This window comes from Odocoileus virginianus, chromosome 6 (genome assembly GCF_023699985.2).
Source record: "Odocoileus virginianus isolate 20LAN1187 ecotype Illinois chromosome 6, Ovbor_1.2, whole genome shotgun sequence".
Taxonomy (NCBI): domain Eukaryota; kingdom Metazoa; phylum Chordata; class Mammalia; order Artiodactyla; family Cervidae; genus Odocoileus; species Odocoileus virginianus.
The window spans coordinates 85922478-86066656 of record NC_069679.1 but is presented as its reverse complement, the minus strand read 5'-3'; the positions used below and the strand labels follow the sequence as shown (position 1 = coordinate 86066656).

General features: G+C 43.6%; 2 protein-coding genes, 2 long non-coding RNA genes and 1 other non-coding gene across 11 annotated transcripts; 3 read left to right on the top strand and 2 right to left on the bottom strand.

Annotated features, from left to right (window-relative positions):
• Positions 1 to 38238: 38238 nt before the first annotated feature.
• GPR65 (G protein-coupled receptor 65) lies at positions 38239 to 47029 on the bottom strand. Of its 2 annotated transcripts, none has more exons than XM_020911408.2 (2): positions 46941 to 47029; positions 38239 to 39921 (listed from the first exon to the last, which is right to left on the bottom strand). In XM_020911408.2, exon 2 carries the CDS (start codon positions 39464 to 39466, stop codon positions 38441 to 38443), a length of 1026 nt encoding a protein of 341 aa, XP_020767067.2. In that variant the 5' UTR covers positions 39467 to 39921; positions 46941 to 47029; the 3' UTR covers positions 38239 to 38440. The 2 variants fall into 2 exon arrangements, with proteins under 2 accessions (XP_020767067.2, XP_070325840.1); XM_070469739.1 differs by lacking the exon at positions 46941 to 47029 and adding an exon at positions 46583 to 46670.
• On the top strand, positions 45118 to 60389 carry LOC139035700 (uncharacterized). 2 transcript variants are annotated; one of them, XR_011488410.1, is made up of 3 exons: positions 45118 to 45561; positions 45657 to 47087; positions 59744 to 60389. It is a non-coding gene; the product is annotated as an uncharacterized lncRNA (long non-coding RNA). The 2 variants fall into 2 exon arrangements; XR_011488409.1 differs by lacking the exon at positions 59744 to 60389 and adding an exon at positions 50255 to 51473.
• TRNAR-CCU (transfer RNA arginine (anticodon CCU)) lies at positions 54964 to 55036 on the top strand. The gene has a single exon. It is a non-coding gene; the product is annotated as a tRNA-Arg (tRNA).
• LOC110149076 (uncharacterized) lies at positions 56486 to 69656 on the bottom strand. Of its 2 annotated transcripts, XR_002317341.2 has the most exons (3): positions 68457 to 69656; positions 57425 to 57540; positions 56486 to 57177 (listed from the first exon to the last, which is right to left on the bottom strand). It is a non-coding gene; the product is annotated as an uncharacterized lncRNA (long non-coding RNA). The 2 variants fall into 2 exon arrangements; XR_011488408.1 differs by having other exon boundaries at positions 56486 to 57540.
• Positions 69657 to 69674: 18 nt separating this feature from the next.
• Positions 69675 to 120849, top strand: GALC (galactosylceramidase). Of its 4 annotated transcripts, XM_020911364.2 has the most exons (18): positions 70484 to 72408; positions 80470 to 80648; positions 80821 to 80889; positions 81149 to 81212; positions 82742 to 82855; positions 87321 to 87460; positions 89473 to 89511; positions 91247 to 91377; positions 96879 to 97034; positions 97962 to 98086; positions 99492 to 99619; positions 105801 to 105890; positions 106610 to 106696; positions 108761 to 108911; positions 110148 to 110328; positions 115465 to 115628; positions 116996 to 117072; positions 119008 to 120849. In XM_020911364.2, the coding sequence occupies exons 2-18, from the start codon at positions 80634 to 80636 to the stop codon at positions 119152 to 119154; spliced, it is 1878 nt and encodes a 625-aa protein (XP_020767023.2). In that variant the 5' UTR covers positions 70484 to 72408; positions 80470 to 80633; the 3' UTR covers positions 119155 to 120849. The 4 variants fall into 4 exon arrangements, with proteins under 4 accessions (XP_020767008.2, XP_020767017.2, XP_020767023.2 ...); XM_020911349.2 differs by lacking the exons at positions 70484 to 72408; positions 80470 to 80648 and adding an exon at positions 69675 to 69973; XM_020911358.2 differs by lacking the exons at positions 70484 to 72408; positions 80470 to 80648 and adding an exon at positions 70272 to 70476.
• Positions 120850 to 144179: the final 23330 nt, after the last annotated feature.

Here is a 144179-nt window from a genome sequence, read left to right as displayed (position 1 = left end):
CAGGGGCCTGATGAGCCCGTGATGGGAGCCGCCCGGGGAGCCCCTGGGAGGTTTTGACTGCAGGAGGAACTTGAGCCAAGGTGGAGTCATTTCTGGCTGATGCCATGGGGAGAATAGTTAATTAAAAAAAAAGGGATCAGAGCAGGATCAGGGGAGAGGAGAAGGCATATTGTCTTGAATGGAGTTCAGCAATGACAGTGTTCTCCAAAGAAGAAAAAGTGAAAATCACTCAGTCGTGTCTGCCTCTTTGTGACCCCATGGACTGTAGAGTCCATGGAAGTCTCCAGGCCAGAATACTGGAATGGGTATCCTTCCCTTTCTCCAGGGGATCTTCCAGACCCAGGGATGGAACCCAGCTCTCCCGCATTGCAGGCAGATTCTTTACCAGCTAAGCCACCAGGGAAGTCCAAGAACACTGGAGTGGGCAGCCTATCCCTTCTCCAGGGGATCTTCCTGACTCAGAAATTGAACCAGGATCTCCTACATAGCAGGCGGATTCTTTATCAACTTAGCTATCAGGGAAGCCCCCACACAAGAGAGCCTTTAGGTAAAGGGTGGGAATCCCCTGTGGCTCAGACGGTGAAGAATCTGCCCGAGATGTGGGAGACCCAGATTCAGCCCCTGGGTTGGGAAGATCCCCTGGAGAAGGGAATGGCCACCCACTCCAGCATCCTTGCCTGCAGAGTTCCATGCACAGAGGAGTCAGTATGTTACCATCCGGGGGGTTGCAAAGAGTCGCAACTAACACTAAGTAAAAGGTGGCTTCTCTCTCATTCATGAGTTCCGACGTCTGAATCTGGAGGTCGACGGCAGCTTTGTTTCCCAGGTCCTCAGCGAATCACAAACTTTTCAAGTCCTCGCTCTGGGGGCTTATCTAGGGCCCGAATGCAGGTAGGAAAGAGCAGACTGAAGGCTGCCTGTCTGTGGGTTAAAGAGTCAGCTGTTTAGCAGGAAGCAGGATGAGAAAAAGACAAAGAGAAAGCCACAAAAGGTGCCTTACAGCTGTCTCTTATAAAGGGAGCCTCCTAGAAGTTCCACAGACATTTCTGCTTATATCTTCTTGGCTACATAGACATTTCTGCTTATATCCCCTTGGCTACACCAAGCTGCAAAAAGTGTTAGAAAATCTAAATTCTGTTGAAAATTCTATACTGTAGAAGGAGGGAATCTAGACACTGGGAGGAAGTAAGCAGGCTTTTAAAATTGTTTTTAAATTTGTTTAGGTTGTGCCAGGTCTTTCGTTATGGCATGCAGGATCTTCAGTTATGGCATGCAAACTCTTAGTTGTGCCACGTGAGATCTAGCTCCCTGACCAGGAATTGAACCTGGGCCCCTTGTATTGGGAGTGCAGAGTCTTAGCCGTTGGACCACGAAGGAAGCCCCAGAAATAAACAGTCTTGACCCCAGAACACAGTCATAGTAATCCTGTGAGAGGTGATGGTGATGGAGGTGGTACGAAGCAGTCAGATTCTGGATACAGTCTGAACCCCAGAACACAATCATAGTAATCCTGTGAGAGATGACGGTGATGGAGGTGGTGTGAAGCCTTTAGATTCTGGATACAGTCTGAACCCCAGAACACAGTCATAGTAATCTGTGAGAGAAGACGGTGATGGAGGTGGTACGAAACAGTCCGATTCTGGATACAGTCTGAACCCCAGAACACAGTCATAGTAATCCGTGAGAGATGACGGTGATGGAGGTGGTACGAAGCCTTTAGATTCTGGATACAGTCTGAACCCCAGAACACAGTCATAGTAATCTGTGAGAGAAGACGGTGATGGAGATGGTACGAAGCAGTCCGATTCTGGATACAGTCTGAACCCCAGAACACAGTCACAGTAATCCGTGAGAGAAGACGGTGATGGAGGTGGTACGAAGCAGTCCGATTCTGGATACAGTCTGAACCCCAGAACACAGTCATAGTAATCCGTGAGAGATGACGGTGATGGAGGTGGTACGAAGCCTTTAGATTCTGGATACAGTCTGAACCCCAGAACACAGTCATAGTAATCTGTGAGAGAAGACAGTGATGGAGATGGTACGAAGCAGTCCGATTCTGGATACAGTCTGAACCCCAGAACACAGTCATAGTAATCCGTGAGAGAAGACGGTGATGGAGGTGGTACGAAGCAGTCCGATTCTGGATACAGTCTGAACCCCAGAACACAGTCATAGTAATCCGTGAGAGATGACGGTGATGGAGGTGGTATGAAGCCTTTAGATTCTGGATACAGTCTGAACCCCAGAACACAGTCATAGTAATCTGTGAGAGAAGACGGTGATGGAGGTGGTACGAAGCAGTCCGATTCTGGATACAGTCTGAACCCCAGAACACAGTCATAGTAATCCGTGAGAGATGACGGTGATGGAGGTGGTATGAAGCCTTTAGATTCTGGATACAGTCTGAACCCCAGAACACAGTCATAGTAATCCGTGAGAGATGACGGTGATGGAGGTGGTACGAAGCAGTCCGATTCTGGATACAGTCTGAACCCCAGAACACAATCATAGTAATCCTGTGAGAGAAGACGGTGATGGAGGTGGTACGAAGCAGTCCGATTCTGGATACAGTCTGAACCCCAGAACACAGTCATAGTAATCTGTGAGAGAAGACGGTGATGGAGGTGGTACGAAGCAGTCCGATTCTGGATACAGTCTGAACCCCAGAACACAGTCATAGTAATCCGTGAGAGATGACGGTGATGGAGGTGGTATGAAGCCTTTAGATTCTGGATACAGTCTGAACCCCAGAACACAGTCATAGTAATCTGTGAGAGAAGACGGTGATGGAGGTGGTACGAAGCAGTCCGATTCTGGATACAGTCTGAACCCCAGAACACAGTCATAGTAATCCGTGAGAGATGACGGTGATGGAGGTGGTACGAAGCCTTTAGATTCTGGATACAGTCTGAACCCCAGAACACAGTCATAGTAATCTGTGAGAGAAGACGGTGATGGAGATGGTACGAAGCAGTCCGATTCTGGATACAGTCTGAACCCCAGAACACAGTCATAGTAATCCGTGAGAGATGACGGTGATGGAGGTGGTATGAAGCCTTTAGATTCTGGATACAGTCTGAACCCCAGAACACAGTCATAGTAATCTGTGAGAGAAGACGGTGATGGAGGTGGTACGAAGCAGTCCGATTCTGGATACAGTCTGAACCCCAGAACACAGTCACAGTAATCCGTGAGAGAAGACGGTGATGGAGGTGGTACGAAGCAGTCCGATTCTGGATACAGTCTGAACCCCAGAACACAGTCATAGTAATCCGTGAGAGATGACGGTGATGGAGGTGGTACGAAGCCTTTAGATTCTGGATACAGTCTGAACCCCAGAACACAGTCATAGTAATCTGTGAGAGGTGACGGTGATGGAGGTGGTATGAAGCCTTTAGATTCTGGATACAGTCTGAACCCCAGAACACAGTCATAGTAATCCGTGAGAGATGACAGTGATGGAGGTGGTACGAAGCAGTCCAATTCTGGATACAGTCTGAACCCCAGAACACAATCATAGTAATCCGTGAGAGAAGACGGTGATGGAGGTGGTACGAAGCAGTCCGATTCTGGATACAGTCTGAACCCCAGAACACAGTCATAGTAATCCGTGAGAGATGACGGTGATGGAGGTGGTATGAAGCCTTTAGATTCTGGATACAGTCTGAACCCCAGAACACAGTCATAGTAATCTGTGAGAGAAGACGGTGATGGAGGTGGTACGAAGCAGTCCGATTCTGGATACAGTCTGAACCCCAGAACACAGTCATAGTAATCCGTGAGAGATGACGGTGATGGAGGTGGTATGAAGCAGTCCGATTCTGGATACAGTCTGAACCCCAGAACACAGTCATAGTAATCCGTGAGAGAAGACGGTGATGGAGGTGGTACGAAGCAGTCCAATTCTGGATACAGTCTGAACCCCAGAACACAGTCATAGTAATCCGTGAGAGATGACGGTGATGGAGGTGGTACGAAGCAGTCCGATTCTGGATACAGTCTGAACCCCAGAACACAGTCATAGTAATCCGTGAGAGATGACGGTGATGGAGGTGGTACGAAGCAGTCCGATTCTGGATACAGTCTGAACCCCAGAACACAGTCATAGTAATCCGTGAGAGATGATGGTGATGGAGGTGGTACGAAGCCTTTAGATTCTGGATACAGTCTGAAGTGGAGGAACGAGGCCATGCCGACGCATTGGTTGCGGAGGGTTAGGGACAGCATGGAGGCCTTGGCTTAAGCAACTCAAAAATGGAGCTGCTTACATGGAGCAGGGTTAAGGATAGCCTTGGGGGCTTCGCTTGTAGCTCAGTCAGTAAAGAACCTGCCTGCAGCGCAGGAAACCTGGGTTTGATCCCTGGGTCAGGAAGATCCCCTGGAGAAGGAAATGGCTACCCCCTCCAGTATTCTCGCCTGGAAAATCTCATGGACAGGGGAGCCTAATGGGCTGCAGTCCATGGGGTCGCAAAGAGTCGGGCACGACTGGGCGACTGACACTTACTTACTTAACCACTTCCTCAGTGGTTCAGTGGTAAAGAGACTGCCTGCAATGCAGGAGATGCAGGAGGTGTGGGTTTGATCCCTGGGTCAGGAAGATCCCCTGGAGGAAGGCAGGGAAATCCACTCCAGTATTCTTGCCTGGAAAATTCAATGGACAGAAGATCCTGGAAGGCTACAACCTGTAAGGTCACAAAGAATTGGACGGACTGAATTGATCAAGCATTCATGCAAGGATAATCAAGTTTGATTTTTGGGAGAGTTAATTCTGACACCCAAGTGGAGATGTCAGCAAGGCAGTTGGATATGCAAGCCTGGGGTTAAAGGGAGACATCTAGCTTAGAACAAGAAATCCATCTGCATAGGCATAGTGTCAAAAGCCACAAAACTTGACAAGATTGTCTAGAGAGTGAGTGTACATCAGTTCAGTTCAGTCACTCAGTCGTGTCTGACTCTGTGCAACCCCATGGACTGAAGCATGCCAGGCTTCCCTGTCCTTCATCATCTCCCAGAGATGGCTCAAACTCATGTCCATCGAATCAGGGATGCCACCCAACCATCTCATCCTCTGTCTGACTGTACGTAGCAAAGAATGAATATAAAACATGGAGCCCAAGGCGTCCCAACATCAGAGGCTGGGGAAATGGAGAAGTGACCAGTCAGGAGGGCCAAGACCCAAGAGGGCAGCTCCCTGGATATCAACAGAATCAAGGATTCAAAAGGAGTGCTAGATTGTATTAAATGCTGCAGCAGGTTGAGTAACACAGAGACTACTAGTTGACCTTTGGGTTTGGCAACATGAAGGTCATCAGTGATCATGGTATCAGCTGCTTCAGTGAAATGGTGAGGGAGAAAGCCTGTTTGGACTGCGTTCACGAGAGAATAAAATTAGAGAAAGAGTGAATATAGACAAATTTTTTCAGGGATAGATGAAAACTAGCAGAGAAATGAGATAGGAGTTCAAAGAGGGTATGGAGTCAAGCTTTTTGTTTTTTAGAATGAGATCTATTATAGCATGTTTTGTGTGTTGATTTGAGTGTAGAGGGGAAATTTGAGGAAGCAGGAGAGAGAGGAGAGAGTTGTTTGGAGTAAGATCTGTGAGTAGAGAAGAGGAAAGGATGCCCAGTGCACATATGGAGGTTTTGGCTTTAGAAAGGAGCACAGACAATTCACCCAGGAGGGAAGACAAATTACAGGAGAACAGATGAAGGTAGGCAGTAGACGCCTGGTGGGAGCTCGTGGGAATTCTCCCCTGACTGCTTCTGCCTTCTTACTGAAATAGAATTCTAACTCCTCAGCTCAGAGTGAGGAGGGGGGTAGAGGAACTAGAGACCTGTGAGGAGAGAAGAAAATATGAACTAGTTCTGTAGGAGACTGGATAAATGAATGAACTGTGGAAATGTAATGAAATTGCTGGGCACCACTATGGGCCAATTTATGTCAACGGTCATGGATTTAAAGTTTGTGACTGTGGGAGTGGGCAGACAGTTGGATGGAAGCAGAGCGGGGGGTGGTAAGAAGAAAGGGGGTGGAGAGAGAAGTGGTGGGGAAGGAGAGAAGCGATGAAGCGTGGACTCATCCAAGGGAATCACAAGAAGTATAGAGAGACCATACAATCTCACCTCTTCCTAAAGGAATGGGATGGTGATGAGGGACAGTGTTAAGGTCTTGGATTCAATAGATCACCTATAGACTTTCTTGGAAAAGTTGACCACCTGTGCAAAAATAGACATTACTACTGTTTAGCATGACCTGGTAGAGAATGCTAAGCTGCAATTAAAGTAAAATCCAAATTTCAGTGGCTTGAAAGACAAAGAGCCATTATTATAGGATTTGAGTTGCTGGCCTCTCTGCTCCACACAGCTACTGAAGAACCCTGCCAGCTTCAACATGTGACATCTCGGAGTCATCCAGAACCTTACCGCATCAGTCGGTCAGTAGGGAGAAAAGGCATAGAGGGACACGTGTCAGAGGCTTCTATGGGCCATGCTTGGGAGTGGCATGGATCACTTTAACCATACTTGATTGAAGAGAACTTAGTCATGTCTCTGCTGGGGGTGCTGAGAAGTGAAGTCCAGCTGTGTGCCCAGAAGGAAGAGGAGAAGGGATTTGGCAGACATCCAGCAATCTCTATCACAGTTAGCCCCTTTGGTCACCATCCCCCCTTACACAAAACATGTGTACTCTTTAGGGGAGAAAACCCCACATTTCATCCAACGACTGTGTCTGTTTCAAAGTCTAGGATCTCCAGGTGATGCCCAGACCATTCCTTCGGGTCCAGATCTGATTTCTCAGGGTCCAGCAGCCTCTGAGCCAAAAGACAAGTTACCTGCCTCCTCTCTGGTCAGCTAATATACCAAGTGGATGGGATGGTCGTGATAAAAACTTTCAGAGCAGTCCCTGGTCCACAGCAATGATGGAATCTTGTTTGGGGGGATATTGCTAGGAACCCCAACCCTTCGAAGAAAATGTCTTGGTAGATCCTGGGTCTGTCCTTTCAGGGGGCTTTCTTGTCCATTGTTCTTCATGGCCGGAGGACAAGAAAATTCTTGTCTGTTATTCCCATGGTTATGTATGAGGTGGATATTGGGGAGTACATTATAAGGAGCTACACATCTTTCAAATCCCACTTTCTGCTCCTGTATGAGGGTAATTTTAGACACAAGCTTGTGGTTTCTCGGCAGTATAGTTTGTCTAAAAACATGATAGACTTCTGACCTACTTGCTTACAGTCGGTTTTATGTGGAAGTAAATAAGCTCCAAATTCTTTTCTAGGTTGGTTCTACAGTCTCTCTCTTTTTTTTCTCAGCCCATCCGCTTTGCCCTCATGGAATCTATATTGACGTCTGAAATGATCATCTTAGGTGGCAAGGCAACGTGCTTGATATTATCTTTGCCACTGGGCTGGCTCTCCCTCCTTTTTTATGACCTACAAATCTTATCTTCTAGCATTTGAGGTACAGAAACTATCAGTTTTCCCAGCCCTAAGAAGCGCTGAATTCTAAGAGTCTTTTTATTTTGTTTCACTTCAGCTGGCAAACTAGACCATTTTTGCCTGAGATCATCTCTTTCTTGTAATACTTTGCTAAAAGCAATAAATAGCGGCCAACGTACACTAACATTCTTGCTTCTTCTAATTGCTTCCCCTAGAGCTACAGACTTAATAGGCTCTTGGTCTGCCTTCTGAGTGATCAGAGGTGATAATTTTATTATTTTCCCCCCATGGATTACACAAGCTCTAGTTTTCAGTCTTTGATACGCGCTTGTTTCCTTCCTTTGTTCTGAACACTAAACTAATTCCATATGTTTAGGTGTTTGCCACGGTACAGGTAATAACTTCAGGTAATTGACTAGGGAATGTGGTAACATAAGCCCCTAAAATCCAGTGGCTTAAATAAGAAGCGTGTTCTTCTCTCACTGAGGGAGCGCAGGGCGGCAGCAGCAGGGTCATAGGGTCTCAAGGACCCGAGTGTGATGGTGAGTCTGCTGTTTCCCACATGACTTCCTGATGGTTCCCTCCCCAGTCAGCTGGAAAGGAAAGCATGTGGAGGAGCGTGACTGGGGCTTAAGGAGCCTGCCTGCCCGGGAAGGGTTCACACGACTCCTGCTCACATTCCACTGGTGAGATCCTAGTCACGTAAAACAACTGTAAAGGAAACCAGGAAATGTGCTCCAGCCATGGGCCCAGGAAGAAGGAAGGAATGGATTTAGGTGGTCTCTGTCTCACACAATAATAAAGAGTGAGGGCAAATAAATGAGACTAATTCTTCCTACGTGTGTGTGCTAAGTCGCTTCAGCCGTGTCTGACTCTTTGCAGCCTTATAGACTGTAGCCCACCAGGCTCCTCTGTCCATGGGATTCTCCAGGCAAGAAAACTGGAGTGGGTTGCCGTGCCCTCCTCCAGGGGATCTTCTGAACCCAGGGATTGAACCCGAGTCTCTTGCATCTCCTGCATTGGCATGTGGGTTCTTTACCACTAGTGCCACCTGGGAAGCCCAGTTCTTCCTATAGAACATCTTAGTGTATTTGAAGTGCCATGACATCATGGGAAGAATTAGAGGAGGTATATACAAGGTTTATAGAAGGAACCAAAGGCTAAATTAAGGGATTTAACAAAAAAATTAATGGACAGAATTCATTAAATCTAGTGCCTAATAAAGAAAAAAACTATCTAATTTGGTCTGGTTTGCAGCAACAGTGATAGGTGAGAAAACTATCTTATGAAGATTATTGATTTTTCCACTTCTAGAAGCTGAGATTTCCTTCACTTTGAAAAAACCCTAAGAATAAAAATGACAACAAGGAGGCTTATTTTAAATGAGAATTCAGTGCACAATACACATCAATGATATTTCAGATTAAAACAACAATGCTTTGTTTATCACACGAATTATTTGTTGTTTAGTTGCTAAGTTGTGTCTGACTCTTTGTGACCCCCAGGGGCTGCAGCACGCCAGACTCCTCTGTCCTCCACTATCTCCTGCAGTTTGCTCAAATTCATGTCCACTGAGTCGGTGTTGCCATCCAACCATCTCATCCTCTGCCACCCCCTTCTCTACTTGCCTTCAATCTTTCCCAGCATCAGGATCTTTTCCAATGAGTCGGCTCTTCACATTAGGTGGCCAAAGTACCGGAGCTTCTGGCAAGGACAGATAATAAAACAGAGACCTTATTTTACAATAGTAAGCAAAAAAACTATTTTTAAAGGAATAATCCAAGACCTCTGATTATAGGCAGCTAATGGATTACATTAATACAAAAACTTGCACAGCATGTAGAAATTCAGAATACTATATATAGTATACAGAAAAAAATTTAAAGTGTGCTTCCAGATATCACATAATAGAAACTTTGCAGAAGTAAGAAATAAATAAGGAATGAAAAAACAACCATAGGTCCAGATGATGTTATAGGCAAAGTTCTAACAATTCTTCAAAACATAAATATTCTTATCTTATACAAACTGGTCTAGAATATAGAAAAAGAGGAAATTGTTCCATCTCATTTTATGCCATATGGTAATCTCTGCTTCATCAAATACGCTAAAGCCTTTGACTGTGTGGCTCGTGACAAATGTGGAAAGCTCTTCGAGAGACGGGAATACCAGACCATCTTACCTGTCTCCTGAGAAACCTGTGTGTGGATCAAGAGGCAACAGTTAGGCCCTGTATGGAACAGCTGATTGGCTCACGATCGAGAAAGGAGTAGGTCAGGGCTGTCTGCTGTCACCCTGTTTGTTTAATCTGTGTATTGAGCACATCATGAGAAATGCCAGGCTGGATGAGCTACAAGCTGGAATCAAGACAGACGGGAGAAACAACAACCTCACCTATGTGGATACTCTAATGGCAGGAAGTGAAGAGGAACTAAAGAGCCTCTTGATGAGGGTGAAGGAGGAGAGTGAAAGAGTTGGCCTAGGACTAAATATTAAAAAGAAACTAAGATCATGGCTTTTGGCCCCATTACTGCAGGGCAAATAGAAGGAGGGAAGGTGGAAGAAGTGACAGATTTCCTCTCCCTGGGCTCCAAAACCACTGCAGATGCTGACCGCAGCCATGCAATCAGAAGGCGATTGCTTCTTGGAAGGAAAGCAATGAGAAACCTGGACAGTGTGTTGAGAAGCAGAGGCGTTACTCTGCTGACAGAGGTCCATATAGTCAAGACTGTGGTCTTCCCAGTAGTCACATATGATTGTGAGAGCTGGACCGTAAAGAAGGCAGGACAGCAAAGAATTGATGTCTTCAAACTGTGGTGTTAGAGAAGACTCCTGAGAGTCCCTTGGACTACAGAGAGATCAAACCAGTCAATCTTAAGAGAGATCAACTCTGACTATTCACTGGAAGGACTGATGCTGGAGCTCAAGCTCCAGTATTTTGGTCATCTGATGCAAACAGATGACTCATTGGGAAAGTCCCTGATGTGGGAAAGATTGAGGTCAGAAGGAGAAAAGGGCATCAGAGGATGAGATGGCTGGATGGCATCACTGATGCAATGAACATGAACTTAGGCAAACTCTGGGAGATAGTGAGGGACGGGGAGGTCTGGCGTGCTGCAGTCCATGGGGTCACAAAGAGTTGGACACAACTGGGAGACTTAACAACAGCAACAGCAATCTCCAATACAGAGAAAGCTTTCATAATACTAATACTAATTATTAATGCTGATACTAATTTGTAATAGAAACTTATAATACATTTTTTTGACCCAAAAAAGGAAATAATAGGAAAGCATAAAGCAAATATTACACTTAATAGTGAAATCTGACAAAGAAGTTTGTTATGCCAATTTTATTCAACATTATTCTGCAAGAGCTAGTTAGCAAAGTAGTGTATGAAAGTAAGTAAAATTTAAAAGGGTACGTAAAGAAAAATCAAATTGTCACTACTCATAAGCAAAATATTAATTTCTACATAGAAAACTAAAGGAATTTAAAAGCCAAAGCTAGAACTATTAAGAGACTTCATCAACATTGCTAGATACTAAAATGGAAAAGAAAAAAGAAAAAAAAACATTGCTAGATACTAGATTATCTTATGAAAAATGAACTCAATCTTGTGCATCAACCATAACCAATGAAAGGATGAATTTTTTTTCCATTTATTTTTATTAGTTGAAGGCTAATTACTTTACAATATTGTAGTGATTTTTGCCATACATTGACATGAATCAGCCATGGATTTACATGTGTTCCCCATCCCGATCCCCCCTCCCACCTCCCTCCCCATCCCATCCCTCTGGGTCTTCCCAGTGCATCAGCCCTGAACACTTGTCTCATGCATCCAACCTGGGCTGGTGATCTGTTTCACCCTTGATAGTATGCTTGTTTCAATGCTGTTCTCTCAGATCATCCCACCCTCGCCTTTTCCCACAGAGTCCAAAAGTCTGTTCTGTACATCTGTGTCTCTTTTTCTGTTTTGCATATAGGGTTATTGTTACCATCTTTTTAAATTCCATATATATGCATTAGTATACTGTATACTTTATCTTTAGTATACTTTATCTTTCTGGCTTACTTCACTCTATAATGGGCTCCAGTTTCATCCATCTCATTAGAACTGATTCAAATGAATTCTTTTTAATGGCTGAGCAATATTCCATGGTGTATATGTACCACAGCTTCCTTATCCATTCGTCTGCTGATGGACATCTAGGTTGCTTCCATGTCCTGGCTATTATAAACAGTGCTGTGATGAACACTGGGGTGCACGTGTCTCTTTCAGATCTTGTTTCCTCGGTGTGTATGCCCAGAAGTGGGATTGCTGGGTCATATGGCAGTTCTATTTCCAGTTCACTGTTCTCCATAGTGGCTGTACCAGTTTGCATTCCCACCAGCAGTGTATGAGGGTTCTATTTTCTCCACACCCTCTCCAGCATTTATTGCTTATAGACTTTTGGATAGCAGCCATCCAGACTGGTGTGTAAAGATGAATTTTTAAAAAAGCTATTTGCAGCATCAAAGTGACCTAACAATAAATCTAACATAGATGTCTAAGATCTTTATGGAGAATATTATAAAACTTTATTGAAGGCCATAAAAAACATTTAACAAAAAGTAGAAACATATGCTAACTTCCTGGATGGGAAGTCATAAATATGTAAAATTTCCCAAAATGTATCTGTAAAATTCAATGCAATTCTAATGAACAATTCAATAGAATGTCCTCAGAGACTTGCTAAATTGGTCCAAAAAGCTCGATGCAGTGTAATGGTATAGAAAAAGGCACAAAGCCTCAAGAAAAGAGGAGAGGGTATAGATACAAACTTAGCTGCATGCCAGAATTAAGAAATATGGAAAAATGGGATTGGACAGTGCAGGAGGGATGCATTCAATCAATGGTGTCAAAAATAGGCTTCCCCTGTGAAAAAATAAAGATGTTTTAACTTTTTCATACACACCACTCATTAAAATAAATTTCAGAGAGGGTTCTGAGTATGAACCATAGACTCCCCAACCTAAGGAAGTGGCATATGTATCCACCTACATGATGATTTATAATTGGCAGTGTGAAGAAATGGGGCAAAGATGGTTCTAGGCACAAAGGATCACAGTACAAAGGAGGAGTCCGGTGTGATGGGAGTTTAAGGAATAGGAGAAGGTGGCCAGAGTTGAGGGTTGATATATTGTTAGGACCGCGTCAGACCCCAAAGCTTGTGTGCACCCTGCTAAGAGTCTTAGAATCTATTTTAAGAGCAGTAGCAGCCAAGAGGGTTTTCAGTGAGACAAGTCCTAATCAGACTTTCCTGAAGATCCCTCTAAGCTGCTGTGTGAAGGATGGGTGGGAAGATGAGGAAAGACCATGCTGGAGGCTCTATCGGTTGTCCAGGATCTTGAGTGATAGAGAGGACTGTGGTATTATGACAGAGACATTTTATTTATTTTCTTTTAATTTTTATTTTTTTTCCATTTATTTTTATTAGTTGGAGGCTAATTACTTTACATCATTGCAGTGGTTTTTGTCATACATTGAAATGAATTAGCCATGGATTTACATGTATTCCCCATCCCGGTCCCCCCTCCCACCTCCCTCTCCACCCGATCCCTCTGGGTCTTCCTAGTGCACCAGGCCCAAGCACTTGTCTCATGCACCCAACCTGGGCTGGTGATCTGACAGAGACATTTTAGAAGGATATACCTAAAATGGGAGATGATCACAGGAGCAAAAATGTATTTTGTTACATTTCTTCCCGTAATTTCACACAGAAATTCTAAAGCCCTAAAAGTTGCTAAAGCCACCAATAATATCTCATTTCTTTATGTTTAGAGCTAATGGACCAGGGAAGAAGAAAGGCCTCACACTTGGGTGGAGGTGTGGAGAGATGAAGAGAATGCTAGAATCGCTTGGAGAGCTTTGTTCAAGTTTCATCCTTCCTGGCCACGCCAACCTTCCAACTGAGACATGGGAGATTCCAATGGGCCAAAATTAGGTGACTTACTGGGAATTTAACAGGATAGCATATGAAAACTCGGGCTTCCCAGGTGGCACAGCGGTAAAGAATCCTCCTGCCGATGCAGGAGATGCAGGAGATGTGGCTTCCATCCCTGGGTTGGGAAGATTCCCTTCGAGAAGAAAATGGCTCCCCACTCCAGCATTCTTGCTGGAAAACTCCCTGGTCAGAGAAGGCTGGCAGGTTGCATTCCATGGGGTCGCTAAGAGTCCGACATGATTCAGCAACTGAGCACACACGCATGCATATGAAAATTCAATCATATTGTTGTCTTACTACTTTGAAGAGAAGTTAGACTGACCATTCTTGGCGATAGGACAAAGTTTGCTGCTTTTATACAGACTGAGCTCTTTATGACCCTCAGAAAAAATGTTTGCTCTATTGTGAGATCTCCAGTAGTCCATGAGGAAGTAAAGGGCAGGGGGAAAGAAGGTATAAACTTCAAGTCAGGGGCAGTTTCAAGGGAGCAAAGGGGGACTGAGCAGGTGTGGAAGACCCCAGTCCTGGCTGCCATGGCTGAGTGCAGGAGCATCATGGCTGGACGTTCTCGTAAAGGGCCAGAGCAGGACAGCATCATCACGTGGAGGCTCAGGGCCTAGACCCCTCAGCAATTTCCCAGCATCATGTAACCTTTGACAGTATAAGAAAAGGAGCGCTAGGGATGACGAAAGCTTTCTCAGACTAAGCATCTTGCTCTCTCTACCCCCAGGCCCACCAGTAATCGGGGCAGTGGAAGTTCTAGAGCCTCTCTCTTACGGAGCCTTGTCTAAGGACAGCCCTTTTTGCACATTGAGTTCTTGAGAGTTTTCTCCATCTGGGCTTCTCTGGTGGCTCAGTGGTAAAGAATCTGCCTGCCAATGCTGGAGACTCGGGTACAATCCCTGGGTGGGGAAGATCCCCTTGAGAAGGCAATGACAACCCACTCCCGTATTCTTGCCTGGAAAATCTCATGGTCAGAGAAGGCTGGTGGGCTGCAGTCAGTGGGGTTGCAAAGAGTTGGACAAGACCGAGTGACTAGACAGCACCAGCAATCCACATACACCTGGATTCAACCTGGAAGAGACCTGCAAGTGAATGTAAGCCTCATTTCACAGGTGAGGCAGCCAGGCACTTGGTTCAGGCCATACAGCAAGAGTCTGTCTCACTGGGACGATGATTCAGGAGTCCTGCCTCCCAGTCCATAACTACATCATCACACGCTTTCCACTTCAGGAAAGGGAACTTGGCCCAGAAGCACGATCTGTTTCTAACCTCCCCTACGAAATGTGGACTGCTGTTCGGTTTGTGATCAGCTTATGGCGTTGATATTGTGAGCTCCGTATTGTGAACGTGCAGTGGGAGAAATTCAGCAGGAGGCACTCATTCCTTTGGGCTCCCGTCTGTCCTCACATCTATTACTCCAACTCTCAACAGGGCATTTCAGTTTCAAGGAGTCCGTGAAATAACCATGCAGTGCCATTATCTCAAATGCAACCACTGGGGGATAAACATCCATGGAATGCACAGTGCCTTGGGCTAATGGCTAATGGCTTGTTTTGAAAAAGTTTATTTCTAGAAAATAGGAGAACAACTTACTTTTTGTTTTCAATTGAAAAGGAAGGCAAATTTTAAATGTTTAAGTGCCTGTCCTTTTTCAATTGGGTCTCTGGCCATTTCCTGCAAGAACATCTATTTGTCATCAGGCATTTATACACAGGCCTGTAGGAATGTTTGCCAAAAAGACTCTAGGGCGATTGGGGTCTTTGAGATACTTCGGGAGAATGTGCAGGAGAGCTGCAGTCTTGCTTCCCCTCTTGGACCCTCAGCAGGTTCATTTAGAAAACTAAAGGCTTTGGAAGTTTCTTCATGTAGCCCTTTTGCAAATTTGACCATGAAACCCATGTACATTTTATTTTCTTTCAGCATCCCTAGAACTCTGGTCCCCAGGACGCCCTTTGGGAGGTGCTGGTTCATGATAACTCTTGGGAGCATCCCACCCCGGAGGGCCTTTTTTGGGTCCCGCTGTCTCTCTGTGGAGCCTCCCAGATGTAGTGCCAGCTGTGAGCCCAGCACCAGGGCGGTCTGACATCGGCAGGTTTTTCCCCATCACCGTGGGACAGACAGCATCTTTCCATTTCTTTTTGCAACTCTTGAATGTCTGAATGACTCTCAGTGAATATTAACTATTAGTACCTTGAGACTTGGACCTTGGAAGAAGCATTCGTGATCATCCAGCTCCTGTTGCCATGCCGACCACATCCCCTGGGCTGAAAGCTGAGCCCTCACTGTGTCAGCAGGTTGCCCTGACCCCGCGCCCTGGGCGTGCAGATCTCAAGGCTCACGCAGGCAGCTTAGAACATTCTTCCTCCCCACCCCTCTCCCTCACATTCGCTTCCTCAGTCCCGCAAAGGCCATCCAGTCCCTCTCCTTGCCCCACGCCTGCAATTTCTGCAAACTGCTTTGCTTGGAACATGCCCTGGGGAGGACTCACCTGAAGCATCAACAGTTTACAAGCGTTTCTGCCATACTGATGCAAGATTCCCCCAAGAAGAATTCGCTCACACTTTCCCAGAGCACTGTCATTGAGAGCACACAGGTGTAAAAAGGGAAGAAGCCAGTGGTCGAGCTGGCTCAAGGCACCGAAGTCCTCCTTCCCTTCCCCGCTCTGCGGGTCTGCGGGTGCCGTGATCAGCCCTGACTGCACGTCCTGACCATGTGAGGAGCTTCTTTTTTTAAGGTTAATGTTTATTGGATGGTAGTTGGTTTGTAATAGAAGGAAAACTGTATCTGAAGAGCTTTTAAGACACAGGCCTCTTAAATGGGGGAGTCCATGCCAGCATCAGTTTTTAAAGCACTGAGGTAATTCAATGGTAAACATCAAGGTCGAGTTCCACTGATTCAGAACAAGGAATCAAGGAAGGTGAAAAACGCCATCAGTAACCAGATCATCAGAAAGAAGAGCAGCTGAGATATTTCACAGGAACTAATCCACCTGGCCACCCACGGCCCCTCTCCAACTGTCTACCTGATCACCCACAGCTCTTCACATACGACTTTCCTTCCAGAAGCTCTGAAAAGTGTGACATCATAGTAATTTACTCCTGCTCCTGCCACTTGCACTCCCGGCTTGTCGAGAACGGGGAAATACATCTAGAACATTTAAGGCACTTTCTTTATCGTCGTCACTGGTGTGATGTTACAGCTAAAACTTTACAACCTGGGTTGAATTTTCATCCAGCTCTGATGCACACAGTGCAGGGCAGTAGTAACTACACAAATAATGTAATAAAAAATATATTATATTATAATATAATAATATAATAAAAAATTCCATTTTTGTGGTTCTTTTATGGCTTTATTTCTAGGGTCACATCTGATGCCAGTCATTTAGCTTGAGGTCCCTTGAAAGCACAGCTTAAAGGCTTGAAAATAACCCCAGAGATCAGGACAGGAGGAAAGTGGATGTAAGCCCAGCTGGCATGAGGGTCTGTTAGTAAGCAGGTGGCTGCTCGGGGTGACTGATTGCTCCGTTCTGTGCCTCCATCCCCCGAGAAGACACACAGACTGCATCATAGACCTGTTCGTTAGTCAAGGGAGAGAGAGGAAATTAGTCAGTAATAAATTGATGAGCGGTAAACTTGGCTGGGCTTCCCTGGTGGCTCAGCGGTAAAGCATCCGCCTGCAATGCAGGAGACGTGGGTTCCAACCCTGGGTCAGGAAGATCCCCTGGAGAAGGAAATGGCAGCCCACTCCAGTGCTCCTGCCTAGAGAATCCCATGGACAGAGGAGCCTGGTGGGCTACAGTCCGTGGGGTTGAAGAGTCGGACATGACTTAGCGACTAAACCACCACCTTCAAACTTGGCTATCCATTTTGTATGGATGGCTAGTCTTGAGTCTGGAAGGTACAGGACTGGAAAACTAAGGACGAGAGTCTGAGGAAGAGGTATGCAGACTGGCCCACAGGAATGGCACACAGACCATCGGGGAACATCCACTGCAGGGGGTCTCCCACAGCCATCAGGGAAGGATGACTGTGCAGGACAAAGGGCCCAAGAACAGGTGGACGTGCGGCAGAGACGTGATGGGTCCTCTCTCATCTCGCTAGTGCTGCTCCTGAAGGCCCAACCTGCTGGCCGCGGAGACCAAGGAGATCAGCCAGACTCGGTAGCAGGCTGTTTACAGTAGACATCGTCCACTCTGGGGCACAGAAATTTGTTCTTATGGAATTGATACTTAATACGAATTTCCTATATATAGACTCTAAACATATTTAATAGTTGTATTGCAACATCTGGACTTCCGTGGTGATTCAGACGGTAAAGAATCTGCCTGCAATGCAGGTGACCCAGGTTCGATCCCTGGGTTGGGAAGATCCCCTGGAAGAGGGCATGGCAACCCACTCCAGTGTTCTTGCCTGGAGAATCCCATGGACAGAGGAGCCTGGTGGGGTCACAGAGTCAGACACAAATGAGTGACTAACACAGACACACACACATTGCAACATCTATGGCTCAACAAAGGCAAGGAAAATAAGGGCTCAGTTTTCAGATATCCAGGTCAACGTCACCCCACCAGGACACCAACCCAGACCAGGATCCTCTGGGACAGGGAATCAGGAGTAACCTTCCTGAAGCACAAATGTGATCCTGTCATTCACTTGCTTAAGATTCTTAATAGCTACGTATTGACCTCAACAGAAAAGTCCAAATTATTTATCGGTGCTAAGAGATCCCCCATGGTCTAACTTCTGCTTCTGTCCACTTCTCTTCGGCCGCTGCTTCCTCGAAGTCAGTGCCAACAATGCTAAGCTACTTTCAGTTCCTTAGTGTAGAGCCAGACTCTGCGCTGCCTCCAGCCTGAAACTCCCTCCCCCGACCTGATGAATGCCCACTTGCCTTTTGACCTTCGAGGAGACACCTAGTATTCTTGGACGCTTCCCTAGATCCTCCAAGACTGAGTCAGTAGCGGGTGTGCCCACTCACTCTTCCTTACTCTTACTGAAACACTCACTATATTACATTGTTTGTCCTTGGATCCCTATTAGATTATAAATTTCCCAATATCCCAGGAACCCAGCAAAAATTAGGCACCTGATGAGAATTCATGAAAAGAAATAAATGAATCAGGCATTTTTCTTTTCTTTCTATTCAATTGTTTACTATCCTTTATATCATTTAAGAATTTGCACATTTTTTTCTCATGCACTTCTCTGATGTACTTAAGAAGTGAAATAAAATGGAAGATGAATGATATGAAACTGATGGGAAACCTTAGCCGAGTAAAGTTTATTTCATTGGGCTTAACCTCTTATAGTCATCTTTAAGGAAAAACAGATTAACTTCCATATATAGATTCTCAATCGTTGAATATTCTCCTATATTTTTATATTTCACAAATCCCAAGTTATATTTTTACCATGACAGTGTACTGCTTAACTGAACACTCTGCCTCTTGAGCTCTTGACACTCTCGCTGGTGGCCTTGAATTTGGTGATATCATAATAGTTAGAATTCAGACTTCACAGTGCTGACAGAGAACAGCGACTCAGTACAGCCGTCCCCTTCTCAGCGGCTAACACGGGGTCCTCAGGGGAGAGTGGCAGGCCTTTCCCAGAGAAGTGTCTGCAATATATCTGCAACGGGCACATCAGTGTCTCCTGAAGGGAGAGGAATGAAATTCCCTCTGCATCTTGACCCAAGTGAGACCTGTTCCTCAGTGAGGATCAGTCAGGGTTTATTAGGAGAAAGAACCACATGGAAACACATAGCCTATACAGTAAGGAGATTAGGATCATGAGCCTTGGACTCAGACATTTGGATTCAAATTCTACTGCTTTAAACCTCTCTAAGCTTCAGTCGTTTCATAGACAATGGGGATAAGAACATCTGCTTCATATGATTGTTGGGGAGATCAAGTAAAATATCAGATGTGGAGTTCTCAACACTCTCAGTGCACTCCAAGAGTTACGACTGCTGAGCTCTCACAAAGCTGGAACAGTAAGAGACTCTGATGGAAAGAGTCTTAGGAGCCAGAATATTCAGAGGGCTGGGGCTTGAGGGAAAGGGGGAGTTAAGAGGGCCTGAGGGGAGTGTCCCCACTGTCTCTAAGGTGTGTGCTAAGTCGCTTCAGTCTTTGCGACCCATGGACCATAACCCACCAGGCTCCTCTGTCCATGGGATTCTCCAGGCAAGAATATTAGAGTGGGTTGCCATTTCCTCCTCCAGGGGATCTTCCTGATCCAGGGATTGAACTCCTGTCTCTTAGGTTTCCTGTATTAGGCAGGGTTCTTTACCATGAACGCCACCTGGGAAGCCCTGCTCTAAAGTAGTTTTTATCAAACCAGAGCTTCCGATCTGGGGTTTGAAGATCAGGAAGTCATCCTAGAATGCAACAGTGCGGAAATGAATTGTGATAAGCCTAGTTATTTGATGGAAAATATTCTCAGCAGACTGCAGGGGCCAGATAGCAGGAAGACCCATGGCTGATGCAGAACTTTTAAAGGGCTTGCATAACTCACCGGGACACATGGATGTTTTGTGCTTTTGCCTACTCATAAAGAAATAATAAGCACAGTGACTCACTGTTAGGCAGAAAACTTGATTAACCTTTTCTATTCTCCCCCCAGCAATAAGCAGAATTGCAGTAAATCATTTCCTCAATGCAATCCTGAAGTAAACTGGAGGTTAATTTCTCATTAATTCATTTCAACTTTCCCATGGTTAAAATATACTGCCACATAGAGAGTGACTCAAAAAGGCTTTAGAACTTTTCCTGATGTAAGAATTACAAAAATGCTCACCCATAAATAAAACATCGTATTTCATATGCTCATATACAAAGGTTGAAATGATCAATATGAAATTAGTCCTTTGTCATTCCTGAAACACTTTTATATCTAATATTTCATTTGTATCGAATTACAAATACCATCAGATGGGCGAGGAAAATATCTTCATGTTAAAGATGGGGAAACTTTGTCTCTGAGAGATGATCTGATTTGTTCAAGGTCACAAAGCTAGTGAACAAAGGAAGGAACAAGTCTTAAGATCCTAAACCAAGATAAAACAACAGCGGACCGCATCGTTGTTGTTGCCATGTATGTTTGCAATCCCGTGTGTTTCCGAGGATTTTTATGACAGATGTTCAGCAGGCAGTGAGGCAGTATAGGATTTCAGAGAAGGGCGTACAGTCAGACATCCCATGGCCCATGAATAGAGTGTAAATATAACTGGAAAATGGAACACTGCCTTCTTGATCTCTGTCTAGCTTCACACCCTGAGAGGCTGACCTTGTGGACCGTAAGGAGACTCTGCCTCCGGCCCTCCGGTAGGCTGTCCACAGAGGCCTTCTGCGGAACAGTGGAGGGCGAGGCGTTCCGGGAGGGTGCTTCCCCAGCTCCCTCGCGACGGTCTCAGCCTCAGCCCGGCCGCCCCTCCGGTCCACTGTGCTCCAGGTCTGAGGACCACCCGCTCCCCTCGCCCCTTCGGGCCCAGAGGGGCCAGGGAGCCCAGATGTTGCTACCCCCAGCTGCTGCCCCGGCCCCGTGGCTCCACTACACTCTGACCTTGCTTTCGTAAAGATCCCTTTGAGATGGTTGGACGGCACCACTGACAGTGGACCCAAGTCTGAGCAAACTCCGGGAGATGGTGCAGGACAGGCAGCCTGGCGAGCTGCAGCCCGCGGGGTCTCAGAGAGTCGGACACGACGGGGTGACTGAATGACAGCAGCCACACCTAAACTCTCTCGGATCCTCTGTGCCCGAGTGAGCCCTCCATCGCCTGCCAGTGTCCTTCCTGACATCACCTTCTGGAGCCAACATTGTTGGAGGTGTCTGTTCTCCGTGAAAAGAAGGCCAATCTTCCCCTCTTATAAGGTTAAAGAAACTAACCTTTCTTTCAGTTGAGACTAATACAAGGCTCCTGTCTGGTATCACAGGCGTACCTGGACCCCAGAGCCCGGAAGGATGCCATCACAGAAATTCGTCCCTCCTCCTTTGGGTAATAGTATTCTGATTTTCCCTTGGGAAGCCACTCTTTCTTCTCCTTTCAGTCTCTGAGCTTAGGGTGTGACTGTCTTACACTCCAGGAGCAGGCCTTGTCTATGAGAAAAACTCTTAACCACAAAGACTGGGGAGCAAGGGCAGGGGAACCAGAATCCAGAGTCAGGAAAGGCAGCTCTCTCTTCCCCCTGCACTTCCTAAGCTGTGGACCCTCTGCCTGGAGGTGTCGGTGGCCATCTCTGACACGATGGAAAAGCTAAAAAGAGCAGAAGGGGAAACCGAGAGATGGTGGAAAATGTCCTCCTGGCACACACTGAGTTGAGCATTTGAATTCAGCCACATCTGAAATCGCCCCTGGACTTTACTTTTCTGGACCAATAAGCTCCCTCCCCAACCCCCACCCCCGCTTTGACAGTTTGCTTTGTCACCTGCATTCAGAAGGATTTCAGCAAAGGCAAAGCTTCCTGATGTGGGAGACTTGGAACTTACTACAGTCTCTGTCATTTGGAAGTTATACAAATTATTTTACCATCGTGGCTCTTCATCTAAGATTGGAGGGTTTTGTGCTACGTGTTCTTCAAATGTCTTTCAAGACTGGAATATGGAGAAGGAGTAAAAGAGGCCAACCTTCCAACTCAGAAATAAAAGGCAAGCTTGCCTCCAAGTGAGCTCATCCCTGCTCCCAGCACATTCCTGACAGTGAGCAGGTAGCCTTACTCTCCACACAATAGAGGTTGCTGCAAAGAAAGACTACCCCCAGCCCTTGTCATTTCCATTGATATTCCTAGGAGCTCCCATCTGTCGTCCCTTCTTCAAATCCACCAAGTACACGATGTAATTTCATGATATCTTTCTTCAAATCTAATTAGCACATCGGATGATCAAATAAATATTCAATGCCAGGGTAAGATGATGTGCTAGGTATCGTGATCATTAGCATTCTATCTTTATGTGTATCCTTGGAAGGGACAATTCATTTTCATCAAATGAATGCCGGAGTTGTGGTGGCAGAGAGATGAGTTTTGAAGCGAAGAATATGGAAACTTTTGGAGTACATCATCTTCCTCATTAACTATCCATCCACTCTTGCAGCACCCAATGGCCAGGGTACTGTTTCTGGGCTCTTCCCAGTAGCTCTATTTTCTGCTATTTTACAGTGGAAGAAACTTTAGCTTGAATAAACTAGGATTTTACAAAATGAAGAAACAAACAAAAAACCTCAAAATGAATGCAACAGCAAAATCCTGCCCCATCTGCCAAATTTTTGTTGCGTTTCAAGGACACATTTTTAATCAACATGTGGATGTGGGGAAGAAACTATTAGCATTGTCTCCTCTCATTCCCACTGAAGGTGGGAAGAAGACTAAACTTTGTGCATTGATGGGATTTCAGTCTCTGCTGGCTTACTGTCCACTGCCGTGTGCGAAATAGACAGCTAGTGGGAACCTGCTCTATCGCAAGGGACTCGGCCTGGTGTTCCGTGGTGACCTCGATGGATGGGGTGAGGGTGGGTGGGAGGGAGGTCCAAGAAGGAGGGGATACATGTACACATAGAGCTGATTCACTTCGTTGTTCAACACTGTAAAACAACTATGCCCCAATAAAAACGGTAAACAGTCTTTTTAAAATTTGGTTAGCATCTTTTGGATAAATAGTCAAATTCAAGATTCCTGTTTCCTGATCACCAGCCCAGGTTGGATGCATGAGACAAGTGCTCAGGGCTGGTGCACTGGGAAGACCCAGAGGGATGGGATGGGGAGGGAGGTGGGAGGGGGGATCGGGATGGGGAACACATTAAATCCATGGCTGATCCATGTCAATGTATGGCAAAAATCACTACAATACTGTAAACTAATTAGCCTCCAACTAATAAAAATAAATGAAAAAAAAGTTAGATTAAAAAAAAGATTCCTGTTTCCTCTCGGGACTCCTCTTAGATAGCCACAGGATGGTTCCTGGTGTTAGCAAAAGGGGTGGGGTTTGGCTGCTCGATCCCCCGAAAGCCAATAAACAGGCCAGGCTGGTGGACAGGAAAGCTTGCTTTACTTCAGAGGTTGGCAACTGGGGGGTGGAGAGAGGGTGGACGTCCGTCCAAAGGCTGACTCCCCCCACTGGCAACGAGGGGGGTGAGAGCTTTCATAGACAGAGGCAGAGGGTTACGTGCAGAAACGCACAGTCAGCTCTGACAGTCATCTTCAGATTGGTCAGCAGTGGTCTGACCAGCGTCATCTTGCTTGTTTCAGGTACAGTTAATCTTCAGCTGCAAGGTTGGTTTCTTTCTGTTTCTTTGAGGCCAGTTCTCAGAATTGTGGCAACTTAGGTCAAGGCTACCATCGGTCATCATGGAGTTAACTCTGTCTGGTGGGGCTTCAGTGTCTATAAGACAGCTCACGGGGTGTGGCTCAGAATATTATCTACAGCACTTGAGAAGGAACCAAAAATCCTTGACTGCGCTTAAGAGTACAGGTTTCCTTTGATTGCTTTCCTTCCTTTTTGCATGTTCTCATTTATCTGATTAAACCGACACTTTGACTAAACTTCTCCAGGGGCATGACGCGGGCGGAGGAAGTGGGGGAGGTGGTGGCGGGGATGGACTGGACCACAGCGTCTTGCTCTGTTTCCCCGAGTGGGAAGGGAAGCTCCCGCGTCCTCTGCGATGTAAGGAGGGTGGTGTTCCCACGCTGGTCCTGTGCCATCCCCCCGGTCCGCTCTAGCCTTTGAGGCGGTGTCCTGCCCATCCCCCGGGGACCCTCCTGGTAAAGCCGCTGACCCCGCAGTCAGCATGACATGTCCCATGCTGGCCTGTGGGGGTCCAGGGTTTCTCCCTTACCTAGGTGCTCACCAGAGCTGCAGGTCCCCTGGCTCTCAGCCACCCTTTTTCATCCTGGGGGTCCTTTGGATCTCCATCACCATCCAGCCTCTGCCCCAGGATCACTCCCGCCCCCCACGGGCCCCCAGAGCGATCCATGGTGTTCCCAGTGTCCTCCTCCCTCCTGCACCTTTCCACTTCTGGGACTGATGAGAGAGGGGGGACCCCTCCCAGGGCCGGAGAGTGGGCTCTTGTCTAACACTCAGAAATTATACACGCGCTGACACATCGAGAGACCTGATTGAGCAGGGGTGCCTGGGAGGCAAGCAGAGCCAGCGAACCAGGAGAACGGCTCTGCCATGTGGCTCGTGGCCTCTGGTTTATGGTGATGGGGCTGGTTTCCAGGTTGTCTCCGGCCAATTACTGTGACTCGGGGTCCGTCCTGGTGGTGCACACCTGGCTCAGCCAGGATGGATTCCTGCCGGAAGATTCTGGGAGGTAGGTAGGACGTCTGGACTGGGGTCTCCTTTTGGACTTTTCCCGAATTCTCCGGGTTGGGGGTGGCTTGTTCCCTGTCATAAGATAGCTCATGCACATGGTCACTACGACACCTGGCCAGGGCAGGCTGCTCCGGTCAGGAGGTCCTCAGCAGGACCACACAGCAGCGTTTGGACGGCCTCCCCAGCACACGAGCTGACTCCCAGGTGCCTCTCTCAGCATCCTCATGGCTTTCCACTGCGTCTATCTTTATCTTCCTTTGCCATTTTCTATTTTTTTTTAAAAGAGTTCCCTGAAGGTGGTCTCCTCTCTGAGTCCCAGACAGGACGAGTCCCTCTGCTTCTGCCTTTCTGCTGTGACCTTTCTCCATCTGACCCCAGAGGCATATCACCTCTTACCTTAGCTTTCTCTGCCTCATGCTTCCTCCTAGAATCAGAAGGTTTATCTGCTTCATCTGTCTCCCCAGGGGGGCACCAACAAGCAACATCTTCTTCCACAAATTGTATTTTTTTGAATCCGCCTTCCTTTTTCCTGGGCAATACACTGGGCTTTAATGATGACACAACATCATTTATATGAGAATGGAAAGTGGACTCATCTAATATCTTCTAAAAAATGATTCCGGTTATATCTAAACTATGCAAAACTTCATGTTTGTTTCTAGAAAGGGAACTGAGTATGGGCTTGGAAGAGATGCACAGATGAATAAAATGTGGTTTCTGCTCTCAAACAGCTCTGGCCTGGTGCAGGGAGACTGAGGTGGAACCATTCACAGAAGAACCAAATGTGGCTTGCACCGCAGAGCTGTGAGATCAGAGAGGTTACACAGCATCTTAAAATTGGGCAGCGTTCAATCTAACTGCTTTCTTTCAATTCTGCAAGTTAGAAACCATAGCCAGAAACCCATCTGAACACAGTTCTTGAAAGACAAAGATGTCTGTCTTTTTAGCAAACTTCAGGTAGGGATATGCGTTGGGAATAGGAGGGACCCATAGATACACTCATTGCCTGTGGCTGTGTACAGCCGTACCTTCACTATTTTTGATCTGAGTGTGTTAGTTGCTCAGTTGTGTCTGACTCTTGCTGGCCCCCTGGACTATAGCCTGCCAGGCTCTTCTGCCCATGGCGTTCTCCAAGCACGAATGCTGGAATGGGTGGCCATTCCCTTCTCCAGATCTTCTCAACCCAGGGGTCGAACTCGGGACTCCTGCGTTGCAGGCAGAAGCTTTACCATCCAAGCCCCCAGGGAAGGCCGGGTTGGCTGTAATTGGTGAAGAGAGGCCTGGGAGAGGGTGCCGTGAGACCAGAGCAGGTATCTCAACAAGTGGCCCACCCCCCTCAAGGGTACTGAGAAACTTACCAGAAACACAAGTTCTCAGACCTCACCCCGGTCCTGACGGGTCAGAATCTCTGGGAGTGAGGCTTTGTAGATAAAACACACGCAGTTTTCCCTCACTGTGCGCGCGTCCTTGTGTCTCCTTTACAACTCACCTGAAACGCTCCACTTCTGGCACTTCTGGTCACCAAAGTGACAACAAGCGATCCTCTGCATCACCAGCTGGGAGTCCTCCAGTTTACCTCAACTCTGACACTGCCTGGAGACACAGCGTCGGAGGCCACAGGTGGAGGACTCAGTCCCAGAACACTGCTCGCGCCCCACTTCAGGTGCCTGTCACCAGTAGGAGCAGCCCAGGGCACCCACAACTTCTGTCCACTTTGACTACAAATCAGAGGCTCCTATCGGCTTCCCTGGGGGCTCAGATGGTAAAGAACAGGCCTGCAACGTGGGAGACCTGGGTTCAGTCCTGGGTCTTTTCCAACAAGTCTGCTCTTCACATCACTTGGCCAAAGTATTGGCACTTCAGCTTCAGCATCAGTCCTTCCAATGAACACCCAGGACTGATCTCCTTTAGGATGGACTGGTTGGATCTCCTTGCAGATCAAGGGACTCTCAGGAGTCTTCTCCAACACCACAGTTCAAAAGCATCGATTCTTTGCTGCTCAGCCTTCTTTATAGTCCAACTCTCACATCCGTACATGACCACTGGAGAAACCAGAGCTCTGACTACATGGACTCTGTCAGCAAAGCGACGTCTCCGATTTATAACACGCTGTCTAGGTTTGGAATGGTCCTCTTCCCAAGAAGAATCATCTTTCAGTTTTGTTGCTGCAGCCACCGTCCACAGTGATTTTGGGGCCCAAGAAAATAAAATCTCACTCTTTCCACTTTCCCCCCATCTATTTGCCATGAGATGGGACCAGAGGCCATGATCTTAGCTTTTTGAATGTTGAGATTTAATCCAGCATCTTCACTCTCCTCCTTCACCTTCATCAAGAGGCTCTTTAGTTCCTCTTTGCTTTTTGTCATTAGAATGGAATCATCCACATATCTGAGGTTGTTGACATTTCTCTTGTTGGGTAACAGGGCACAGAAAACGTATTGTGCTTTTGTGAATAAAAGACATTTTCACCTCTTCCTGCTTTAACTCTCTCATCGCGTTAACTCAGCTACTTTGGGGAGAATCTTTCAAATACAGTCCATCTCTCCTAGCTCCTCCCATAAAGGCCCTGGAGTGAAAGAGGTTTACATTTTTTTCAGCGGCAGGAGAAAGGCAAGGTTAAGCCTCTCACATGGCATCCTGTGAAAATTAGGAAAAAAGAAAAACAAACCTGTCTTCCTTAAGACACTTTCCTTTCAGTGGCGGAACATTTTCACACTGATTTCCTTAGAACACATTGCTGCCATATGCTCTAAAACTGCCATAATGAATGTGCAAATCTATGATGTCTGTGGGACGTGGGGTGCCCCATAGAGGCAGGTTTTCTTGTGCAGTGCTCAACCTGCACAACTGTATGCTAATCTCTAGTTCTGGACCCCACTGCTGTGCATCACGAAGAAGGCACTGGCACCCCACTCCAGCACTCTTGCCTGGAAAATCCCATGGACGGAGGAGCCTGGTGGGCTACAGTCCATGGGGTCGCGAAGAGTCAGACACAACTGAGCGACTTCATTTTCGTGTTTCACTTTCCTGCATTGGAGAAGGAAATGGCAACCCACTCCAGTATTCTTGCCTGGAGAATCCCAGGGATGGCGGAGCCTGGTGGGCTGCCGTCTATGGGGTTGCACAGAGTCGGACACGACTGAAGTGATTCAGCAGCACCAGCTGCAGCTGTGATCAGGATGAACACATAACTTCCCCCAGAGGCTTGCAGCCGCCTTCAGGAAAGCACGTTCTTCACCTTAACTATTCTCCCCTACCCTCTCTGAAGTTTCTGAGAGTCAGCAGAAACGCCTCAGGTCAAGAGGTTCATCATTTGCCTCTGAGGTCCTCATTCTACTTTTTACTGCCTCCTCCCTACGGCCCACTGGGGTCGGGTGGCCAGGCTTTTCCACTTTCTTGTGTAACAGGAACTTACTTTTATATCAAATCTGCATCATCACTTCCCTTGGCTTAGAGAAAACTCCAAACTTAAGTCATCCACGCCTGGTTCTTGACATGAAATGGGAGTGCAGGGCATTTCAAAATTCTTTTCTTTCTCCATAACGTCTGGCTTTTGAGACGTTGCTCTCTAGAGACAATTAATACTGGCTTCCTTTTTCTAACCAAAATTCCGACCCCCTCTTCCTTTTCCTGAAGCACAAAAGCTCATTGCTTCAGGGGGTAGGTCCCTTGGGTGGCAGTATTTTCTCGATTTGAAAATATATTAGGAAAGCTCTCACAAAAACTGTATTAGGGGGTCTTTTTCTTGAGGTACTTTATTGAGGGATATAAAACAGGGCCAGAGACTGCAATGTCTTGACGTTTTCCTAAAAGCTCCCTGATGTGAAGCCTTGGTGGGCATTTTCTGAGTCCTGGGTCGTAGCAGAAAACAGTTTCGGTAGTTGTTTTGCAGCCGTTTAATAAGGGCTGCTGATGTCACAGGCAGGCGCTGTCCCGTGGCCCTCCCCGCACACCTCGGCAGTCCTGTTTGCAGACAGCCTCAGCCTGTAGCTTACATCACCCTTGCTTCCACCTGCCACATTCTGTTAGGACATACTGGGGTTCAGAAAGGGCCTGACTCAGACTGCCTTGGAGAGTAAGGAAGCGGATGTGGCTCATGTCACTGCTACGTGCAGAGAATCGGGGAGGGAGAAGGCCCAGCTTCAGTCCTCTGAGACCCCGAGTTCTCAGGGCTTCCGGGTGTTGGCTGTTCCACGACCACAGAATGGCCGCGGATGTTCCAGGAGACGCGTCTGCATATGACGTGAGTGAGTAAAGGCGCTCAGCCGTGTCCGACCTGCGACCCCATGGACCGCTGCACGCCAGGCCTCCCTGTCCATCCCCCGCTCCCGGGGCTTGCTCAGACTCACGGCCATCGGGTCGGCGATGCCATCCCACCCTCTCACCCTCTGTCGCGCCCTTCTCCGCAGTGGATACACGTCAAAGCTACGTTCTCAGTTCGTTCCACCTTCTTCTTCCCCTGCTGCATCCGCAAGTCTGTTCTCGCGTCTGCGTCTCCATTCCTGCCCTGCAAATAGGCTCATCTGTACCATTTTTCGAGATTCCATATATATGCTTTAATATATGATATTTGTTTTTCTCTGTCTGACTTACTTCACTGTGTATAACAGGCTCTAGAAAACCATAATTCAAAAAGACACGTGTACCCCAATGCTCATTGCAGCAGTGTTTACAATAGCCCGGGAAGCAACCTCGATGTCCATCGATGGATTGAGAGACTTTGATCAGCTTCACTTATGTACATGCTCCGCTCCTGAAGCCAAGAACCACATGGGTTTTGAAGGGAATGTTTACCTGATGGATAGGCTTGTGGGTCATTGGCTGGCTCCTAGTCAATCTCGTCAATGAGCCCTGGGCCTCACGATAATCAGGGGGGCCGCAAAGAACAACGGAGGTTCAAAGAACTACTTTAGGTAGAACTACTTTAGAAAGCTTCCATAACGTCATTGTCTCTGGAGATCATTAGAGACTGGAAATCGAAGTTCCCGCCTTGATTTTCTCAGCATCATTAAATCTCTCTGATTCTGGCGCAAACCTGAAAAAGGACACCCCAGTGATGACTGAAATGGAATTCCCTGTAGCTTGGTGGTATGTGGGCTGGGCGTCCTAACTAAGTTTATTTGTAGCACTGAATGGGTGAGAAGAGACACACATGGCATTGCATAGTTTGCAACAAAATTTAGTCCATTTATGAACATTTGACTACAAATTTAAAGAAAAAATATTTTAAAAAAATTCTCATGAGCACAGAATGATAGATGCTAATCCAAATAATTCTTGTTTTTACCAATTTAAAATATCATCGCTAATATTTGTTTCTATTTCACTTTAACAAATGTAAGAAATATTAATTAAAACTTTCTTAAAAGAAAACTGTTTCCCCTTAACCTTATTTTTCCATATAATCTTATGAATTTTCGACTGAAAATACAAATAGTGCCAAGGGTTTCAGAAACCTAACTCTGCAGTTAGGACAAAGAGTGAAACTGTACCATTTTTAGTTGATTCCACTAATTGACTTATTATTTCTTCATTTAACAAACAATTCTGATTATCAACACCCTTAGCAATAGTCCTTTTAGGGGTCAGAGCAAGGTTAGTCGAGCAAGAGAAAGAATCCCTGCTTATTCCAGACCCTGTTTGGCAATTCTTTCACCCAAGGAGAGCCAGGAGAATGCAGGAAGGTGCTAGGTCTTTCCGTCTTATAGTCCTTTGGAGCACAGGGTGTCCCAGCTCCCTTCTTGGGTAAATGACAGACAAGCACGGAAGGCATTGCTCCAAAGTTTCAAAATAGCTTTCCTTAGCATCAGTGTCATTTCCGTGAGTGGGTGAGTGGTATGACAGAGGACGTTTTGTTATATGTGTATTTAAAAACACTAAGAAAGCTTCGTAGAGCTGGGACTTGTTATGTGTATGCATCTAAGATTGCCGGGATGTCTCTCTGTGACATTCCTACAGAGGTACTTTTTAGTCCATTATTGCAGGCCTTTGATTCGATTCATTTACTCATCCAAAGAATTCAGGGTTTCCAAGTTAATCTATCTGTTAGGAAGTGTCAGTAGTCTTGGAGCCAAGACCAGAAATTTTGCAGTAATTTTGAAAAGGATTCTTTTAGAAAGCTGTTTACAAGTTCAATTACATTTCCAAGAAGGATCAATGAAATACTGGGAACTAAAGTTAATATTTTTCACAGCATCGGCAAGGCCAGTCACTGCAGAGTGAGGTTTCTTGATTGTATTTGATTTTGCAATTAATTCAGCACATGGTTCCTAGATAATGACATTTCTCATTTATTCTAAAGCTTGCACTGAGCAAAGACACGGAAACTTCTCCAGCCTATTCCTTTATTGACTTGCTCTTTGAACACCTAATTGCAACATTATTTGAGGAATCATAATCTATTTTTAAATGTGTAAAAATCCACTGATGCTTCATAAAGAGCTTATGAAAATTGTAGGCAGAGGAAAAGTAAATTATAGGCCACAATATGTTTAATGATATGCAAATACTGTTAAACTAGAACATGATTGTATTACTATTCTTTGGGGAAGAACAGATTTAAACAATTCAAAATAGCAGATGTAAGTTTTTAGTGCTGAGATCTAATGATAATAAATTAGAAATGGAAAGTCATACATATACTGAATTACATCTTGACTTTCATAGATTTTCATTTCATCAGTGTAGACAAAACTGCAGACGGCTCCCAGCTCATATTTTATGTTTCTCTTCATGTGAAAGGTGGCCAGTATTTTCTTCAGTGGGTAAGATAGCTAAATTAGAACAAGTCATCAATGTTATAGCCACAATCCTGCAGAAATTATGCAATTCAGTCTGTGTTCTTGCAGGTGTAAACTGACCAATTTATCCAGATTGGAAAAAAAAAAAAAAACAGAATGACATAGGGAATTTGGTCTGGTCTTTATTGCTAAATCGTGTCTGACTCTTTGTGACCCCAGGGACATTAGCCCACCAGGCTCCTCTGTCCATGGAGTTTTCCAGGCAAGAATACTGAAGTGGGCTGCCATTTCCTTCTCCAGGGAGCTTCCCGACCCAGGGATCGAACCCAGGTCTTTGGAGGAGGTCTGTTTACTGAGCCACCAGGGACACCCAAACCCAGTGAAATTATCTAATGGTTACCAAGCCTCTAGAAAGCAAAGACATAAAGAATACAAACTGAATTTCAGCGCTTGCCCCCATTCACTTCCAATTCATGGGGAATCTTTCTTGTTTCTTGGTTGTAAAAATGTCATTCTTAGTTCCTCTCTGCTTTTGGGGAGTGGCCGCTGTGAGCTACAAGGTCCTGAGTAGAACACGATCACCACCTGCTGGCTACAGACAGGGATGCTGTGGGAATTTTCTCGGCCAGCAACAAGTGATGTCGTCAAAAAGGGATCTTGGAAAAAGAAGAGGAATCAACGTCCACGTCACTTTTCCTGCACCTGCGTTTGGCCCTGTGTGGCCTTTGTCAGCTTATTCCTGAAACAAAGGGGCCTTCGTGTAACGCAACTGAAAAACAACCCTGTCGCGCTCCATCAGTAAGGGTGTGAAATGCCAAAGAATAAAAGGAAAAAGAATTAACTTGGATCAGGTTATTTACACTGTGAATGAAGAATAAAACTGGACACCCCTGCTTCCTTTTAAACTGACCTCCTATTATTTTCCCCCAAAGGTTGTCAGCCCAGAACATGTAAATAAAATCTCCCAGTCAGAACTGGATATTTTTCAGAACAGCAGAGCGATGGAAACAATGCGTATATGAGTTTCCTTACCACGGCCTCCTTGGCAGCCACTTCTGGTTGAAGGAGAAAGATGGGAGGAGGAGCGAAGAATCTTCGCGATGTCTCCCAGCTGCTGATCCAGTCAACAAGCAAATAAGACACCCACATGCGCATTATTTCCGAAGGCAGAGGTCATCTGTGTCCTTGTTGGTATGGCTCTTGTTCAGCCGCTAAGTCATGTCTGACTCTTTGTGATCCCATGGATTGCAGCATACTAGACCTCTTACAAAACAGTATGAAAGTAGAGTGAAAGGTCCCAGGGAATTTTTGCCCATTTGTTTTTGTGAGATGGTGTGGGTTGCTTGTGTGTGTCTATGAATATGTATTATTTGTGTGCTGTTGTGTCTATTGTAGGAACAGACTTCTGATTCACGGCAGGGTCAACTGATGAACCTAGACAAAGATGCCTCTTATCACAAAGGCCTTCCTGGGTCAGGGTGTTACTACGGCCGCTGTGTTTCCATAGCAACCTGTGGATGGGTTTCACTAGAAAAGAGCAGAAGCCCCATGCATAAATGACTGATGACAGTGATGACTGGAAAAAAAGAAGCCCAGGACAAGATAAACACGTTATAAAATGAAATACCTACATGCTGTGTTACAAATTCCGTTTTAAAATAGGTACTTTCTAATTAAAAGTGTATAAAGTCAAAAGAAGTAATTGCAAATAATTGCTTATTTGATCATAACATGAAATATTAGAGAGATAGTATCTTGGGGGGAATGTTTAGCTTAAATTGGAAGAAGTGAATAAATGAGGCTGGAAAGGGAGATTTTCTCAGCATGCTCCTGGGGAGGTGATGGTATGTAATTTGAACAAAATGAGGTGGTCATTTTTTTATGTCTTTTAACTTGTTCTTCACCTGTGGTGGCTCAGATAGTAAAGCATCTGCCTGTAATGCAGAAGACCCATGTTCGATCCCTGGGTCAAGAAGATCCCTGGAGAAGGCAATGGAAGCCCACTCCAGTACTCTTGCCTGGAGAATCCCATGGACAGAGGAGCCTGGTGGGCTGCAGTCCATGGGGTCACCAAGAGTCAGACACGACTGAGCGAATAGCACTTCGACATCACCTGTGAAGCTTGCCCCAGACTAGGGAGGGAAAAAATGGAGATTTAAAAAAGCCTGCTCTCAGTCTCTTTACTAGCCTATCCAAGATGCCTAATTGAGTTCATTCAAATAAAAAAAAATAGTATTTTTGAAAAGGAAACAAATATAAAAGATGTACTGGACTCTGCCTCTCTGTTTATAGTAATGACCATAAGCTGCATCTCCTCGAAGTTGTAAACTCCTAGAAAGTGAACGTGAAGCCCCTCAGTCGTGTCTGACTCTTCGGGATCCCGTGGACTGAAGCCTCCCAGGGTCTTCTGTGCATGGGATTTTCCAGGCAAGAGTACTGGAGTGGGTTGCCATTTCCTTCTCCAGGGGATCTTCCTGACCCAGGGACTGAACCTGGGTCTCCTGCATTGCGGGCGGAGGCTTTACCCTCTAAGCCACCAGGGAAGCCCCAGAAACTCCCAGAAGCAGGCTCTATTGAGAATGTGGAACCAACAATGAAGGCTCTTCGGTTATCACAATGGACTTGTTGACCCATCTGGAGGAAGTAGCCACAGCCATGGTGTGTGGGATCCAGCCCTTACCAGCTCATGTTGCTATGTTCCTACCCCCAGAGTCCCTCCAGGGACGATCTCTTGGGTCAGTTCAGTTCAGTTCAGTTGCTCAATCGTGTCTGGCCCTTTGCAACCTATGGACTGCAGCACACCAGGCTTCCCTGTCCATCACCAGCTCCCGGAGCTTGGTCAAACTCATGTCCATCGAGTCAGTGATGTCATCCAACCATCTCATCTTCTGTTGTCCCCTTCTCCTCCTGCCTTCAATCTGTCCCAGCACCAGGGTCTTTTCAAATGAGTCAGTTCTTCGCATCAGGTGACCAAAGTATTGGAGCTTCAGCTTCAGCATCAGTCCTTCCAATGAATATTCTGGACTGATTTCCTTTAGGATGGACTGGTTGGATCTCCTTGCCGTCCAAGGGACTCTCAAGAGCCTTCTCCAACACCACAGTTCAAAAGCATCAATCCTTCTGTGCTCAGTTTTCTTTACAGTCCAACTCTCACATCCATACCTGACTACTGGAAAAACCATAGTTTTGACTAGATGGACATTTGTTGGCAGAGTAATGTCTCTGCTTTGTAATATACTGTCTAGGATGGGCATAGCTCTTCTTCCAAGGAGCAAGCGTCTTTTAATTTCATGGCTACTGTCACCATCTGCAGTGATTTTGGAGCCCAAGAAAATAAAATCTGTCACTGTTTCCATTGTTGGGTATCCCATCACTTGGGTGCACTAATCCTGATGAAGATGAGAATGAAAGTGAAAGTGAAAGTCATTCAGTCATGCCCAACTCTTTGAGGCCGACCCCATGGACCATATAGTCCATGGAATTCTCCAGGCCAGAATACCGGAGTGGGCCCTCTATCCCTTCTCCAGTGACTCTTCCGACCCAGGAATCAAACCAGGGTCTCCTGCATTGCTAGTGGATTCTGTACCAGCTGAGCTATCAGGGAAGATGCGAATAACTGATAATAGTAAACATTTAGAAATCTCGTCACAGTTTCAAAGTGTCTTCACATCTACTTTAAAAGCAAGTGTTCCTATACTGTCCTTGCTGTTTGTAGATACTGAGCCTTAGGGAGAGCAGAAACATTTTCTGAGGTCAAATGGCACATAAGTGGATAATTGCTGGAGTTCTAATCTAATTCTTCTGACAACAAGGTCCCAGGTAATAATAGCCACAAGGTTTTATTCCTTCCAGCAGTACTTTTAGTTAAACTGGGAACTTTAACCAGGAAACTAGAAAGTCTTTCAAAACTAAAGGATAAACTTCCCAATGTTGGGATTGTAGATAATTTTAGGTTATATCGAGAGGTGAGTGAGTGAAAGTTGCTCAGTCATGATTGATTCTTTGTGACCCCAGGGACTATACAGGCGGTGGAGTTCTCCAGGCAAGAATACTGGACTGGGTAGCTGTGCCCTTGTCCAGGGGATCTTCCCAACCCAGGAATTGAACCCAGTCACCCGCATTGCTGGCAGATTCTTTACCAGCCAAGCCACAAGATATCTAGAGGACTTTGCCCTAAATCATATGAGCAACTACCTAACATGTGTTCTCCATGGTTGGCCCTGCTCAAAGGTTTTGACAGCCTGATTTACTTTGGAACTTATAACATGTTAAATTAGTGGTTTTGTTATTAATCATTAAGTAGAACATTCTAAGAGGGCCACAAATTTTTATTGACCCTATCTCTTGATTTAACCAACTGAGGTCAATTTCTAATCAGTTCTCTTTAACAGATCAGCTTAATTACTATCTGTAATTAAGTATAATTAATTATACTATCTGTATGATTTTGTTCCAGAGGTATTGATTCATGAAATAGCTCTCCTTTTCCTCCTTATTCTGGTCTAAATCCAATGACTATCCTGAACTCCTCCCCATGTGTATGTGTCTTTTGCATCCCTAAGGAAAGATATGGTAGGTATAGAGGGAGGGTGTATATGTATGTCTGATTCACACTGTCTTTCAGCAGAAACTACCACAACATCATAAAGCAATTATTCTCTAATTTAAAAAATGCCATGATAAACTGTAAAAAGAAGAATGTTTGAAAAATAGTGTATATATATTTACAAGTATTACAGAATCACTTTGCTGTACAATAGGAATTAATAACATTGTAAATCAACTATACTTCTATAAAAATAAACAAGAAAAATGAAATGGTATGTTTTTAATAAAACACAAAGGAGGGAAAGCAACTGAAGTGAATGTGGGGTTCTAGGGCTTTAAGACAGGACTCTGGACAGCAAGGAGATCAAACCAGTCAATCCTCAAGGAAATCAACCCTGAATATTCATTGGAAGGACTGATGCTGAAGCTGAAGCTCCAATACTTTGGCCACCTGATGTGAAGAGTCGACTCATTGGGAAGGACTCTGACTCAGGAAAAGACTGAGGGCAGGAGGAGAAGGGGACGACAGAGGATGAGATTGTCAGATGACATCACTGACTCAATGGACATGAGTTTGAGCAGACTCCAGCAGAGAGTGAAGGACAGCCTGGTGTGCTGCAGTTCCTGGGATCGCAGAGTTGGACACGACTTAGCAACTGGTTAACACCTGCTTCCGAGGAGCTGTGTGATCTTGGACAAGACAACCTATGTCTGAGTTTCCAAATGTGGGCAAGATTTTTCAGATCTTTTACTTTAACATATATTCAATGTTTGGGCTGCCAATAATTTATCAAGAATGAATGAAGCAACCCAAACTCTTTTAATTACTCTTCATTTCATTGATGTATCTTTGACCTTTAAGCATACATAGATGTATCTCAGGGTGCCCTGAAACAATCTCCTAGTTTTCTAGAAACTTTCTGATCAGAAAAGTGCAAAGATCAGAGGAAGCAACTGGGGCCCCAAAGCAAGGTGGTTTCCTCTTGTGCACCCAAATGATCACGGACAACTTTAACAGAAGATGGAGTCAGTTTGGGCACTAACTGGCTTTTTTTTTCCCAGTGTATATCTAGAAGTTAATTATTAGTCTTTTTGTTATTGGATTTTTTTTTTTCTAATGTGAAGACACAAATGATACCAAGATATTTGCTAGCTGATCAATTTTGGGTACTAGAAGAAACAGATACGACAGAGAAGGAAGAGGCAAGAATAGGATAAGAAAATGTTTAAAATTCTTAAAAAACAATTCAGTTAAGAAAAATGTTTACCTGATACTACTTAAAACTTGGTAATTTGTATAACGAGAAAATATAAATATGAAAAAATATATCAAGATTTTCTAAATACTCTAAACCCCCAAAGAAGTCTCTGCATGTAAGATTTAGTATGATAAATGTCTTTTTTTGTCCACAGTGTATCTTTCGGTCTAGACAGGAAACTTCTGGTAATTTCAGCCATATTGTGTACATGCTTGCTAAGTTGCTTCAGTCGAGTCCAACTCTGTGTGACCCCAGGGACTGTGGCCCACCAGGCTCCTCTGTCCATGGAATTCTCCAGGCAAGAATACTGGAGTGGGTTGCCATGCCCTTCTCCAGGGAATCTTCCTGACCCAGGGATCAAACCTGCATCCCTTGCGTCTCCTGCTTCGGCAGGAGGGTTCTTTACCACTAGCACCCCCTGGGAAGCCTATACAAGCATACTGTACTCAACAGCAAATTTTGAAAGAACCAAACTTTTTTAAAATGATGATATTAAAGAAGGTAAAAAATTCTCTGAGTAGCTGAAAGAAATTTTAAGGCTCATATCCTTTATATCGTGGATGAGGCCTTCAGACTCTCACTCAGAGACAATTTACTTTTATAAAGAGCTCTTACAAGCTAGTGTCTTTGTGACTGTACAAGGTCAAAAAGCTTATTAGATCCTTTCTTTTGTAACCTCACTACTTAACACAAAACCTAGTACATAGCGTGGGCTCGATAAATATTTGTCAACTAATGAGACAAAGAGAAGCAGGATTTAGTAGGTGGTGTTGGAGACAGGTCCATGTGCCTGGGAGGAGTGATTGTCTGAAATCCATAGGAGTGAGAAAATCACCATGACATACACCATGGTTACCGCTTTAAAAACACACGGTCCCATGGAGCCTATGACTTCCTGAGAGATCAGAGCACAGGTACAAAAACAACTGCCATGAGCAACAATGACCCCGAGTCATTAGGAAAATAGTCAATTTTATTTAATTCTCATTTAATACAAGTCGGGGAGCTATACAACGCACTGTTCAAATGTTTCCATGAGGATTAAAATTGTCCCTCAATGGGAACAGTCTGTCTTCTTTCATGTTTGGGTTTCCTTTGCAAAACATAATCTTGATGGCATAACATCACGTATCTTTAAAAAACATACACCTTGGTTCTATTGCAGGATGTCTAATTCTATAGTATCTTTGGTAGATACAGAAAGGACACGTTTTCTTTGTCTTTTTGATTTATTAAGCCTCCCAGTAAAGAACTTTAATATATTCCACATATCTGATCTTCCTGTCTCAGTTATGAAGCAGTAGAGGATTGGGTCAGCAACACAATTTAAACTTGTTAATGCAACTGTGATTCTATAGATCTTATAACTCTGCTTCCCAGACTTGGAATGGTCAAACACTTGTTCTTTTAAGTTCATGTTGTGCTCCAAAATGCTGCGAATCAGCAACATCACATGAAAGGGGGTAAAACACAAGATAAAAGTCAACGTGATACTGATCAGTAGTTTTATGATTCTCTTCTTTTCCCTGTTTTCCGTGGCTTGATTTTGCCGCACAGCTTGGTAAACTTTCTTGTTGCAAGTCATTATAATGACCAAAGGTATCATATAACCTATACACGTCCTAGCAAAGTTAAACCTGATTTGCCAGTTCTCCAAAGGATATTTGTCATAGCATAAAGTAAAGTTGGACTTCTTGGCATCACAATATTCGACAGCTGTTTCATCTTCCCACAGAATAACCGCGTTGAGGATGGTTTCCAAAATCCAGATGGCAAGGCTGACCATGAACGCACATCTTCTCGACCTTAGGAAGAAGAACCGCAGAGGGTAGACCACTGCCAAGTAGCGATCGAGCGCGATGCAGGTGAGGAAAGCCGTGCTGCTATAGAAGTTGAGGTACATGAGAAAAGCGCTCCCTTTGCAGAGGGCGGGGGAGAGCGTCCAGTTGTCTCTATTCCAGGTGTAATTGATCCACAGAGGGAGCGTTGAGGCATAGAGCAGGTCCGAGAGGGATAAGCTGAAGAGGTAAATGCCTAGTTCGTTTTCTTGCTTCGCCTGCAGAAAAGACACACACAGAGAACCGACGTTGGCTGGAATGCTGACGATCACCACGAAGACGTAAACCGCTGGGAACAAGTAGTGATCCAAGTCATGCTGCTCGTCGATGCACGTGCTGTTCATTGCTTCCTCTTAAGGGGCCGATCACATTTGTTCTGACAGTAAACAGCAAACTGAGTCTTGCCTCTTGGTGATTTGCTTTCAACACCTAATTCTCTTTTGCTAAGACTGTGTCAGTTTCCCTTTGCTTTCAAACGTCCTGATTGGTTCATCGATGGTCTTAAAGATGAATGGAGATCAATCTTCACACAGGTATCGATGGGTGGAAGTCAGGGTTCAGGCTCCTGGCAGTCACGAAAGGAATCAGTCGATTTTAAGGTGCAGAAGTCCACACGCTTATTGTCACAGAAGGCTGATAAAGCGCTCTGGAGGATGAACTAGGTTATCCCTCAGTTTTCACAGAGTGCTGTCTTCAGTTTAGTGTTCTTCACAAAACTCAGAGGAGATTGGTGCAAACATGAATATACAAGGTTTCATTTTCATAGAGGTTGGCATCTCTTTTTAAAATGCTTTTATTTCTGTAATGAAAAACAAACTAGAATAGTTTGGATGTTTAAAAGAGACATCATAATTTTTGAAAGAATCTTATTTCATTTATTGAGGATATAAAAATGCATTAAATTTCATACACTGAAGGTGTTTAAAAGGGGAAAATGGTTTAGCAGACTTCAGTAAATGAAATCAAGCTGAGATATTTGACTTATTTCAAATCACAATTATTCAAAGGATGCTGCTGCTGCTGCTGCTAAGTCGCTCAGTCGTGTCCGACTCTTCGCGACCCCATGGACTGCAGCCCACCAGCCTCCGCCATCCATGGGATTTTCCAGGCAAGAGCACTGGAGTGGGGTGCCATTGCCTTCTCTGCAAAGGATGCTGGGTAGAAGGAATTATACTTCCTACTGGACATAATCTAAGAATGCAAAATTAAAGTCAAAAGTCATTTTAGAAGCTATTTTTTTTTTAAAAGATGGCATATTCAGTTATTTATTTGTAATCAGTAAATGCTTTTGAGTGTATGGTAAACTGTCTGATTACAGCATTTCACGTTTTTAATTTCTTATGCAATCTCTGTATAAGGCGCTTAGTTTCAAAATAAGCTTATGAGCCAAGAAGAAATTGTCATAAGAGGTTTGATAAAGTGAAGCATTTGAAAATATAGCAGCTTGTCGAGGCCTCATAAATAATTAAGCAACACTACCTCATTTGTTTTTCCTTTCCTTTCTTTGCGGAGCAATTTACTTTATCATTCTCATACTCTTGTGAAAGACAGGGCAGAATGTTCTCGATTCTGGGTAATATCTTGTGATCTTCAGTTTCTACCATTTACATCTGATTGCTTACAAGTCTAGTTTCCTAGAAAGGTCTGATGTTGTAGATTCAACATCTACAGAAAGAAAAGAAAAAAGAGGGAAGCCGTCCTCCTCGCCACACTAGAACAGAGGAATAGTGAGGCCTGCTGGTGCTTCACTGATTTATCTGAGGGGGATATTCACAGGAAGCTCTGTGCAGTCACCATGCTGGGGAAGGAGGTCATGCCCTCCTCCTGAGTAAGCCAGGTCCAGAGCCCGAAGTGTAAATCACACAGCATGAAACGGAGAACTACAATTCCTGAAGTCACCTAGCGTTTCCACACCTAAAAATGTGAATCAACAGCCTTTCAGATCAGTAGGGAATCCCGCCAGAGAGCGGGGAGCAAGAGCTAAGATCTGAGAGGTAAGTGAGCTGGGTACCCTGAGGCGGATGGGGATCTGGAGGAACTACTTTTGACGGCACAGAACCAGGGACAGAGCGCGGGCCCGCGCAGGTAGCAAGTGGCACTCCATCCTCCAACACATGCTGGGGCCCAGGAGCCTCCACCCTCAAAATAAAGAAGCTAAAAAACCACTTCACAGGTATTTACAGACCGCAGGGTAAGTTGGCAAGTTCCCTGTCTTAGCGTTGCTTCTTTAAGGAATTCTCAGAAAAAACCCCACATCTATCCGTAGCCTCTGGTTGGTCCTCACTTGGGAACTGGGTCTGAGACTACACTATTGGTTTCGTTCTGAAAACTTAAGGTCAATAGTGATTCAATGCTGGATCTATGTGCTCAGCTTTATTAGTCATCAGGGAACTACAGACTAAAACCACAGTGAGATACAACTACATATTCACCAGAATAAATGAAATGAAAAAGGTAGCAAATATTAATACTAAGTCTTGTTGATGTAGAGCATCTGGAACTCTCATATATTGTTGGGTGGGAAACTATTTGGCTCTTATGCAAATCTTATGGTTCAGCAACTATACTTCTAGGTATGTGCTCAACAGAAAGTCATAACATTCCCAAGACGCATGTGGTAGAATTAGAATGTTCACAATAGCATCATTCGTAATATCCGCCAACTGGAATGCCCAGTAGCAATAGAAAAGATGCTTTTGAACCATGGTGCTGGAGAAGGCTTTTGAGAGTCCCTTGGACAGCAAGGGGATCAAACCAGTCCATCATAAAGGAAATCTGTTCTGAATATTCATTGGAACGACTGATGCTGAAGCTGAAGCTCCAATACTTTAGCTACTTGAAGTGAAGAGCTGACTCATTGGAAAAGACCCTGATGCTGGGAAAGATTGACGGCAGGAGGAGAAAGGGAGACAGAGGATAAGATGGTTCAATATCATTGACTCAATGGACATGAGTTTGTTCAAGCTCCGGGAGTTGGTGATGGATAGGGAAGCCTGGAATGCTGCAGTCCATGGAGTCGCAAAGAGTCAGACATGACTGGGTAAGTGAAGAACAACAAAAAATCTATACATCAATAAAAGGAACAAATTATTGTTACATGCAACAATGCAGTTGAAGCTCAGAACCAACGCAGAGGGCTAGAAAAAGGCAGGCACAAAGGGTCCATATTGTCTGATTAAGAACCAGGTAGTGTTAATCTGTGCTTTCAGAAATGAGGGTAGCTCTCCATTTATTGAGGGCTTTCTGCATGCTGGACTCCATGTTAATGGCATGTATATTTGTTATAATACATGTTGCACAACTCTGCTGTTTATTACAATTTTATATTACAAAGAAGAATTGAGCAACGTATTAGGCAATTAGCCCCCAGTTACCTGTCTGATCTTGGTAGAACTTGGCTGCAATCCTAGACCGTAATTCTAAAGTCTCTTGACTCTTACCTACTTTGTCTTCTACCTTTATATATATATATAAATACTTTAGAAATCTGAAATATTTTTAGGGTTTGGGTCTTCCAGCTATAACAGCTCTTCTAATTAAAGAAAATGACATCAATAATAATTTCTGCAAACTAGATATAAAATAACTAAACTTTCTAAAAGGCATTACTTTTATATTCTCTATTAAACTGTGTGGATTTCAAATAAACATGTGAGGATGATCATCTCACATCATGTCTCACCCTCAGTGACAGCATGTCTTTATGTTTCCTTATATTTGTCAACATGTTTTCTTCAGAAGGTTAAAAGTGTTCCTTTTCAGTAAGTTACGAGGCAACACATTTTAATTGCCCCCCCCCCCCATATGGTTTTAGGAATAGATGGCTAAAAAGAAGCAAATATCCTGCTACCACTTTGAGTTAGGAAGCTGAATTTTGAAGGGTCTATTGTTTAGATCAGGAACCATCTGTGAATTGTTTTAAAGTTGAAATGAATTATGTTTCACCACTCATAATGTGGTGATAAAGAAAATGTAAGTAAGACCCACTGGAAGTGGGAAGGAACCTGGTGCAGTCCCTTTCTTCTCAACAAAGCCCATCTGCCTTGTTGCAAGCAACCCTGTGGAATGTCATGTTAAATGTTCAGCTTTTGTAAAAACCTGATGAAGAGGCAGCGGCCTTTGGGGAGGGGCTGGGTCATGACAGGAAGAGGGCACCAGGAGGATTTCTGAGAACCGAGCGGCGTTCCCTTTCTTGATATGAGTGTTGCTATGAACAACCTTGGGCCACAGCCACGGGGTCACAAGGAGTCAGACACGACCGAGCGACTCAGCGCAGCACCGCAGCACATGAACAAGCTTGTAACAAGCTTGAACAGGTTTGTAAAAATGAACAAGTTTGTAAAAATGCAGCAGGCTGTGAGCTTTGGATACATGCATTTTTTTTCACATACAGGTTATGTTGTGATTAAGGTTAAAAAGTGGAATCAAAAGGCTGTGTGTGATGAGATGTAAAGAATCTTGACACTATCACCTGGATTACCCGCGGGTGGAGTATAAATGCCTTCCTAAGAAATGCTATGATTCTAGTCCTTTCCTCACATATGAAAGGCAATTTATAGAAGCACAACAGAACAGTAACTTAAGTAACTTGAAAATGAATTCACCTAAAACAAAGGCTTACCAGATGGAAAAGGGAGTCTACTAGGGTCCTGGAAGAAGCAAATAGAAATTATACCTTGAGGAGAGCTCCCTTGACCCAGGCTTTAAAGAATTCTCACAGATAGGGTTTTAACAAATATGAACTGATTAAAATGCCCTCCATCCATACACATACAAAGAGACTCGATTTTAAAAATAGATGAAAAGAGCACACATCCTGCTACCACACGAAGAAAACAGACACAGGCAGAAATTAGCTACTATGTGTGAGATTCAGTAAACAAACAGGAAAGAAGAGACCTGGATCTACAAGAGCCTTAGAGATGAAATTAATAGATATACAACAAAAACAAGTATGCCCAATATGCTAAAGAAATAAAAGAAGAAATCTGAACATATGAATAAGGATCCAGAGACAATGAAAGATAAGTAAGCATATGAAAGATTGAAAGAGTCTTTTCAGAAATAAAAACTGCAATAATTTAAAACTCAACACAGGGAATAACCAACTGACCAACTCCAGTTGAAGAGAAAATTAGTATGTTGCAAGGTAGAGCTAAAGAAGTAACAGAATTATCCGCGGGTTGAAGAGATGTGAAAATGCCATACCACAGAGATAAGGAGGATACGGTGAAAAGGTCAGCACGTGTATAACTGAAGTTCCCGAAGGACAGGAGAGAGTAGGGGAGAGGCGATGTTTGAAACGATGCTGACTGGGATGTCTGAAAGTGATGCAGGACAAGGCATCCTCAGATTGTGAAGCTCAGCAAATCCCAAATAAGATTAGGAAAAAAAAAAAAAACAAACCAGAGATGGAAATCTCTCTTTACATGCATTGCAATCAAGCTTCAGATCACTAGAGACTAAGACAAAAAGAAGAGTCAGGGAGAAAAAATGGATTACCTATGAAGGATGAAATTTCAACCAAGACCTTTTCAACAGCAATGATAACAGAAACCAGAAGGCAGTGGTATTTCCAAATTGCTATGAAAAAAATGTCATCCTTTAATAGCCTACTCAGTGGAAGGAAATTCTACAATGAGAGCACAAATAAGGATGATTGAAGATAAACTACCACTGAGACCATTGACCCCCACGATCCTCATTAGAGAGACTTCTAAAGAACACAAGAGAGGAAGGAAAATGTCCGAGATGCCTAGAATAGAATAAGCTACCGAGGATGGAATTCTCATGGTTTCACAACGTTATATCCGTGACCAGGCTTATGGGTCTGGGGGAGAAATTTAAACCATGAAAATATTCTTCCTTAGAAGCAGGACTGGGGGAGCTGGGTGATGGGCAGGAAGGGACCGCCTTCCTCCTTTGTCCGTGGTACTCAGCAAATAAACATCTTTTTTTTTTTTTTTTTTTTTTTAAGGAGGACTTTCCTGGTGGTCCAGCGGTTAAGAATCTGCCTACAGATGCCAGGGGACCCAGAATCAGACCCTAGTCCCGGAAGATGACGCACTCCGAGAGGCAACTAAGCCTGCCCACCGCAACTACGAAGCCCACGCACCGAGCGCCCGCGCTCCCCAACGAGAGAAGCCCCTCCGTGCGAAGCGGTGCTCACAGCTGGAGCGCGGCCCCCCTTCGCCCCAACCAGAGAAAGCCCGTGCGCGGCGACAGAGCCAGCGCGGCCAAGGATAAACGCATCTCGAAAAAACGATAAGGATCAACTGGAGAAAATGATTTTGAGCCGATTCACAACATTCTCAGTGGAATACATCTCTTTCTTTGCAGAAACATCTGCCTTAGCTAAAACAGCCGCGAGACTGCGTGGTTTGATGAAGCAGGTCCTGAGTGCCGTCTGGGTGGGACCACAGAGACGGGGGTTTCGGAGGTTTGTGGTTGCGTCGTGTGGGCTCTGGAAACTCAGAGGCTCTCAACAGTTCTTGGGGGGGCTTGTGACCACGTGCGTTTCTTTATCTGTTTCAGTTTTCACAGGTGTAGCTCAGCAACCATCTTATAGAATCCTTGTGAGGACTGCACGCGATGACACGCGGAGCCCAGCCTGAGAACATGGTGAGCCCGGGCTGCGTGTCCTCGGAGACCGCGCGGACGACAACACCGGTGGTTGCGGTCCCACTCCTCTGAGACCCCATGGAGCCCGCCAGGCTCCTCTGTTCGTGGCATTTGCCGGGCAAGAACCCTGCAGCGAGCTGCCATCTCCTCCTCCAGAGGTTCTTCCTGACCTAGGGATTGAACTCGCGTCTCCCGCATTGGCAGGTGAGTTCTTCACCGCTGAGCCACTAGCAAGCCCAGCCACGCTGCGAGTCTGTGTTCCCTCCCACATCTCCTGGATGGAGACCATCTTTGGCTAGCTACCCAGAGCGCAGCGGAGAAGCCAGAGGCCCACAGAGTGAAATTTACACAATAACATTTCACATGTGATACCAGACTGGGAAGGTGAGAGCTCTTAGGTTAATCTGTGTGAATCTCAGATTAAAATGGAACCCATAGTTCTTATCATTCATGCCTCGTTTCAGATACTGTTTTCACTACTTTAACCATATTTTGAGGAAATTGCTTTTAGATCCAGTGCTGAGAAATCAGGGTTAAGGTTTTGATTCTGACTTTAATTTCTACCTAATGCCTAAAGAAGATCATCCACAGCCTCTAAAACAATACAAACCATTGATGACAATGATCATAAGATAAAACGTGTTCTAGGAAACCTTTGCCTTCACTTATCATTTGAATAGCTACTTATTAAGACTCTGCTATGTGTCAGACAAGTCATAGTCAAGTTATTAACTAATACTGGAAATATTATTTTCAATTTTATTAATAATGTGGGGAACATTAATACTGGAAATATTATTTTCAAATTTCACATTATTTCTGATGGTATAAAAACTTACCGGTAGACCACTATATTGGTGAAAAAGTGGTGCTAGATAGCTCTATAGCCAGGAGTTTGTACATTTCTTCCTAACCACTTAATCTTCAGTTTGTCGATATACTGTTTCCTGTAGAGGAAATAGAGCGTAAACATTCCCCTATCGTGTTTTGATAGTTTTACCTAACTATTTTACACAAAAATTTTGACATCCTTTACTACCACTCTAAGTAGAGAAACCATATGTCATCCTCATGTCTCCCTGTCTTATAGTATCACATTTATACAGCCTAAACTAGACAAAATGTTGCATATATCACTGACAACCATTCAAAAGTATGTTAGCTACTTAAAATTTTATTTTTTAATCTTACACTTACCCATGTTCCTTGGGATGGTGATTCTGTCGATCGAGGAGTCAGCTAAATCTGCTTGCACCCAGAAGAGAAACCAACGTTGTTGAGGGGACAGGAAATTGAACTCCTATGTCGTCATAAACCAATGAGGAAGCAGCATCTTAATGAAATGTAAGTACATTATCCAAGTTTGAGCAATAGAAGTCTCCTAAGTATGTTTAAAGATGCTTTATTTATTATTTACTGTCATATAATTTTTTTTTAATTTTTATTAGTTGGAGGCTAATTTATAAATCACTTTTCTCTTTGCGTTTTAGTTACAATTGTATACTGATATTATATGTATTTACTTAATAGAATATGTGCTAGAATCTCATTCATTTGTTCATTCCCTCTTTCAGTTATCTGTCAACACATGTATCTATCATACTCTATGGCATTGTGCTGGGAAATATGTAGGACCTAGTTCTAATCCGTAAGGGCCTTATCACTTAGGGAAGGAGATAATCACCACCGAAACGGATAAATACTCCGAGAGATACAGAAAGATAGGATGAGTCATTGGATGCGTGAAACATGGATGTATGAAGCAGGAGAGGAGCTTGTAGATGGAATCAGGGTGATCAGCATCCTAGGAGAAAAGAGTAGAGAGAATGGGGGTTGGGTGTACAAGGAGCGTTGTGCGTGCGCGTAGTCGATTTTCCAGGCAGGAATACTGGGCTGGGTTGCCATTTCCTCCTCCAGAGTATCTTCCTGACCCAGGGATCAAACCTGTGTCTCCTCTGTCTCCTGCACTGCGGGCCAGTATGTTTTTTACTTCTGAGTCACTGGGGGAAACCCACAGAAAGACCGTGTTCATTTCTTAATGGCATGATGGTGGGGTCACAGTAGCCAACTTGGTAAAGTTTTTTTTTTTTTAAAGGTACTAATGGGATTAGCTACATAGTATTTTATTATAGAACCACTTTCTCCTTTGATTTTCCTCTTGGAATAGAAGAGCCTATCAGAGATTGCTAAACCATGTTAAAAACCAGGTCAACTAACTGGTTTGAAGGTGAAAGTTGCTCAGTGGTGTCCAACTCTTTGGGACCCCATGGAGCCCCCGACAGGCTCCTGATTCTTCAGGCAAGAATACTGGAGTGGGTAGCCGTTCCCTTCCAGGGGATCTTCCCAACCCAGGGATTGAGCCCAGGTCTCCCACATTGCAGGCAGATTCTTTACCAGCTGAGCCACCAGGAAGCCCCAGAATACTGGAGTGGGCAGCCTATCCCTTCTCCAGGGGATCCTCCTGACCCAGGAATCAAACTGGGGTCTCCTGCATTGCAGGTGAATTCTTTACCAGCTGGGCTAACAGGGAAGCCCCTTAACTGGCTTAGGCAGATCAATAATTTTATGAAACTTGAAAATTTATTTAAGAAGGATGTGGGTTATTACAATGAAAACTCATGTAGTATATTAAGGTTGACAGTTGCTACCAAATTTGTAAGTGATTTGATATGAAGTAAAACTAGCTCCTAGAACTTTTGAGATAATAAAAAGTCAGAAACATTACGTTTGAACCCTACTGAATAAACTGTATTATGAATGAAGGGGAAAATTTTACTTTATAAGGACAAAATTAATTTGAAGTGGAAAAATGTAACTTATTTTAAAAACTACAATCATGATGATTTGAGTCTGTTCTTGTAAAAGGAGGTTAGATGTTCCTGTTGGTAGGGTTTTTAAAATTTCTGCCCAGAATTGGAAAAGATGACCTTGTGATATAACCAAAAATGTTTTACCTTGAAGTTATTCAGGTTGTAATAGGTATGCAGTGGGTTTCCTATACTTCTTTTGTAGGTCTTTCATTGAAAATAATAAAAGTACGCATTTAGATTTATCAGGTACATTTGCAAAGTAATTGAGCATATACTAACTTAAAAGCAATATAGCGTACAGTAACTTAAAAATTCAGACTATCTTCTACTTTTACGGAAATAATGAAAAATGTAAGTACAACACAGAAAATTAATAGTAAGACCCTTCAGTTCAGTTCAGTCTCTCAGTCATGTCCGACTCTTTGCAACTCCATGGACTGCAGCACACCAGGCCTCCCTGTCCATCACCAACTCCCAGAGTTTACTCAAACTCATGTCCATTGAGTCAGTGATGCCATCCAACCATCTCATCCTCTGTCATCCCCTTCTCCTCCTGCCCCCAATCCCTCCCAGCATCAGGGTCTTTCCCAGTGAGTCAGTTCTTCGCATCAGGTGGCTGAAGTATTGAAGTTTCAGCTTCAGCCTCAGTCCTTCCAATGAACACTCAGGACTGATTTCCTTTAGGATGGACTGGTTGGATCTCCTTGCAGTCCAAGGGACTCTCAAGAGTCTTCTCCAACACCACAGTTCAAAAGCATCAATTCTTCGGTGCTCGGCCTTAAGCCTTTACAAAAATGAAAGCAATGATTTCTATTTACTCGTGACTCTAATCCAAAATTTTTGTTTGGTTTCACACATCCGCTTATCTGTGGCTTCTATACATGGGTATCTCATGACACTCACAATTTTTTATTTTACCAAAATAAACTACACTTCTGCTTTTATGGAAATGCTATTTTCACATCCACATCAGGTTTTTATGTATTTTGATCTTCAAAAGAAAAAAAAAAAAACGGATGTTGTTTAAAAACACAAGAAACACAAACTTTCACTTCTGATTAATTAGGAGAAAACCTGTGGCTGCCCTATGTTGAAATTTGTCAATTCCACATTATAAGAGTCTTGAGAACTTTTAAATAACTCTGCTTTTTACTAAGTCCAGGTTTTCTGAAGCCACAGGATGGAGTCCTGGCACTGGCCTATGGCAGAACTCTTGGGCTGCCCATGGGGGGAAACGGGAAGAGAGTGTGGTCCTCCCTGCCTCCAACTTCTCCACGGGGCAGACAGTGCAAGAGCCAAATCTGCTGATGAAGTGTCCTTTGTAGCCGCATTTTCCATTTGGTGCAATTTCACTAGTCAAAGCCGCAACTCAACATGGCAGGGAACATTCTGAAACACTATTTCCCCAGCTCTACTTCCTTTTACCCTATCCCTACCGCCCCCCCCCCCCCCAACACACACACTCAATTAGCCACTTTGAGTGTTTATTGCCTCAAGAGGAGGAGTTCTTAGCTGAAAAATATGGGATGGGGAGGAGAAGACAATTCTAAGTTTTGAATTTCAAAAGATTCAGACAATCTAGGAGAATGGCTGGTGGATAAAGAATCTGCCTGCAATGCAGGAGACCCGGGTTCAATCCCTGGGTTGGAAAGATCCCCTGGAAAAGGGAATGGAAGCCCATTCCCGTATCCTTGCTTGCAGAATCCCACAGACAGAGGAACCTGGCGGGCTATAGTCGCAAAGAGTCGAACACGACTGGGTGAAAGGACCGAGAGGCAGACAATCTGCTTGGAAGCGAACCTGTTCAGATGAAGCCAAGCCTCCTGCCCCCGAGAACAGATAAGAGGCTTCTCCTGGCCGGTGGGGCTGGGGCTTAGGGCTGTGAGAAAGGAAGTCGAGAGAGTTCAGACGTGGTGGCAGACTAACCCTGACCCTAACCCTGCGTCCTGACTGCCGGAACCCCCTCCCCTGCCAGCCCTGAGGCGGGGTGGGGTGGGGCCATGCTGACTCTGCTGAGCTGGGGAGGAGGGTGCCTGCCTCTCACGTGCAGGGGGAAGTCCAGATGGGAGTCTGTCTCCAGATGACATGTGTGGCAGCCTGAGCCAGCAGCACCAAGCTCCCCGGTGCCCGGCACAGCACAGGCCAGGCACGTGAGGACCACTCGAGTGATGGACAGCATCGGCCTCCCCTTGATGCTTCCAGTGGGCCACAGAAGGAGCCTGGCTGCCCCTGACAGTGGACAACCCTGCTGAGTCCTGCATGGGCTAACTGCTGCTGACCAGGAGGGTGTGCGGACATCCTAGGAGAGGCCAGCATGGGCAGAGGGCAACCACGAGGCTCAAGGGTTGAGCTAAATCCCTCCAGCTTTAGCAGCATACAAACTCCCCAGTTCCTACATGGTGTTACAGGCCGACATTCAACCCCCGTCTCTCTGCCAAAATCCATATGTTGAGGTCCTACTCCCTAGTACTTCATAATGTGACTGTATTTGGGATAGGCTCTTTAAAGAGGTGATTAAGCTGAGATAAAACTGTTAATCCAATCTGATTGGTGGTGTCCTTATAAGAAGAGAGATTTGGACTCACAAAGAGACTCCAGGGATGCACATGCATAAAGGAAAGAGCGGGTGAGGACAGGGCGAGAAGGTGGCCATCTGCATGCTGAGGGGAGAGACCTCAGGAGAAACCAGCCCTACCAACACCTTGATCCTGGACTTCAGTCTCTAGAACCGTGAGAAAATAGACGCCACTTTGTTATGGCAGTCCTAGCAGAGTATAATAAATACAAATGGAATCCAGAGGAAGAAGAGGTAAGATCCTGAAATGACTGTGAGCAAGCATCCACCAGTTTCATAGAATGAAGTGTTAAAATGGAATTTTAGTTGAGTTACAGAAAGATAAAGAATATTTTATTTCTTGCATCTCTGGTTATGGTCTGAGATTGGAATGCACATTTTAAGACCACACGTTTGATCTAAAATGCATAATTCAACAAATATTTGTTAAGCCTTTGACTAGCAGAAATATTTTCCTCATTACTTGTCAGGGGGGCTAAAAGGTAACTATAAGATAACTTTCATTAGAGGGGTTTTGAAAGTTTTAGGCTTTCAAAGTTTAGGCTTTCAGGTGGCACTAGTGGTAAAAAAAAAAAATCCACCTGCTGAAGCAGGAGACTTAAGAAATACAGGTTCAATCCCTAGGACGGGAAGATCCCCTGGAGGAGGGCATGGCCACCCACGCAGTGTTCTTGCCTGGAGAATTCCATGGACAGAGGAGCCTGGCAGGCTACAGTCCATGGGGTCACAAAGAGTTGGACACGACTGAAGGACTTAGTATGCACAAATGAAAGTTTTATCATCAGGCTTCCTTTCTAAAGATGCAAATGTATTACTTGGGTTGGAGGGGAATATTAAGTTTTCAGATAAAATTTTACTTGGTGTCTACATTATGACAAAGCTCCCCAGGATCCATTTGCACCAATACTTCTCCAAGTGTGCTTCTTGGATTAGCAGCGTTAATGTCATATCTGAATGTCTGAGAATTATGGTTCTCAGTCCCACCCCAGGCCCAGGGAGTCAGAAGTTCTGCGGCTGGAGCTCAGAGATATGTATTATAAAAAGCCCTCCAAGTGGTTTTGACGCCCGAAAGTTTTGAGAACAGTTGGTGTACAGGATGGCTGCCTGGGTAAGAGACTGGGGGGGAGGAGAAGAGAGACAGAGAGAACAGAACCTCTATAAAGGGAAGAGTATGGAGACACTTTCTGTTCAAATTCTTTCTTAGTTTGGGTACTTTAACCCTGTCAGAGAGGAAGAAAGTTTTCCCTTTCCTTCTAAGTCCTTCTGGCTGTTCCAAGAATGAAACCGACATGAGGCTGAAACGTTGGGTGCCATTCCCAGGGGCTCTGAAGAGCTCCAACACCATAGTCCTTTATGTCTCAGTGTGGAAAGAATTCAGCAAGAAGCAAAGGGATAGATAAGTGATTTATTAGAATAGGACCTTTTTCCTGTAGTTATGTATGGAAGTGAGAGTTGGACTATAAAGAAAGCTGAGTGATCCCATCAGTCCATCCTAAAGGAAACCAGTCCTGAATATTCATTGGAAGGACTGATGCTGAAGCTGAAACTCCAATAGTTTGGCCACTGACTTATTCACATAAGTTCTTCTTATGTGAAGAACTGGGAAAGATTGAAGGCAGGAGGAGAAGGGGATGACAGAGGATGAGATGGTTGGATGGCATCACCGACTCAATGGACATGAGTTTGAGTAAACTCTGGGAGTTGGTGATGGACAAGGAGGCCTGGTGTGCTGCAGTCCATGGAGTTGCAAAGAGTCGGACATGACTGAGCGACTGAACTGAACTGAGGCTTATAAACAGATTCCCAAGAACTCAGTGGGCTACAGTTTTGTAACCAAAAGGAAAGTGGGGAGGGGGGGAGAAGACCTTCTTTGTCTTTCTTGAGTAGACGTCATGCTTCCATTATCAGCTCCTCCTCCAGGTTGGGCAAGGGAGTCTTCTTGTCCCTACATGGTCAAGCTAAACTCACAAAGCATTGTCCTTGATGTGTGCAGAGAGCACGTCCTAGGGATCGCTCACTTACTGAGCTCAGTAAGGGCAGGGTGTGGGGCTCATGCCACCATTGTTTTATTGTCTGGGACAGCGCTGGTACTTCTGCTGCATGGTTTTGTTGCTAAGCAAGCCTGCTTGGTTTTGTGGTTAAACCAATGTGCTTTCAGGAGTCATCATTAACTTACAGGGGTCTCCCATATATTTTTCTAAGTACAATGCCCTAGTGGATTAACTATTTAATTGCCTACTTTGACCTTTCACTCTGTCCCTATTATTTGCCCCTCTAGGTGTTGACCCTTTTACACTTAAAAGGGGGTTGGGGCGACAGGTTATCATTAGCTGCTTCTTGCTGAGATGGGACATAGGCCTGCCTGGGAGAGGAGTGGAACGCCTGACCAGCCCCCTTTCGCTGGTGGGAGAACTGCAGGTCGGCGTCACCCTTCTTAGTACCAGCATTCCGGCCCTCTTAGATGTTAAGCATTGGAAGATGAGTCTCCAGAAAGATAATTTGAAATACAGTACTAAGCATTAGAAAAGTCACTAAAAGAGATTATTGCCATGATTTTGAAGATCCAAACCATTTTCCCCCAGTTTTTGAATCTGGTGGAGGGTCACTTAAGGCATCAGTCTGTTTTTGATTAGGCCCAGAATCTCAATGTTTTATATATTTTAGGGTCTATTGATTCTTTTATCTCAGTTATTGATTTAATTTGTTCTTTTAAATATTTTGTCAATATCCTATGGTGATTACAGGTGGCTTCTTTGTCCCTCGAGACATAGAGTGGCCCCTAATTTGGTTAATAAGTCCTTTTCACTGAAGATATAGGGCAATCAGGCATAAACAGAAAGGAATGCAGAAGCATCTGACCATCGATGTTGTAGAAAAGGCGTCCTAGAAAAGTGTGCACGCGTCTCTTTTCTGACACTCCCATTATGTAATTTTTTGGTTAAGATTTCCAATCCTTTGGGTTAAGACTGAAAAGCATGCACCAGTGTCTATAAGAAATTTTATCGAATTGTATCAAATGCGCCACCACTCCAGTGACCACCCAGGTCTGGGCACTAGTGATGTAGATGGTATCTCCAGGCAGAGCCACTCCTCGCCTTGGGCCCTGTCAGTCTCCGCGTGCAAAACCATCAAAGGCTGAGGGTGCCCCACTGCTGTCTGGCACCTGGGGGCATTCCCTCTCCCAGTGTCTTGGCTGTTTGCAGAGGATGCACCTGTGTACCCACGGGCCTTGTGGCTTATCACAGCCAAACCGGCCTGGAGAAGTCGGCTTCCTCTTAGGTGGTCTTCGAGTGGACAAGGCTGTTGTCATCATTTGGGCTTTTTTGCTTATCTCTCTGGGTGCATTTAGCCTTTTTGACCATATCCCTATTACTGAAAACCGAATAAGCCAGTATCAGCAAATCCAGCACAGGAGTCTGAGGACTGGCTGTCACTTTTTGAATTTTGTGCCTGATTCCCTGGGGCAGACTGGGTATGAAATGTACAGCTGAAAGGGCCTGCCCTCTGGAGAGGAGGGATCCACATTTACTTATTTTTAAAAAGCTTCCATTAGTCTCATTTCAAAAACTTGCAGGATGTTCATCTGGTCCCTGTGGACTTTTTTCACTTTTTCATAACTGACGGGCTCAACTGTAAGTTTTTTTTTTTTATTGTTGTTGTTTTGTTGTTTAGTCACTAAGTTGGATCTGACTTTTTTCAACTGCATGAACTGTTTATTCTGTTAGGCTCCTCTATCCCTGGGATTTCCCAGGCAAGAATACTGGAGTGGGTTTCCATTTCCTTCTTCGAGGGGATCTTTCTGACTCAGGGGATCGAAACTGCATCTTCTGGGACTTCCTTGGTGGTCCAGTGGGTAAGACTCTGTGCTCCTAATTCAGGGGGCCCAGGTTCGATCCCTGGCCTGGGAACTGGATCCTTCGTTCTGCAACTAGGAGTTCCCATGCTGCAACTGAGACCTGGTATAGCCAGAACAAAAATGAAAACTGCATCGCTTGCTTGGCAGGCAGGCTCTTTACCACTGAGCCACCTCGGAAGCTCTAAGCTGTCCTCTACCTTCTGTTAAATAATTAATCACATGGTCCCATCTGTCACTACCAACAAAATGTACGTGGCAATTCCACTGTGGCTCTGCCTCGGGACAGCGTTGCTCTCCCTGGTAGACTTATGGCCCTCTTGGGCTCAGGCTGCCCTTTGGTCAGCATGGGTTCCAGTGTAATACCCCCGACCGGGGTCTCAGCTCCCACTCGGGAGATAGTCCTTGGAGCGGCCATCTTTACGGATACAGTAGCTTTCACCGGAGCAATAGTTAGCTGTCCCAAAGTTTCCTTTCATGGCAAAATTCACCATGCAATTTAATCAAGATTTGAACTTACAACTTTAGATATTATCGCTTCCAAAGTAGTCTCCCAACCAGATGTTAATGCCTGAGAAACTGCCACAAAGAAACTGTACAGAAGGCGACTCAGTGGTGGTGACAATGAGCAAGAGATGGTCTGGCTGCAAATTGGATATAAAGGGTGAGCGCTTGTAAGGGTTGGAAGGAGGGGAAGACTGACATCAGAGCTCAGGAAGTCCTCTGTTGGGCACGTTTAGTAACTAGAAGAAAAGCACCTTAAGTCTTAGGGCGTCCCAGGTGACTCAGTGGTAAAGAATAGTCCTGCCCAGTAGTACACGTTGGTTTGATCCCTGGGTCGGGAAGATCCCCTGGAGAAGGAAACGGCAACCCACTCCAGTGTTCTTGCCTGGGAAATCCCATGGACGCAGAGCCTGGCGGGCTACATTCCATGGGGTCACAAAAGAGACACAAGTTAGGGACTAAATAACAAGAACAACGTTGAGTGCTGGAAGTTGATTCCCCTCGGTTTTCTTGGCCATGGTTGTTTAAGAGTACCTGATAAGAGGTTTTTTTGCTTTTTTCAATCTAGGTGAGAGATCATTCAAATGATTTTTTTTTTAAAACATACTGATAGATCCCCTGATTATAGATTGTAAGCATTTAGTCTTTATCTAAAGATATATTATAGTCATGTGCTTTAGAAACAAGTTTAGAATATCTTCTTAATAACTCAATTAAATTTTACAACAGTATAACATAATAACAGAGCTATTTCAAAAGTGAGTTTTAATCAGTAGATATGGACCTCCAGTGGCAACACTAAAATTGAATATCTTTTAAAATATAATTTTTTCTCTAAGATTATCCTCATCTTTACCAAATATAGCCAAATTAAGATTAATTTATAAAATAAATCTGGTTAATTGATCACATAGGCGTGTATAATCTGTCCAATAACGTAGTTACCTTGGTTACTAAAAACTGTAAAAAGTATATTCCAAGTGAAAAAAGCAAACAGACATTTCTAACCATTCATTTTTATTGTGAACGTATCAGCTTTGTAGCCAAGGAGGGCCTTAACCCACGTAATGAAATGGAGTTTGTCAGGGAGTCGGACGAGCCACGCAGCCATCTTAGGTGTTCATGGCCCTGACTGCTTCATTATAGCTTTTCTTCCTCAGCCTCCCACGCAGCGGGGACTAGAACACAGCCAAAACCCAGACTGGGCCTTGAAACCAGGCAAAACCAGCTTGGGACTTTAGGAAGCTCAGGTTTCTCGATGTCTCATCACAGAAAGGGTTCAGTGAGAGACAGAGTTATCGGCAAGAAGTGGATCTTTCTAGAGGGAAAACACAGTCCAGAGACAGAGTGTGGGCCATCTCGAAAGGCGAGACCCCTTGGGAGAAACACTCGGGGATGGCTGTACAGTGTAGGAGAAAAGTCTCAGAACTGAGGGGTGTAGACGGACACATCCTGTCAGGAGCAGCCCGAACAGCAGACTCCCCCTGTTTACACACCAGTTCCCCTGTCGCCTCCTCAGCAGTGGGACCCCGCCCGCGTCTCTGAAGATCCACGTCCTCTTCCCGGGGCCACTCGTACTGACTGCAGTCGATCCTCCAGCTCTCTGTCTTCAGGCGTCCGTATCATCACCCACCTGGCCTGTTCTCAGGCACTCGATCAGAGCCCCAGAGCCTCCGGGATTGATCGGCTCGTCTAAGTGAAAGTGAAGTGAAGTGTCAGTCTCTCAGTGGGCCTCCTTTGTGACCCCACAGGCTGTAGCCCACCAGGCTCCTCTGTCCATAGGATTCTCCAGGCAGGAACAGTGGAGTGGGCTGCCATGCCGTCTCCAGGGCAGCCTGTCTAAAAGGGACAGCTGTTGGTGGAGCATCTTCCCGGATATTCCTGGCTCGTGGCATGCCAGGGCTCTTCTGGGACCCCACCCCAGACCTGCTTGTCTTACCAGGGCCCTGCAGTGGTTGCCATCTGAAGCCGCCGAGTGTTGTTTGGGGGTGGCGGGGAGGGGGTCCAAAGAGCTCCAGCACCGCAGTCCTTTATGTCAGTATAGAATGAATCCAGCTAGAAGCAACAGATAAGAAGTGATTTACTAGAACAGGATGCTTGTGAGGCTTACAAGCAGGTGAGCAAGGGGATGCCACGCCCGAGAACTTAGTGGGCTACAGTTTTATAATCAAAGGAAAAGTGGGGAGGGGGAGAAGACCTCCTTTGCCTTTCTTGAGTAGACGTCATGCTTCCATTATCAGCTCCTCCTCCAGGTTGGGCAAGGGAGTCTTCTTGTCCCCACATGGTCAAGCTAAACTCACAACGCATTGTCCTTGATGTGTGTAGAGAGCACGTCCTAGGGACCGTTCGCTTACTGAGCTCAGTAAGGGCAGGGTGTGGGGCTCACGCCACCATTGTTTTATTGTCTGGGGCAGCGCTGCTATTTCTGCTGCCTGGTTTTGTTGCTAAGCAAGCCTGCTTGGTTTTGTGGTTAAACCAACCTGCTTTCAGGAGTCACCGTTAACTTACAGGGGTCTCCCATATATTTTTCAACATACAATCCCCTACTGGATTAACTATTTAATTACCTACTTTGTCCCTTTACTCTCTCCCCATCAAGATAGGTTAATAAGACAAAATAAGACAGAGATTTAATAGTATGTATGCATGGGAGTGGCCCAGGAAGACTGAGTAATTCACCAAAAATAGCTGAAATCCTTAAATATTAAAGCTTAAATATAATCTTCAGCTAAAGACAAAAGAGGATGTTGGGGGCAGTGGTTTGTGACTTCAAAGGGGAGGAAGGTAACTCACATAGAGGGGGGAAGGCAAATGTTTGGTAAATAAATGCGTGCTGGTTTACGTGGAGACAGCGGAACACAGAGTGGTTTCACTGTCCAGATTCTGATGTCCAGACCCTGCCAAGTTTCCCCCATCACACTTAGTCCCTATTTGCAGATCTCTCTGGTATAGCTCTATTCTGGGAATAGGCCCTTCATCCAAATTCTTTTAGGCAGTTAAGGGGAAGTATAACAAGAAAAACTTCCCAAGTCTTCTGTTTCTTCCGGTCTAAATCCTTATGCCAAAGAGACACATTTGGGAGTGGCAGAATTTGTTCCCTTGCAGCGTTAACATCTCTTCATCAGTTCTTAAATTCCATTCTGAATCATTGGGTCATTAGTTCATTTGGTTCTGCACTTTTAAAAAAGTTGAAGCTAACACAGCCTCTCATTTGTGACTTGTAAATGATTTTAACTTAAAGCTGAAGTCAGAACATAAGTATAGTAACAGTTAAAATGGAGACACGTTATCAAACTAAGGAACGGAGTCTTTAATATCCTAAATATCTCATTATTGTTGTTGCTGTTGTTTTGTCGCCAAGTTCTGTTCGACTCTTGAGACACCATGGACCGTAGCCCGCCAGGCTCCTCTGTCCATGGGACTTCCCAGGCAAGAATACTGGAGTGGGCTGGCATTTCCTTCTCCAGGGGATCTTCCGGATCTGGGGATGGAACCCATATCTCCTGCATCGGCAGGCAGATTCTTTACTGCTGAGCCACTGTTGCCGAGTTCAAGTTTGCTCTGCTTGCTGCTCGAGAGGCTGATAAATCTGAGAGAGGAGATGTTGAGGCAAGGAATATGACTTTATTTGGAGAGTAGGGTGACTGAAAGTCCGACTAAAGTCAAAAAAAAAAAATCGCCTTATCTGGTCCTGGTTACCAGGTCTTTTAATGAATCAGAGATAGACGGGAGGTGAGGAAACAAACTAAAAAGACCATTTAATTCTTGCGAATATCTCCTAGAATGGGAGATGTGCTAGTTTCACTTCCTTACAGCCATCTCACAGGTGGTGTGAAATGGAATATTTCCTTCCCTATTCATAGACAAAGAATGCCACAGTCCTGCACAGGGAGGCAGGGCCAGGTTATCTCCCTGAGGCGGGCAATTATGTTTGCCTATAATAACACAAGTGGCAAAAGATAAAGGTTAAAGTCACAGAAGCAGATCCAGTTGTTCTTGTTCAGTCACGTCCGACTCTTCGCAACCCTATGGACTGCAGCGCACCATGTTTCCCTGTCCTTCACCATCTCCCAGAGTTTGCTCAAACTCAGGTCCATGGAGGCAGTGATGCCATCCAACCATCTCATCCTCTGTCGCCTCCTGCCCTTAATCTTTCACAGCATCAGGGTCTTTCCCAATGAGTCAGCTGGCCAAAGTTTTGGAGTTTCAGCTTCAGCATCAGTCCTTCCAATGAACATTCAGGGTTGATTTCTTTTAGGATTGACCGGTTTGATCTCCTTACTGTCCAAGGGACTCTTAAGCGTCTTCTCCAGCACCAATCTTCAAGCATCAATTAAGCATCAGTTCTTCAGCACTCAGCCTTCTTCATGTTCCAAGTCTCACAGTTGCACATGACTACTGGAAAAATCATAGCAGATCCAGTATGAAGTCAAAACTAACCCCACACCATCAGGGAAGCCAAATACCTCTTTGGAATATCTAACATGTATTTCTTGATGTCTTTACAGAAATAAATTTTAATGCATTTGCTATGCTCATTTATTGAAGTAATCAAATTTAGGAAGATGAACTCCAAGTAGTTTCCTCAAGTACTGTGGAATGTGACAAATGATTAGCTTAATTTTTTAAGTCAGGATAATAAATGTAAGTCCTTGTGGAATTATCTGTTCTGTCCAGTTTGCTTATGCTAGGGATAACCAGATAATCTTTTAACATTTAGGATCCAAAAACTGTTTCATGAATTCAGGTTTAACCAAGACATGCACTAATATTCACAGAGCTTCAATCCAAAGGATAGTCCAGAGAAGGAGGAGAGATGATTGGCAAAAAATTGAGCCAACTGGGGCAAAGGGGCTAGGGACAGACAGCAGGGAGAATGGGAGGCCAGGTAATTGTTATGGGTTCTGAGGCATCAGGACTGGTGAAGGCAGGTTCTGTCACCCAAACTTGTGAGTCATACCAGAATCCAAAGAATGAACAGAGCAGAGATTATAGTGAAAATCCAAGATTGACAGGAATACCTGCCATTTTGTAGAAAATAATGCTAGAAACTTTATTTCCCTTGGTGCTTTTTAAGAGGATGTTAAAATATCTTTGCAGATGTGATGTAATTGGGTAAATCCCTTCTATTGTTTTAATACCCCTTTTTATAAATAAGCCTTCAAAATATTAGTTACTGCAGCACTTAAGATTATATCATATGAGTGGTTTGCTGAAGTGCATCATGGGCAAATGCGATTTTAAATATGTTCACAACATACAGATGGCCAGCAAACACATGAAAAGATGCTCAACATTACTCATTATTAGAGAAATGCAGGTCAAAACTACAACGAGAGATCACCTCATACAGGTCAGGCAGGCCATCATTAAACAATCTACAAACAATAAATGCTGGAGAGGGTGTGGAGAGAAGGGAACGTTTCTATGCCGTTGTTTGCAATGTAAACTGATATAGCCACTATGGAGAATAGTATGGAGTTTCCTTAAGAAACTGAAAATAGAACTACCATATGACCCAGCAATCCCACTCCTGGGCAAGTATCCAGAGAAAACCATCATTCAAAAAGATACATGCACTCCAAGATTCATTGCAGCGCTACTTACAATAGCCAGGACATAGAGGCAACCTAAATGTCCCCCAGCAGCACTGGAGTGGGGCGCCATTGCCTTCTCCGAGACACACACACACTCCTGTGTCTAAAATAGATGACTCACCAGTACCTACTGCACCGCACGGGGAGCTCTGCTCAGCGTTCTGTGGCGACCTGAATGGGGAGGAAATCCACACGGGAGTGGATCTGTGTGTATGCAGGGATTGCCTGGCGGCTCAGACGCTAAGGAGTCTGTCTGCAAGGCAGGAGACCTGGGCTTGATCGCTGGGTTGGAAAGACCCCCTGGAGAAGGAAATGGCGACCCACTCCAGGATTCTCGCCCGGAGAATCCCATGGATGGAGGAGCCTGGTGGACTGAGTCCATGGGGTCGCAAAGAGTGTGACATGGCTGAGCGTGCGCATGTGGGGACACACACACACACACACACACAGAGAGCTGATTCACTTTGCTTCCAGCAGAAAGTACCACAACATTGTAAAGCAACTATATGCCAATAAAATTAATTTAAAGAATGAATAGAATACATTCACAGATTCTTTGACACTCCTCCTCTCAAGAGGGGGAGCCTGATTTCCCTCCCCTGGAGCGTGGGCTAGACTTCGTGACTCACTACTAGCAAATAAAGCAGAAGTGATGCTGCTTTGTTCTGGAGATGAGGTCAGAATAATCCCGTGAATTCCCCCTCAGGCCCTCTCACTTTCTCTTTTTGCTCACTTGGTCTGAGGGAAGTTAGCCTGTGTCGTGAGAACAGGCCCACGTGGCAGGGACCTGAGTGAGCCAACACCACTGAATCCTCACCTTGGAAGTGAGTCTCCAAGCCCCCAGATGATGACAGCTCCTGCTGATGTCTCTACTGCAGTCTCACGAGGGTCCTGAGCTGGAGACACCCAGCCAAGGTGATCCCCAGCTCCCCAGCCACGGAAACTGAGACGGACTGAATATTTATTACCTTCCCTCATAGCTCAGTCAGTAAAGAGTCTGCCTGGAATGCAGGAGACCCAGGTTTGATCCTGGCTTGGAAGATCCCCTGGAGAAGGAAATGGCAACCCACTCCAGTATTCTTGCCTGGAGAATCCCATGGACAGAGGAGCCTGGCAGCCTACAGTCTGTGGGGTCACAAACAGTCAGACATGACTTAGCGACTAAACCACTACGACTACTAAATATTTATTGTTGCTTTCAACTGCAGAACATTGGATAATTTGTGACACAGGAACAGATAACAAATTCAGTATATATATTGTTGAGTTGATGTGAATGTCACAATGTGGATTTTAGGTGCCAGTTGTCTGAAGTCAAATTAAATTGTAAACCCAGGATTAATTCAGGCAAGTGTCAATCTTCAAGAATGTTTCCCTTTCTATAACTAAAATATTCTGTTAACTCTCTGGGTTTATGGCATGTGCTTAACTCATTTTTAAGCAAATATTTCTAATAATCATGGTAACTCATTGCTGATTAAAAAACTCTTGCCTGGGGAAAAGAAAAGAAATTTTAATCTGATGGTTTGGACATGCAAGCAGTACAGAGAGATAGGAGGTGTATTTGTCTGCTCAGGCTGCCGTAACAAAATAGCACAGACTGTGAGGCTTCATGGTAGAACTTTGCTCATAGTTCGAGGCTGGAATCCAAGATCAGGGTGTCTACCATTTGATTTCTGCGAGGAACTCTTTTCCTGTCCTGCAGATATCGGTCTTCTCACTGTATATCCTCACCTGGGGGGTGGGGGGTGGGGTAGAAGGAAGAGACAGGGTGGGCAGCAGACAGGAAGAGAGAGTGAGGGAGGAAGAAGACTGTCTCTTTTCATAAGGACCCTACTTTTTTCCTGTATCAGGGTTCCACCCTTATGATCGCACTTCACCTTAATCATCCCCTTAGAGTTTCTATCTCCATATCCAGTCACCACGGAGGTTAAGGCTTCAACATATCAACTTTAGAGGGGATCAGCTCAGCCCATAGTATCAGGCAGGATTCAAGGTCTGAGATGGCCATGGGAAAGCATGTTCTTATCCAAATATCTGCTGACATTGGAGAGATGGGCAGTGAGTAGGGGGAAGGAACCCAGAGAGCGTTTCAGGCTTCCTTGGGGCCAGAATGCAGGAGGAGGAGATCTTTTATCCAAAACTGTCGGAGTTTAGATTAATTAAGGAAAGTGGGAAGCCAGGGCTGTTGAAGTAGCCTATGAATCAGGGCAGAGAGACAGAAACAATACTGATGGTCAGATTATGGAGCCAGAAATCTGAAATCCAGGGAGCAAGATCAGAACAGTGGAGGCAAAGCAAATACTGACAGGGGACTCTTGCAGACACATGGTGGGGTTACGTTTGGTGTGTGTGTGTGGTGTGTGTGTGTGTGCGCGCGCGCGCGCGTGTGCGCATGGGAGGACTGGCCACTGCCGTTTCTGTTTCTGCTCGCAGAACACTTCTGACATAACAAGTACGGGCTTTCCTTTCTATCAACAAAGAATCCTCCAATACTCCAGACACTAGCTAGATGTTCTACAGCTTAGTAATTCTGACACTAATCATCTGGAATATAGCAGCAGATTCCACAAGGAAAGAGCTCAGCTACACCAGACAGATTCCACTTCAGATGCCAGTCACAAGACTTGGTTCTCCACTACTTTGGACCAACTGGCTGTAATTTGGGAGCTCTCTGACCCCTTCCTCAGGGTCAGTAATTTGCCAATAGCTCTTAGAATTCAGGAAGGAGTATTACTGACATGTACTAGCTTTTTATAACTGAACCACTTGGAGAAGGAAATGGCAAATCACTCCAGTTTTTTTGCCTGGGAAATCCCACGGATAGAGGATCCTGGCGGGATACAGTTCATGGGCTCACAAAAGAGTCAGGTATGACTTAGTGACTAAAGCACCATCACAACTTAACCACTGTTAGCTATTATTATGGGCTGAACTGTGTCTGCCCAAACTGTGTATATTGAAGCCCTAACCCCAGTACCCAGAATGTGACTGTATTTGGAGACAGGACCTTTATAGAGGTGATTAAGTAAAAATGAAACTCTTAACATGGGCCCCATCCAATCTGACTGGTGTCCTAATAATAAGAAGAAATTTGGGCACACACAGAGACACCAGGTAAGCACATGCCCAGAAGAAAGGCCGTGTGAGGATGCAAAGCGATGGTGGCTACCTGCATGCCAAAGAGAGAGACCTCAGAAGAAACCAAGATTTCCTACACCTTGCTGTTGAACTTCAGAACTCTGAGAAAATAAGTTTCTGTTGTTTAAACCACTGTTTTGCTGCATTTGTTATGGCAGCCCCAGCAAAGAGTTGGTACTGTTCAAATTTATTTTTAGCAGGCAGAGGTAGACGTTTAATGGGTGTGTAGAGCTGGTATACCTTATATCTGCTCAGTCCAATACTGGGACCACTGATCAGGTCTGGCTGTTGTGCACTTGAGACAAGGCTAATTTGAACTGAGATGCGCTATCTGTATACAATGACTTGCCTGGTGGCTCAGTGGTAAAGAATCCGTCTGCCGAAGCAGGAGACACAGGAGATGTGGGTTCGATCCCTGGGTCAGGAAGATCCCCTGGAGGAGGGCATGGCAACCCACTCCAGTCTTCTTGCCCGGAGAATCCCGTGGACAGAGGAGCCTAGTGGGCTACGGTCCACAGGGTTGCAAAGAGTCGGATATAACTCAAGTGACTTAGCACACACACGTGCATTAACAGTTACCAACAAAAGACCTACACGGGGTGAAGGCAGTGTTTAAAGTGGGGGGGAATGCAGATACAGAGGCTGAGAATTCGTTGAGGTGATCATTGCCAGTCTCATTATAACCTGGTGTATCAGTCAGGGTTCTTTGCTGCGGGCAACAGCACTGTCTTTGGCTAACCCTGAGCAGAAAATGACTTAGAGAGAAATTGAGATATGGCACAGAATTGCTGCTGAGGCTGCAGAATCAGCCCTGTGAAATGGGCTCCTGGCAAACGACCAGAAGGGCAACTCACGCCATCCTAAGGCCGCCATCCTGCCCGAGCCCTTAGGACGGTGCTCCTCCCCTACTGCCCAGGGACTTCCGGTCCCTCTGGGGCGCCTCTAGCACCGCCTCCTCCGGACTCTGCTCCTGGCTGCTTTCTCAGCGGCCTGTACATTTAAGCACGCTTCCAAGAACCAAGTCCCAGGCTTGGGGAACTGATTGAGGGGTCCTGGTCACTGGGCTCCAGAGCTCCTGTGCTCTGGAGGGTGAGAAGAGGGACAGAGGGGCGCCTTAGCTGCTGAAGGAGGTGGGATCTGCCTCCCACCAAGACTCACACGATGGGGGATCAGCCACACACAGGAAGGCACGGATTTGGATGACCATAGACAACAAAATTCAAACCAGTACAAAGACAGGAAGAATCCTTTCCCTCAGGACTGTCTTGGTTCTGAGGAGAGCAGTAAGCTCAAGCGTCATGTTCTAGTTAAATCTGTATCCATTGATGTTACTGTTCACATAATAAACCCTTCAATAGCTTGTAGGATATGCTGATCATTCTTCTAGGTGTTATATAAATATTAATTCAGCTGAATTTCATAGTAACAGTTCTGCCATCATCTCTATTTATGGATGTTTAAACTGAACCCTGAAGAAGTAAAGAAACCTGGCCGGAATCACACATCTAGCAGGTGGAAGGAGAGATTTGAAGCTATGTAGTCTGGCTCCAGTGCTGATCGTATAACCACTCTACCACATTGCTTCTTATTCTAGCAGTTTTTATCTGTAGTTATACTTAAGAAAATGTTTAGTAAACAATACATAATTTATTTCATTATGTGGATTCTGTCCATTGAACTATTTTTACTGTCTGTATAAAGCCCTGAGTTAATTGAGAGAAGTCATGGAACAGGGAGTGATGTAATTAACAACTGAAATCAAACAACTTTTGTAAAAGTTGTAAAGATCAGATAATGGCCGATGTTACAGGAAAGTTCATGAAAAGAGAACACTTCATACTTTTGACCCTGGAGGACTCTTACTTTAAGAAACACTTCCAACTTATCTGGAAGTAATTTTTTTTCTTATCCCCTTATATGATTATTTAGTGACTTTCCTAAAAATCAAACTTTTATTTTGTTGTGTCAAGAAATTGAGTCTTATACAGACCCCAAGTTACACAGGAATTTGTCCGTATTTTCTAATAGAACTTTTATGTTTCCATTTTTAAAAAAACATTTAGAGCTTTGTCCATTTGGCAGTTATACTTAGATGTGGTATGAGGCATAGATCAAAAATTTGATCTTTTTCTCAATATTACGTTTTAAAAGGCCCGTCTTTCCCAGTGATTTGAGGCACCATCACACCAGTGATTTCTGTTTAAGTTCAATTTAAGTTTAATTTCAACATATATACTGAGTACCCACCTTGGGTTGCACACTGCTGCACTTAAGTACAAAGAAGAAGAGGACCCTGTAGCTTTGAATTTCTGGCAGCCTAATTCAGACTCCTAAAAGTAAAACCACTTCTGAAAGTGAGATAGCAAACTTTATCAGCAACGTTTCATCTTTTAGACAAGATTGCGCTCTTTCCTCAAAGGATCATCTGATTCTGATCACATTTTCACTTTAGAAAACTGAGAAATTTGCTGGGGCTGATATGCAGTTTGACACTAAGAAACACTGTTTATTTAAGAGAAAAACTCCTTATTTTTAAAACTCATCTGACTTTTGAGAACTGAGAGACCCTCTTTTTTTTTCTCATTTTTTGAAAAATGTTCCTTTTTTTTTTTTTTATTAGTTGGAGGCTAATTACTTCACAACATTTCAGTGGGTTGTGTCATACACTGACATGAATCAGCCATGCAGTTACATGTATTCCCCATCCCGATCAGCCCTCCCACCTCCCTCTCCACCCGATTCCTCTGGGGAGACCCTCTTTTCTTATTGTCTGGTATATTTCAGGGATCCTGATAAAACAGAAGCGAGGGAAGCCGACCAGACTTGTCTGGTAACTGCTGTTTCCCTCTATTTCACATCTTCAACAAGTAGCAGTGCTGTGCCCAGCAGTTCAAGTGTCTCTTTCTTAGCTTGTACTTACTGCTTTTTTATTAGAAACTTTCTTGTCTAATGGTTTCCTGAGCATAAATGAGAAATTTGAAACAAGAGATGTTTTCCCTGATAAGGAATTTCTTTGGTTATGAACTAATAGGAACTAGTTGTATACATTTCTGTTAAACCTTCTGCTTCCTCTTGCCCAGCTATTGCACACTGCACAAATATTTATAGGGTGTCTCCCAAATACAAGGTACACCGGTGCACTACAGGATGACATATGCTGGGCTCTGGTTTCCAAGTTCCCAATTTTGCTTGTATTGTATTTTCCCTCTATTTCCACCTTGGTACTTCCCTTCTGGTTTCATTATTGTGCATGTGTTTTAAGGCTTTCCCCGTGGCTCGGCTGGCAAAGAACCTGCCTGCCAATGCTGGAGATGCATGTAGACTCGGCTTCAATCCCTGGAGCGGGAAATTGCAACCTGCTCCAGTATTCTTGCCTGGAAACTCCCATGGACAGAGCTACAGTCCATGGGGTTGCAGTGCATATCACAGACAAAAAAATCTCAGGGTTGGTAGGAAGCTTAACATTTACTTATCAACCACGTCTGGCATCCACTGGTGCTCCAACCTATGTTTACAAGTTTGTTAGAACAGATGGATCAGCGTTCTGGGAAGAGGAATCCATGGAACTTGAATAGCTACACACCTGAATACAGGATAATCGCATGGAATGGTGATTATAAGGAAAGTAGGTCAGATAAGTGCCGTATGGAAAAAGAACACATAAAAGGAAACAAGTGACAATACACAGGGAACTATATAACTTATCCTTCAAGCCAGAACATTTCTGAGGGTGAAAGGGACACTATTAATAATTGGGTTAGGACATTAGACACCAGCTGGGACTGTTTGGTAATAGTAGGTCGACAGTAACTTAGGGAAATGCTAAGAGTAAGCATCCTGGCCACTACGAACCTACAGATGCCCTTCAGGGCCTGATGAGTGTGTTTATGGTACTGCTCAGATAAACTTTCCTTAACATACTCGTAGTCCTGACACTTAAGTTTCGGTTTGCAGCAAAGGGCCAAACAATCAGATCCCAAACAGAACCCTGTAGACAAAGGCTCCCTCGGCCTAAATAGCCTTTGGGCCGTATCCCTGCCTGCGGTATCCCAGGTTTGTGCAGGCACTGATAACCAACTCCATGGCTTTGTATAGAGAGATATTGGGCTCAGAGATATTTTCTCTGCAGTCTCTCAGTGGTCTCTCCAAATTGCTTCAATGCCAAGGAAATCAGAAACCTCAGCTTAGTGTCAGATGTGACAGGAATCCCAGCACAATTCACAACTTTCTTACCAATTTAGGGGTATCCGCTGCGAACCATTTCAACTGGCAGCAGAAAGTACCCTACGCAGCTACACAGTAGGTATCAGGATGAATTACCAGTGAACACTTCCTAAGTGGGTGACACTCTCAGCTCGGATTTACTGCATTGTCTGTTTCCTTGTTTGTAGGCCATTTAATCAAATGTCCCCCCTGCAGCTGGTCTTCTTGTTTCCTCTTACATAATGGGGAAACTCAGGCTCAGGAAGCTAAGTGATCCTCCAGAGGTGACAGCTGAATGGGGACTAAGACAGAGGCTGCGAGTGGGTCCTCTTTCTAGTTCAGCCACCTACTGGCACATGATACAAGTTCCCGGAGACGCTTCAGTTCAGTTGCTCAGTTGTGGCCAACTCTTTGTGACCCCATGGACTGCAGCACACCAGGCCTCCCTGTCCATCACCAACTCCCGGAGTTTACCCAAACTCATGTCCATTACGTGAGTGATACCATCGAACCATCTCATCCTCTGTTGCCCCTTCTCCTCCCGCCTTCAATCTTTCACAGCATCAGGGTCTTTCCCAATGAGTTTTTCGCATCAGGTGGCCAAAGTATCAGAGCTTCGGCATCAGTCCTTCCAATGAATATTCAGGACTGATTTCCTTTAAGATTTACTGGTTGGATCTCCTTGCAGTCCAAGGGACTCTCAAGAGTCTTCTCCAACACCACAGTTCAAAAGCATCAATTCTTCACACTCAGCTTCCTTCACAGTCCAACTCTCACATCCATACATGACCACTGGAAAAACCAGAGCCTTGACTAGACGGACCTTTGTTGACAAAGTAACGTCTCTGCTTTTCAATATGCTGTCTAGGTTGGTCATAATTTTCTTACAAAGAGCAAATGTCTTTTAATTTCATGGCTGCAGTCACCATTTGCAGCCCCCAAATAAAGTCTGTCACTGTTTCCCCATCTATTTGGCATGAAGTGATGTGACTGGATGTCACGATCTCAGTTTTCTGAATGTTGATGCTTGGGCAGGTCCATGGTAGGCCATTCACTGCACGGCTCCCTTGGCCTTGGATACCCATCTTTTTCTTCGACAAAATGCTCCAGTAGGTGATGCCAGAGGCGGGGCACCTAAGTGACAAACGCAGAAACCTGCAGTCAAGCCCTGACGTAGGGCCCGCTAGAAAAGGCTCGCTCCCCACCCCCACAACACGAAGGCGGCGGCGTCAGCGACTTGCAGCCCACACTCAACATGGCGGCGGCGGCACCCGCAGCCTCCTGCCCTTCTCCATCATGGCAGCGACCGGACCCGCCTCCCTGGGCGCCCGAGTCATATGACCTGTCACACAATGGCTGAGCGCCTAATTCAGGCCTCCCGGCAACGCCGGGCGAAAGCCATGACGGCCGCCGCGGGTTTGGCGGGCCAAGCCGCGGTGCCCCTGCTGCTGTGCGCGCTGCTGGCACGCAGCGGCGCGTACGTGCTCGACGACTCCGACGGGCTGGGCCGGGAGTTCGACGGCATCGGAGCGGTCAGCGGCGGCGGGGTGAGGAGCGGAGCGGGGCGGGGGGCGTCCGGTCCCGCCCCGTCCCACAAGCCCCCGCGGCGCGGCCCCAGTGTTTCGACGCGCGCGCGTCGCCGCCTGAGGCGGGCGCCGGTCCGTGGCTGTCTCGACGCCGCGGCCGCGCTACTGTACCTCGCGTTTGTTGGTTTAAGATGACCCCATAGAGACAGTGAGGTTAACCAGATGAGGGTCCAGAGGTTCACCGAGTTAGTGACAGGTCTAGATAGTGACAGGGCGGGGGGCTCAAACCCTCCTTCAACTTGAGCAGGGGGCCCTGAGGGGAAGGGTCTCTTCACCTTGAGAGGGCACTCCGGGAGGCTCGCTCCAGAGATGGCCAGGGGCCCGAGGAGCGTCCGTCTGCCGATGAGGATGCCCCGGAGGGATGTTTTGACTGTACCTGTTATTTTTGGGGGGCGGGGGGTCGGAGAGTCCCGGACCAGGACTGCAGCTTGCGGTTGGGCTCTTTTCAAGGGGGCAGGCGTCCGGTAGGTTTTTGTTTAAAGTGACGACAGGTGCCTCTGGTTCTCTTTAGGAAGGTGGGAAGCCAGAAACTGGGGCTTTTAAAAGTCTTTTTTCTAATGTCAGGCTACACCAGTATCAGCTGATAGTCTCGGATTGTTTAACTGTTGGATCACTGTTTTGCCCTCGGATGGCAAAGGCTTAAGGGGGTGAGTTGCCCGCTGGAAGAGGCCTCGTTGGCGGCTGTTTATGTGTACGGAGAGAGGGAAACGTTAAGGTACAGAAGAAATCACCTGGTCTTTTTGTTTGAATGCAGACTGGCCTCGCCAGCTCCCATTCTTACTTTAAAGTTCTGGCGTGGCGCCTGAGAACCTGCATTTTAACAAATTTTTAACAAAGGCACCAATTGATTCTCGTTGTAGGTGTTGAGAGAACTCTTTTATTGATTCAAGGATCTCTGGAGCAAGCCTGTTTTCTTTTCTTTCTTTTTCTTTCTTTTTTTTTTTTAACGAATTTTTAACTTTAGAAATAGATTTACAGAAAAATTGCCAAGACCATACAGAGTTGTCGTATACCCTGTAACCAAGTTTTCTATTATCAGCATCTCACGTTGGTATGGGACATTTGTCCCAAGCAGTGTTGATTGCGTTAGTGAAAGTCCTTAACTTCCTTTCCTATTTCCTTAGTTACCCAGTGCTCTTTTTCAGTTTCAAGATCCCACACAGGGTACTCATTACACTTAACTGGCCTGTCTCAGTCTTTTCTAGACTGTGTCAGTTGGGGTAAGTTCCTCTTATCTAGGCATTCTAAAATACTTAAGGGAGACCTGAGGGCCACACCAGCTTAATGCAAAGTCTGCATGGGCACAGCTGGTAATTTCCTTAGTTCCCTAGCTATGCTAATAGGAGGCTCCCAAGCCTGGCAGCTTGCTTCAGTGGCATGATTGTTCTTGGCTCCTAACATTTTGCTTAGTCCCGTCAGCTTGTTCTCTGTAACCTTTGTCTTGCCTTTGTTTTATCCCCTTGTGTTTATAGCCTTTGAGTTCATGGCGTTTGTGGTGGCAGGTCTTTGGATGAGAGGGATTTTCTTTTTTGTTTCCCAGGACAGAGGTAGAGCCGATTTTATTTGAAAATGGCAAGGCTGAACTCTTGAATGGGTTGTTTGTTGAGCTGAGTGAGATGGAATACGTGTCCTTGGACGCAATTCAGAGCCAGCTTGAACGCTTGCTTGCTGGGGGGCTGTTTCGGGCTGGTCTCATCCTGTTGATGACCAGTGTTGTTGTTGCACTGGCCCTGTGGTTCTTAGGATTGCAAGATGCCCTCGGTGATAACCATCAGAAGACTTTGAACAAAAAAAAAGTTTATTACTCATAGGTTCTGGAAAGCACATGGCATGCCTGGGTCACACCTGGTGATTGTAGGTAGAGAGAGAGAGGGTGTGGGCCTGGGGTTCTGCTTTCATTAGGGTCAAGGGTGGAGGCCTTGGGCTTTGTGGCTTACTTTTCATTGGTGAACTGAAACCTTACGTGTGGGAACTTAGAGTTCAGGGAAAGAAAAAGTGGCTCTAATCTGGCAAAGAACTACCCCCTCCCCCCAACGTCAGCTTGGCTCTGGGTTCTTTGGCTGCAGTGTGTTTATTTGAGACAGTCATCTCGGAAGTGGATACGTCTTTGAAGTGGATGCTTTGCAATCAAAGCTTGAGTCCTGCACTTACACTACAAAAAAGGAGAAACCTGACCTGGGGATTGCACTACAAGCCACCCTTAATGCCTAGGTATCAGAGTAAGTGGTGAGGACCTTAAACTGCCTCAATAGCTGACTTACTGAAAGTACGGGATAGGGCCTGTTGTAATGTAGGAAGGATTATGGTAGCACTCCTGTAATTACACTACAGTCAGTAGTCTGCAATCCAGCTGGTAGCCATTGCCCTAAGCTTAAAAGGGCACACCTTGAAACCAGGTGAGTGACCTTGGGGCCCGAGGAATCTGTCCAAAGATGAGGTAATACTGTGATGAACATTTTGGGTCATCTGATACTAGTGCGTTTGAGTCTGTCCCGGGTTGGTGGAATGCTCCATATCTCACCCAGCCACGGTCAGTTCCGTTAAAGGGTTGTGTCTCATTTCAGGAGACAGTGATGCAAGTGTGCTTACAAGGTTAGGTCTGTATGGTGCAAATACTTGATTCAGTTTATGTAATATACATTTCTATGAAAACAAAAGAAAACTATGGCTAATGGAGCAGGTTGTAAACCTGTTCTGAATCCTGAGGGCAGTCAGTCATGATGTCTAGATGTAGAACATCTTCAGATGGAGTGGGGACAGACGGTGGCAATCATAGATCTTCCTGGATTGAGTTTGACTATCTCTGGGGATCTTTCTGAGTGGTCCACAGAGCAACAGGCATGAGGGTTGTTCAGATATGAACTGTTGTGATTTCTCTGGAGTTTGCATAAAGTTATCACACTTTAGGTTGCATAACTTCAGGAAAAGGGAAATTTTAGTTCTTAATAATTTAAAGTCAGAAAGGTGGAATGCTGTATTCAGATATTGGAGGAAGTGAAAAGAATTCAGTATTTGTTCCAGTTTACAGGTAGAAAGCAAACCTCAGAGACAATTGATAGGACTAGAATCTGATACTGGGCTTCCCTGGTGGCTCAGATGGTAAAGAGTCTGCCTGTAGTATAGGAGACCCCAGTTTGATCCCTGAGTCAGGAAGATCCCCTGGAGAAGGAAATGGTAATCCATTCCAGTATTCTTGCCTGGAAAATCCCATGGGCAGAGGAGCCTGGAAGGCTACAGTCCGGTTATCTGCAGAGTGTACTCTAGTTCTTCACTGAAATATAATTTTCTCTCTATCATCACCCCTTACTTCCACCTTTTATTAGAGATAACCAAAATAAAGCTAATTTGCTTTCAAAATAAGTATAGTGTTACTAAACTTGCCCTGATTATATAAGTGCAGCCAAAATAATTACTTTAAGTGTGCTCTGTTGGACATTTGTGCAAGAAATCACAGTTTGGGCTATTATAAATCTCAAGGCTAGGAAGCCAAGCCATGAACTTATCATCAGACTTTCTCTGCAATCCTGATAGATTTGGGTGAATTCCTTTCTTCTGGAGGTCCACCAACATTCTGAGATTCCTGCAACTGCCAAGAAGTGACCTTTTTTACTTAGCTGGTCAGGCTCCTGGGAACCCTGTAAGCAAGTTACCAGGCTGATTTTTCCAGGGAGCTTTATTGGCTCCATGTGCTGTGGTCAGTCTCTCAGTCATGTCCGAGTCTTTGTGACCCCATGGACTGTGTCCCGCCCAGCTCCGCTGTCCATGGGGATTCTCCAGGTAAGAATGCTGGAGTGGACTTCCATGCCTGCAGCCCACTGCAATGGGTTGCAATGCACCCGCCTGCAATGTGGCAGACCTGGGTTTGATCCCTGGGTTGGGAAGATCACCTGGAGAAGGGAGCAGCTACCCACTCCAGTATTCTTGCCTGAAGACTGCAGCCAAAATGATGGTACAGAGTTCACGGACATTGGCTCCATCAGTTCAGTTCAGTCACATAGTCGTGTCTGTCTGTGACCCCATGGACTGCAGCACATCAGGCTTCCCTGTGCATCACCGGTTCCTGGAGCTTGCTCAAGCTCATGTCCATTGAGTCAGTGATGCCATGCAACCATCTCATCCTGTCATCCCATTCTCCTGCTGTCAGTTTTTCCCAGCATCAGGGTCTTTTCCAGTGAGTCAGTTCTTCGCATCAGGTGGCCAAAGTATTGGAGTTTTAGCTTCAATATCAGTCCTTCCAATGAATATTCAGGACTGATTCCCTTTAGGATGGACTGGTTGGATCTCCTTGCAGTCCAAGGGACTCTCAAGAGTCTTCTCCAACACCACAGTTCAAAAGCATCAATTCTTCGGCGCTCAGCTTTCTTTATAGAAGGCTTTGGGCATGTTTCTTTATATGCTCAAAGAAGGGCAGTGCCAAAGAATGTTCAAACTATTGCGCAATTGCACTCATCTCACACGCTAGCAGAGTAATGCTCAAAATTCTCCAAGTCAGGCTTCAACAGTATGTGAACCGTGAACTTCCATATATTCAAGCTGGTTTTAAAAAAGGCAGAGGAACCACAGATCAAATTGCCAGCATCCGTCGGACCATCAAAAAAGCAAGAGAGTTCCAGAAAAAATGTCTACTCCTGCTTTATTGATTATGCCAAAGCCTTTGACTGTGTAGTTCACAACAAACTGTGGAAAATTCTTCAAGAGATGGGAATACCAGACCACCTTACCTGTCTCTTGAGAAATCTGTATGCAAGAAGGTCAAGAAGCAAAAGTTTGAACTGGACATGGAACAACAGACTAGTTCAAAATTGGGAAAGGAGTATGTCAAGGCTGTATATTGTCACCCTACTTATTTAACTTATATGCAGAGTACATCATGTGAAATGCCAGGCTGGATGAAGCGCAAGCTGGAATCAAGATTGCTGGGAGAAATATCGATAACCTTAGATACACAGATGACACCAACCTTATGACAGAAAGTGAAGAGGAACTAAAGAGCCTGTTGATGAAAGTGAAAGAGGAGAGGGAAAAAGCTGGCTTAAAACTCAACATTCACAAAACTAAGATCATGGCATCTGGTCCTATCACTTTGTGGCAGATAGACGGGGAAACAGTGACAGACTTTATTTTTTTGGGCTCCAAAATCACTGCAGATGGTGACTGCAGTCATGAAATTAAAAGACACTTGCTTTTTGGAAGAAAAACTATGATCAACCTAGACAGCACATTAAAAAGCAGAGACATTACTTTGCTGACAATGGTCCGTCTAGTCAAAGCTATGGTTTTTCCAGTAGTCATGTATAGATGTGAGAGCTGGACTATAAAGAAAGCTGAGCGCTGAAGAATTCCCTCTGTAGGTTAACCTAAATTTTTAAAATCTGGTCATATCTGAGTCTGTGTAGGTCTCTCTCAAATATGACATGTTAGTTAAAACCTTGGTAATATAACCAGTGTTTCTAATTGTGTCCTGTTAGGAGGAGGACAGATTCTTAGTAAACTTATGCAAATAATTATATTGCTATGAAAATAAGAATACTTACAAAGAGTTTTTGAATATTGGAGGGATCAGATAGGGAGAAATTTGTTTTATTTTTGTTTATAAGGATACACTTAGCAAATTGCTACAAGTCATAGACAAGTTAGGAAAAAGGTTTTCCACAAATCTGGAAGAAGTAAAACATTCCAGAAACAACAATGTTTTGGATAAAAAGTAAAAGTTATAATTATCCTCATGAGTTCATTCAGTTCCCTATAATTCTTATTGATCTTGATCTTTTGTTAGCAGTTTTATGATTCTTGTTTTACCTTAGAGTTCTGTAAATTCTTACCTAATTCATCAACATAATCTGAAAGTTATCAGAATCCTGTAGTTTAAGTGAAGAGTTCTCTCGAAAAGTCTTGAGGATGAAGCACTTTTGGAAGAACATTTTTGCCAAAACATTAGTAAAGCAATAACTATCTATAAATGACAAAAAGGCTTAAACACGGGCATATTAAAAATCTGATCAAGTTCATTGTAATTCAGTTGATAAGGAAATTTGGTTATTTCTGTAACCTATAGCATTTTAAGATAATAACTGGAATTGCAAGTGATAGCATTATACCAGGACATAGCAGATGTCTAGGAATTTCATGTAATTTCTGGAACACGTATGTTACTAACATGTATCAATACAAATATCAACTAAAGAAAGTTTAGCGTTACATCTTACTTGACAATGCTTGCTATGCAGTTTAACATGGCAAATAAGCCTAATTAGTTTCATGTCTTTTTGTAAGGAGAAAGAACACATCTTTGAGATGTCCAGGGCCCATCTGGAGAAATCTCAAGAAATTAATATGAGGTCAAAAAGACTTCATTTAGAATTTATTTGGGGAAGTTTGTAAAAAATACAAAAGGTGTTAAAACACTTGATTAAATAGGCTCATTGGTTACTGTGAAACAATACTTAATTATCCATTTAACCAAAATGACAAGAACTTCACAGGCAAATATATAAAGTTACATAGTTTAAACCCAGTTTAACCACCCCCACCCACAACCTTAGCTCTTCTAATAGAGAAGACTCAGGGTTTCTTTTTTTTTTGAAGTAAAGATTTGATAAAGATAATGTGAAGCATAGAATATTATTTTGATAATATCTGAATCTTTATTTCCTACGTAGTTTCCTTAAAAGGTAAAGAATCTTTCCCAAGCTTATCAAGAACAGACCAATAGTCTAATAAAAATTTGTCTTTTTAGAAGATTAAGAATTTTTAGTTTTTCATAAGTATGCTATTTATTAAAGCTTATTTTAAAAAATCCTTATAATTTCATTTTTAGCCAGCTTGACTACACAAGGTAAAATTCTCTCTCCCAGCTTCTATATCCATTCATTTTGTCTACTCTAGGACAGAATTACTTTCATTTCCCTTAACAGAAATATATCTCCCTACCTCATACCTTTTCTTAGCCAAAATACATCCTATTTTTCTTGAATTGTTTCTCATATTATTTCTAGTATTTTAATTACATATATTAATTAGAGTACTTAACTCTTAGAAACCTAATTTCTAATGACAGGATGTGTTTACTGATAGATCTAAATATCTTTTGTTTCTCTGTAATAAGAAACTAAAAGTAGATAAACCTGTGTTCAGTAATGTTGCAGCATTTTATATTATTTGGAAATTATGTGTGTAATGAATTTCCATCATTTAACTTAGCAAAACTCTAAGGTTTCAAGTTACCAATGAGATTTGGGTGACTAGCTTTAAGTAGACATATGATAAAACATAATTATTTTTGAAAAGTGGATTCCTGGGCAATCAGAACTTCAGTTAGGCCCTTGCTCTCCAGAAAGAAAATGACAGTGGATGACTAAATCTTTAGTCTGATTGCAGATCTGACCTTCTGCTCTGGGCAAAAAATCTTTTCCCTAAGCTAGCTGATTTTTACACTTTTATTTCCAAATGTTGCAACCTTACTCATAGGTGTTGGTACATATTTCAAGATAAACAGTAGACTAATGTGCTAATATATTTATCCTTTACTACTATTGTTCTCTTTTTTATTTTGGTGGTTTAAACCTAGAATAGCCAGTATTTCATAAAATGAGGATTCATCATGTCCTAACACCTTTACTTTGATGTTAAATCCATTGTTTAACTTGCTCAAAGTGGAAATCTTTTGTTATTTTATGTTTATTAACTCTGTTTAAACTGATGTTTGTTTCATAACTCAGAACAGGAAACTCTTTTCTGATAGCGTCCCTGTGTGTAATGTATTACTCACCTCAGAAGTTCAATAAATACCGATTGAATGAAAATGATTGCAGTACTATATTTGCATGTCACTCCTTTCTGGAGTTCCGGTATGTAGCACAGTTTGTAGCAGTGTTTGGAATATTCTCATTTAATCTGCGTATTTGGTAGGGAAAGCAGTGTGGTGCACATGGACTTAAGACCAGATTGCCAGGGATCTGTTCTGGGCCTCCTTGTCACTCACTGTACAGCCTTGGGCAGGTTATTTAACCTCTCTGTAGCTCAGATTTTTTTCTGGGCACACAGTGATACCTGCCTGGTTGGAACATTGTGAGGATAGGTGTCAAAGATCAAAAGATGGCATCTGCAACGTGACTAATTTTAGTTAATATCATTCTGTTTCATACATTAGGGCGGAGGAAGTTATCCAAGGATTTTAAGTGAAAAATACATTCAGTGCCTGCTATTTATTGAGAACATAACTGTTTTCCAATTTTTGTCCTAAGACTTCATCCTAGGTTGTTATAAACAACTCCAGGCCTTATTTAGGGAGCATGATTAGTAGCAATAATTTGGTGATTTGTTATTGCTTCATGGTACATTTCAATACTTGGCTATACTGCTAACTATTGCCACTGATAAAACTAATGCTTTTGCACTGGGTGTGGCTATCAGCTGGCAATATCCTAATGACGGGGTATGATTGCTCAAAGCTGGCCCCTTACTTGTTAAGGGTGGAGGAACATAGAGAGCAAGACAAGCTCCAAGCAGCCAAACACGCTGTTCTAGCAGCAGTATATATTGTTGTCATAATACAGAGCAGGCAGCATTGTTTCTCTCGGGTCAAGACTAGGTTAGCGTGCATATACAGCACTCATTCGCTTTAATGTTTGAGCCTCTACTAGTCTGTAAGCTCTTTGAGGAAATGACTATTTTTAAAAGCAATTTGTGTATACAATGCCTGTCATCTCTTGAGACCTTACTATGTGCCTGCTACTGTGCTAAGTCCTTGCCTATATCTGAATTTAGTCTTGGGACAGCTGAATGAGTAAGACGACCCTTGGCAAATGATAATTTGCCCTTGGTCACACTGCTTGTAAATGATGTAATCAGGATTCCAGCTCCATGGTCTCAAAGACTATATTATGTTGCCCGTACTGGTGAAGCAAATGATAACATAAGAGATATTAAATAAATGCTTATTGAACAAGAGAATAAATGGGGATATGAACTTGAATGAGGCCCAGTCATTGTCCCCAAGGATCTTAGAGGTGAAGTAGTGATGATGGTGCGGGGATAGAGGGATTAATGCTAGCACCGTGGACCTGTTGCTGAGGGAGGCCACAGTCCACAGGAGAGGCACCTACGTCACAACACTGAGGAAGAGCAGAGGGGATTCTTCCTTGAAGAGGTGGAGTTTGACCGGAAAACTTGGACTGGATTTGGTCAGATGAGGGTGTAGAGTACATTTGATAGATGAATGGATAAAGAAGCTGTGGTACATAAATATAATGGAACATTACCCAGCCTTAAAAAGGAACACATTTGAGTCAGTTCTAATGAGGTGGATGAACCTAGAGCCTATTATACAGAGTGGAGTAAGTCCAAAAGAGACAAATATCGTATATTAATATATATTTATGGACTCTAGAAAGATGGTCTGATGAACTTATTTGCAAGGCAGTAATGGAGACAGAAGAAAGATATATTAGTCTGTTATACCTACATAGATGATGTGAGAATCCAAATAATTAAGGAATTTGGGTATAAAACTGAACAATCTGAACTTTATTCTGAAAGCTCTTGGGGGGAGGGAATTTCTTTTCTCTCTTTATTCTCCCACCTTTATCCATGCATTTTGATGCCAGTCTTTAAACATTTTTCTATTTTTAATTGGAGGGTACTTGCTTTACAACGTTGTGCTGGTTTCTGCCACACAACGTGAATCAGCCACAGGTGTACATGTGTCCCCTCCGTTTTGAGCCTCCCTCTCGCTTCCCACCCATCCCCCCTCTGGCTTGTCACAGAGCACTGGTTTGTGCTCTGAGTTCCAGCAGATTCCCACTGGCTGTTCCACGTGTGGTAATGTGTGCATTTCCATGCTCTTGTCTCAGTCTGTCCCACCCTCTCCTTCCCTCAATGTGTCCATGAGTCTTCTCTATGTCTGCATCTCCATTGCTGCCCTGCAAATAGGTTCATCAGTACCATCTTTCTAGATTCCATCTATGTGCAATAGTGTATGATACTTGTTTTTCTCTTTCTGACTTACTTCATTCTGTATAATATGCTCTAGGTTCATCTGTCACATTAGAACTGACTCAAATGCATTCCTTTTTATGACTAATATTCCGCTGTATATATGTACCATAGCTTCTTTATCCATTCATCTGTTGATGGATATCTAGGTTGCTTCCATGTCCTAGCTATTGTAAATAGTGCTTATGCCAGTCTTGTGTGAGGTTTCCTGTACAGCCTGGCCTGGGGACCATTGTATCGTCATTCTTAACAGCAAGAGATGGCACCTATAAATCTCTAATAAGACTGAGGAGAGTAGAAGTTCCTTAGAATTGCTGCTTGTAATATTTTCCTACAAGATACTGAGGGAAAAATTGCCTGAGATTCGTCTTTCCCATTCTTGGCCCTCAGATATTGTAGGTGACAAACAGTCTTGAGGTAGAGAAACTGTTTTATTTCTTCTAATAACCACTCTCTGAGTCTAGGTCCTCAAGATAAATCTGTAATAATGAGATTCATCAATAGACTTAGCAACCTTAACCTCCCAGCCAACCGTCACCAACCCTCATCTCAGTAGAAGAGAAACGTGGTTGTTGCTGGGAACTTGTGTTTTAGCTGTTGGACAGACATCAGCCCTATTTACCCAGTGATGAGCAAGACAAAGGTAGGCGAACAAAGAACCTGGGAAACGACTTCCCACAGCTTGGTGCTGCCCAAGAGCTGGCTAACTGTGGACGTGCTAGATGGCATGGCATGCATAAACACCGTGAATAAGTGCTCATGATTATATTTGTTTTATTCATGCTTTTGAAAACTCTTTTTTTTTTTTTTTTTAGGCAACCTCCCGACTTCTAGTAAATTACCCAGAGCCCTACCGTTCTGAAATACTGGATTATCTCTTTAAGGTAGTGAACAAATAATGATTTAATGGTATCTGTGATATTTTAGAAACTGTGGTGAGTTTCAGCAATAGTCTTTAGCATCTTCACAATTCTAGTTTTTAAAAATCTGGTAAATTACTTTTGGAATAAGTTGCTATCTATTTGAAGTTTTGCTTTGATTTTCTTATCTGTAAAATCAAAGGCAGTGATTAGTAATTGTCTTGGAATGTTTTACCCTTCATATAATGAACCACACTGTAAATATTGTTACTTCTTTCCCCAGCCAAACTTCGGTGCCTCTTTGCATATTCTAAAAGTTGAAATAGGTGGTGATGGGCAGACAACAGGTAGGAGGATTTGGGGACTGGGATATTTGCCTCCAATATTTGAACCTGTACCTAAACTCATAGACTGTGGTTTCAGAATATAAATAATGCCAACATTTCTGATTTTGATTACTGTTTAGATTGTTCTTTATTGTTCCTTTTTCATTATAGTTATTTTAAAAATATTAAATCAACACATGTATTTTTTCATACAAAACGGCTTGTGGACTTTAGATTTCTTATTTAGTTGAAGAATCAGTAGTAAATAAATCCACAGTCTTTTATAAACTAATAGTCACTAAACAGAGAATAGGGAGAGAGTGAAATTTTACTGAGAAGTTTTAAGAAAGTAAGTTTAACGTATTAAACATGTAAAAAAAAAGGTGTTATTAGCTTTAAATAAAATATGTGGCAAAATATAATTGGTATTTCAGAGATACAGCATTTTTGTCCTTTAAAAATAAAATAATTTTAACCAGTAAATTTGCAGTCTTTATTGTCATCATTTTGATTGGCTTTGTGTAAAACATGCAGTCAATTAAAAAGTTTTTAGGTCTCTGGTTTTCGGGAAGAAGAAAATTCTCTCAATGATTATATATAGCTTATTTTTTATAGGTTAGACTCCATTATAGTAAACCTTAGAGAATTGTCTATATGCCCATGTTTCTGTTAGTGTCTTGTAAGTAATTTTTGTTAAATAGATATGTCTGTGTGGTGGTATTGGTATTTAATTTATTCTGAAAGAAAAAATGAAAATTAAAAACAAAAGAAATCCCCATAACAGAACCATCCCCTAGCTGTTATAGGAAGACATGCATTTTATCGGGAAACTCTTTTTTGCAGAATAGATAATGGCTGGCCATCTTCATTTGCTGAAGCTAGATTAGAGATAGAGATACAGAAGCAGGTAGTTCTTGTGAATTCTGATATTTACATTTAAGAAGAAAAGGGCTAGGGCGCCTCTCCCAGACCAGATGTTTGTGAAACATGGTAACACGTGAGGATTGATGTTATTTACCTACCTAGACACCCTATAGAGATTACTATAGAATTTTCTTACAATGGGAAAGTGTGCTTATTCCTATTTTCCCAGTATTCTGTTGTCTTGATTTAAGGAGGCATGTTATAGGCCCAAGGCACGGGGTTTGGAAATTGGAGCTTAGCAGCTCAGGATTCACGTCTGGGATTGAGATGCTAGAAGTTGAAGTGGGCTGAACTTAGAGCTGGGCGTGGGGATTTGAAAACCTGAGAGACCAGCTCCCAGCAGGATATTAGTCCTAGAAATTTTCAACTATATAAGCTGATAACACTCACAGCTTATGATAGAAAGTTGTCGTTTATTATTTAAGACCTTTGTGATGCTCAGGGTAATGGATAAGTGCAGTAATATGCTTTGATCATCTACCTTTAAGTTTTATAAGATGAGTCTTCGGTGCCCCAGGTCAGGATTGGAACTGAAACCTACTTCTCTGCAGTGTGTTTGTGTGTGTGGAGTGTGGCCTCTGAAGCACCACTAATAGTCTCCTTCTGCTTTGCTCCCCTCCCTTCAGATGGCACAGAGCCCTCCCACATGCACTACGCATTAGATGAGAATTATTTCCGAGGATATGAATGGTGGCTAATGAAGGAAGCTAAGAAGCGAAACCCTAATATTACACTCATAGGTAAGAAGTGAAGTTTGCCATACTTTTGTAGTCTGCTTCCTTTAATTTTAAAGTTCTGAATTGTGTGTGGAGTACCTGTTACTGCTGAAGAGCTAATCTTGTGGTTAACATTGCCAGTAGGCTACCAGCAGCCAAGCATGTGCCAGGCATGCGCCTTCCTTTGCTCATGTTTGGTGTCCGATACTTATCCTGCCTCTGGAGGGAGGCATTGTCTTCTCATTTTACAGAAGCAGTGGAGGCTTAGAGAGTTACACCACCGACTTAAGGTTGGAAAATTAGTAACCGTCAAAATCATATTTAGAACCTAAGTCTATTCTGTGCTTTTCTTTTTTTTTGTGGTATTATACTAATTTCCTCAACAGAATGTCTCGTTAAAATTTGTAAAAGGACAGTGTTTATAAGATTGTACATTGTATATGCAGCGGTGTCAGCTTAAAGACATGTTCCATGTGAGAGTTATGAGTCAAGTTATCTTTGGGGCAAAATGCGGATTGCGGCACGGGAGACAGCACTTGGGACGGAGGAAAGAGCGCTCCCAGGGAGGCGGGGGTGGGCTCGGCGTGTGTGGTTTAGGTGAGGGGCGCACATGCAGTCAGATCCACGCTTTCGTGGAAGGTTTCTGCTAGTCACAAGGAGCAGGCGTCCCCGTGAAGGAGTTCAGCGCTTTTCTGGAGACAGGAGATACAAGAATTGGGCTCATAAAGTGGGCTCCTGAGAGGATGTACCCCAGAGTGCCTCATTTCTGCTCTCCCCCCTGACCCCTTGCAGTGGGTGTTGGAAATCAGCAGTTTAGCACACACGCCTCACCCTTGTAGAGGCAGGTGGAGGTGCCAGTTTCTAGTCGATAGCAGTATATCTCAACTCGCTTGCAAAATGGGGTGTTACATACAGTAGTGGATCCCATTTCTAGAAGAGGTGCATACAAAAGTGATTTTTGTTGTTGTTTGTTTTGAACCTCAAGGATGTGGTGGTCACTTTTCCTGTGGAGCTTAAATTCTAGTGGCAGGATTACTTCTCACATGGAACTATATTCCTTGTGCTGTTCTCCTATAGCAGTGTACAGACCTATAAAAGATTTCAAACATACACAGTTGAAGCATACTTTTATCATTTGAAATGACCTTGGTTATTTCAAATAGGCTTACACATTCAGGCTCAATTATGTGATTTATTGAGATCCATTTTTAGGACTTCAGTTCAGTCACTCAGTCATGTTTGACTCTGTGATCCCATGGACTGCAGCACGCCAGGCCTCCCTGTCCATCACCAACTCCTGGAGCTGGCTCAGACTCATGTTCATCGAGTTGGTGATGCCATCCAACCATCTCATCCTCTGTCATCCCCTTCTCCTCCTGCCCTCCATCTTTCCCAGGGTCTTTTCCAGTGAGTCAGTTCTTCTCATCAGGGGGCCAAAGTTTTTAAGCTTCAGCTTCAACATCAGTCCTTCCAATGCATATTCAGGACTGATTTTCTTTAGGATTGATTGGTTGGATCTCCTTGCAGTCCAAGGGACTCCCAAGAGTCTTCTCCAACACCACAGTTCAAAAGCATCAGTTCTTCGGTGCTCAGCTTTCTTTATACTCCAACTCTCACATCCACACATGACTACTGGAAAAACCATAGGTTTGAATAGACGGACCTTTGTTGGCAAAGTAATGTCTCTGCTTTTTAATATGCTGTATAGGTTGGTCATAGCTTTTCTTTCAAGGAGGAAGCATCTTTTAATTTCACGACTGCAATCACTATCTGCAATGATTTTGGAGTCCCAAAAAGTAAAGTCTGTCACTATTTCCATTATTTCCCCATCTATTTGCCATGAAGTGATGGGACCACATGCCATGACTTAGTTTTGTGAATGTTGAACTTCAAGTCAGCTTTTTCACTCTCCTGTTTCACTTTCATCAAGAGGCTCTTTAGTTCCTCTTCCCTTTCTGCCATAAGGGTGGTATCATCTGCATATCTGAGATTATTGATATTTCTCCCAGCAATCTTGATTTCAGCTTGCACTTTATCCAGCCCAGCATTTCACATGATGTACTCTGCATATAAGTTAAATAAGCAGGTTGACTGTATACAGCCTTGACATACTCCTTCCCCAATTTGGAACCAGTCTGTTATTCCATGTCCGGTTCTTACTGTTGCTTCTTGACCTACATACAGATTTTTTAGGAGGCAGGTCAGGTGGTCTGGTATTCCTATCTTTTGAAGTATTTTCCACAGTTTGTTGTGTTCCACATAGTCAAAGGCTTTGGCATAGTCAATAAAGCAGAAATAGATGCTTCTCTGGAACTCTCTTGCTTTTTTGATGATCCATTGGATGTTGGCAATTTGATCTCTGGTTCCTCTGCCTTTTCTAAATCCAGCTTGAACATCTGGAAGGTTTACGTGCTGGTGAAGCCTGGCTTGGAGAATTTTGAGCATTAGTTTGCTAGCATGTGAGATGAGTGCAATTGTGCAGTAGTTTGAGCATTCTTTGGCATTGTCTTTCTTTGGGACTGGAATGAAAACTAACGTTTTCCAGTCCTGTGGCCACTGCTGAGTTTTCCAAATTTGCTGTCATACTGAGTGCAGCACTTTCACAGCATCATCTTTCAGGATTTGAAGTAGCTCAACTGGAATTCCATCACTTCCACTAGCTTTGTTCATAGAACGCTTCCTAAAGCCCACTTGAGTTCATATTCCAGGTTGTCTGGCTCTAGGTGGGTTATCACACCATCATGATTATCTGGGTCGTGAAGATCTTTTTTGTACAGTTCTGTGTATTCTTGCCACCTCTTCTTAATATCATCTGCTTCTGTTAGGTCCATACCATTTCTGTCCTTTACTGTACCCATCTTTGCATGAAAAGTTCCCTTGGTGTATCTAATTTTTCTTGAAGAGATCTCTAGTCTTTGCCATCCTATTGTTTTCCTCTATTTCTTTGCATTGATCACTGAGGAAGGCTTTCTTATCTCTCCTTGCTGTTCTTTGGAACTCTGCATTCAAATGGGTATATTTTTCCTTTTCTCCTTTGCCTTTAGCTTCTCTTCTTTTCTCAGCTACTTGTAAGGCCTCCTCAGACAACCATTTTGCCTTTATGCATTTCTTTTTATTGCTGATGGTCCTAACTTATAGGGGTTAACTTCACGTTATTTTAAAAATCATTTTCAACCATCAAAGGACAAGTGTAAGTTTTTCTAAGTTAAAAAAATGAGGAGTCAGTGTGTTCTTTCTAAATGGACTTTTGTAAGAGTTTTCAGAAATTGAGCAGTAAAAAGCATCATTGACTTCAGCACATACTTGACCCCTCGGCTGCTTTCAAGGTCAGTTCTCATTTAAATGCAGAAAATCTGGCAGGCTGAACCCTCTCCTAACAAAGACTTACTCATGGCGGGCCTTCAGAATGTATTTGGTATTTCACAGTTTTAAAACATTCCATTATTTTAATGTCACATTTCTTGTGTAGGTACAACTTAGGCTTTCTTCTAGAGTTTAGAAAAATAAGCATTTTGTCATTTTGATTTTAATTTTTTTCAGTGGTTAACTAGATTGGTAACATATTAACAGTTAAGGAACTTAATGTTGACCTTATTTTAATATATTAGTAAGAGAATTAGGATTTAGAGTCATAATTAGTGCTGCTTTTCTCTCTCTTTTTTTTTTTAAAACTTAATAATAACTGGGGTATTAGAAGAATGTGTATTATTTGTTCAATGACATATAACAACGGCATATTTCCCTATTGAGTCACTGGCACTTATATTGCCATAAAGAAAAACTAGTTTTGCAAAATTTGATTACCTTACTAATTAGTATTTAAATAGCTTCAAGTTGTAAGAAGATGTAGTAGTGAGTGAGGAATTTGTACTGTACTTGCCTCACAGAAGCATAGTGTTAGCTGCTCAGTCACGTCCACTTCTCTGCGACCCCATGGACTGTAGCCTGCCAGGCTCCTCTGTCCATAGAATTCTCCAGGCAAGGATACTGGAGTGGATAGCCATTTTCTCCAGGGGATCTTTCTGACCCAGGGATCAAACCGGGGTCTCCTGCATTGCAGGCGGATTCTTTACTGTCTGAGTCACCAGGTTAAGCATAAACCTTTCAAAACTCTTTGATTTGCATTCAGAGAACAAAAATTGTACATTGAATATCTTTTTAGCAGGTGTGGGGATATTAAATTATATGTTATATTTGTTTCTGTTGGTAAATATCATTGAGAAAAGGGTTTTTGTTTTTTTTTAATTTCTTTTTATTGAAAGAGCACTTAGAATCATGGAACCTGACTCTCAGGATTAGTAAGGAAATATTATGTCCATAAGCTGGGAGGGATTTTGAGAGTTTGTGCCTGGTATGGCATCTTTCCTTTGGTCAGACCTGTATTGACTGTCTGCATAGCCCGTGTTGGTTCCTTTCTGTTTGTTTTGCTCTGGTTTTCGTGATGCTGCACTGTGGCACCTGCTCCAACTCTGCCCGTTCGTCTCCACAGGGCTGCCGTGGTCGTTCCCTGGATGGCTGGGGAAGGGCTTCAACTGGCCTTACGTCAATCTTCAGCTGACAGCCTACTACATCGTGACCTGGATTGTGGGGTCCAAGCATTATCACGATCTGGACATTGATTATATCGGAGTCAGTAATATATTTTTCAGAACATGATTAAGCTTTGGACATTTATTTATAATTTTTAAAAGTAATTTCTGGCACTTTGTTGACATCATTGTGTCCTGAGACTAATTTGTTCTGTTGATGTCTGTTGACAAATTATCTCTATGTCAGCATTGATCCTTCCTCTCTATCTATCCAAATCTTCCCACTTTTGAAACCTATATGTAGTTTATGCCTCCCTGCACTGTTTTTGTTTTGTTTTTGGTACCACCCCAGCTCAAATTCTTCTTCTTCTAAACTTTCCCTAGTTTTTCTGTTAATAATTCTTAAAACAATAATGTGTTTACTTTTATAGTTTAGTGATTAATCTCATTTTGCTCCCTCAATCTTCTGTGGTCCTAAAGTAGAGGGTAGCAGACTTCTAAAAGTGCTAGAGAGTAGATATTTTAAGTTTTGTGGATGAGAAAGCAATATTAAGGATATTATGTAGGTAATTATATAACCATTTAAAATATAACCACTTAAAATTATAAAATCCATTTTTAGCTTTCAGGCTGTAAAAAATATGAATAGTGGGTCTGATTAGGCAGGTTGTTAGAAATATGCCTACCCTTGTCCTGAGTTGTTACTTAATAGTTTTTAATGATTTAAAAATGTGAGCCATAGCATCTTGTGTTTCTAGCTGGTCTGTTGGCTGGCAGGAGGCATGCCTCATCCTGCACTGTGCCCCTATGGAGCCTTATACACACACATAGCGGGTCTCTATACACTTTGGCTAATAAGTATGCTGTCAAAATTGGTTTTAAAAGCTTTCCTGCAGTTAGCCAGCAATGACAGAGCTGCTGCTGTGTTGCAGGCGCTGTGACTGACGTGTCTGGGGACAGCACGGTTAATAAGCCCTGGAGGAGCTGGGTGAGAGGGCTGGACGCTGCAGCAGGCACGCTGCAGATCCTAGACGTGGTGTGGGGCCTGAGGGCAGACTGGGGCTGCAGGAAGCCGGAAGCAGGGACACACTGTTTCTGTTATACTTCTCTAGACTATAACTGAAAATTAGTCTGTTGTGTTTGAGAACACAAATATTTTTAACCCATGGTGAAACTATGTAGGCGTGAGTCCTGGAATGTTCTATTATGGTAAAGTCACAGAAAATATTTCTGTTAGAAAATGGGTTATTCACATCTCTTTTAGACTCTTCATAACCACGTGTCAGATCACTTTTCAGTTGGTAAAGACTCTGCTTGCAGTGCAGGAGGCCTGGGTCGGGAAGATCCCCTGGAGGAGGGCATGGCAACCCACTCCAGTCTTCTTGCCTGGAGAATCCCACGGACAAAGGAGCCTGCGGGCTACTGTCCATGGGGCTGCAAGAGTCGGGCACGACTCAGCAACTGAACCACCACCACCAGAATCACTGGAGTGAAAAGACTATTTGGAACCTAGGCCCATCTCTCAGATGCAAAATGAAAGTCTTAGCAAACTTCTGTTTCAACATTAAAACCTCATGCTATGTGATTCTAAGCCTAAGAGATTAGTGCATGTTCCTTTTATCTGTCTTCACTAAGAGTTTGCTTTCATGATGTAGCACGTCATTGTGATTCTCTGTGTGTGCTAAAAACATGAGTCCTCTGCAGTGTCCTTATTCATCCTTGGCTTTCAGGTGTGTGTGTAGGGACCGGTAAGAATGACTGCCACAGCCCTAGGTGTGGTGAGGGCCCAGTGCCTGCTGTAGTTCCTGGCATACACTGTTTCACCGGTTTTTATGGACTGATTTCAACAGTCCATTTTTAGAAATCTCTGGAGTAAGTGACATTTTGAAAAATACCCTCCAAATATGTTAATGTTTTTAAAAATACTATTTTAATTAAAATTATGTTGTCTTATAAATATCTATAAATTTAATAGTAGGATACTCTATTAAGTAAGAAAAATGGCTTTCCAGATAATATGAAAGATGGTGAGAGAAGAGGCATCTTAGTGGTAGTGTTTATTTTCTGACACAAAATCTTACAATTCTGACATTTTGACTTTTTGTTTTGTAGATTTGGAATGAGAGGGCATTTGACATTAATTATATCAAGGTCTGTACAACTTTAAAATCTTTTTATCTTTAAGTTATTAGTGAAAAATTCCTTTATAGTTTCATGGAAATCAGTAGGAGGAACACTGTATTTTTTATAGCACAGTGATGTGATTTGCCAGTTGTAACATAAAATTATATAATTCCTTTTAATCCCCCCAAAAATTGCCTTTGTCGATAGAGTTGTGGTATATTTTTCTATTTAAAAGTTCAATATTTATATAATTATGATAATTGTTATGAAACAACTATATCATTTAGATTTTTAGAACTTCAAGAAATATACCTTTTTCTTTTATTGTCATGTATCAAATTTGTAGTATATTATCTCATTCTTGTTTTCTTTGGAATGCCTGTTACATTGGAGTGTGTTGTATTTTTCTATTTGTGATTAGCAAATAGATAGCAACTAATATTTGCGAAGTGTGTTTCTTTTTGAGGTACTTTCCCTAAATATGTATCTCTCTCTACTTCTTAACTGCCTCCTTTAAGGGGTAGCTACTGTTGTTGCTATTTTTTAGGAAAGGAAAATCTGAGAGTAATAACGCTTTCAATCACTGGAAAACAAATGGCAGTTTAACTTTTCAAGTGGAGATAGTCTCTGGTTTACTTCATAGTTCTGTTTGTCTTGTTTTATGTCTTTTCTCTAAGAAATAGAATTTCGTGGTCACATTTTTTTCAGTTTTTTTTTCTTTAAATTGAGTGTCTTATTCTCTTAAGCATGTAGTATCCACTAAATTTATTTCATTTATTTATTCAATCCATCAGCCAGGAAGCATTTACTCAACACCTAGTTTGTCAGACATTGTATATATGCTTGGAATACAAGGATATGTTTTCTCCTCAAAAGGAGTTCACATCTGGGGACTGTAGAGTCTCATATGACCAGCTGAAAAATCAGTCATGATTTGTTTAGCAGAATCATGCACATAGAGGGCTTGTCAGAAGGTGCAGAGAGGAGGCGATGCCTGCACCTGAGGGTCAGGGAATTCTCTTTAAAGACTAGCTGGCATCTTCAAGCTGGGATGGATATGCGCTCCACAAGTTGCTAAGGCAGACCATGCCATTGGGAAGGCGTGAAGACTGAGAGGTCACGGGGTGTGGGGGCAGAGCAAGTGGAGAAAGATGGATTAGACCAGTAGGGGCACTGAGCCATCAGTAGCCCGGTATGTTTTGGATTAACGGCACGATTTAGTCACTAGCTGTGTGGAGGAGAAGGCGTAGATTGAGAGGATTGACTGCAGCCAGAGCCAGGTAACTCAAAGCTACCTGCAGGGGGCAGGCGTTGCCAGGGGAGGGGTGAGCGCGGCGGTGGGGGTGGGGGGCTGCGGAGGGGCCAGTGGAGCAGTGTAAGACTGAAGCGCAGGGTTGCACGTGGCACGCTGGGAGTAGGATGAGTGCAGGTCTGATGAGGGCAGCAGGAAGACAGGGCAGAGCCAGGTTAGTGCCCATGTCCCGTGCAGCCCTGTAGTCAGGTGGACCGTGTCGCTGCAGGGATGAGCGCTCATCTTCCCAGACTTGACATTTCACATTTCTTTTTACATTCCCATGAAGTAGATTATCTTAGTGATAGTGCTTTTTTACCTCTCCACACGGGCTGCATTTCTGTTGAGAAATAATGTTGACACTCTCATCCTGCTTGTTGAATCTGAAGACACTTCAGCTCACTTGGTCGTAAGTCAGCAGCTGAAAACTCATTTTTAACCTTTCCTGTGTTCTGCTTATCTCTCTGAAAGGTGTTAAGAAGAATGCTGAACCATCAAGGTCTCCAGCACGTGAAAATCATAGCGAGTGATAATCTCTGGGAGCCCATTTCTGCTTCTATGCTGCTTGACCCTGAGCTCTTGAAGGTGATTGATGTAATAGGGTAAGGAATGTTTTACTTTGAGAATGAACAGTTTCTGTTGGTTGCTCTGACTATTCATGGTGCCTTTGTTTTTGCCTGCTTCTCCCCTTTCGATTATATTTGCAGAAGGTTGCTTTCTTGTATTTACTTAACTAAAGCATATAGAAATGATGCTTCATTCCTTTTCTTCTTTGAAAGGTATGTATTTTGATGTATTTTGGGAATCTTTCTATGACAATGTAATAATGTATTGATGACTTTTGAAATACTGTGTCAGTGTTCAGAAATACAAAACATGATTTTATTTAGATTAAGGGGCAGAGTAGTGTTTACATTTTAGAAATTATGAAGGCAGTGTTGTCTCTCCCTCACCGTAAGTGTTCCTGTCTTGCTCGATTTGGATTCTAATTCACAGAGCTTATTCTCATGGTGAGACTCTACCATTCCAGAAAGGATTTGTTGTTGTTCAGTCGCTCAGTGGTGTTCGACTCTTTGTGACCCCATGGACATCAGCACAGCAGCCTTTCCTGTCCTCACTATCTCCCAGAGTTTGACTCACTGGACATGAGTTGGAGCAGTGGTGCCATCCAACCATCTCATCCTCTGTCGTCCCCTTCTCCCCCCGCCTTCAATCTTCCCCAGCATCAGGGTCTTTTCTAGTGAGTCAGTTCTTCCCATCAGGTGGCCAAAGGATTGGAGCTTCAGCTTCAGCGTCAGTCCTTCCAATGAATATTCAGGACTGATTTCCTGATTTCCTGGTTGGATCTCCTTGCTGTCCAAGGGACTCTCAAGCACCTTCTCCAACCCTATAGTTCAAAAGGGTCTTTGGTGCTCAGCCTTTCTTATGGTCCAGCTCTCACATCCATACGTGACTACTGGAAAATCCATAGCTTAGATTATTTGCTGCCTATTTCTGAAATAGTTAAGAGTTTCAGTTTGTATTGTTTACTATGGGGACCGCTAGCCACAGCTGTTTATGGAACGCTTGAAATGTGGTTAGTCTGAACTGAGGAGTGTTATAAGTGTAAAACACACACCAAATTTTAAAGATATATTAATAATAGAAAAGTAAGTTATTAATGATTTTTCATATTGATTACATGTGTTGAATGATAGTATTTTGGGTATATTGGGTTAAACAAAATATATGATTAAAATTTTGTTTTTTAAAAATGTAGCTACTGGAAGATTTAAAATTACTTTGCATAGCTCACATTGTATTCCTATTGGACCAATCCAATTTAAACTGTCACAGTATCATGTTTAACCTCTTAGTGAATTTATTGTTGGGGCCTTGGCCCCAATTTCCAGCCTGTGAAGACCTTTGCCCTTTAGCTGGTTGTTGTTGGTGCTTCCACTCAGGGTGGGGCCGCCTCTGTGGAATGAGTGCCTGTTGGTCACCTGTCGCCTCCCCTGTTTCCACATTCTGTCTGCCCACCCCACTGCTGCAGGACTCCTGGGGACTCGCTGTCACCTGGTTTTGATAGGGGTATTGTCTGTGGGTTTTAATTTCCGTCATCAGATGGGTCTGTTTGGTTTCAGGAGGAGTATTGTGGGGAGTTTCAGAAACTGGGCTGCTACCACAATCCACCTCGTCTATAAGTTCTATTTCTCCTGTAATACACATATGTTTTTCTGATAGGATAAACTTTGGTTTACTTTCAGCGACCTTAATCTTGTCATTTAAAGTTTGAAAAATCATGCCATGAGATAATAGACATTTTGCCTAATTATATGCATTTAAAAATTATATTCTTAAAGAACTTTTACATTATTTTGTTGAACTATAGATCTGGGCATCACAAGAGACCTGAGTTTTAGTATCAGTTCTACCCCTCTTTTCTCAGATCATTTGATAAATCACTCAGGTTTAAAATGTAAGTTTCTTTATTTTCTGAATGAGAGATATAATACCTATTACTATAGCTTTGAAAGAGATGCTTTTTGGGGTTTTAAAAATAATGCATACTCTTTATAGAAAATTTGGAAACTGTAGAAAACTATACAGTTGGAACTTACTCATAATCTTAATATCTAGAGATCATTAATAGCATAATAGCATATTATTTTACAAGGTATTATTTTTTATATAAATATTTTTTATTTTTACCAGAGACATACCAGATATACATTTGACTGAGTGATAACTAGATGAGTCTTAAAATTAGCATTTTTTTGAGGTGTCAGAACTGAATATTTTGATCATAGAATGAAGTTCTATGATATAGAATAAGGGTTTCCCAGGTGGTGTTAGTGGTAAAGAACCTGCCTACCAGTGCGGAAGACATAAGAGACACGTGTCTGATCCCTGAGTCGATCCCTGAGTCGGGAAGATCCCCAGGAGGAGGACATGGCAACCTACTCCAGTATTCTTGCCTGGAGAATCCCATGGACAGAGGAACTGGAAAGGCTATAGTCCACAGGGTCGCAGAGAGTCAGACATGACTTTGAAGTGACTTAGATCATCAAAATGTTAAAGTTTATTAAAATTATGTAATTGCAGAGAATTGTCAGATTTTCCAATTTGGGATTTATAGTTCCAGAACATGAATTCTTAACCCTGTTAGATGCTAGCTTTCTTTTTGAGTATCTGTTGTGTATTTTTACAATACTGAATAGGTGCCTATTTTCACCTGAGGTCAGTGATTCAATGAAGCCATGATGGATTCTCATTTTCCTCTGATTCCTTATTTTATATTCTTTATTATATATTCATTTTTCCTTATGAAACCATGGAACACCAGATTGATGTGCCTTATTTCATCTTTACTAGGATAATTAATTCCCAAGTAGGATTTTTTTTTCTTAAAAAGATTCATGACCTAAATGGAATTAAATAACTAAAAACTAAAGTTTGTTGTTTTTCAGTCACTCAGTCATGTTCAGCTCTTTGTGACCCCATGGACTGCAGCACGCCAGGCTTCCCTGCCCTTCACCATCTCCTGGAGCTTGCTCAAACTCCTCTCCATTGAATCAGTGATGCCATCTAATCATCTCATCCTCTGTCATCCCCTTCTCATGCCTTCAATCTTTCCTAGCATCAGAGTCTTTTCCATTGAGTCAGCTTTTCACATCAGGTGGCCAAAGTATTGGAGCTTCAGCATCTGTCCTTCCAATGAATATTCAGGACTAATTTCCTTTAGTATGGACTGGTTTGATCTTGCAGTCCAAGGGACTCTCAAGAGTCTTCTCCAACACCACAGTTCAAAAGCATCAATTCTTCAGTGCTCAGCATTTTTATGGTCCAACTCTCATATCTATACATGACTATAGTTTTGACTATACAGACCTTTGTTGGCAAAGTAATGTCTCTGCTTTTTAATACACTCTCTAGGTTTGTCATAGCTTTTCTTCCAAGGAGCAAGCATCTTTGAATTTCATGGCTGCAGTCACCATCTGCAGTGATTTTGGAGCCCAAGAAAATAAAGTCTGTTACTGTTTCCCCATCTATTTGCCATGAAGTGATGGGACCGGATGCCGTGATCTTTGTTTTTTGAATGTTGAGTTTTAAGCCAACTTTTTCCCTCTCCTCTTTCACTTTCATCAAGAGGCTCTTTAGTTCTTCTTTGCTTTCTGCCTTAAGGGTGGTATCATCTGCATATCTGAGGTTATTGATATTTCTCCTGGCAATCTTGATGCCAGCTTGTGCTTCATCCAGCCTGCTATTTCATGTGATGTACTTTGTATATAAGTTAAATAAGCAGGGTGATAATATACAGCCTTGATGTAGTCCTTTCCCAATTTTGAACCAGTCCATTGTTCCATGTCCTGTTCTAACTGTTGCTTCTTGACCTGCATACAGGTTTCTCAGGAGGCAGGGAAGGTGGTCTGGTAGTCCCATTTCCTTTAGAATTTTCCAGAGTAAAATAGGTCTTCACAATCATTCTTTTAATGTTAAGAATACTACTATACTAAACCACAAAGATAAGAATCGTGATATGATTTAATCTCTGTTATTTTGCTTGTATTTTTGTTAAATTTTTTGTCAATAATTGTTGGTTTAAGAAGTATACACTCTTCTCCCTAGAGTTCATGTGCTGTCTAATTCTTATACTGTTAGCCTCTTTTCTATTTTACATTTTAAATTTCTTAATTGTTTCTATATTCAATAATCAGTCACTTCCACAACCATCATTATGACAGTATTTTACTCTTGGAACAATAAATATACACTTATATTTCAGTTGACTCCTCTCATATGCTAGAAAAGGGAGAGGTTTATTGCTCTGGGAAGGGTTTCTCCACCTCTGCACTGTTGATATTTTTCGCTGGATAGTTCTTTGTCGTGGGGACCTGTTATGGGCATTGTAGGGTGTTTAGCTGCGTCTCTGGACTCTGTGCCCTAGATAACGGTAGCAAGTGCTGCCATACCTTCTCCTCCAGACAAAATCACCCGAGTTGAGAACGACCACTGCTCTGGGATAATAACTTCTTATTTTTATTCAAATAAGAGTCCTCTGTGGGTTTTTGTTGGTTTTGTTTTAGTGTTTTTGTTTTTGCCGGGGAATAAATGCCAGGCTGTCTTCCTTTGTATGAAGGGTAGAGCACGGGAGAAAACACTATTGACACTTTCTGTGATAAGCTTATTAGTCTTTTTCTTTTCTTTTTTTAAGATAAAAGCATATCTCTTTGTAACAAATGAACTAGGTCTTCCTTGTGATACTTCTCTAGTGGTGGCCTGTGGGTTTCTGTCATTATTGCTTCACAGCATGTGGGTTCCCTGACCAGGAATTGAGCCTGCGTCCCTTGCATTGCAAGGCGCATTCTTAACCACTGGGTTGCCGGGGAAGTCTTACTTTTGGTTTTCTTTTTCACTCCTTTCTTTGTACTGTCCAAGCTCACTACATCCCTTGGGAAGTCTGGATCCTGTCTCCACCTCATTCATCTCTTGGAATTTTCTAGGCCTCTTCCACTGTCTGCATCTGCCGACACCCTTCCCTTCCTGTTACGGTTTCCGGAAAGAAGCCCCTCGTCTGCTGACGGTCTCCCTGCTCTCTGTGCGCTGCGAGTGCCTCTCACCCTCCGGGCGTCCTGAGGCCCAGGGGTGGGGGCAGGTGCTCACATGCAGCCCGGCATCCACCTGGGAGTTGCCTGTTGTTTAAAAGTGGAAAACCTTGGCAAAGACACGTGTGTTTGTTCACGCAGTGAAAATTGTAGTTGCTTAGTTGCATCTGACTCTGCGACCCCAGGGAATAGTTCATGGAATTCTCCAGGCCAGAATACTGGAGTGGGTAGCCGTTCCCTTCTTTAGGAGATCTTTGCTTCCCAGGGATTGAACCCAGGTCTCCCTGATTGCAGGCAGATTCTTTACTGGCTGAGCCACCAGGAAAGCCCAAGAATACTGGAGTGGGTAGCCTATCCCTTCTCCAGAGGATCTTCCCGACCCAGGAATTGAACCAGGGTCTCCTGCCTTGCAGGCGGATTCTTTCCCAGCTGAGCTAACAGGGAGGGTATTACTCAATAAGTAGACATAAGTGCCATGTTCTGACTTTTTGCATTTCCTCCCCCTCTTTCTTTTCTAGAGCTCATTACCCTGGGACACTTACAGTAAAGGACGCTAGGTTGACTGAGAAGAAGCTGTGGTCTTCTGAAGATTTTAGCACTGTAAACGGTGATGTGGGTGCAGGCTGCTGGGGTCGTATATTGAATCAGAATTACATCAATGGCTACATGACTTCGTAAGTAATTAAAACTTTTAAAGGTTTTTATTTTAAAAAATTTCAAAGCATAATAAGTAGAAAAAAGTACAATGGACTTCCATAGTCTCACAACCTAAATTCAGTGATTATAAGCATTTGCCTTATTTTGTTCATCTATCCTATACCTAACATGGGTCAGCTCTAGAAAGAAAAGGCAGGAAGCTGCGAACAGGAATAAAGCTTATTTTGGGGTCTGATATATTGTCTCAGATATGGTTAAGTTATCTCCCTGGCCTGGTGATAGCTGTTTGTTCTTAGATGCTTTTGTTCCCTTAAAATCAGTTACTACTGAGACCACTTCTACAGGGGCAAGCATTGCATTGTGGGCAGGCTTAGATCACAAAGTGGCTGAGGCCTTAAAAGGCTCCTCTCATGCCAAGAGAGTTCCGTGTGGTCCTCTTCCTCTGGGAACCCCTTCCCTGTCTGCCTGCACCGTGACGTGACCCTGGCAGTCGGACTGTTCTCATTGTAAAACTTTACAGTAGCTGAGTCAGGTGATGAAATTATGTCATGCAACTGGGCCATTAAGAAGCCTGACTGTCAAAAAGAAAGCAGGTATAGATAAAGTCTTTATTTGTATTTGACTCACATTTGTGCCATATGTGGTACTGTTAGGTTGTGACTCTTTTTCTGGTTATACAGTTGTGCAGTAAAAATTGTACACCTCATATACATTTGTATTTTTTATTACATGATTCACTATTAAAATGATTGCATCCATCGCTTGATTTTTCAAAATATGGGTGAACTTAGGCAACTTAAATTTTCTTGTTTTGGGTGGTAATTTTACCACTTACATATATTTGTATAAACTTTGCTAAGGTCTTTTATACTATAGGCTTCTAGACATTTACATTTTTATTACAAGCTGCTTTGGTGTTTCTCTTTTACCAAACAATCTTTTAGAACCATTGCTTGGAATTTGGTGGCTAGTTACTATCAGCAGTTGCCGTATGGGCGTTGTGGACTGATGACTGCCCAAGAGCCATGGAGCGGGCACTACGTAGTAGAAGCTCCTATCTGGGTATCAGGTATGGTTCAGATTCCATCTCTCACTCCCTGATTTTCCTTCTGAGAGACAAAGCAGAAAACACCTGGAGGGAGTTACAGAAACACTGCGTATGTGTGTGTGCGCGCGCACGTGTGTGTGCACACACACGTTAGTTTTAAGTGTATCTCTGTTTTAGCCAGATTTGTCCTAGTGTTTTATAAGACTCTTTTGGGTAACTAAGCTACTCTGTGTATTCCATTCTTGATTCTTCTAAGACCAGGCTCTTTTTCCCAGTTGATGTATTTTTCACAGAGATTTGTAGTCATGACATTATTCTAAACTCAGGTTGTTCTTTAATAAAGATGAAAATGCTAAGTTTTGAATTTGTATATCCTGATTGGTTAACTCCTTAAATGTTGAATAGTTGGTCCCACATTATTTCAATGAACTAATGTACTTTTATAATTTTGTCACTGTTTCTTGGGGGGTTAATTTTGTCACTTCCCAAAATGAAACGAGGAGTCTCACTCAGTACATTTCTAGGACAAGCTATGGAGGTGCCCAATAAATAAGTATTGTGAAAATAAACTTGTTTAAAACCATAAAGCTTAGTTTTTGAAGTATTTTATCAACTTTTTGAAAACCATATTCTTTGTAGTTATATTAAGGTGGTTTAAATAGAGATCAACAAAAACTGGGAGGAGGTAACTTTATTTGCTGTTGAAATAAAGCAGTTTTTCGGTAGTCTTGAACTGACAGAGTGTGGTTTATTTATTGTTTACCAGTCATTCTAAGAATATTCCCATAGTTATACCATTTAACTAGGCTAATTACTCAAAAGTTGAAACATGATGCTGGCAAATATTTTTTCCAAAATAGAAATTAGCTGTTAGACTCAGTCATACTTGGGAAAGTTTTCCTTTTAACCTTCTTGGTTCTTTGGTCAATCTAATAATGGACAAAAGACAGATCACCAGGAAAAAAAAAACACATTTAATTTACACATTTAATTTTGTACGTAAAAATATGGACTCAAGTTTGCAGTCAGGCAATTCAGGCTTTATAAATGCCATCCTAAGCCAAGGAATGAGAGGGACCTGGAGCTTCACAGGGGAAGAAGACCATTCATAGGAAGAGAAGAACAGACATTTGCTCTGCCTTGCAGATAAGTCTTTCAGATAAAAAGTTATTGCTGGTAATAGCTCTCTTTCTGGGCTGGGTCTTCTGTCTAGATTCTTTCAGGCAGTTGAAGGAGAGAGAAATTTTTTCTTTAGTCTTCTGGGTCTTGATTGCCAGCAGTCCAAAATAATACACATGCTAAAGTGGCACATTTTGTGGTGGCATATTCTGTTCTCTTTTCAAGTAAGTAGATAGCTTTTTATTTCTGGAAGAATCCTATTATCACCACTTTAATGTTATTTGGGTCTTTCTCTGCTTTTCTATAGCTCATACCACTCAGTTTACTCAACCAGGTTGGTATTACCTGAAGACAGTCGGACATTTAGAGAGAGGAGGAAGCTATGTAGCTCTGACGGATGGCTTAGGTAACCTCACCATCATCGTTGAAACTATGGTAATTCTTTGTTGTTTTTATTGGATTAATTCACTTTGTTAGTACTGGGGGAAAAAAGCATAAGACGTAACTGAACACCTTAAAAAAATAAAGGAGCTTTTCTTTTCCGAGTAGGATCCCAGGACTGGGATGACTAGTCTGTGGCTTGACCTGGTCACTCTCCGGGCTGAGGGTCCACCTGTGCAAACCTTCTCTTCCTTTCAGATTCCTCCCAGGGGTGAAGGACCCAACTTCATGCTTTTTTTCCCCATTCTACCCAGCTACGTGGAAATCTTTCTTGCAGCTTTGGTTGTAAAGAAATTCTGCCAGTTCTGCAAGTAGCTGAGGGAAAGGGCTTGCTGCCGCTGCTGCTAAGTCGCTCAGTCATGTCCGACTCTGTGCGACCCCATAGACGGCAGCTCACTGGGCTCCTCTGTCCCTGGGACTCTCCAGGCAAGAACACTGGAGTAGGCTGCCATTGCCTTCTCCGGAAAGGGCATGAGAAATCCTGATATTCGGCTTCTCTCCCACAGATATTGTCGCCTTCACCTGGGAACTGGGAGGGAGGGAGTCCTGTGTTCTTGGCCGTTTCTACTTGGCCTGGAGTTTTCATCAGTCCATCCCGAGAGGGACAGGGAGGGATGGCTTGTGGTTTAAATGCCGTATACTCCTGATGCTCATACTGAGTTTTAATAGATTTTCTTGAACATTTCTGTATTTGTAGTGTGCCCTTAGGATCATTTCCAGACTTTAGCATTATTATTATTTAAATAATTTTCGCCACTTTCACTGGGAGCAAATTTATGGAGCTCCTCACACTGACATTCTAAAGGCAGATCTCTCCTTTACTCATTAGATATGGTTTCCTTCAGTTCTTTGAACATTTTTAAATACCTGATTTAATGTCTTTGTCTAGGAACTGTAATATCTAATAGGTAATGACTAGCCTTTCTCAGACATAGTTTCTGTCAACTGCTTTTATACCTGTATATGGGCCATTCTTTCCTGTTTCTTTGCAAATATCATAATGATTTGTTCAAAGCTAGACACGTTACATAAAATAATCTGGACACTCTGGACATCAGATTCTTTCTCCTCTCTAGCATTTGTGGTTGTTGCTTTTTATCACGGTTGCTGCTGCTCATTTGCTTTGTGACTTTCCTGAACAGTTTCTGTAGTTGAATCTATGTTCAGTTTTCTTAGTAGTCAGATCATGATGGTACAGCTGGCCTCATGTTTGGAGCTAGCCAGTGTCCCAGCCTTTGCTGTCGGGCCCTGTGTGTGTAGCGGGGGCGCGCTTCAGTGCCCAGGCGGGCCGTTTACAGCTCTGCCTTAGCTCTTACTTCCCGTCTGAGCCAAGCTCCCAGGGAGGCTTGAATTTCCCAGGAAAGCCGTCTGGGGCTACAGTTTTCTCTGTGGGAAAGCTTTTAACTATAATTTCATCTTCCTTTACGGATAAAGGGGTGTTCGGTTTGTCCATATCTTAGTGAGCTTTGGGTTTTTGTGTCTTCACGCAAATTTGTCTGTTCATTTACGTTGTTAAATTTCTCAGCACAAAGTTACTACTGTTATTCCCCACTGTTCTCTTAATATATATATCTACTTTGTGTTGATGTCACCTCTGTTAATGTTCATAACTGCAGTTTGTATTTTCTTTCTTCTTATCCTAGTTTCCTGATGAGTCTGGCTAGAAGTTTATTCAGTTCTATTAATCTTCTCAAAGAGTCAGCTTTTGGTTTCTTAATTATACACTTTTGTTTTTCTGGTTTTGTTTGATTTATCCTTTCATCTCTATTGTTTTCTTTCCTCTGCTTACTTTGTTTTTTTAAATTGAATTAAAAGTTTTACTGAAATATAACTGATTTACAATATTGTATTAGTTTCAGGTACACAGCATAATGATTCAGTATTTTTATAGGCTATGCTCCCTTTAAAATTAATGCAGTATAATGTCTATATTTCTCTGTGCTGTACAGTATACCCTTGTTGATTATCTGTTTTATACATAGTAGTTTCTATCTCTGAATCCCATACCCTGTGCTTACTTTGGTTTTAATTTGCTCTTCTTTTGCTAGTATCTTAAGCTAAAGTTTCTGTTTTAGTGACTTACCACAAATCCTGATGTGTTGCGTTTTTTTTGTGTAAGTTCAAAATTCTTTCTCGTTTCCCCTTTTATTTTTCTTTGAGACAAAGATTATTTAGAAATTTGTTATTTAGTTTCTAAATATTTGGGGATTTTTTCAGACATTTTTGTTATTCAATTCTGACTTAATTCTGTTGTGGTCAGAGAATAGACTTTGTGGGACTTGAATCTTTTTGAATTTATGGAGACTTCTATTATGGCTAAGAATGTGGTATAGTTTGGTAAATGTTCCTTGTGCACGTGAAAAGAATACATATTCTGCAGGTATGGATGAAGTGATCTATAGATGTTAATCCAGGCAAATTGTTTGATAGTTTTGTTAAATCACCTGTATCTTTGTTGATATTCTGTCTAGTTGTGTATCAGTTATTGAGGGGAGGTATTAAAATCTCTAATTACAATTTAAAAATTTCCCACAAAACCTGGCCCAGAACCTTATGTTGTTAAGTCCTCTGTGATTGTTAAATCCTGTAGGTAGGGATGATGTCACAGACTTCCTTCGATCCACACCACAGTAATGATGGCTTCCCTGGGGGCTCAGATGGCAGAGTGTCTGCCTGCAATGCAGGAGACCTGGGTTCGATCCCTGGGTCGGGAAGATCCCCTGGAGAAGGAAATGGCAACCCACTCCAATACTCTTACCTGGAAAATCCCATGGACAGAGGCGCCTGGTAGGGTATGGTACATGGGGTCGCAAAGAGTTGGACATGACTGAGTGACTTCACTTTCCTTTTTTCCTTTACTTTATGGTAATGATTATTTTGAAAAAGTGATGTTGACAATGAGATTTGTTGTATATATTTAGCTGACTGCAGTTGTGCATTTGAAGGTTATACTTGGGTGAGATGCCTTCTCAGTGAAAACATCCCAAGCATTTCTTGTTTTTGGATGTATATCACTTAAAAAACAGAGCATAAGTTTAATCTGGGTGTGCCATCAGATGACTCTGGAATTCAAAGTCTGACTCAGTCAAAATGCCATTAAGTTTTATTTTGAGTGGGTATATACAGTGTTGTTGTTGGTCAGTTGCTCAGTCATGTCCGACTCTTTGTGACCCCCATGGACTGCAGCATGCCACGCTTCCCTGTCCTTCACTATCTGCTGGAGCTTGCTCAAACTCATGTCCATTGAGTCGGTGATGCCATCAACCATCTTGTCCTCTGTTGTCCCCTTCTCCTCCTGCCTTCAGTCTTTGCCAGCATCAGGGTCTTTTCTAATGAATCGGCTCTTTGCATTAGGTAGCTAAAGTATTGGAGCTTCAGCTTCAGCATCAGTCCTTCCAGTGAATATTCTGGACTGATTTCCTTTAGGATGGACTGGTTGGATCTTCTGTGGTCCAAGGGACTCTCAAGAGTCTTCTGCAACACCACAGTTCAGGAACATCAATTCTTCGGTGCTCAGCCTTCTTTATGGTTCAACCTCACACCCATACATGACTACCGGAAAAACCATAGCTTTGACTAGATGGACCTTTGTCGACAAAGTAATGTCTCCTTTTAATATGCTGTCTAGATTGGTCATAGTTTTTCTTGCAAGGAGCAAGTGTCTTTTAATCTCCTGGCTGAAGTCACCATCTGCAGTGATTTTGGAGCCCCCCAAATAAAGTCTGTCACTGTTTCTATTGTTTCCCCGTCTATTTGCCATGAAGTGATGGGACCAGATGCCATGATCTTAGTTTTCTGAATATTGAGTTTTAAGCTAACATTTTCACTCTCCTCTTTCACTTTCATCAAGAGGCTCTTTAGTTTTTCTTTGCTTTCTGCCATAAGGGTGATGTCATCTGCATATCTGAGGTTATTGATATTTTTCCCGGCAATCTTGATTCCAGCTTGTGCTTCATCCAGCCCAGCGTTTCTCAAGATATACTCTGCATATAAGTTAAATAAGCACAGTGACAATATACAGCCTTGACATACACCTTTCCCAGTTTTGAACCAGTCTGTTGTCCCATGTCTGTTGCTTCTTGACCTGTCTACAGATTTTTCAGGAGGCAGGTAATGTGGTCTGGTATTCCCATCTCTCGATGAATTTTCCACAGTTTGTTGTGGTTCACATAGTCAAAGGCTTTAGTGTAGTCCATGAAGGAGAAGTAGATGTTTTTCTGGAATTCTCTTGCTTTCTCGATGATAAAATGGATGTTGGCAATTTGACCTCAGATTCCTCTCCTTTTCTAAATCCAGCTTGAACATCTGGAAGTTCACGGTTCATGTGCTGTTGAAGCCTGGCTTGGAGAATTTTGAGCATTACTTTGCTAGAGTGTGAGATGAGTGCAGCTGTGTGAATACTCTTTGGCAATACCTCTCTTTGGTATTGGAATGAAAACTGACCTTTTCCAGTCATGTGGCCACTGCTGAGTTTTCCAAATTTACTGGCATATTGAGTGCAACAGTTTCACAGCATCAGTTTTAGGATTTGAAATAGCTCAGCTGGGTTCTATCACCTCCACTAGCTTTCTTCATAGTGGTGCTTCCTAAGGCCTACTTGATTTCTCACTCCAAGATGTCTGGCTCTAGGTGAGTGATCACACCATCGTGGTTATCTGGGTCATGAAGATCTTTTCTGTATAGTTCTTCTGTGTCTTTTTGCCACCTCTTCCTAATATCTTCTGCTTCTCTTAGGTCCATACCATTTCTGTCCTTTATTGTGCCCATCTTTGCATGGAATGTTCCCTTGGTATCTCTAATTTTCTTGAAGAGATCTCTAGTCTTTCCCCTTCTAATGTTTTCTTCTGTTTCTTTGCAATTGATCGCTGAGGAAGGCTTTCCCTTCTCTCCTTGCTGTTCTTTGAAACTCTGCATTCAGATGGCGATACCCTTTCTTTTCCCCTTTGCCTATAGCTTCTCTTCTTTTCTCAGCTACTTGTAAGGCCTCCTCAGACAACCATTTTGCCTTTTTGCATTTCTTTTTCTTGGGGGTGGTTTTGATCAATACCTCCTGTATAGTGTTATGAACCTCTGTCCATATTTCTTCAAGCACTGTCTATCAGATCTAATTTTTGAATCTATTTGTCACTTCTGCTGTATAATCGTAAGGAATCTGATTTAGATCATATCTGAATGGTTCAATGGTTTACCCTACTGCAATAAGCAGTTCATGATCTGAGCCACAGTCAGCTCCTGGTCTTGTTTTGGCTGACTGTATAGAACTTCTCCATCTTCAGCTACAAAGAATATAATCAGTCTGATTTCGGTGTTGACCATCTGGTGATGTCCATGTGTAGAGTCATCTCTTGTGTTGTTGGAAGAGGGTGTTTGCCATGACCAGTACATTCTTTGCAAAACTCTATTAGCCTTTGCCCTGCTTCATTCTGTACTCCAAGGCCAAATTTGCCTGTTACTCCAGGTATCTCTTAATTTCCTACTTTTGCAGTCCAGTCCCCTATGATGAAAAGGACATTTTTTTTTGGTATTAGTTCTTAGTTCTGGAAGGTCTGGTGGGTCTTCATAGAACTGTTCAGTTTCAGCTTCTTCAGCATTACTGGTTGGGGTTTAGACTTGGATTACTGTGGTATTGAATGGTTTGCCTTGGAAATGAACAGACATTTCACATTGTGGATGTGAGTGGTGATGGAAGAAAAGTCTGATGTTTTAAAGAACAATATTGCATAGGCACACACAATAGATACTCAACAAAGGTTTTGTTAGAAAAAGTCTTTAAAAATTTGAAATACACTCTTTTTTTTCCCCCTTGCTTTATTTAATTTATTTTTTTCATTTATTTTTATTAGTTGGAGGCTAATTACTTTACAATATTGTAGTGGTTTTTGCCATACATTGACATGAATCTGCCATGGATTTACATGTGTTCCCCATCCCGATCCCCCCTCCCACCTCCCTCCCTATCCCATCCCTCTGGGTCTTCCCAGTGCACCAGCCCCAAGCACCTGTCTCATGCTACCAACCTGGGCTGGCGATCTGTTTCACCCTTGATAGTATACATGTTTCGCTTTTTGTCACCTGGTGTGTGTCACTTCTGTTAATCTGGGTGCAGTAAATGACTTTCTCTTTAAAATGTCCTATGTGTCATCTAAATAACTTACATGATTTTTTTTCTCCTTAGAGTCATAAACATTCCAAGTGTATACGACCACTTCTTCCCTATTTCAATGTGTCACATCAGTTTGCTACTTTCGATCTTAAGGGTTCTTTTGTAAGTAAATAAGTGGAACTTTTATTTTGGTTTTGATTTGAGAATTTATATATTTTATCATGAGCTAAGAGGTTTTAAGTGAAATATTGTAAGCTATTAAGAGTTTGCATATGCATCGTTAAATGCCTTGGTGTGTTCTCTTTGCTGACTGGTTTTAGTCAGGAAGTACAGAAGCCACTAGGAGGTAATGCTCTTAGTGGTTTTGAAGAATCCTGACAAAAGTCACTTGCAAGAAGGTTATTCTTTTTGGTAGAGCATCATTTGTGTAGTTGAAGAAGCTTTCCAGCACTGCTCTTTACAACATTCTATATAAAAAGATACAAAATTCTTGTTATTTCGACCTATTGTCAGATTTGAATACAGAAATACATACAGTGCACTTTCTACTAATTGCATAAGCATTGTTTTTTAATGCCAGAAAATTCTTAAAAAGCTTTTTATATAGGTATAATAATAATGAGTATTTTTGAAGCAAAGATACAAATATTTTTTAACATTTGCCAAAAATCTGCAGTGTTTGTAGGAAATAAAGTATTTGCTTGAATAATGTCTTCGTACTTTTGAAATGATTATTACTTAAGGTTTGAGCTGGGTCTTTGGGTAGGTAGAGATGGAGTGCACATTGTCTCTGGTGCATTCTTGCTGGTACAGGTTTTGGAAGTCCTCCAAGAGAAGATGGTGAATCACTCAACAGTGCTGTCCTTGTGTTTCCTCCTCAGAGTGAAATACCAGAGCTGCAGGTGTGGTATACCAAGCTCGGAAAACCACCAGAGAGGTTTCTCTTCAAACAACTGGACTCTCTATGGGTAGTGTTAAATAAATTCCTACAGTTTGAGCATTGCAGCAGTAGAAGGGACAGAAATTTGATTAATGAATTAGTTTTTAATTTCATAATTGATTTATGGCTGAAGCATAATAGAGATAAAGTTGCCCCCCATTTTTTAAAATAGAAGGCCTCTTCAAGGAAGGATGTTTTGGTGGATGGGTTTGCTCTTGATGTGTAGTTTGTCTTGGTGAATGGTACCATCACTTGGTTGCCCAGGTCAGAAATTTGAGTCTCATTTGAGACTGTCATTCCCACCCATTCTTTGAATACCCTCAGTGATCAAGTAAAGACAGTATCACCCACATAGTCCTCCTACACATGCCTTGTTCTCCATTCCTATTGCCCCTGCTTGTTCAGTCCCTCATTATATCTCTCTTGGATTTCAGAAGCTCTCTCACTCTTTTAAGTCTCTCTGCCAAACATCGCACTGCTCCCAGAGCTGGCTTTTGTCTGTCCTCTGCTCAAATGCCTTAATGGTTTTTTCAGTTTATATTCCTTAGTGTAACATGTGACCTCATTAATACCTCATAGGTAAAAATGCTTTCTTTTTCTTTTTATTTTTTTATTATTATTTTTTTAAGAATGCTTTCTTTTCTAGAGGCCTGTCCTACTAAATTGATCTTTCTTCTCACACTAAACTTCTTGCAATTTTCAGAGCATGGGTATGCCAAGTTAATTACTTCTGTGACTTTGCACATGATTTTTCTTCCTCCTGGGATGCCTTCTGTTTGTATTTTTATCATCCTTCAAGACTCAGCCCAAGTGTGGCTTTCTCTGAAGCCTTCCCACCAGTCTTAGGGTCATAGCCACCTGGGGATGTGTGTTTGCCTAGTAAGCACATCCCCGCTGCACTGGATGCCTCGATGATTGAGTCCCCGCCTTATACAACCTTAAAGGTCCCTGCCTTTTTGTCCCAGGTGCCTAGTGTGGAACTTAGTAAATGTTGGTTTCTTATCAGTAAATGTTTCAAAGACTGAATTGGTCTGTGCAAGCACATCACTTCACCTAATTGACACAAATCTACTTTTTCTGGTAATTATTAATGTTCTGTGACTCAACTAGTCACTATCAATAAATGAAGTAAGTGTGGCGTCTACTTTTTGTACGACACATTGCTAGAAATAGTATCATGAAATTGATTTTCCCATAAGAAAAATGTATCATTTAGGGTTATTCCTAAGCCAGAATATGGTATTAGATATGTCATAGATCTGACCAACAATCTATTAAAGCTAGGGTGTGATATAAACACATTTAATTCAAAGTAGAAAAGGAGAGCTGCTCAGATTTCATTAAGTGGACCCACATTTAGTGCCAACATCAGTTATGCAAACGCTTTCACTGTCTTTAGAGGCCTGTATTTGCCGTAGGACACCTATGATGTAGGGAATGTTTCTTCTGGGTCGCTCACTGAGCTTAGAACTTTATAAATATTGTCTCATTTAATACTCACAACAGCCCTATGTGGTAGTATTTTCTACTCATTTTAGAGATGAAGCGATTATGGCTTTAAGAGATTAAATTGCCAAAATATAAACCTAGTTTGCTAATTGAAATGTGTATTGAACATGTAATGAGTAGGTAGGACTTTTTTTAATTAATAGTAAGGTTTTCTGTGTTTTAATAGCTGAGTCAACAGTAAGATTTTACAGATTTTTCTACCTTAGTGAAGTCCTAAAAAATAAATAAGCAGATCTCATAGGTACATATGTTGAATTTATACACAGGCTTTAAAGATCTTACAGTCTAATGGAAAAGCATAGACTGATAGAAATAGATTTGGGAATCATCTGTTCCTTCTTCCTCGTATGAAGTGAAATTCTCCTAATATCCTTTCTAGAATGCAATTGTATAAAGTCTTCTAAAAAACTTAAGAAAAAAGATTTCCAGGGCCTTGGTATTGAGTGTGTATATTAACAAATAATTAGGGACTTCCAACAGAAATCACTTTGGCATTTCTTAAGCTCATTTTTTAAAAAGCTATTTGACTCGAGTGAGATGAGCCGAGGCGCCTGGCTTGACCACAGCGTCGTTTCTCTCTCAGCTCCTCGACAGCGGTGGCAGCTTCACGCTGGAGCTGCAGGAGGACGAGCTGTTCACCCTCACCACGCTCACCTCCGGCCGCAAAGGCAGCTTCCCGTCGCCTCCGAAGTCCCAGCGCTTCCCGTCTGTCTATGAGGATAACTTCAACATTGGTGAGTCTTTGTACTGACACCTAACTTGGTTCCCACTTTCAGCAGTAATGGATAGATTTCTACCTATCAAAGTGGTGCTAGATGGAGTCTGCGAGAAGTACATTGATTTAGTTCTAAATCTGTATGTGGTAAAAGGGACCTAATTTCTCTGTTATTTCCAAGTAACATCACAACTTGAGGGCCCTGTAATTCTCAGTGCCAGAAAAAATTTAGAGGTTATTGTTGGAATGGAAGTTGTACAGACCTTACTCAACTTACAGTAGGGTTAGGTCCTGATAAACCCACCATAAGTTGAAAATACCGTAAATCAAAAACGTGCTTCATGTACTTCGATATACTTAGCCTACTAAACCTGTTAACGCAGTCGGCCTACCTTCAGTGTGCTCCGAACACTTCCGTGACCCAGCAGCTGGGGAGAATCGTCTACCACAAAGCCCAAAGAGGTGTGGCATGTCTCCTGTCGCCTCTGACACTGTGAAGAAAGTGAGCCCAGGATGGTTGTCAGGGGCCAGAATGCTTCTCAGTGACTCTGTTGTTCACCTTTCGTGACTGTGTGGCTGACGGGGCTGTGGCTTTTTGCTGCTCACTGCCACTGCTCGCATCACGAGAGGGTATGCTCATCAAAATTCAGAATTTGAGGTACAGTTTCTACTGAATGCATACCGCTTTCATACCATTGGAAACTTGGAAGTCAGGGCAGTTAAGTAACTTGCCTGGGGAACTGACTGAGCTAGACTTTGAACCCGGGTCTGCATGTACTTGAACTCAAGATCTTTCCTCTTAAGCATTTGCATGGATTGACTATGTAAAGTCTGTATGTCAGACTGATCATATTGATATTTAATAAAGATTACATAAAGTCAGTAGCTCTTTAATTACCTAAACCCTACCCTTTGACTATTTATAAGTATCATTTCCCTGGTAGCTCAGTGTTAAAGAATCTGTCTGCCAATGCAGGAGATATGGGTTCAATCCCTGGGTCGGTAACATCCCCTAGAGAAAGAAATGACAACCCATTCCAGTATTCTTGCCTGGGAAATCCCATGGGCAGTTTGGCATGCTGTAGTTCATGGGGTCACAAAGAGTTGGACATGACTTAGCAACTGAACAACAATAAAAAATATCATTTGCCAATTTAAAACTTTTCAAAAGTATATTAGAATGTAGCAGAAAACATTAGGAGAGATGCTGTAAGGATTTGATAACTCAACACACAATTTATTGTGTTCTGAACAGATTACCCATTTTTTAGTGAAGCTCCAAATTTTGCTGACCAGACCGGGGTGTTTGAATACTATGTGAATATGGAAGACCCCGGAGACCATCGCTTCACATTGCGCCAGGTTCTCAATCAGAGGCCCATCACGTGGGCTGCCGACGCCTTCAATACCATCAGCGTTATCGGGGATTACACGTGGTACGTAAAACTGACCTAGTCTTTACCATAGATCTGGCGAAATAACCTTGTAATGTCATCAAGTACTTTCTGAAGCCAGGACTCCGCAGCAGCCCTCCTTTTCTGGGAGTCTAACAGATATGTGATAACTGTTGAATATCACAGTGGGCACAAACCAGCCAGTTGTTTTGTTGTTGTTCGGCATCCTTCCCTCAGATTTCCCCAATTTAATAGTAATCGTTGCGGGATAAGACTTGGTTTTAATGTGAAATCTGAGGGCATTGGACCAAATTATAATTTAAAATTTATGTATAAGCGGACTTTATGATATGCATGTTTTTAAGATTTTGTTTTTGCTGGAGAGTTGATATGTTGATCTGGTGTTGCCACCTGCTGGATTCATACTTGAATTACACTGTTTTAGCCTTTGTGCAAAATCTGTTTACAAGGTGACAGTAGATGGCAATAGTAAAAAGCAAATCAGCTTTCAGTTGGCTAGTGAATTTAACTAGTATACTTACACTGTGAAACATAAAATACGAGCATTTCATCCTCAGTGATAGTAATTATTAATGCAAAGTCACAAAATAGCCATATCTGTAGCTTGGAAATTGGACAGGGAAGGGAAGATAATTTGGAAGAGAGCCTTGAATTGTTTATTTGAGGAATGCTGCAGAAAGTCTTTATCCCTTCTGCAGAGCCTTATTCTGTGTTATAAAATGAAGTTCTAGTCGAAAGCTCTGATATAAGTCTTGAGGAACTTTCAGTTATCCAAAGTTCCTGGAACCGTTATAGCACTGTGAAGAATTATTAGGATGAAGAATTCTTACCTAATTTAGGATAACTTTGATGGATTATCTTTTTACACAACAGAAATACTGTTTATACCAGCATCTCTGTTTAGTTCAGTTGCTCAGTCGTGTCCAACTCTTTGAAACCCCATGAACTATAGCATGCCAGGCTTTCCTGTCTATCACCAACTCCTGGAGCTTGCTCAAACTCATGTCCATTGAGTCAGTGATGCCATCCAACCATCTCATCCTCTGTTGTTCCCTTCTCCTCCAACCTTCAATCTTTCCCAGCATCAGAGTCTTTTCCAATGAGTCAGTTCTTCACATCAGGTGGCCAAAGTATTAGAGTTTCAGCTTCAACATCAGTCCTTCCAATGAATATTCATGACTGATTTCCTTTAGGATGGACTGGTTAGATCTCCTTGAAGTCCAAGGGACTCTCAAAAGTCTTCTGCAACACCACAGTTCAAAAGCATCAATTCTTTGACGCTCAGCTTTCTTTATAGTCCAACTCTCACATTCACACATGACTACTGGAAAAACCATAGCTTTGACTAGATGGACCTTTGTCAGCAAAGTAATGTCTCTGCTCTTTAATATGCCATCAAGGTTGGTCATAGCTTTTCTTCCAAGGAGTGAGTGTCCTTTAATTTCATGGCTGCAGTCACCGTCTTCAGGGATTTTGTAGCCCAAGAAAATAAAGTCTCTCCGTGTTTCCACTGTTTCCCATCTATTTGCCTTGAAGTGATGGGACCGGATGCCATGATCTTAGTTTTCTGAATATTGAGTTTTAAGCTAACTTTTTCACTCTCCTCTTTCACTTTCATCAAGAGGCTTTTTTTTAGTTCCTTTTCACTTTCTGCCATAAATGTGTAATCTGCATATCTGAGGTTATTGATATTGCTCCTGACAATCTTGATTCCAGCTTGTGCTTCATCTAGCCTGGCATTTCACATGATGTACTCTGCATATAAGTTAAATAAACAGGGTGACAATATACAGCCTTGACAGACTCCTTTCCCAATTTGGAGCCAGTCTGTTGTTCCATGTCCAGTTCAAACTGTTGCTTCCTGACCTGTATACAGATTTCTCAGGGAGGCAGGTAAGGTGGTCTGGTATTCTCATGTGTTGAAGAATTTTCCACAGTTTGTTGTGATCCACACAGTCAAAGGCTTTGGCATAGTCAATAAAGCAGAAGTAGATGGTTTTCTGGAACTCTCTTGCTTTCTTGATGATCCAACGGATGTTGGCAATTTGATCTCTGTACTAGACACTTTATCTGGATATTCTGGTCATGTCAGTGGGCTTTGTGATTTCCTTTTTTTTTTTAACTAATGGTCTTATTGTAAGACAGGTGACTGAGTTTATTTGCCTAAAGGATGGGCCTTGTTATATTTTGACCACTAGTCTGGAAGGCAGCTGCCATAGATAACCTTTAACTTTGTGGGCCAACCCTTATCCCCCATGCCTGTGAATATTCTACATGAAGTTCTCTCTGAACCCCAAATCTTTTGTTTCTGGCTGAGACTCTAGAAAAGTTGAGAGAATTTCATTGTAGTAGAGAGATGATATAGAACACCATCCAAGGATTAACCAAAACTCTTCGTAACTGTGAAGGTTTTGCAGTATTTACATAGCAGTACTGAATCTTTACTATTGCAGTGGGGAAGGAGATAGGGAAGGGAAGGATGAAGTGAAGTGGGGAGAGAAGGAAAGAGTGACATATTCTGAAAGAAAAAGAACCAGGAAATCACAATCACGCACGTCGAGAGAGGACTGCTTCCGTCCTTCTTACACTCTGCCCTCCTCCTGTTGTTTCACTGCTCAGGAGTATGCCGCGACCCTTGCCTGAGGCCGGACCCGAGCCACACTTCTGGGCCTGATTCCAAAATCTTTTAAAATTTGCTCTCATCCTGTTTACTTTGTGTTGCTTCTCATTATCCTGTTCTGGGTGCAGGGGAACCAGATCTGTTGAGAGATGAACACGCATCCCATGTTCATTTCTGCCCTCTGGCCGTGATGCCCGTTTATTGGAGGGAGCGGAGGGGGTGAAAGCTGGGTAACACTGAACACTGGTCTGTGCTTCCCATGGCTGCTTTATGCTGAAGGCAGCACCCTACTTGCCTTGCAGACTGGGAACCTGAGGCATGGGGTAAGATTGTTCAAGATCCCATACTTTTAAATTCCAGAACCAGGGCAAGAGGCCAGGTCTGTCCTGTGCTGGAGCCCCTGCTCCTTGGACTTCCTCTCACAGCCTTGTTTTAATCACTGTCTTCTCCCTGAGGGCAAGAAACAGAAAGTTAGCAGAGTGTATCCATAGTGCTAGTCCAGTCAGTCATCTGTATGCATGCAGGGTGCCATTAGTTTTTAGAACTGTGTTTAGAACAGAACTTCCCTCACATTTAGATTTAGTTAAGTGTCAGCACAGTAGTTTGACTATAGAGGGTGGACTTTCCCAAAGCTACTTCAGTCTTTCATCTCATTAGCAAGCTTTGGCTGGGATCTGAGGACAATCACAAAACTATCTTTTTTCTGAACAGACCTGAACTCTGAATCCTTTTGATCAAATTTACTTAATATGTTGGCTGGTTTTTATTCTGTCAGCACTTCTGATGGGTTATGACTATGGAAGATGAAGCCAAACTTTTATTCTATTTTATTCATTATCTGTAAAATTGCCTGTAAGTTCTGATGCAAGAATTGTTTATTATGGAATGTGATGTAAAAAAGGAAAACATTTGATCTTCCCTCACTTTCACACTAAATAGAGTGAGTTTATGGTGCTGACAGCTTCTGATGAACTGACAGAGAGGCAGGGGATTTAAGGAGCAGTCCGACCCCGGCGGTTTCGTGCTGCTGGTGAAGAGAAGAGCAGTCTCTGCGGTGGGAGGACGCACAGGGCAGACTGGGCTGCAGCTCCTTAGCATTGGTCTTCCTGTGAAGTGGCCCAGCTTTGAGTAAACGATTAAATGAGGGTTTTTCTGGTGGTTGTGTACCTGTCGTAGGTGCTTCTTTTTTATATTTTCCTTTACAAAGTAACATTTCACTGCAAAATTCACTGATGAAAAATGTGAAAAGCACATAATTCTAGACCTGTTATCCCCATTTCGATAAATGTATTTCTTGGCATTCTTAGTTTTAGATAAATTGCTTGCTTTATTGCTTGGCTGTGTGCAAGCTAATTCTTTCCCATTTGCACTTCAGATTTGAATAGCAGGGGAATTGTTTTCAAATGTCATGTTGGATTGGGGTGATGGTGGGCTTCCCTGGTGACGCAGAGGTAAAGAATCTGCCTGCCAGTGCAAGAGATGTGGGTTTGATCTCTGGGTCAGGAAGATCCCTTGGAGAAGGCAGTGGCAACCCACTCCAGTAGTCTTGCCTGGAGACTTCCATGGACAGGGAAGCATGGTGGGCTGCAGTTCTTGGGGTCAAAAGAGTTGGACACGACTTAGCAACTAGACAACAACAAATAACTGCAAAGCAAATCTGATCGCATTTGTGAAAGGAAGCCCGGAGGAGAGCTCCTGGTTGGCTGAATCCTTCTCTTCCTTTGATACACTCTGTCAGTCAGCACTGCCAAAACCGGGATTTTACTGCCTGTTCATAAAGATACCCTGTAGGGGAAAATGGTTCTCAGAGTGAGGTTCCTGGACCTGCGGCATCAGTGTCACCTGGCAGTCTGTTAGACACGCAGGTCCAAGGGCCCACCCTACACCTGCTGAGTCAGACCCTGAGGGTGGGGCTGGCAGGCAGAATCAAACACCCCCTCCAGGGTGACTTCCGTGGGGTGCAGTCTGAAAATGCCCGCTGTAAATTCAAGGTACAGTTGACTCTGACTTGACAGAGAAAATAATTTTAGATCTTTCTTCTGTCATTTCTAAGTCTTGTTAGGGTTAAATGTAAAAATCAGCCTCAAAGTAACTTTTCCCAGAGGCTCCTAATATGTAGTCTTCACTGCTTCTCTTTGCTGATGTAAATGTAATAAACCTTTTTGCTCAGACTTACATGGAAACCTATTTTTTATGTATTCCTAGAAAAGAATGGATTCTTATTATATTCTTAGAACGAGAAGTTATTTTATTATAGAAATACAGGAAATGCATTCTTAGGAAACTTGAAAACAGTAAGTTTTATTTTCCAATAGTAAGTCATTAAAGAGAGGCAATGAAATGACTTGACTTTAGTCATGTAAAATTTAAAACCATTATCGGGGAAGGTTCTTGAAGCCCCTACCTGCTGTTAATGTGGACTTAGCGAAACACATACTCCCCTCAATTAGAAGTTTGGAAGCATGTGACTGTGAGGTGAGCATTGGTGCTGCATTTGCAATGACATAATTACAAGCGCTAACACTCTGCTTCTGCAGGTCCAATCTGACTATAAAGTGCGATGTGTACATAGAGACCCCTGAGAAGGGAGGCGTGTTCATTGCTGGAAGAGTCAATAAAGGTGGTATTTTGATTAGAAGTGCCAGGGGGATTTTCTTCTGGATTTTTGCAAATGGAACCTACAGAGTCACAGGCGATCTAGGTAAGTGGTTTCTTCTGTAGCGCATGATTTACTATGTGATACGTTGCTGTGAGTGTCTGCTTGTTACCTGTGGGAGTAATGAAATACCTCACCGTGTTTGAGCATCTAATTGGGAAGAGATTCAACGTGTGTAAGCAAACACCAGATGATTCCAAATTATAGTGTTAATTAATTAGTACAGAGGCAGCCCAGTGAAAGAGGAAATTGTGCACAGTCTCTCGGGTACTGCAGACTTGAGCTAGGCTGTTAGAGTAGGGCGTGGGGGTAAGGAGAGAATACTCAGGAAATTTAAAAAAAAGTAAAACTATGGGAATGTTGCTGCTGTGCTTATGGAAATATAAAGGGAAGAATTAACTTGCTTAAAATGGAGATCCCCTGTTTCCTAACTTAGTCAATAACTTGAAAACAGCTTGACTTTATTATTCATCTTAACAGTCTCTGTCTTACGTACAATAGTATTTTATCTAGAATAGGTACTTAGAATCTGTTCAAGTTGAATTCCACCCACTTCGCTTTGGTTTGGGTACACACCAAATCAAGATCTGTTTAAACTAGATCTTATTGGTGACTCTTTCTGATTCAAAGTCTCTTGACTTTCATCCTGCATTAATAAAAAGTCTTCTCTCCTATTGTTTTCCCCCTCTGCTTCTTCCTTAGGTTAAAGGGCTCCAATGATAAAATAGAAGTTAAAGAGTGAGTGGGTAATAAGGATATTAGAATAGAAATTGCATAATCGTAGCATGACTGGTCTGGAAGGTACCTCGAATTTTCCAGTCCAAAAGAGAGTGCCAGAGAGGTTAATTGATTTGCTGAAGGTCTCAAAATGAAGTAGTGGAAGAAGTGGAACTAGAGATTTAAATCTGTCTTCAGTCCTCACTGCCCTGTGTCTTAAACTGCCCATTGAACATCTCATCCTGGGTTTCCGTCAGGCATTCAAATATAATACATTCAAAAACTGACATTATTTTCTAATTCTCTAATGTCAGTTACACTAGCTGGAAGTCTTATAGTAGTTTTTTGACTGTTCCTGCTTATCTTCCATATCTGGTCCAATCAGGTATACATACAGACCTGAATATACATTCTAAGGCATCGTGTACCCTGCTTGATTTGTAAGTTTATTTTGCTCATTCTCTTGTGAGCTCATGTATTGTATATGGCTCAGGGTAGGATCTCTGCATGTTGAATGCATTCCTTAATGAAGGGTGTTTTTTGTTTTAAATCAGTTGTAGATCTTGGAAATGTCGATCTTTATTATGACTGACTTTACTACATATGGATGCACCTAAGAACCCTCAATGAGTTATGTGATTCAGTGATTTAGATTTTAAAAATATGTCAACTAGGATAATCTTTTTGTGTTACAGCTGGATGGATCATATATAGTTTAGGACATGCTGATGTTACAGCAAAAAAATGGTATACACTCACTTTAACTCTGAATGTAAGTATTGCCGATCCCAGTTCCTGGAGGTAAAATGTTCTTTTCTTGTGTCTTTTTTTTTTTTTTTTTTGGTTAACATTTTATGTTATCAGATGAGACTGGGAAAGTGTGATAAACAGTGGAAAACAGGCAGAGAGCCTGCCATGATACCAGCAAACCACCAGTCCTTGGGATGCTAGCGTGTGTCTGGGTTATTTCACCTTTGTGAACCTCTGTGTCCTTGTCTTTAAAATGGAAGTAAGCTCTGTGGGTTGTTTGAGAGTTAGATGATTATTTTTTTTTTCATTCGACACATTTTTATCAAGTGTCTACTATGTGTACTGTTCTAAATACTAGGGATACAGTAGTGAACTAGACAGGCAAGATTCCTGCTCTCTCAGAGCCTCTGTTCTTCTGGGACAGGAGTTATTAAGCTTTTTTTTTTTTCTGTAAGGTGCCAAAGAGGAACTATTTTAGGCCTTGAGCGCCCTATGGTGTTTTTTGCAGTTCTTCAGCTCTGCTTTTGTAGCGAGAGTGGAGCCTTTGACAGTAGGTGGAGGAACGGGAGTGGCTGTGTTCCACTGAATTTATAAAAATAGGTGGCTGGGCTGTGGGCCAGAGCCGGCTGACTCCTGCTATAAATAAGCAAATAAAACTGTGAAGGTAAAAATGGGATAATGAGATAAAGTGGCTTCCCTGCCAGATTCTCCAGATAGCAGTCAGGGAAGGCCTCTTGGAGGTGGTGGCCGAGCTGAGGTCTGAGCGAAGGGCGAGCTCTGACTGGCCGAGTGGGAGTGGCCAGAGGCTTGGGCAGCCGATGCTGGGGGCAGGGGGGGAGAGGAGCGTCTGTGCTTATTGTGGTTTGTGTGCTGGAGCCCCGGGCTCAGTGTAATAGTCACCAGTCCCTCAGTGGCGAACAAGCACTTTCAGAGCTGGAGCTGGATTGCTGTGAGGTGTGCAGTAATGGGAGCGTATGTGGCTCTGCATGTGGAGTTGGGCAACTCAAATTCAGGTCTGAGCATCGCTGGTAAATCTGTGATTCTGGTTGCTTGTCACCATGTCTGCAGCATAAAACATAAGAACTAAATGAAGGCCCATTCCATTGTAAGTGTAGGACTCAAGAGCATATTTTATTCTGACTCCACCTAGTGCTTCGGATCTTCTGCTTTTCACCCTTTTGAAATTAGCTAGTTTTAAATGTGGCTGGAAGGAGTGTGTTGTGAATGTTTGCTCACAAGCAAGTTGTAATAATGGTAAGAGCTGTGTGCCAGGCACTTAGCTAAGTAGGAAGGGCAGCGTCTGAGCAAGGTGTCACATTTATCTTTCTCTGTCAGTGACCAGTACGTTGTTCCTGCGGATATTTCTCTCTTCCATTCACTCCCCCTGCCCCTCCCATCACCAGTTTAAATGCTGGTTACTGTTTTTCTAACATAAAGGTGAGCTTTTGATATGACCTTGAAGTGATATTCTGTACATGAGGATAAAACAATAAAATGAAGGTTAATTACTCTTCTCCTGGCTGGGCTGATGCTCTTTAATGAAGACCTTAAATAAACATCTTGGCCCCTGTAGTCCTGTCTGAAGAGCTGGTAGCTGTAAGCTACAAAGGACGTAATTGCAGCTACCTGTAAATAAGAAATGGGTTTTAGTGAGCTTTTGTCTACAATTTTATCATAATGTTATGAAAAGTGTTACATTCCTGAAGATTTTGCAACATTTTGGGGGAGTACAGGAAATATTGAGGTATTCTTGTGCCTTGAGAACTGTTTATATAAATAGATGAGAATTCCCTTTGAGAAAATTTCCCCTGCATTTCAAACTTCTGCTCGAAGTTGTGGGATCGTTTTGCCTTGATGAGTCTTGCGTGAGAAGAATGTTTGCTGCACTGAGTGGGTGGGCCTTCCCCTGAGCAGCAAGCTTCAGAGGACCGTTTTCCCATGTCTCTCTCCACTCCAGGGTCGCTCCTCCTCCGGCAAGCTGAATGGCAAGACCCTCTGGAAGGACATCTCTGTGAACTTCCCAGGAAACGGCTGGGCCGCAATTGGGACTCACTCCTTTGAATTCGCGCAGTTTGACAACTTCCGTGTGGAAGCCTCGCACTAATCCACAGAGGGCCGTGGGACACTCTGCATTGTCCTTCTTTTTGGTTTTGGTTCAGAGCCAATTCTCGTTTTGATGATCAATATAGGAGCCTTTCAGAGGCGAAAAATAATGAAGAGGAAATGGGGAGAAAAATATATTTTTGCTGAGCCTCTTGAAGATTATTTTAGAACTAATTCCAAGGGGAAACAGATGAAGCTTTAACATGACCGGATGTGTCCCATATAGAGGACACGAAGTACATGGGTACCATCTTTGGGAGTGGCTAGGGTGTTAGACCCCGAGGCCTTGTGTTAATGCTGAGGGAGCTTTCGTCATCTTACTTGCCCGTGCAGATGGCCAGGACGTGCTCGTCCCGGCGGTGTGTGTTCACACTCACCGTGTGTCCTCATCGCGGGCCGTGCTGCCGTCATAGGAAGCTGCAGACCCTGGAAGCACTGCTGTGCAGAAACCACTCCAACATGTTATGCCTGCACTCTGAAAAGTATTTTTTTCTTTTCCTTTTTAAAGTGATATATTTTTGAATTACGATGAGTGAGATGATTTGAAAAATAACTCATTAATAACTACCTCTAAAGATATTTCTACAGTAATAAATATTAGCAGATTAATTGGGTTACCTGCATTTTTTTTTTTTTCTTTTGGGTCTAGCTTTTAGTCTTGTGACCCTTACAACTCTGTGAACGTTTTCCGGGTGACTGGAAGGAGGAAGAAAGCTCCCTGGCATGTAGCCAGTGCTGTTAGTGGGTCCAAAGGTAAAATTGTAGCACATTTTTTGTTTCATTTCGATGTGCCTTTCTGGTCTGACTTCTCTACTGGCATTGGTGATAAACTAAAATAACTAATGAGTACTTCCATCTCCTTGTGCCTGGAAGATGATCGCCTAACCTTTTGCTGGTTTATAGAACTGGATCATCCTCTAATATTTTGTTGTGGTTAGAAGTATTTATTTAATTGAAGTACAAATATGTTCAAGTGTAGGTGAGAATGTTTCTCATGCTTTATAATTTGTATCTAATCATTAGTGTACCCCCTTGAAGCAAATCAGTTATTCATGTGGATAAAATAAATTTTGGTTTGTTTTTTTTAATAATGAAGGTTTAAAAGTTCATTGAACTAATTCTACAGTTTTGGAATTTATAATGATTTAATGTAGGCTAAATTGACATGAAGTTTTGTATTAGAGACAAGAAACTAAATTTTAGAATAAATCAGGTTACAGAGGAAAATTTTTAAATTAAAACCAGTCTAAGTGATTTCCAGTTTAGGTCACTACATGTTTTTTAAAATTAACTTTATTGAGGTATAATTTACATATAGTAAAATGTTTGCATTTTAAGTATTCAGTTCCATGAGTCTTGGTAAATGGATAAACCAAGATATCAAATGGTTTCGTTACTCCAGAAAGTTCTCTCTTATACCTGTGCAGTCATTTACCCTCACCCCACCCTGATCCCAGGCAATCATTGATCTGATTTCTGTCACTGTTGATAAATTTTCCTTGTTCCAAAACATTATAAAAACGGTATCATACACTTTGTACTCTTTTATAAATAATTTTTTTTACTTATCATGAAGTTTTTGACATTTGTTTATGTGCTATATATATCAATGATTTACTGTTGAAGGGGTATACCACAATTTGTTCCCCCAGCTTTTAGAATTACAAATAAAGTTGTTATGAACATTCGAGTACAAGCTTTTGTGTGGACCTATGTTTTCATTTTTCTTGGGTACGTGCCAAGAAGTGAAATTGCTAGATCTTATTGGGAAGTGTGTGTTCAACTTTATAAGAAACTATCAAACATTTCCAAGTTAATTATATGATTTTGTACATTAGAAATGTTTGAGAATTTCAGTTGCTCTATCTTCCTGTTATTATTACTTTTAATTTTAACCCTTTCTTGTGACTGTGTAGTAGGTTCATTAGCTGCTAGGCATCTTTTCAAGGGCTTATTTCCCATTCATATATTTTCATGAAGTGTTTGTTCAAGTCTTTTGCTCGTTTAAAAAATACGGTTCTTTGTCTTATTATTGAGTTGTAAGAGGTCTCTCTACATTTCAGGTACAATTGTTTTCTAAACTCAGATATGTATTTTGTAGATTTTTCTTCAAGTCTATATCTTTTGAAAAGTACAAAATTTGAATTTGGAAGTCCAATTTGTAGTTTTTTTCCTTTTATGATAGGTGTGTTTTTGGTGTCCTAAGAAATCTTTGTTTGGCCCAAGTTCACAAGGATGTTTTCTTCTTTGTTGTCTAGAATCTTAGTGTATTTAGTTTTCGTATTCAGATCTGTGATCCCCTGTGCGTTACTTTTTGTTATATGCAGAGAGATGAGGATTGAGGTTCATATTCTTCCTGTGTGAATATTCAGTTTCTCCAGCATCATTTGTTGAAAAGACTTCCTTTGTCAAAAATCAATTGACCATACATGTGTACAACTAATAATAGACTCTCTATTCTGTTCTACTGATATCTATGTCTGTCTTTAGGCAAATACCACATTTTCTTCGTTAGCAAACACCCTTTCCAACAACACAGATGACTCTACACATAGACATCACCAAATGGTCAATACTGAAATCATATTGATTATGTTCTTTGCAGCTGAAGATGGAGAAGCTCTGTACAGTTAGCAAAAACAAGATCTGGATCTGACTGTGGCTCACATCATCCACAAAATTTGGGCTTAACTTGAGGAAAGTAGGGAAGACCGCTAGGCCATTCACATATGGTCTAAATCAAACCCTTATGATTATACAGTGGAGGTGACAAACAGTAGAATGTAAGCTCAGCTTATATCCTCCAACTTTGTCCTTCAAAGTTGTTTTGAATAATCTAGATCCTTGACATTTCCATCAGTTTTAGACCCATATATTCCTACAAAGTCCTTCCTAGAATTTTGATTGGAATCACACCAGCATTACAGATGGGAAGAATGGATATCTTAATAATGTCTACCCTTCAATCTGTGATCATGTTCCATCTCCATGTTTTGAGGCTTTCTATAATATCTCTCAGCAATTTCTGTAGTTTTCACTGTATAGTTTTTATACATATTTTATTTATCCTTAAATATTTTGTTTTTTGATGCTATTGTGAATGGTGTTCCTCCTTATTTTACTTTTCAGTTCTTTGTTGTGCATACATCAAGACACAGTTGATTTTCTTTTGTTGACCTGCAGTTCTACCACATTACTAAATTCACTTATTTTAGTAGCTTTAAAAAAATTTTTTTTAGAATTTTCTACATAGATAATAATATCATCTGTGAATACAGATAGTTTTACTTCTTCCTTTCTCGTAGGTCTGCTTTGTTTCTGGTGTCTTACTGCACTGGCTAGGACTTCCGGTACAAGGTAGGGAAGACGCGGTAAGAACCGATGTCCGTGCTGCGTTCCTGATCTTAGGGAAGAAGTATCTTTTGTCATTAAGTGTGATGTTAGCTATAGTGTTTCTTTTCTGTAGATTCCCTTTATCGAGGGAAAGTTACCTTCAATTTCCAGTGTGTGGAGAATTTTATTGTGAATAGAGATTCAATTTATTAATAAGTTATATGATTTTTATGTACCTAATAAGATAGTTATATGATTTTTCTCCTTTATTTTGTGAAGATGGTATTTCATGTTTGATTTTTAAATATTAAAACAATTTTGCCTTCCTGAGATATATCATGATTAAGTGGTGTTTATTACCCTGTTTATATTGTAGTGAATTTGATTCCTTGGTATTTGGTTAAGGGTTTTTATGTTTATGTTTACATGGCATATGGGTCTAGTTTTTTTTTCTTTTTCTTAGTGTCTTTGTCTGGTTTTAGTGCCAGCATGGTGTTTTATAAACTCAGTTGGCAAGTGTTCCCTCCTCTTCTTTATTTTTTGAAAGAGTTTGTGAGTTTCTTAAATCTTAGATGGAGTTGATAGTTGTATCAGTCAGGTTCCCTGAGGAGGCAGAAGCTACACCAGGAAAAACTTCACACAGAGAGTTACTACTAGTGACAGGATTAACTACTAAGAGGTAGAGAGCCCTGAAGAATGCACAAGTGCAGCTCTGGAGACAGCCGCTTTCTTGGCCGGGCAGAGCCCTTGAAGGAGCACACCTGGAGGAGGGTTTCCAGGCAAGGCCGAGATTCGGGTCTCTCTGGAGGTGGCGTGGCCGTGGCTCTGTGGATGGCCCAGAACCTCTGAGATGGTGCCGCTGCAGCTGGCAAGCAGCAACCTGGCTTTGGGGGTGGACTTGAGACTCACTGGGAAGCCGCCTCCTGGAAGGCTGCTGAACTTTAGAAAGTTACCCTTTGTGGCACTGGTGGGACTTTTCTGGGAAAACTGCTGGCGTGTTGGTGAAAATACCTGGCGGGTCAGGGCCACTGGTTGTCCCAAGCCCTCCCTGGAAGGGAGGCATCACAGGGTGTCCCCGAGGCTGCGGTCAGTCACTCGCCACAGGAACAGGGAGAAGAAAGCGCACTGTCTTGGGGATGGAAGCTCCTTGCTTCTGAATGTCCCTGTGGTACCCGCCTCGCTCTCTGGCAAAAGAAAGCGTTTACAGGCCCCAGTTCCAGTGTCACACAGCAGGTCAGAGAACAGGACTCGGGGCCGAGAAACTTAACCAGAAACAGAGTTTTCCAATTTTTAAATGTCTTATGTCAGTTTTGGCAGTTTGTGTTTTTCAAGGAATTTCTACATTTTGTATAAGTTGTCTAGTGGCATAAACTGGTTTATAGTATTTCTTTATTGTCTATAAGACATTCCTGATATGGCCAGTCTGTGCCTATTCTCTTTACTAGTATAATTGGAGTTGTGTCAGTTATCTTTCAAAGAGCCAGTTTTTAATTTCTTAGGTTGTTTTTTCTTCCTTTGCTTCTTTATTTTCTCTTTTATTGACTGCTGCTTATACCTTTGTTATCTATTTTCTTCAACTAACTTTGGGTTTAATTTTTCTTTTTTCTAGCTTCTTATGATGTCAGCTTAGATTTTTGATTTTTGATTTTCTTTTTCATAAATATAGGCATTTAATACTAAACTTTTCTCTAAACACTAATTTAGTGGCATGTCCCATATTTGGATATGTCATGTTTTCATTTTCATTCAGTTCAAAATGGTGTCTAATTTCCTTTGTATTTTCTTTTACCTTCGGGTTAGTTAGAAGCACAGTGTTTTTCTCTGGCTGTGCTGCATGGCGTGGGGTCCCCATTCCCCAACGTGGAGTTGAACCCGTGACCCCCACACTGTCAGGGCAGAGTCCTAACCGCTGGATTGCCAGGGAAGTTCCAGAAGCGTGGTGTCAAATTTCCAATTATGTGAGGATGTTTTAGATTTCTTTGTTACTGATGTTAAACTTCATTTTGTTGTGGGTCAGAGAATATGCTATTTGATTTCAGTTATTTTAAATGTATCTAAACTGGGTTTACTACGTGATTTGTCTTAGCCCATATACCCTTGAAAAGAATACAGATTGTATAGTGAGTGGCTATGATGTTTTAATATATTAATTGTCGTGTTGATTGATGGTCTGGTTTCAGAAGTCTAAGCTCTTATTGATTTTCTGTCCACCTTTCCGTCAATCATTGTGAGAGGAGCATTAAGTCTCCAAATACAATTGTGTATTTTCTCCTTCCTCTTTCAGCTCTGACAGTTTGATCGTTTTGGAGCTTTTAGACCTTTGTCAGGGCAGGTCCAGAGTAGCCTCTATGCTGGGTCTGGAGTGCTCCTTTCCCTGAGGCATGGCATTCTCTAGGGGTTGAAAGAGTTCTCCACTCTACAGCTCCACTATTGTTTGGCTCTTGAACACCTCCCACCTCTGTGAGAATTTTACTAGTTGTTCAGCTCACAGGTCCTTGGTCACTGTTCTTCCCCTGCTGATTCTTTGCCTGGCCCGTGGAATTTCACACTATGAGTACATAGATTGGTCCGGAGCCGGAGATGCAAATGGGCCCCTCTGTGGATTTCTGGGCCTCTTTTCCTGCATAGCTGCTTTCTCTCTGATGCTCTGCACCGCAGAATTGAGGTGTCTCAGCCTCCTTGAACTCTGATCCGCGTCTCCACCGTTCTACACGACCCCGCCTGGGGAAATGCATTCCCTGTATTTCCCCTCTGTGCACTGGAATCTGCTAAACGCCTCCACAAAGAAACTGGGGAACACAGGGCTTGCCTCACTGATTTCCGCTCTTTCAGGGATCACAGTCCTGGGATGTGTTGTCTACTCTGAAACTGCTGCTTACAGCGGAAGGACAGGTCCATTTCCAGATAGTATTCTTTCATGGCTGAAAAACTCTCCACTCATTCAGCTCGATATTTAGCCTTCATGAGTCTTTTCCAAAATCTTTTACCACTAATGGTATGAACCCCCTATTTATTATGATTTTGATGTTGTTTCAGGTGGCAGCTTGATCTCCAATAGCTTTTAACTTTTTAGGTAGAGAATGTCTCATGCTTCTTCATTCTGTGTATAGGTGCACGCACGTGAATAGGTGCCCAGCAAGGACTTGATTTCCGGTTAGGTTTGATTTGATATGCTGTGCTTACTTAGGGCTCCTGGTAACCATGGTATTTATTAAAGTAGACACCAAGTCTCTAGATAAAAACCCTCTGTAAATGGCTGAAGTTACTTCACACACTGAGCTGTTTGAGCTGCCAAACAGCACACACTGGGCGGCTTATACACAGCAGACGTCTATTTCCTGTAGTTCTGGAGGTGGGGGAGTCCTAGATCCAGGTCCTGCATGCTCACCGTCTGGTGAGGACTCCTTTCCTGGCTCATAGCAGCTCCTTCTCACTGAGTCCTCAGACAGCAGAAGGGGCTAGGGACCTCTTTTATGAAAATAATAATCCCCTACCCTCATGGGGTTCTCTGCAAGGAGATCCAACCCTTCTATCCTAAAGGAAATAAGTCCTGAATATTCATTGGAAGGACTGATGCTGAAGCTGAAACTCCAATACTTTGGCCACCTGAGGGGAAGAACTGACTCATTGGAAAAGACCCTGATACCGGGAAAGATTGAAGGCAGGAGGAGAAGGGGGCGACAGAGGATGAGATGGTTGGATGGCATCACTGACTCAATGGACATGGGTTTGGGTGGACTCCGGGAGTTGGTGATGGACAGGGAGTCCTGGCGTGCTGCAGAGAATCAGACATGACTGAGCGACTGAACTGAACTGCCCTCATGACCCAATCGCCTCCCAGAGGCCCCACGTCCCAACACCACTGTATTGGGTGTTAGGATTTCAACATATGAATCCTGAGATGTGGAGGACAGAAGCATCGGGTCAGAGTGCATACCTAAATGTCTCACCTGGAGGAGCACCACGACAGTGCTGAATGTGGTCCTAGGTCTGGGCTCTTACTTACTGATGGTTGAATCACTTAAGCCTTCTGGGCTGAAGCTGCTGTTTCTATAAAACAAAGACTGGTGGCTGGCCCCTGAGACTCCTTCCAGCTCTTTCTCTGTAATTCTCTGCCTTGTAAAATCTGCATGTCTTTATTGAATTCAAATTTTGCTTACCTGAAGAGGTAATTTTTTCCCAAATCAATACCGTTAGCTATCCATTGTTTTCCATAGAGCAGATGATCAAACCATGCTTTGTACATTTTCACTCCTGCAAAATGGCTTCATCAAGTGAAATCATTTTGCAAATGCTAGTCTACTTCATTCTAAAGTAATATAGATAAGCCTTGTGGCAGATTCCATTCTTTGAGTTACGTGACCTGCTTAAGAAAGACCACTTTATCACTCTCACGGAGCTATTAGTAGTATTTCAAGCTATCATGGTGTCTAAACATTGTGATAAGTTAGACTAGAATCAAGCGATAATCAAGATGCAGAAACCACATGATTTAGAAACCACAACTTTGCTCCTAGATGGGTTCTTCATAGCATTTGGTTTTTTTCTTTTGTTGATGTTTTTCTTTCACTTGCAGGAAGTATTTGTTTCTTTCAAGTATGTTGGAGGTATCATGCTTTGATCCGATCATTCTGAAAATAGCCCTTTGCTTCTTTCAAGCACATGGATAACCTGAAGGGTTTTAGATGCGTTCTTCTCCTCACATCCCCTCACCCCGTGGCCCTTCTTCCTCAGCCCCTCCTGTCCCACCTTCTTTCTCTCCTCCTCCCTCTTTCCTTTCCACTCTGATAGAATTGAACTTGATGTTCCACATGATCAATAATTATTAACTCAACTAGAAAAATTGCAAATACTTTTGAGGAATGGTGGGGATCCCTGGGCAAGAAACTTGAGGTGATTTTGTTCCCACTTGATAGTTATAATTTTCACACTCACTGAGGGAGGGAAACATTGTGAAACTCAGGGATTGGAAGGTTGTACTGAAAAGACAGTTTATTGCTTTCTGCATCTGCTTTGCAGATTGCATTGACGGATGTTTTCGAATTGCGTGGTAGGTACTGAACGCAAGGTAGGGAGTCTCTAAGCCTGTGTCAAAGGCGGATATGCAAGGTGGTACTACGTGCTTTGGGAACCAGTGTGGACTTAGGCAGCTATGATATTGCTGCAGTGGATTTACTGCTCTGCTTGCTAACACTAACGTGCTGGCAGCCGATCGATTACCAGGAACAGGTAGAGGGTACAATTCCCTTCAAGGTCAGTAAGTGATCCTACGCTTACCTGTGTGTGGCTTTTCCATGTGGGGGACACAGTGGCATTCACCCAGGCGGGGCTGCACAGTTTCTGGCCCTGAAGTCTCATAAGAATTCTTAGCTTCTGGTGATACTGTCTAACGGGGGTGGGAATATGGTCAGACTGACTGCAAATGGGATTCAAGTTATTTCTGCCCACTTATCTCTTCCCAGTTGCTCTGGAGACTAGAGATGTACATGGCTTCTCCTTATGTGTAACTGGTAACAGGCCAGGGTATTTGAGAATTTCCTGCAAGACTGGGTGAGTTGAAGATCAGTTTCCCCCAGCAAGTCAGGCCACAGAGCCCCCCAAGATCTCTTCCTACATACTCTCTATGGCAGATTTATGCTAACTCTCACTATTGTTCAGTTGCTAAGTTGTGTCCAACTCTTTGTGACCCCGTGGACTGCAGCACGCCAGGCTTCCCTGTCCTTCACTATCTCCTGGAGTTTACCCAAACTCATGTGCATTGAGTCGGTGATGCCATCCAACCATCTTATCCTCTGTCGTCTCCTTCTCCTCTCACCTTCAATCTTTCCCAGCATCAAGGTCTTTTCCAATGAGTCGGCTCTTTGCATCAGGTAGCCAAAATATTGGAGATTCAGCTTCAGCATCAGTCCTTCCAATGAATATTCAGAGTTGATCTCCTTTAGGGTTGGCTGGTTGGATCTCCTTGCACTCTGATTACCTTTGCAAATAGTTAAGGCTTGCAAATAAAACTGAAACTATTCATTTTATGTGTCAACTTGGCTAAGCCATGATACCCAAATATTTCTTTACAGATGTTTTTGTGAAGATATTTTTTAGATGAGATCAACATTAAATGAGTAAACTTAAAGCAGATTACCCTCCACTGGGATTGCCAGGTGGCACAGAGGTAAAGAATCTGCCTGCCAAGGCAGAGGACGCAAGAGGCCTGGGTTTGATCCCTGCGTTGGGAAGACCCCCTGGCGGAGGAAACAGCAACCCGCTCCAATGTTCTCACCTGGGAAATCCCATGGACAGGGATCCTGGGGGGCTGCAGGCCACAGGGGTGCAACGAGTCAGGGACGACTGAATGGATGAGCGCGCGCACACACACACCCCCCATAATATGGGTGGGCCTCACGCAGTCAGCTGAAGGCCTTAATTTAAAAACAGACTGATCCCCCTGAAGAAGAGGGGGCGTGCCAGGACTCTGGATGGGAACTGCAGCCCTCCCCTGGGTCTGCATCCTGCTGGCCGACCCGGCAGACTTGGGGCTTGCCAAGCCTTTCCCGTCATGTGAGCCAATTCCTGAAGACAGATCTCTCTTTCTATTTCTCTAAATGTGTATTTCCTGGTGGTCCTGCTTCCCTGGAGAACTCTAGTAAGATGCCTTTATCAGAGAAGTGCATTTTGGCATTCTTAAATGGATATAGATAAAATCTTCCATTTGGATTACTGCATTACATTTCCTAATAAAAATGTAACAACGCAAGGGGTTTGGGCCATTTTTTATAGAGGACAGATGAGCACACGGGAAGCATTCAACGATCGTATGCATTTCTGAATGAATGCTGAGTGAAGAGCCTACAGTTGGTCTGTGATGACATTCCCCTCCCCTAGCAGTGTAAAGGGTGTCAGAACCAGTCTAATCCTCTAAAGAGAGTACACACGGCTTCCTAACTTATGGCGACGGTTAAATAAAAAAGCTTGTCTGAAAACACTGACTTTGGGGAAAAAAATTACTCTTTTGCATGTTTCAGTAGTATTTTTCTTCCCTCATATTCTTTTTGTTATTGCTCTTCAGGAGGGGAAAATGGGCTGGACCCTTCCCATTTAAGAAGATGTACTGGAGAGAGCAATTGACGTGTCATTGACTGGGGTTGAGTAACATTCTAGCCAGAGTTACCAGAGAGGCTGGGAATGAAGGTCTTTTACCTGGGCACATGGACACGCCACTTGAAGTTGGTTCAGCTGCCCAGAAGAAATGCGAAGTGAACGAGGAGCAGGCAACTGCCAGGCTCTGCCACACGGTGCTTTTCTTATTAATTTTATTTAAAATCTCAGTCTGTGGAAACGCATTTTGCCTTAGTTGTTTTCAGTACTGCTATATTAAACCTGGCAGGCCTGAATCATCATTGTTTTTAGGGAAAAACAAAAGCCACATACACACACTTAAAATTACTGGAAAATGTTGGAGCTGGCAGGGATCTTAGATGTAATCTGGCCCTGTATCTTCATTTTTCAGAGGAAGAAACCGAAGCCCAGAGGGGGAAGTGACTTAAATAAATGTCATAAGGCTCCGTGAAGCCTTCTCGGGACAGGAAGTTGGTTGTCTCAGCCTATGTTTATACCCCCCTAATCCCTGGCATTTCAAGTTTAATCAAACTCAGAAAGCTATCCAGCCCTTCAGGGCTGCATTTGTTTCTTTCCGCGAAACTTAACTGTACAAATACCTGCCACTTGGGAATCAGCAAGCCCAAGTAAAAGGTTGCAGATTCTTGCTGTACCACTTGCAGTATTTATTTTTAGCAGCGAAGGGATCATTCTCGTTCTTAGCATCTTGAAATAATAACAGCCGGCATCTACTGAGAATTAGTTTGTAAGCTCCGTGGAAGCAGGGATCAAGTTTAATTTTCCACATCAGCATATCCGTCTAGGCTAGCCCAGTCCGTGAGACAAGCTACATAACACAACAAGTGAATAGCTGTTGGGTGAGTGGCCGTGGTGTTTACGAGGTGGCAGGCACTGTGTTAAGCACTTTTCATGCATTATCTCATTCCATCTTCATAACTATCCCATGAGCTAGGTAATATTTAAAACTAAAAATTGAAAAAGTGCCCAAGGATGCAAACATAGTCTGTCTGACTCCAGGGTTACCACTGATTATCATTTGAAATGTATAAAACTACTCTTAGATTAAGTGTGGGGGAGTTTTAAAAGTTTGACTAGCTGACATGTTATCCAGCACTAAACATAAGTTACTTAGCCTTAAAAAAAATTGAAGAGTGAAATAGGAAAAGACTGACCTACCGGGTTAGCTAAAGATGGTTGGGTATTTTGGGAGGAATAGAATGAGGCTGACTTTGCCAACAAAGGTCTGTCTAGTCAAGGCTATGGTTTTTCCAGTAGTCATGTATGGATGTGAGAGTTGGATCATAAAGAGAGCTGAGCAATGAAGAATTGATGCTTTTGAACTATGGTGTTGGCAAAGACTCTTGAGAGTCCCTTGGACTGCAAGGAGGTCCAACCAGTCCATCCTAAAGGAAATCAGTCCTGAGTGTTCATTGGAAGGATGATGCTGAAGCTGAAACTCCGATATTTTGAGCACCTGATGGGAAGAGCTGACTCATTTGAAATGACCCTGATGCTGGGAAAGATTGAGGGCAGGAGAAGAAGGGGATGACAGAGGATGAGATGGTTGGATGGCATCACCAACTCAATGGACACGGGTTTGAGTAAACTCCGGGAGTTGGTGATAGACAGGGAGGCCTGGCGTGCTGCAGTTCATGGGGTCGCAGAGAGTTGGACATGACTGAACTAACTGACTGACTGAGTGGAGAACAATTACACAATAATTTTCTACCTGGTTTGAGAGTCAAGGGGCTTTCCTCTGAACCATATGTTCAATTTGAACATGCTCTCCTGCGGGGTTTCACTTCTAGATCACGGATGAGAGACGCTGAAGCCTTATCCCCAGGCTCTATGCTTGTGATGCTAAATCTTTCCAGGGAAACGGTGCGTCTGTGCAGGTGCAGAGGGAGGTGGGGAGCTGCAAGAACAGACTCTGCGCTTCCAACGCCTCGGGCACTGCTCTCCCATCTTGTTGGGACAGAAGTTTTATGTTTTTTCGTGTATGGATTTTTTTTTTTCACCTGAGGCATGACTACTACTGCTGGAAGCCTGTGTTAGGTGGTGCGGATGAGTTTCTGCTTTCTCAGAGCCCTGCAGAGAGGTCTCAACCATTGTGTCCAGAACAGAATCCTCAGAGCTGACCCACGGGACCGCCTCGGTCCAAGGCCCAAGTCTTTGAGCGGATGCGGCTTAGAGACAGTGAGGCCACGTTCCTTTAAAGGTTTTGTTTCTGCCTTCCCTGCATGTTTCTGGAGCCTGCTTTTCTTGACTGTGGATGCACATATCATACAGTCACCCGAGGGGACCTAACGCACTGATGCCAGGCTCTGTCCCGAAGGGTCTGGTTTGGAGAGCAGTCCGGTGTTGGCATTGATGATGGAAGCATCCCCGGTGATTCTGATGTGTGGTCAGGGCTGCAGGTCGCTCTCATGGCCTTACAAACCTCCTGCCTCTATGACCATTGTTTTCCCTTGCCTGTCTCCCCTTCCTACGCCCCGACTCATGTGGCCTGGGGGCTTCTGCTCATGTTTGGAGGGCATTTACAAGGAAGGTCAGTGACTGTGCGTTTGGGCTGTGGGATGGGATGGGGGAAGGTGAGGAAGACTTCTATGAAACACACAGGCTGAGGCGTGTGTAACAGTGGATTCTTTCTCTTTGTAATTAAAAGTTAATGAATAAACCCAAGGAAATAAAGAATCAAAACTAAACAAATGTGGACTGGAAAAATTGTTATGACTTTCCTGTAACCAGTAAATCTGAGCGCAGATTGCCTTCTAACAAGTGGAAACATTAGAGTAAATGAACGCTTTTGTAAGAGATGGGCTCAATAAAACGGACTCAAGAGGAATTGAAAAGAAAAAGAAAATGACCAATTATCATGGAAGAAATTGAGCCATTTGCCATAAGACATCACACACAAATTATGTCCACTTGGATGTTTTGAAAGTACTGAAGGTCAGATGGTTTCTAAGGTGGTTTAAAAGTGTTCCAGAGTAGAGAAAAAGAAGTGAGGCTTCTGAATTATCTTTATGAAGCAGGCACACCATTGATAAACAGTGATGGGTGAAGGTAGCACTTGAAAACAATTAGGTAAGCAATTTAATTTTTCTTAAGAACACTGATATAAAAATCCCAGATGCAGTATAAGCAAATAAAGCATAAGAATGCATAAAACGTTAGCACCGTGGTGTAGAGAGGCTATTTTAACAAATCAAAGATGGATCAGTTTGGGGAATCTGTTAAAGGAATTTTCTGTTCTGATGGGTAAAGGAGGGGGAAAGGTATCATGATTTCAAGAGATGTGGCCAAAATTGATATATGGCCTGTATAAACAAAACAGTAAAACAGAAATAGACCATAGCAGGGAAAACCATAGGTTTTCATTACGCTTAATGGTGAAACACTAGAACCAGTTTTTAAAGTTAGAAATAGACAGGATGCCCACAGCAATAACCACTATGATTGAACAGATGCAACGTCACGTTTAGAGCACCAAGTGAGCAATGGTTTCTGTGTGGCAGGCAAATCATTTCATCCTCCCAACACCCTGACAGACAAATGCTATACTATTCACACTTTCCTGATGAGAAAATAAAAGCACAGAGGAGTAACTTGCCCAAGGTTACCCTACCAGGGAGTGACAGAGCCCGGATTGGAATCTGTGCCTGGACGTCCTCTAGGAAGAAAATTCTTGATAATAGGAGACTTGGATAAACGGAGACTGGAAGATAATTTTGTAAGGATGGCATTCCCTCTAAACTTATTAATGAATTAAGAAATGATCAGATTGTAATTCCAATAAAACTTCCTTAACTTGGAAAACCAACTCTGAAGTTCCTCTAGAGAAATGGGACTTCCCTGGCGGCTCAGACAGTAAATCGTCTGCCTGCCCTGTGGGAGACCTGGGTTCAATCCCTGGGTCGGGAAGATACCCTGGAGAAGGAAATACCAACCCACTCCAGTGTTCTTGCCTGAAAAATCCCACAGACAGAGGAGCCTGGCGGGCTACAGACCGTGGGGTCACAAAGAGTCGGACACGACTGAGCGACTTCACTTTTCACTTTCCACTAGAGAAATGGATATTCAAGAATAGCTAGAAAAGATCTGTAAAGAAGTCTTCAGTTGGTCAAAATGTTCCCTCAGGTTTTTCAATGAGATCTTGTATGCATGCTCAGTCGTGTCCAACTCTTTGTGACCCCATGCCCTGTAGCTCACCAGGCTCCTCTGTCCGTGGAATTTCCCCAGTAAGAATACTAGAGTGGGCTGCCATTTCCTCCTCTAGGGGACCTTCCTGATCCAGGGATCAAACCTGCATCTCCTGCCTTGGCAGGCAGATTATTTACCCCCGAGCCACCTGGGAATCCCTGTAATATTTTATGGAAGAACAAATTTATTTTTTGCCAACCTAATATAATGTTGGGAAGGAGGGACAAATTGAGAATTAAGACTGACATGTACACATGGCTATATTTAAAATAGATAACCGAGAAAGATCTACTGTATAATGGCAGAGAACTGTGCTCAGTGTTCGGTAACAACCTAAGTGGGGAACGAATTTGAAACATGATAGATGCATGTATTACTATATGTATAACTGAATCACTTTGCTATACATACACCTGAAACTAAGACAACACTGTTAATGGACTGTGCTCCAACATAAAATGTTGGACAGAAGTATAGTGAGGAGGGACTTTACGTTGTCGCCATGCAGTTGGCATGGTAACAGCCCAGGAATCAGCCAATGGGGGGTGTGGGACGGGGGTCAGCAGTCTGCGGCCCGCAGGCCAAACACGGCCATGCCCATCCATTGACGCGGTGCCATGGCTGCTCTCACGGGACAAAAGCAGAGCTGAGTAGCTGCAACAGGGACCATTTGACCGGTTCAGCAACGTTCACCCTCTGTTCCGTGAGAGAGAAGTGTGCCAGCCCTGGCCAGAGAATAAAGTCTGCATCAAGTGTCTATAGATGACCTTTAGAAGTCACTGGGAGGATTGCCCTGGCGGTCCAGTTGTTACGAGTCCACAGGTCAATGCAGGAGATGCAGGTCCAACCCCCGGTCCGGGAAGATCCCACATGTCACGGAGCGACCGGGCCCACACCCCACAACCACTGAGTCTGTGCCCTGGAGCCCGTGCTCTGAAACAAGAGGACCCACTGCACTGAGAAGCCTGCTCACCACAACGAAGAGTAGCCTCCACTCACCGCAGCCAGGGAGAGCCTGCATGCTCAAGGAAGACCCAGCGCAGCAATAAATAAATAAAATAAATCACTGAGGCTGGGAATTCCCTGACTGTTCAAGGATTAAGACCCAGTGCTTTCACTGCCACGGACCTGAGTTCCATCCCTGGTCAGGCAATGGGGGTCCTGCCAGCTGTGTGACCAAAATAATAATAACTGGGATTATTTGATTACAACAGTTGTCATATTTCCTGTGCCCCCCTTCCTCCAGGATACGCATACACATGGCCAATAGTAGGTAAAACCTGTACTGAAGGAAAGCAGAGAGTTTATCAACCTGCTGTGGAAAAGCTTTTTCCAGGGATGCCATCAGTGAGGATAAAGAAAGAGTGTTAAAATATGACTACAAATAGAAACACGTTTAAATGGCAAGGAAACAGAAGAAACAATCCTTCAAGCCAAACAGCAAACTTGGGGAAAAAAAATTTAAGACAGGTTTAGATGGTTTAACATTTAGTGGTTCCGTTGCAGATTACAGAGTCCACTCTGGCTTGTTAGGCAGGATGGGATTTAACGCAAGGGATTAAGAGGTTCCTGAATTGTTGGCAGGGCAGGAGGAGATCTCAGAGCTGGTCTTTCAGGGCAAGTGCTGCTTTTGTTCATCCAGGAAACTGCAGAGGAAGCTGCTGTCTCCTCCCATGACCGTTGGGTCCCAGCTGTGAGCCAGAGATCGGGAAGTTTTAGCCAGCCCTGTGGACTGATGAGCCCCATGGAGCCCACTGACCCCACAGTAGCAAACGTGAATGCCACATGTGCCTGGTGTGCTGACCCAGGTTCTCAAGTTTCCTGCCAGCAGCCCCAGTGGTCGGTAACAGCACATTTGAGGGCTTCGCTGCAAGGGAGTCTGGCATGCATGGTTTTCGGCTCTTCTGGAAGCGGAGGAGGGTCAAGGAGCCAATCTACTGCCCATAACTGTACCCTGGCATGCATATTGTGGGCGCTATGAGAAGCTAACCAGGAAAAGATGAGTGTGATAAGTTTTAAAAACAGGCAAAGGGAAAGACACGTAACTCAAGTGAGGAGGACCAGGAGGTCAACAAAAAGGAAAAGCCATCAACTCTATTATAGTCAAGAACTGCAGCTGAAGTCATCAGTGACAAAACTGCCATTGGCCTGGATGTGGGGGCAAGAGGCCCCCCTCATCACTGTAAACTCAGAAAACCCTTGTACAGGGCAAATCAAGCCATGGGTCCAGCAATCCTGCCTTGAGGAGTCTCTGCCAAAGAAATAATCATTTCATGAAGGTAACGAGAGGCTCATTCAAGCATCAGAGTATTGCTCTCCAAGTATTGTTCTTTAGTTGCAAAATATTGCAGACAATCTAAATGCTCATCAAATGGGAACTAAGGAAATAAATGGCGGTACACTTACACCACAAAATAGCCTCTGAAATAGAGGGATAGTGCTTGGGGACAGTGCCACGAGGCCATTGAGTGCACAGCCTTTGGGACTAGAGGGCCTGGACTTGGACCCCGATTCTACCACTTACTAGCTGTGAGGTCTTGGAACATACTCAGCTTTGACATTTGGAAAATAGATATAATAACAGCAAAGTAGACATAATAATAGATAAAACCTTCTTGGCTGGGGTTTTATGAGAATTAAATGAGTGAATATGATGTCTCCTTTTGAGCTCTTAGAGAATATTAGATGTTATTATGTTTGCTGCTCAAGATCAGTGACCATTGGGTGACATTTCAAGTGATAAATTAAGGTTTCAAAAGATCAAGTACATCATGATCTGTTTTATGTAAAACGCAGTGTACTTGTGAGAACACACACATTAATAACAGAGGCAACAACAGAATTTTCCAGAGTTTATGATACTAACAGAAGTCCTCTTTGAATGGGATTTCAGGTGATTTTACTTTATTTGCACTGTCTTTGTGGAAATATGTATATGTGTATATGTTTAGGGCTTCCCTGGTGGTTCAGTGGTAAAGAATCCGTCTGCAATGCAGGAGATGTGGGTTGGATCCCTGGGTCGGGAAGATCCCCTGGAGGAGGGCGTGGCAACCCACTCCAGTGTTCTTGCCTGGAGAATCCCAAGGACAGAGGAAGCTGGCGGGCTACAGTCCATGGGGTCACAGCGAGTCGGACACGACTGAAGCGACTGAGCACACACTCACATGCATGTGTTTATAATGTACTATGAGTTATTAAAAACCCAAAGGCCAGGGTTTAAATTCGCCCCTTTAATTCTTTTGACTAGAGTAAGGCCCTGCTCACCGTGGGCAGACAGAACCCCGAGGTCCCTGCAGGTCCTTGTTTCTTGGACCTTCACATCCATTTTGTGCACTTTGCTCTAACTCCATCACACCTACCTGCCTGGCCGATAATAATACATGTCATGAGGGACTCATCCAGTGTGAAGGCAGGGAAATCATGAGGTTTCATTACCCAGGAGAGTAAGGCAAACGGAAACTTACCCATGAGTATGATGATCTTGTCTGCCTAGGTACACTATAGAAAATTCACATTTCCAGCCATGAACATGCTGGACCACAGCGGGGAGTCAGGTTTCCTAGCCTGAGTCAGGCATCCTCTCAGGTCGCCATGGCAACCATGATGGAAAGTTTAAAAAAATGGTTTTCCTGGAAGAAAGCACTTTATCATTAGTGGCATAAAAATAAGAAGCTTATAGTTTTAATATTTTTTGACAGCAATTGTCTTTCCTCCGTCACTGAAGTCTCGGAGCAGGAATTCCAGTCCTTTGGACTCAGGTTCAGACAAATAATGAATAATTTGGCATGGAAGCTCTTTATATAACAGTGCTCTTTGGCAAGTTTTTCCTATTTTGACCCGTGGACTGTGGAGACTATTGTTCAATAAATGTGTTGAAAATGAGGCATCCAAATGAGTGATACCCTCTTCAGAACAGAACCAGCACATCTTCAAGTTATTTGGAAGGTGCTTCCAGTTTAGAGAACACCCACTTCTGCAGCTCTGATCTTGGTGGTTCAGCTTCTGCCTGATCCTGTTTCTGGTAACTGTCCCTGCTCATCCAGGGGTTCCCCAGGGGGTGCTAGTGGTAAAGAATCCACCTGTCGATGCAGAAGATGCAAGAGATGTGGGCTTGATCCCCGGGGCAGGGAGATCCCCCGGGTCAGGAAGATCCCCCGGGGCAGGAAGATCCCCCGGGGCAGGAAGATCCCCCAGGTCAGGAAGATCCCCCGGAAGATCCCCCGGGTCAGGAAGATCCCCGGGGCAGGAAGATCCCCCGGGGCAGGAAGATCCCCCGGGGCAGGAAGTGGCAACCCACTCCAGTGTTCTCACCTGTGAAATCCCGTGGACAGAGGGGCCTGGTGGGCTACAGTCCATGGGGCCACAAAGAGGTGGATGTGCCTGAGTGACTGAGCATACGTACTTGTCTAGTGATGTTTTCATCGTAGGAGAGTTATAATCATTAGAAATTATTAAAAGAGATATAGAACTTTTGTTGTTTTGAGCCCCAAATCTGCCTTTCTAGGATGATTCTATCTTTAGGTCAGAATCAACTCCCAGAAAGTGAAATTCTTGTCCCACTTCAAAGATTTTCAAACAGGAAGGTCCCTGACATGGACTGCTTTAGAAAGCCATGTGTGATTGTTGAGATGGAGGGAGTTTCCGGGGTCCTCCAGTCCTGGGCCTGTGAGGGTGAAGCAGACACCCACGGACAGCCTTGTTTGAAACGACAAGGTACTGCCTGCTCTTCTCCTCCCCCCCGACATTCCCCTCTTGATTGAGCTGTGCTCAAGCATCAGGACAGATGCTGCGCCTCTGAGAAGGTGTCCTGGTTCTCGTGGGAGCTGCCTTCCTCTGCTGCGGCCCCTTCCCCCATGGCGAGGGGCTCTGTGGTCAGACTGACCTCCTCCCCGAGGATCGCAGGACGGGTGCTGTCTGTCTCTGGGTCCCAAGCACCTTTCTGACTCCAGGACTTGAAACTGTTGACTGTTCGGTGTGGCTGGCACCTGCTCCTGAGGACAGGGAGATAAGCCCCTGCGTCTGGTGCCACGTAAGACGACATTCCTTCCCTGCCCTGCGGGTTTTTAGTGAGCGCGCGGCTGAGCTGCTGACAGATGATGCTGTCACCCACTGAGATGTCCCAGAGCTTTCAGGGTGACATGCAGGGACCGGGGAGGGGTGCTCCCTTGGGCTTTCCCCGTCTTTTCAGGGTGATGGATTTGGATTTGGATGCTCTCCCCCGGTTTGGCCTTGAGCTGTTCAAATAGTGTAACAAGCTGGTGTTGGGCATGCAGCACAGTCACCTCCCTCCAGAATCACCTGCAAAGCCCCACGGCCAACACCCAGCCATGCAAAGGGACCCCGTGCTTCGAGTTCAGAGAGCGGCCAGCAGGTGGACCTGGCCCTCTCTGCAAGGCTTTCTGAGAGACACCGGCTGGGGAAGTGGGCTTATCACTGTCTCCTGATGGACAGTTCGTGGGGAGGCTAGGCCGCTGGGCTGTGCAGCGGAAGCTGCCTGCACAACTTTCCTGGGTCTGGCAGGACCTCAGAGCATCCTGGGTTCTAGTTACTGTTCAGTCGCTCAGTTGTGTCCGACTCTTCGAGACCCCATGGACTGCAGCACGCCAGGGCTCCCTGTCCATCACCAACTCCCGGAGTTTACTCAAACTCAGGGGACAGTCTAATCAGATTTAGAGAAACAGGGGCCTCCACCGGAGAGGGGCTGGTCTCCGCCCCAGGCAGCTCTCCGTCTTCCTGTTCCAACACCAGCGCAGTAGGAAGCCAAGCAGAGGCAGAGCGGTGCCGTTGCAAGGCCGAGGGTCTAGCCTGCCCTGCAGGGAGGACTTTGAATCAAGTATGGGTCTGAAGAGTTAAAATGAAGACTGGGTCTTCAGAAGGAGCTGGAACTGCAGTGTTCTAATCATCCAAAGTGACCAAAAAGTGTTGGAACAGGTTGAGATACTGCTATAATCGCCCTCTCGCCGACAGGGGGTGTTTGCAGAACGGGTTCTTAGGAGCCGGGAAGTTACTGGAGAAGCTGAGTCCTTTGCACGCTCATCTCACCGCTGAGCGGGACCAGCAGCACACGGCTTCTTTGAGTGTGTTTATAAAACAGCTCACGCGGCCGTGGGACTGTACCACCATGGACGGGGGGCTGCTGGGAGGCTGCACCGCCTTCCCACTTTTAGCCAGGTGCCTAGAAGTCACTAGGGTCTGGTGAACAAGGCTGTGAAGAGAAGCTCTCTCCTTCCCTGAGGGTCATGACTGTGTGGAGCAGGCCTTGGGGGCTCCTTTTCTGATCACAGGAAGGACATTCATTTGGGATGTAAGATTGAGTCGCCCAGCCACTCAGCTATGAATAGGACATGTTCCTTGGACTAGAGAATCACAACGTGCAGGATGAATGTAGGAGGGTGAAGAAGTTGGAAAATCCACTCTCTTTTTTGTTTCTTAATTTCCCCTCCCTTCCTCGCCTTCTCTTGCCCCCCGCCCTCCCTTCCCCCCCCTTTCTTCTCTCTTTCCTTCCTCCCTCTCTCTTCTCTCCTTCCTTCCTTCCTCTCTTTCTTCTCTCCTTCCTTCCGCTCTCTCTTTCACTGTTTCGCTTCCTGTTTTCCCGCTTTGAAGAATTCACAAGTGCAGAGGCGTTTGTTTGGGCTTCGGATCTGGAGGCTCAGATGATGAAGAATCCGCCTGCAATGAAGGAGACCCGGGTTCAGTTCCTGGGTCAGGAAGACCCCCTGGAGAAGGAAATGACAACCCACTCCAATACTCTTGCCTGGAAAATTCCATGGACGGAAGAGCCTGGTAGGCTACAGTTCATGGGGTCGCAAAGAGTCGGACACGACTCAGCAACTAACACTGTGACTACTAAACATTAGTTTAACTGCTGTTTATCATCGGCCTTCTCCACTGGACCTCAGGCTTCCAAAACCAGCTGTGTCTGTTGGGTTCACTGTTGTCTGTTGCCATCCCAGTGACGGGCACGGGGCGGACATCAGTGTATGCTGAATGAATAAATATGTGAATACTCAGAGGGGGCCATTAAAATAATATTCTTTAAATTGCTAATTTTATTATGAGCTAAATATCCCACTCTCAAAAAGCTGTGATCCCCAGTGAGCTCCTGTTTCCTCTTGAAGTATCCTCATTGTAATCTTGCGCGGTCTCAGCCCGAGTCCCCTCCCCAGGGGAGAGAACTCCCAGAAGGGAGCTGTCCGAGGGGCTTCTCTCAGCGGGGCTCAGGAAAGCCGTGCCGGCTTCTCCGTGCTGTTTCCCGGTGTCCAGTCGACCCCCGGGAGGCGCTCGTTCCGGGGCCCTTGGAGGGGGCTGTCGGTGGGCACGGCTCCCCATCTTGGTGGTCCTCTCTAGCTCCCCCTTTGCGCTTCAGGAGCGTGAACAGCCCTTTCTCTTTTTCTCTTCTCTCTTGCCCTGGGCCAGCTTCTTTCTCTAATTTCTAGGAGAACATCAGAGACCCAGAAACCACAGAGTGTAACTGAAAACCGCTGCGAGTCATTATCTAAGACCTGCCGGGCCAGGGGGTCCCCCTGAGAGCTGTTCCCTGCCCACCTCCTGGCCGGTTGCCTCCTAAGAGGGGGCAGCCTGCAGGCCCTAGGGGGCTCCCTCTGTCAGGGTCCAGGACAGGCTTATCTTGGCTTCTGAAGAGAAGGGGAATTTTGTTTTTGCCTAACTTTAATATAAAGCCCATCCGTCCGCTAAAAGACACAGCCTATTCACATTATTAAATGAGTCTGCTTGGGACATCAGCGTTCAGGTTACTCTGGTGCATGTAGGTCTTCCCCAGGGGCAATAGGTGGGAAGCTGCTAAGATACATTTTCTTAAATTGAAACATGGTCTCCCCTGAAACTAAATTCAAGCCTCCTCCCTTAGGAGACAGAAACCATTTACAGCATCAAAAGACTTGGATCTATTTTCAGTGAGGTCCACCCCTGTTACCTCATCATTACAATGGTTCTCTTTTGTAGGATAACCCTCATTTAGATGTCATGTTTTGATATGTTTCTTAGAAACCCAGTCACTACTTTGCACTTACATTTGCTTATTATTAATTTAACAAGTATTCATTGAACTTTTACAAGGTCCCTGTTTCCGTGGAGTTTACATTCTTAGATCAGGGATCAGCAAATTCCTTTGTGTGTGTAAATGGTCAGACCATAAATATTTTAGGCTTTGCAGGCCGTGGGTCTCTGGGTACAACTTTCAGTACTACTGTTTTAGCACTTGAGCCTCCACAGATAAAACATAAATGAGTGTATATGACTGTCTCTGATAGAACTTTATTTACAGAACAGATGGTGGCCTGGGATGGTAGTTTGTTGATGGTAGTTTGTTCTAGACAATGAAACAGATATATCACATGGCAGGTATGACGAAGTGCTAAGAATGAAATCAGTACATGGTGGACCGCAGAGGATGAGTCGTGCAGGACTTTATGCCGAGTGAGGTTAGAAATGCCTGGAAGATTTAAGCAGGATAATGGTCTAACTCCCAGCTGCAGTGGAGCACCCTGCAGAAAGCGTGGAAACTTGGGGACCAGTTGGAAGGTTACTGTGATGGTCCCCAGGCAGATGGAGGGTGGCTGGAACCAGGATGGGATTTAGACAGATTCTAGATGGATTTAGAGGTTGACCAACAGGCTTGGCTGAGGGTCTAAATAGTTCGAGGATGACTTATAGATTGTAGCCTGAGCAGTGGAAAGAATGGCTCTTCCGCCTACTGAGATAAATGAGAGAGGAGGAGTAGGTCTGCGGCAGAAAACCAGGAGTTCTGTTTGGGACACAATGAGTGTGAGATGACTGTCAGACGTTCGGACGATGGATGCTGCTGAGCCCGCGGCTGGAGGGATGAGTCTGGGATGACGAGGGGGTGACCTGGGGTCACAGATTCCAGCGTCCTCAGCCCGTGGATAGGAGAAGGATATGGCAACCCACTCCAGTACTCTTGTCTCGAAAATTCCATGGAGGAGCCTGGTGGGCTACAGTCCATGGGGTCACAAAGAGTCGGACAGGACTGAGCTATTTCATTTTCTTTCTACAGTTCCTTTTGGAGAAGGAGATGGCAACCCACTCCAGAGTTCTTGCCTGGAGAATCCCGTGGACAGACGGGCCTGGTGGGCTACAGTCTGTGGGGTTGCAGAGAGTCGGACACGACTAAGCAACTAACACACACACACACACACGCACACACACACACACACACATACACACGCGCGCGCGCGCGAGAATGGTCCTCGAGGCGCGGATGCGATTGGCGAGCGAGAGAGCCGCGTGGGAGAGAGGTCCGAGGATGGAGCCTGGAAGGTTCTGAATCCGGAGTCGGGAAGAGCAGGGCGGGGAGGAGAGGAGCTGAGAGGAGAGGAGAGGCTGAGGCGTGGCCGCAGGAGAGCAGCGGGGCGCGCGGCGTGGGCCCCGGGCGCGGGGTGTCAGCGGAGGCCGAGAACGCGCAGTGCGGCGGCCGGACGCGGGCTGAGAAGGGTCTTCAGCGGCGAGACGCTGGGAGGTGCGGGGCTCTCAGCTGGAGAGCACTTGGCGGTGCCTCTTGGGCCCGCCTTTCCTGTCCCGCTGTGGCTCCCGCTGCTTTGCTATCAGCGAACCCCCGGGCTCCCTGATCCCTGCCTTTTCTTTGCAATTTGGCGGGGTAATCGTGCCTCCCAAATTGCTCATAACCCGTGGTAAGCGGCTCCCTTTGTGCTGAAAGGGAAGCCAGCAGAGTTGGCGAACGGTTTCTGGAGCAAAGGGGAACCGTTTCCAACGAGAGCACAGGCCCATCACAGACCCCCGCCCCCTCGTCCTCTTCCCGGGGCAGGACGGCGTCTCCTGGCCAAGAGAGCAGCGTCCACCCTGTGCAGGGAAAATGCAGCCCCCCGCCCCCCGAGAGCTGGGGGAGCATCCTGGCTTCCCCGCGAAGCGGAAGCACCAGGGATGGATGGTCTTTTCCCAGCTGGTGATCGAGTGCGGAGCAATCGTGGAGCAGAGGTGAGAGGGAAGGCCCGAGGGCCTGCAGAAGGAGCAGGTCTCAGGCGGGAGGCGGGGCGTCTTCAGCCCTGTGACCTGGCCCTGGCGCCAGGCCTGAGGCCCTGGACTCGGGAAGCCCGTCCCCTCCTCCTCGCTCCTTCTCCATCCCATCAAAGACGACACCTGGCTTCTGAGCTCACATCTGCTCAGGCCTTTGTTCTGTCTTTTCCCTGCTCTGTTCTCTCTGAGTGTTTGGCAGGAGGGGCCGAGGTTTGAAAGCCACACTGCAGCTGTCCCCTCCGTGCCCACTCCTGCTGGGTTACCCTGAAATCCCCCTCGCTGGCATGGCCCCGCTAGTTCCCGCTAAGCCGAGATTGGGGCAGGCTTCTCTTTTGATGTGAAATCATGCACTTGGCTCACCCCCTCTCA

Bases quoted from the DNA above. Each gene is read 5' to 3' on its own strand.
- GPR65 (XM_020911408.2), bottom strand. From the start codon at position 39,466: ATGAACAGCACGTGCATCGACGAGCAGCATGACTTGGATCACTACTTG.
- GALC (XM_020911349.2), top strand. From the start codon at position 69,764: ATGACCTGTCACACAATGGCTGAGCGCCTAATTCAGGCCTCCCGGCAA. The intron at 81,213-82,741 runs GTAGGAGGATTT...CCCTCCCTTCAG, and splicing joins TGGTGATGGGCAGACAACAG to ATGGCACAGAGCCCTCCCAC. The intron at 110,329-115,464 runs GTACGTAAAACT...CTGCTTCTGCAG, and splicing joins GTTATCGGGGATTACACGTG to GTCCAATCTGACTATAAAGT.